Source organism: Panulirus ornatus, chromosome 16 (assembly GCF_036320965.1).
Source record: "Panulirus ornatus isolate Po-2019 chromosome 16, ASM3632096v1, whole genome shotgun sequence".
NCBI classification, from domain to species: Eukaryota; Metazoa; Arthropoda; class Malacostraca; order Decapoda; family Palinuridae; genus Panulirus; species Panulirus ornatus.
Window position 1 is genome coordinate 15245692 of NC_092239.1, and position 138159 is coordinate 15383850.

At 39.9% G+C, this 138159-nt stretch overlaps 2 protein-coding genes across 4 annotated transcripts; both read left to right on the forward strand.

The window, feature by feature from the left end:
- The first annotated feature begins 1729 nt into the window (after positions 1–1729).
- U2af50 (U2 small nuclear riboprotein auxiliary factor 50) lies at positions 1730–71516 on the forward strand. Of its 2 annotated transcripts, none has more exons than XM_071671348.1 (9): positions 1730–1898; positions 25193–25319; positions 29322–29470; positions 31482–31762; positions 33502–33676; positions 52589–52677; positions 69818–69940; positions 70080–70259; positions 70942–71516. In XM_071671348.1, exons 1-9 carry the CDS (start codon positions 1865–1867, stop codon positions 71215–71217), a joined length of 1434 nt encoding a protein of 477 aa, XP_071527449.1. In that variant the 5' UTR covers positions 1730–1864; the 3' UTR covers positions 71218–71516. The 2 variants fall into 2 exon arrangements, with proteins under 2 accessions (XP_071527449.1, XP_071527448.1); XM_071671347.1 differs by having other exon boundaries at positions 1731–1898; positions 33502–33694.
- A 21737-nt stretch (positions 71517–93253) lies between these two features.
- Positions 93254–133033, forward strand: LOC139753981 (uncharacterized). Of its 2 annotated transcripts, none has more exons than XM_071670943.1 (5): positions 93254–93380; positions 93626–93757; positions 99702–99814; positions 100585–100652; positions 132367–133033. In XM_071670943.1, the coding sequence occupies exons 1-5, from the start codon at positions 93323–93325 to the stop codon at positions 132479–132481; spliced, it is 486 nt and encodes a 161-aa protein (XP_071527044.1). In that variant the 5' UTR covers positions 93254–93322; the 3' UTR covers positions 132482–133033. The 2 variants fall into 2 exon arrangements, with proteins under 2 accessions (XP_071527044.1, XP_071527043.1); XM_071670942.1 differs by lacking the exon at positions 132367–133033 and adding an exon at positions 106319–107669.
- The last annotated feature ends 5126 nt before the right edge of the window (positions 133034–138159 follow it).

Genomic DNA, 138159 nt, shown 5'->3' on the forward strand with positions numbered 1-138159 from the left:
GTATTTCTGAATGCATCGGTCAGTTCTGCTCCACTGTAAGTACCTGTATTATATTTGCCCCTAAAAACCATGAACTCATAGATGAGTATTTTCTTTTCATACTTGTTCGCAGCTTGGCCCATTAGTGAGGAAGCACCAAAAACAAACGAAGAAAGGCTTCGTTCTCTCATAACCATATTCTAGTTGTCATGTGTAAGCTTCGAAACCACAGGTCCCTATCCACAACCAGTCCCACAGATCTTTCCCTGGCCGCTCCACATTCCCTGATTCAGTCCATTGACAGCACATCAACCCCTTTATATCACACCGTCCAGATTCACTCCCATGCAAACCTTTCACTCCTGCATATTCAGGCCCGTCTTCAATTCTTTTCACTCTATCCTTCCTTCTCCAATATGATCCCTTCTCGTTGTTTCTTTCAGTTGATACGTATAACCTCTTTGTCAACTTCTCACTTCTCTCCAAATGTCCAAACCATTTTAGTCAACTCACTCCTCTCCAAATGTCCAAACCATTTTAGTCAACTTCTCTCCAAATCGCCAAACCATTTTAGTAGGATTGTAAATCTTCCTAAATCAAGTAGGTGTCATTGATCTTCATTTGCTTAGGGTTACCATGTAAATCACCTTTAGTAAGGTCATATCCTTGTGAGTGTTTTCATTTTAGAACTACTCACTTCAAAGGAGTCTACACATCCTTGCTACCGGAAGTGATGCAACCCTGGGCTACAGGATCCTTTAGAAAGGACATAGGTAATACCATGACTTTTTTTTTTTTTAGAAAGGACATGGGTAATACTAAGACTCATGAAAATTGGTCCTGAGGTATGTATAAATCAAGCTAAGTACACTAAGATGATCAAACTCTATGCTGCAAAGAATTGATTAGGCCTGGGCGAGTAAAGCTTTTTTTTTTTTTTCTTTTTTGCTTCACAAGTTATTGTTAAGACCAGTTAAACACACAGTGAGAGACAGACATCTAGAGCTACCAAAATACGGAATGCTTACGTTAAAAGGGAATATGATCAAGATGTATAAAACTAACGGGAAAACATGACCTTACTTATCTTGACCATCAATATTGATACATATAGCAGAAGAGAACGCCAATATAAGATTTGCAAGGAACATTCAAGGCTAAACATATGGAAATAATTGTACGAGGAGCAGTGAACTAATGAATGGAATCATTTCCTAAAGGAGGGAATAAGTACGGCGAATGTGAAAACCAAAAGAAAGTTGAATAAGCTCAGGAGTAATGGACCCGGATAAATAGATTCGGAAATGGAGATGTTCATCTTCCTAAAAGTCACATGCGTTCGACCGATCGAACTCATTGATGATAAAGATTTGACATTAAAGCCCATCTAACTTACAGTCAGAAGAGACCATCTAAGTAATTCCTGTAAGTTTGATCTTTTTAACATTTAATCGAACATTTTGATTGTGTCTTACAATTGAGTGCTCACTAAACTAATAATATTTATTGACCGCATATTAATATTGATATAGCTAGTTGCTGTTTGCGTAAGCTTTTAGTATTTTCTTTCAATAATTGGATGTCATCTTAGCATATCATGACCACAACCTAAACATTTTGAGTGAACCGCTCTTGGGTGATGCTTGAGTGTCCAATCAGACACCAGTGTGGCTGGTTCACCACCCAATCAGCAATGAGTTTGTGGCCGTGGGTGACCAATGGCAATGCGCACCTTAAAGCGCGTCCTTCCGTCTGGCAGCCATATTGGTTGTCTGAGATTATGCCGGTGAACTAGGGAAGGCATAATATGGTGTATTTTTCAAGATTGCCGAGTGTTTAAGATAATTGGATAACATATTTCAAGACAGTTGACGACGCTTCCATTATGGGAGAGGATAGAGATAAGGAGAAGGACAAAGGTAGTGTTACTTGGATCCATTGTAGAAACATATCTGGCAGAGGGCGGTATCTTAAGCCTCATGCTAATGTTCGCCCCAATTATTTTGTTCCAGCTTTATATCATAACCTACGGGACGTAAATGCCCAGTAATTTGATGTTTGTAATGACATAGTTTATCCAAGGCTTTCATATTAAAGTCAATGGTGTTAGTCGGGGAAATGTTAGGCGAAAGTGGTGGCTACCGTGACCATGGCACGGCAGCTATTTACGGAACCACCTCTGCTTCATTACTCCCTCCAGTTTTTGCTATTGAAATTGGTTGCGTACTCGTCCATTGTTAGTCATATTCTGCTATATATTATGTGTGACAAGTATAAATCAGTGTTAAGGGGGAGGGAGGTGAGCAGCTTCGATCTATAAAGAGGATATGTGCTTCGAAATATGCCAACTAGCGAGGGTAAAATATGTTGTACCCTGATGTAGATGTTATTCCTCACTGGAGATGAGTATGTAATCATGAATGAAATATATATATATATATATATATATATATATATATATATATATATATATATATATAAAGTAGCAGAATAGTTTGTTTAGTTTTAAACGTACACATAACCCGATACATAATTATGTTTTTGCTGCTTGAAAGGTCTGAGTTACTGGACCAACATCCAAAGATCTCAAAACCTTTTAATGTAGGAATGAATTAAGCCATATATTGTGGATAATAGCTCCACAGTGCTGTAACCTTTGAATATTAACTAATTGTGTCCTTCATAGAGTACTGGTAAGACAATGCACAAAAAATTGCGTGCATTATGTTTAATGAAGTGTTAGATATTAGATTAAGCAAGCTTTATGTATATTAGGCAAAACAGGATTTTATGTGACCATATATTACATTTGTAAATTATTTACAGAACCTGGAAATACATCTTTTAGTAGCCTTAATGGTGGAAATGTAACATTTTTCAGTATTTGTCTCGTGCTGATTACTTGCTCTGTCTTCTGTTTGTTGATGATACCATGTTGGGAAATCATTTTTGTGAATGTGACTGGTATACTTTGACCAGAATACTGAACAGTTAAGATAAACGTAACTGCTTGGCAGGTTAGACGAGGAATCTCGATTTTTACAAATGAATTAGTGACCAATTTTTAGATAACCTGATAGACTCCCATGTACTATATAAATGTTGCTTAGTAGTATCAACAGTGCTGCTGATATCAGAGGTTCATAAGTCTTCCCCTTTTGGTTGTACTGTCCTCATTAATTTTTTTTTCATGTTTCCACAATATAAGAAAAAATAATAGTTCATTGTGTAAAGCTAACAGAAAGTGCTTTAACATTATGGTTCGAAATTGAGGTATACATACATACATATCCAACATGAATATTTAAACTCAAACTGGGAAGCAAGTCTGGAAACATGATGAAAGTATAGTATGATAAAGATAATTGGATAGTTTTTGTAGGTTTTATGAAGGCATCTTATGAATTAGATGTACTTGATTTTTATTTTCTTTATTTAATATTTTCACCATTGTTGTAACTGAAAGCCCTAGGCCACAGAGATGCACGTGTAAACAAGCTTGGGAAATAGAATCCAGCATTAAAAGGACCCCCTGTAAATTTTTGTTTTGGGACATTTAGACGTATTTTGGATTCTTATGATAAAATGAAATTGATTAGTCAAAGTAAAGTAGCATGCATGTTAAGCATGAATGTCATGCCTTGCAGTGGAAACATGTAACTAACTTGTGGCCCATCTGTATTCCTAGCATTGGTCCAAGACAAGTGAGTTCATGCGAGCTAGTACTCAGATTTCATAGTAGTAATTTCACCATCTAATGTTTCCAAAAAATTTTAAGCCGTGACAAAATATGTTACTGTGCTTGCATGTACACATTTCAGAATTGAAATAAAATTAGATTTTGGAACCAGGAAAAAAGTGACGTGAGGGCTTAATGATAGATTGGGCAGATTTCATATGTAGGGAAAATCCCTGGGTTTAGGTTTTTCAAAAAAAAAAAAAAAAGTAGCGGTATTTATTCCTCAACAGGAATGTTAATCTTTGGAGAAATGTATTACTGACTAGTTGAAAGTAATGCAGTTGAAAGTAATTCATGTAGTCAAGCTAATACATTTAAAATGAAGCTGATAGTTATTCTGTGTCAAGTCCATGACTGCCATTGCATCTCCTTAGATGTTCATTTCATGAGCACTTTGTCATTTATTTGCTTTTGCCCTTTTTTCTTTTAACTCATGCAACTGCTGTGGGAGGACTGAATGGTGTGTTACTGTTTGCTTTACACTGTAATTTGTGCATAATTGTTCTACCACCATAATTACACTTGAGAAGTGCCTGATGTTAATACATAAATGATTTTCAAATGTTTTCATCCATATTAAAACTTGCGCCAACATAATATTCATTTTCATTCACATTTTGTCTATCACCCACTGGTGATTATATTAATTATAAGGGGAGGCTGAGACCACTGGAGTGACATCGTTTTGTCAGTTATATGTAGATTTCATTTCTAGGTGAATGAATTGAATTGCGAAACAAAGTAGTCATCATCTCATTACATGGTGATAATTATTTTTTAGTGGTTCAACAAACATCTATTGATTATTTCACTTGTTTGAAGACTATATGAATGGCTGTTTTTGTGTGTATGTATCGTACTTAGATACATGGTCAATTTGTTAGTTATGGTCCCATCACTAAATGATATATCAAATAGATGATTCCCAGACTGAAAGCTGCCAAGACTATAGAAAATCCAAACTTATTTGACTGGCTGCTTGTGTGCCCACACCACTAGTTAGACCATGCACCACTAGGCAAGTTGCTGTGTCACACGATTATTGTGTGGCCATTGACAAGTGAAGGGTGGGCCAGTTTGATATCTGCTTCTTTCTCTACGCGTCAAAGCTTTGGAACGCTCTATATTCTCATGTCTTTCCCAGTAACTAGGCAAGTTTCAAAAGACAGGTTTTCTACTTCCTCCGAATTTTTAAATACTTTCCTGTCTTTTTCCATTTGATAATTCTCTCTCCATTCTATTTAAGGCCCAGCCATGATATGGACTTTTGTCTATGAATGGAGCTTTCAACATGAAAGAAAATGTGGTTTAACATTGACTTTCAGTTTTCAGTTGCTTCAACAGTCCACACTGGAGCTATTATTTTAAGGCTAGATCAGTGAGATTTCACTTGTCTGTGGGCAAAAATTTGTATTCATAAGGTTTATCACATCTGTAGAATGATTGAAAGCATATGGGGTGATTTACCAGTTCAGGCAGTTGAAAGACTGCCTTTTCAAATAATGAGTACCAGTGAGGGTAGTTGAAAGACTCCTTCTCAAATATTGAATACTTTTCTTCTGGTCATGACTGACGTTATGTGCTTGTCTTAGATAACAAGTTGTGAAGTATTTTTAATTTTTGTTACCTTTGCCTTATTATTCTATCAAAAAAATATTCATGGTCCCATGGTCTCTTACTGAGAAGTGCCAGATATACTGTAAGATCAGTTACTAATTGATGTCCAAATGTTTTCATTTATACTGTTGACTTGTCTTATTTGACTTGTTTAGTACATATACTGCTTTCATTTATGCAATTCACAAGTTCTCCAATATCAGCTGTCATGAAAAATCTCCCCAAAATTATATCAGTTATACTGTTAATTTTTTTTTTTCCTGAGTGATTTATTTTCTAATTGATTGTCTAAAAAGTATAGAAAATGGCTATTATTCCTTTAAAACTTTACTTTTGTGATCAGGACTAATATTTTGAAATTTACTCTGTTTTCAGAACATTCCAGATAGATTCAATGCTAAGTAGCTAATATTGAACTTTCTAGAAGTTTTTCAGTAATACTAGTATTAGTCAGAGGGGAAGACATTGTAGATCCAGATTACAGTTTCAAAGTTGCTGTTAAGGAGAGAAACCCATGCTGTCCCAGTCAAAAAGCCCTCAGCGACTTGGTCCAAGGTCTTGGTCTCACAAAGGCCAGTGCCGAGCTTTTGACGGCTAGGCTCAAGCAGTGGGACTTGTTGGATGCAAGTGTGCTAATTGCAAATCAGAGGAAGTGTCACCTAAGTTTATCCAACTTTTTATCCCATCAAGATGGGCTCTGCTTCTGCCACAATATAACCAGTCTATTTGAGGCAATTGGAATTGCCTGTAACCCGAACGAGCAGCACTTCTTCATTCACAGCTCACCCAGGAACCTCAGAGCCGTGCTGCTCCATAAGGAACAAGTATCCATTTCTTCCCCTGGCTCACTCAGTGCTCCTCAAAGAAAAATACAGCAGTGTCAAGACCTTGCTAGACACCTTGAAGTATGGTGAGTACAGCTGGGAGGTCATAGGAAAATTCAATGTGGTGGCATTCCTGACAAGTCCCCTAAGGCGGTTTTACCAAGTTTCCCTGCAATCTTTGCATTTGGGACAGCAGGGACACAGAGCACACTATCACAGGCAGGACTGGCCACAGCGTACCAAATTCTTTGTGGGGATAAACAATATAAAGTGGGAGCCACTGGTGGTTGATGCCACCACTGCATATAGAATTAGGCCTTATGAAACTTTTTGTCACTGCTCTAGATGAGTCTACAGTCTTCAAGTACTTTCAAGACATCAAACGTAAGCTGTTTGATGTAAAGGTCAAAGCTGGTGTCTTCATCGGACCACAGATAAAGATCTTGGAGTGCAAGGAATTCCCCAACGAGCTCACTGGGAAGGAGAAAGCAGCTTGGTACAGCTTTGTTGCAGTGGTTTGAGGGATTCCTAGGCAGTCACAAAGCTGAAAAGTGTATGGAGCTGGTTGAAACTATGGTGAAGAACTACTGCAAAATGGGCTGCAGGATGTCCCGCAAAGTCCATATCCTTGATGCTCATCTTGAATTCAAGGAGAGCATGGGAGCACATTCAGAGAAGCAATGCCACTGCATCCACCTGGGTACTGGACTTTGAACGCTGCTACAAAGGAATATATAACGAGTACATGATGAGAGATTATATTAAGAGTCTGATTTGGGAGATTATATTTAGGGTCTGATTTGTGAAAGTGATTTATAGTACAATAATAAATCTTGAAGACTACTCTTTTCTAAATCATAAAATTTATGATCAATTTTGTTTAACATTAGTGTAAATACATATTCATTTTGATTCATATGTTATTTTTGACTTTGTGTGAATAAAAAAGCGGGAGACCAAATTGGAGGTGGAAGGATGGAGTGAAAAAGATTTTGAGCAGTTGGAGCCTGAATGTACAGGAGGGTGAGAGGTGTTCAAAGAATAGAGTGAATTTGAATGATGTGGTATATCAGGGTCAACGTGCTGTCATTGGACTGAACCAGGGCATGTGTAACGTCTTGGGTAAACCATGGAGAGGTCTGTTGGGCCTGGATGTGGATAGGGAGCTGTGGTTTTGGTGCATTTCACATGACAGCTAAAGACTGGGTGTGAATGAATGTGGCCTTTTTTGTCAGTTTTCCTGGCGCTACCTCACTGAAGCAGGTAGTTGCAATGATGTTTCCTATGGGATGGGTAGCACCAGGAATGGTTGAAGGCAAGCAAGTATGAATATGTACAAGTGTATATATTTACCTTTTTCCATTCTGTACTCAGTCTCTCCTGGTACTTCCTCACACAAGTCTCCTTCCCAAGCTCACTTACTCTCACCACCCTCTTCACCCCAACATTCACTCTTCTTTTCTGAAAACCCATACAAATCTTCACCTTAGCCTCCACAAGATAATGATCAGACATCCCTCCAGTTGCACCTCTCAGCACATTAACATCCAAAAGTCTCTCTTTCGCGCGCCTGTCAATTAACACGTAATCCAATAACGCTCTCTGGCCATCTCTCCTACTTACATAAGTATACTTATGTATATCTCGCTTTTTGAACCAGGTATTCCCAATCATCAGTCCTTTTTCAGCACATAAATCTACAAGCTCTTCACCATTTCCATTTACAACACTGAACACCCCATGTATACCAATTATTCCCTCAACTGCCACATTACTCACCTTTGCATTCAAATCAAGGTGAGAACAATGGAAGTAAGGGGAGTGGGGGAGGAATGGGATGTATTTAGGGAATCAGTGATGGATTGCGCAAAAGATGCTTGTGGCGTGAGAAGAGTGGGAGGTGGGTTGATTAGAAAGGGTAGTGAGTGGTGGGATGAAGAAGTAAGAGTATTAGTGAAAGAGAAGAGAGAGGCATTTGGACGATTTTTGCAGGGAAAAAATGCAATTGAGTGGGAGACGTATAAAAGAAAGAGACAGGAGGTCAAGAGAAAGGTGCAAGATGTGAAAAAAAGGGCAAATGAGAGTTGGGGTGAGAGAGTATCATTAAATTTTAGGGAGAATAAAAAGATGTTCTGGAAGGAGGTAAATAAAGTGCGTAAGACAAGGGAGCAAATGGGAACTTCAGTGAAGGGTGTAAATGGGGAGGTGATAACAAGTAGTGGTGATGTGAGAAGGAGATGGAGTGAGTATTTTGAAGGTTTGTTGAATGTGTTTGATGATAGAGTGGCAGATATAGGGTGTTTTGGTCGAGGTGGTGTGCAAAGTGAGAGGGTTAGGGAAAATGATTTGGTAAACAGAGAAGAGGTAGTAAAAGCTCTGCGGAAGATGAAAGCCGGCAAGGCAGCAGGTTTGGATGGTATTGCAATGGAATTTATTAAAAAAGGGGATGACTGTATTGTTGACTTGTTGGTAAGGTTATTTAATGTATGTATGACTCATGGTGAGGTGCCTGAGGATTGGCGGAATGCGTGCATAGTGCCATTGTACAAAGGCAAAGGGGATAAGAGTGAGTGCTCAATTTACAGAGGTATAAGTTTGTTGAGTATTCCTGGTAAATTATATGGGAGGGTATTGATTGAGAGGGTGAAGGCATGTACAGAGCATCAGATTGGGGAAGAGCAGTGTGGTTTCAGAAGTGGTAGAGGATGTGTGGATCAGGTGTTTGCTTTGAAGAATGTATGTGAGAAATACTTAGAAAAGCAAATGGATTTGTATGTAGCATTTATGGATCTGGAGAAGGCATATGATAGAGTTGATAGAGATGCTCTGTGGAAGGTATTAAGAATATATGGTGTGGGAGGCAAGTTGTTAGAAGCAGTGAAAAGTTTTTATCGAGGATGTAAGGCATGTGTATGTGTAGGAAGAGAGGAAAGTGATTGGTTCTCAGTGAATGTAGGTTTGTGGCAGGGGTGTGTGATGTCTCCATGGTTGTTTAATTTGTTTATGGATGGGGTTGTTAGGGAGGTGAATGCAAGAGTCTTGGAAAGAGGGGCAAGTATGAAGTCTGTTGGGGATGAGAGAGCTTGGGAAGTGAGTCAGTTGCTGTTCGCTGATGATACAGCGCTGGTGGCTGATTCATGTGAGAAACTGCAGAAGCTGGTGACTGAGTTTGGTAAAGTGTGTGAAAGAAGAAAGTTAAGAGTAAATGTGAATAAGAGCAAGGTTATTAGGTACAGTAGGGTTGAGGGTCAAGTCAATTGGGAGGTGAGTTTGAATGGAGAAAAACTGGAGGAAGTGAAGTGTTTTAGATATCTGGGAGTGGATCTGGCAGCGGATGGAACCATGGAAGCGGAAGTGGATCATACGGTGGGGGAGGGGGCGAAAATTCTGGGAGCCTTGAAGAATGTGTGGAAGTCGAGAACATTATCTCGGAAAGCAAAAATGGGTATGTTTGAAGGAATAGTGGTTCCAACAATGTTGTATGGTTGCGAGGCATGGGCTATGGATAGAGTTGTGCGCAGGAGGATGGATGTGCTGGAAATGAGATGTTTGAGGACAATGTGTGGTGTGAGGTGGTTTGATCGAGTAAGTAACATAAGGGTAAGAGAGATGTGTGGAAATAAAAAGAGCGTGGTTGAGAGAGCAGAAGAGGGTGTTTTGAAATGGTTTGGGCACATGGAGAGAATGAGTGAGGAAAGATTGACCAAGAGGATATATGTGTCGGAGGTGGAGGGAACGAGGAGAAGAGGGAGACCAAATTGGAGGTGGAAAGATGGAGTGAAAAAGATTTTGTGTGATCGGGACCTGAACATGCAGGAGGGTGAAAGGAGGGCAAGGAATAGAGTGAATTGGAGCGATGTGGTATACCGGGGTTGACGTGCTGTCAGTGGATTGAATCAAGGCATGTGAAGCGTCTGGGGTAAACCATGGAAAGCTGTGTAGGTATGTATATTTGCGTGTGTGGACGTATGTATATACATGTGTATGGGGGTGGGTTGGGCCATTTCTTTCGTCTGTTTCCTTGCGCTACCTCGCAAACGCGGTAGACAGCGACAAAGCAAAAAAAAAAAAAAAAAGTATATATTTATATGTCAGTGTATGTGTATGAGTTGATTTGTATATTTATATATATGTGCATGTATAGGTTTTTATGTATATATATATGTGTATATGAGAGGCTGCCATCCTTTTCTCTGTTTCCTGGCGCTACCTCACTGATGTGGGAAATGGCGATCAATTATAATAAATAGTGAATAAGAATGTGCAAATTTGCCCGGTCCAATTGGAAATAAATATTTTTCAAAGTATCACTGGCCTGGTCACAAAAGCAAAGTTTGAAGGTAATAATAGCCTTTTTCTCTTTTTTTATGCATAAGAAATTAGGAAACAACACTTGCTACCCAGGAAGAAAAATTGTGTTACATTGTGTTACAAGAATGGGGCCAATATCCATATGTTGATCATTTCACTCTTTAGAGTGTATGAACAAATCTTTTTTTGTGTGTGTGCTGCAGTTAGGTAAATAATAGAGGAAACTGCCAGTTGATGTTTCATTATAATTGTGAGAATGAAAAGGATGGGCCAAGATTACTTGGCAGACATCTTAACTGTTGAACATTTCACTTGTTTCTAGGTTTTCATGTCAGTATATGAATGAAAGTGTACAAAACACGCATACTTTCAACCATCATGTCGACATCACTTAGTGATTAGTGATAATTTTATAAGTAATAACATTAGGCTAAGACCATTAGCACCCTCTGAAATCAGCTGAGAAACAAGTCAGAATTGACAGAGGTTGAATTTGATTAAGGCCTGTGAAGAGTAAGTGAAATACACATGAAACCTAATAGATTTTTAGGATAAAACTAGAATTTGAGAAGTAGCTTATGTAAAGAATTTACCCAAAGAGTTCTCTGGTGAAATTTAACTAGGGAGAAAATGGAAATTGGTGCAACACTAAAGGGGATTGCCAACGTATAAAATTATCTAGAATTTGCTGAAATTTGTGATGACTCATCTGTGTTTGTTGACAAATGTCAGGAAGAGTAACCACATTTCTTAGACTGAATTATTGGTGATTTAGGCAAGAAACATTGAATTTTCAGTGGAAACATAAAAACAAACCATGGTCCATATAGCTCCGTAGGACCAAAAATTATGCACCCAGTACTTAACAATTGTCGCCCACATTATTTTATATCTTAATTAGGTGCTAAATTAGGGCAATCTCCCAGCAGGATGGAAAGTGGTTATAAAAGATTTTCAAGAAGGGAAAGATATTCAATACAGCAAACCTTCAATTTAACGGACCCTGATATAACAAAATTTTGGATTCAATGAACCAGGCAAATGATAATACATTAATTGATAATAATTTTAAAGATCTCAAATGCCACACCATGTGCATTTCATATTGCTATTTTTTTGGTAGCATGAGGGTATACTCACTTTGTTTCAGTCTCAGTCTGCCTCAAGCTGTTGTGCAGTCACGTTGTATACAGATAATTGACTTTGTTTATTGAATAATTTTGCAGTCTTTACAATTCAAAATGGCATCAACTGATAGAGGAGTTAAAAGAAAGCATGTGAACTGTATATTGCATTAAAAACTGGCCCGTAGGCTACATTCGATTTAACGGGCTTTCTGTGTTAATGGACACCCCCTTCCCTTGTTAGTGTGTTAAATCGAGGGTTTATTGGGCAGGCAATTACAGACCTGTAGCATTAACATATTTAATGCAAAGTAATGGAGTTAATGTTGAGAGAGAAACTTTTATCTTATTCTAAGTTGGGTTTTATTTACATGTCAACATTAAGAAATGTCCTTTAAGAGCAGCTTTACCAGCCTGCTAGGAACTTTGGAAAAATTGGCATTAGCTCTTAAATGGGGAGAGTGAAGAAATAACGAACAATCCAGAATACCAGAAAAACCTTTTTATCACAGTTGAACTGCATGAAAGATCTCAGAATTGTGAATTGTAAGTGTTTGATGATTCTAGCCTAATTGAACTCAATGCAGCATTTGCCTCTTCAGAAAAGATAGCTGATTGGATCTTGCAGATATTTAAGACAGAGAGAGCATTGGGGGTTAGGAGCCCATTTAGGATGTTTTTTTCCAATTTTGGATGGCTTGGCAAATTTTTTGTAAGCATGACAATCAGAATGCCCCATCAAAAACCAAGACAGCCCACATTTCCTTTCTCTGCATGTTTTTCACTGATCATGAGAATTTGTAATACAGACTATATAGGCTCTCCAAAGCCATCCATAGGACTCCTGATCAAAATGATTCTGTTGCTTCATTGCGCACAATTTGTGACCTTGGTTGAAAGCCCATTGGTATCCTCCTGGGATTATGACCCGTCAATTGAGAAATGTTGTGCTAAAGGAATGATTAGAGATTGAATGCAGTGGAAGTATATTTTAAATGGAGATGTTGGTTTGACCTAATGAATTAGTATAGAGAAAGAAAAGCCGTAGGTATGTGTTGTTCTCGTTTCTTTTAACACACTCGTCTTGTGGTTGAGGATGTGCAAGAGCAATTTTAGAGACTGTATGTACCCATTCCTTGTTAGAATTGAGAATGGAGTTAATAACGATATGTGAATGAATGTGGCCTATGTTGTCTTTTCCTGGCGCTACCTTGCATGGGGGGGGAGGGGTTGTTGTTGTTGCCATTTCATGTGTGGCTGGGTGGCGACAGAAATGGATGGGGGCAGCAAGTATGAGTGTGTACATGTGTATAAATGTATATGTCTAAGTATATGTATGTATACGTTGAAATGTATAGTTGTATTTGCGTGTGTGGGCATTTATGTATATACATATGTATGTGGGTGGGTCGGGCCATTCTTTTATCTGTTTCCTTACGCTATATGGGTATGGGGGTTGAGTTGAAGGATGTGAAGAAGACGAGAACGTCATCTCGGAGAGCAAAAATAGGTATTTTGAAGGCATAGTGGTTCCAACAATGTTATATGGTTGAGGCATGAGCTATAGATAGGGTTGTGCGGAGGAGGGTGGATGTGTTTACCCCAGATGCTTCACATGCCCTGGTTCAATCCATTGACGGCATGTCGACCCCAGTATACCACATTCTTCCAATTCACTCTATTCCTTGTGTGCCTTTCACCCTCCTGTATGTTCAAGCCCCGATCACTCAAAATCTATTCACTCCATCCTTCCACCTCCAATTTGGCTCCCACTTCTCTTCGTTCCCTCCACCTCTGACACATATATCCTCTTTGTCAATATTTCCTCACTCATTCTCTCCATGTGATCAAACCATTTCAATACACCCTCTTCTGCTTTCTCATCCACACACTTTTTTATTACCACAAGAGGGTAATATGTAGTCTATTGTGGATGAGAGAGCTTGGGAAGTGAGTCAGTTGTTGTTCGCTGATGATACAGCGCTGGTGGCTGATTTGGGTGAGAAACTGCAGAAGCTGGTGACTGAGTTTGGTAAAGTGTGCAAAAGAAGAAAGCTGAGAGCAAATGTGAATAGCAATAAGGTTATTAGGTACTGTAGGGTTGAGGGACAAGAATCAGCCACCAGCGTTTTATCATTAGCGAACAACAACTGACTCACTTCCCAAACTCTCTCATCCACAACAGACTGCATACTTGCCCCTCTTTCCAAAACTCTTGCATTCACCTCCCTAACAACCCCATCCATAAACAAATCAAACAACCAAGGAGACATCACACACCCCTGCCACAAACCTACATTCACTGAGAACCAATCACTTTCCTCTCTTCCTACACATACACATGCCTTACATCCTCGATAAAAACTTTTCACTGCTTCTAACAACTTGCCTTCCACACCATATATTCTTAATACCTTCCACAGAGCATCTCTGTCAACTCTATCATATGCCTTCTCTAGATCCATAAATGCTACATATAAATCCATTTGCTTTTCTAAGTATTTCTCATACATTCTTCAAAGCAAACACCTGATCCACACATCCTCTGCCACTTCTGAAACCACACTGCTCTTCCCCAATCTGTTGCTCTGTACATGCCTTTACCCTCTCAATCAATACCCTCCCATATAATTTCCCAGGAATACTCAACAGACTTATACTTCTGTAATTTGAGCACTCACTTTTATCCCCTTTGCCTTTGTACAATGGCACTATGCAAGCATTCCGCCAATCCTCAGGCACCTCACCATGAGTCATACATACATTGAATAACCTTACCAACCAGTCAACAATACAGTCCCCCTTTTTTAATAAATTCCACTGCAATACCATCCAAACCCGCTGCCTTGCTGGCTTTCATCTTCCACAAAGCTTTTACTACCTCTTCTCTGTTTACCAAATCATTTTCCCTAACCCTCTCACTTTGCACACCACCTCGACCAAAACACCCTATATCTGCCACTCTATCATCAAACACATTCAACAAACCTTCAAAACACTCACTCCATCTCCTCACAATCCCACTACTTATCACCTCCCCATTAGCCCCCCTTCACTGATGTTCCCATTTGTTCCCTTGTCTTATGCACTATATTTACCTCCTTCCAAAACATCTTTTTATTCTCCCTAAAGTTTAATGACACTCTCACCCCATCTCTCATTTGCCCTTTTTTTCACCTCTTGCACCTTTCTCTTGACCTCCTGCCTCTTTCTTTTATACATCTCCCACTCATTTGCATTATATCCCTGCAAAAATCGTCCAAATGCCTCTCTCTTCTCTTTCACTAATAATCTTACTTCTTCATCCCACCACTCGTTACCCTTTCTAATCTGCCCACCTCCTACGCTTCTCATGCCACAAGCACCTTTTGCGCAAGCCATCACTGCTTCCTTAAATACAACCCATTCCTCCCCCACTCCCCTTACCTCCTTTGTTCTCACCTTTTTCCATTCTGTACTCAGTCTCTCCTGGTACTTCCTCTCACAAGTCTCCTTCCCAAGCTCACTTACTCTCACCACTCTTTCCACCCCAATATTCTCTCTTCTTTTCTGAAAACCTCTACAAATCTTCACCTTCGCCTCTACAAGATAATGATCAGACATCCCTCCAGTTGCACCTCACAGCACATTAACATCCAAAAGTGTCTCTTTCGCGTGCCTATCAATAAACAAGTAATCCAGTAACGCTCTCTGGCCATCTCTCCATCTTACATACGTATACTTATGTATATATCTCTTATTAAACCAGGTATTCCCAATCACCTGTCCTTTTTCAGCACACAACTCTACAAGCTCTTCACCATTTCCATTTACAACACTGAACACACCTTGTACACCAATTATTCCCTCAACTGCCACATGACTCACCTTTTTATTCATATCACCCATCACTATAGCCAGGTCTCGTGCATCAAAACTACTAACACACTCACTCAGCTGCTCCCAAAACACTTGGCTCTCATGATCTTTTTTCTCATGCCCAGGTGCATATGCACCAATAATCACCCATCTCTCTCCATCAACTTTCAGTTTTACCCATATCAATGTAGAGTTTACTTTCTTACACTCTATCACATACACCCACCACTCCTGTTTCAGGAGTAGTGCTACTCCTTCCCTTGCCCTTGTCCTCTCACTAACCCCTGACTTTACTCCCAAGACATTCCCAAACCACTCTTCCCCTTTACCCTTGAGCTTCATTTCACTCAGAGCCAAAACGTCCAGGTTTCTATCCTCAAACATACTACCTATCTCTCCTTTTTTCTCATCTTGGTTACATCCACACACGTTTAGACACCCCAATCTGAGCCTTCGAGGAGGATGAGCACTCCCCGTGTGACTCCTTCTGTTTCCCCTTTTAGAAAGTTAAAATATGTATATATATATATATATATATATATATATATATATATATATATATATATATATATATATATATATGTATATATATATATATATATATATATATATATATATATATATATATATATTATCCCTGGGGATAGGGGAGAATGAATACTTCCCACGTATTCCCTGCGTGTCGTAGAAGGCGACTAAAAGGGGAGGGAGCGGGGGGCTGGAAATCCTCCCCTCTCGTTTTTTTTTTTTTTTTTTTTTTTTTTTTTTTTTTTTTTCCAAAAGAAGGAACAGAGAATTGGGCCAGGTGAGGGTATTCCCTCAAGGCCCAGTCCTCTGTTCTTAACGCTACCTCGCTAATGCGGGAAATGGCGAATAGTTTGAAAGAAAGAAAGAAAGAATATATATATATATATATATATATATATATATATATATATATATATATATATATATATATATATATATATATATATATATATATACGTGGGAAGTATTCTTAATCCCCTATCCCCAGGGATAATATATATATATATATATATATATATATATATATATATATATATATATATATATATATATATATATATATATAGCTCAAGGGTAAAGGAGTAGATAATATATATATATATATATATATATATATATATATATATATATATATATATATATATTTATCCCTGGGGATAGGGGATTAAGAATACTTCCCACGTATTCCCTGCGTGTCGTAGAAGGCGACTAAAAGGGGAGGGAGCGGGGGGCTGGAAATCCTCCCCTCTCGTTTTTTTTTTTTTTTTTTTTTTTTTTTTTTTTTTTTTTTTTTTCCCAAAAGAAGGAACAGAGAATTGGGCCAGGTGAGGGTATTCCCTCAAAGGCCCAGTCCTCTGTTCTTAATGCTACCTCGCTAACGCGGGAAATGGCGAATAGTATAAAAGAAAAGAAAAGATATATATATATATATATATATATATATATATATATATTTTTTTTTTTTTTTTTTTTTTGCTTTGTCGCTGTCTCCCGCGTTTGCGAGGTAGCGCAAGGAAACACTCCCCTCTCTTTTTTTTTTTTTTTTTTTTTTTTTTTTTTTAATTTTCCTAAAGAAGGAACAGAGGGGGCCAGGTGAGGATATTCCAAAAAAGGCCCAGTCCCCTGTTCTTAACGCTACCTCGCTAACGCGGGAAATGGCGATTAGTTTAAAAGAAAGAAAGAAAGATATATATATATATATATATATATATATATATATATATATATATATATATATATATATATATATGTGCTCTGTGGAAGGTATTAAGAATATATGGTGTGGGAGGAAATTTGTTTGAAGCAGTGAAAAGTTTTTATCGAGGATGTAAGGCATGTGTACGTGTAGGAAGAGAGGAGAGTGATTGGTTCTCAGTGAATGTAGGTTTGCGGCAGGGGTGTGTGATGTCTCCATGGTTGTTTAATTTGTTTATGGATGGGGTTGTTAGGGAGGTAAATGCAAGAGTTTTGGAAAGAGGGGCAAGTATGAAGTCTGTTGGGGATGAGAGAGCTTGGGAAATGGGTCAGTTGTTGTTCGCTGATGATACAGCGCTGGTGGCTGATTCATGTGAGAAACTGCAGAAGCTGGAGACTGAGTTTGGTAAAGTGTGTGGAAGAAGAAAGTTAAGAGTAAATGTGAATAAGAGCAAGGTTATTAGGTACAGTAGGGTTGAGGGTCAAGTCAATTGGGAGGTGAGTTTGAATGGAGAAAAACTGGAGGAAGTGAAGTGTTTTAGATATCTGGGAGTGGATCTGGCAGCGGATGGAACCATGGAAGCGGAAGTGGATCATAGGGTGGGGGAGGGGGCGAAAATTCTGGGGGCCTTAAAGAATGTGTGGAAGTCGAGAACATTATCTCGGAAAGCAAAAATGGGTATGTTTGAAGGAATAGTGGTTCCAACAATGTTGTATGGTTGCGAGGCGTGGGCTATGGATGGAGTTGTGCGCAGGAGGATGGATGTACTGGAAATGAGATGTTTGAGGACAATGTGTGGTGTGAGGTGGTTTGATCGAGTGAGTAACGTAAGGGTAAGAGAGATGTGTGGAAATAAAAAGAGCGTGGTTGAGAGAGCAGAAGAGGGTGTTTTGAAGTGGTTTGGGCACATGGAGAGAATGAGTGAGGAAAGATTGACCAAGAGGATATATGTGTCGGAGGTGGAGGGAACGAGGAGAAGAGGGAGACCAAATTGGAGGTGGAAAGATGGAGTGAAAAAGATTTTGTGTGATCGGGGCCTGAACATGCAGGAGGGTGAAAGGAGGGCAAGGAATAGAGTGAATTGGAGCGATGTGGTATACCGGTGTTGACGTGCTGTCGGTGGATTGAATCAGGGCGTGTGAAGCGTCTGGGGTAAACCATGGAAATTTGTATAGGTATGTATATTTGCGTTTGTGGACGTATGTATATACATGTGTATGGGGGGTTGGTTGGGCCATTTCTTTCGTCTGTTTCCTTGCGCTACCTCACAAACGCGGGAGACAGCGACAAAGTATAAAAAAAAAAAAAAATATATATATATATATATATTTTTATTATACTTTGTCGCTGTCTCCCGCGTTTGCGAGGTAGCGCAAGGAAACAGCGGGAGACAGCGACAAAGCAAAATAAAATAAAAACATATATATATATATATATATATTTTTTTTTTTTTTTTTTTTTTTTTTTTTATACTTTGTCGCTGTCTCCCGTGTTTGCGAGGTAGCGCAAGGAAACAGACGAAAGAAATGGCCCAACCCCCCCCCCCCATACACATGTATATACATACGTCCACACACGCAAATATACATACCTACACAGCTTTCCATGCTTAACCCCAGACGCTTCACATGCCTTGATTCAATCCACTGACAGCACGTCAACCCCGGTATACCACATCGCTCCAATTCACTCTATTCCTTGCCCTCCTTTCACCCTCCTGCATGTTCAGGCCCCGATCACACAAAATCTTTTTCACTCCATCTTTCCACCTCCAATTTGGTCTCCCTCTTCTCCTTGCTCCCTCCACCTCTGACACATATATCCTCTTGGTCAATCTTTCCTCACTCATCCTCTCCATGTGCCCAAACCACTTCAAAACACCCTCTTCTGCTCTCTCAACCACGCTCTTTTTATTTCCACACATCTCTCTTACCCTTAGGTTACTCACTCGATCAAACCACCTCACACCACACATTGTCCTCAAACATCTCATTTCCAGCACATCCATCCTCCTGCGCACAACTCTATCCATAGCCCACGCCTCGCAACCATACAACATTGTTGGAACCACTATTCCTTCAAACATACCCATTTTTGCTTTCCGAGATAATGTTCTCGACTTCCACACATTCTTCAAGGCCCCCAGAATTTTCGCCCCCTCCCCCACCCTATGATCCACTTCCGCTTCCATGGTTCCATCCTCTGCCAGATCCACTCCCAGATATCTAAAACACTTCACTTCCTCCAGTTTTTCTCCATTCAAACTCACCTCCCAATTGACTTGACCCTCAACCCTACTGTACCTAATAACCTTGCTCTTATTCACATTTACTCTTAACTTTCTTCTTCCACACACTTTACCAAACTCAGTCACCAGCTTCTGCAGTTTCTCACATGAATCAGCCACCAGCGCTGTATCATCAGCGAACAACAACTGACTCACTTCCCAAGCTCTCTCATCCCCAACAGACTTCATACTTGCCCCTCTTTCCAAAACTCTTGCATTTACCTCCCTAACAACCCCATCCATAAATAAATTAAACAACCATGGAGACATCACACACCCCTGCCGCAAACCTACATTCACTGAGAACCAATCACTTTCCTCTCTTCCTACACGTACACATGCCTTACATCCTCGATAAAAACTTTTCACTGCTTCTAACAACTTTCCTCCCACACCATATATTCTTAATACCTTCCACAGAGCATCTCTATCAACTCTATCATATGCCTTCTCCAGATCCATAAATGCTACATACAAATCCATATATATAATATATAATATATATGTTTTTATCTTATTTTGCTTTGTCGCTGTCTCCCGCATTTGCGAGGTAGCGCAAGGAAACAGACGAAAGAAATGGCCCAACCCACCCCCATACGCAGTGTATATACATACACGTCCACACACACAAATATACATACCTATACATCTCAATGTACGCATATATATACACACACAGACACATACATATATACCCATGCACACAATGCACACTGTCTGCCTTTATTCATTCCCATCGCCACCTCGCCACACATGGAATACCATCCCCCTCCCCCCTCGTGTGTGAGGTAGCGCTAGGAAAAGACAACAAAGGCCCCATTCATTCACACTCATTCTCTAGCTGTCATGTAATAATGCAAACCACAGCTCCCTTTCCACATCCAGGCCCCACAGAACTTTGCATGGTTTACCCCAGATGCTTCACATGCCCTGGTTCAATCCATTGACAGCACGTCGACCCCGGTATACCACATCGTTGCAATTCACTCTATTCCTTGCAGGCCTTTCACCCTCCTGCATGTTCAGGCCCCAATCACTCAAAATCTTTTTCACTCCATCTCTCCAACTGCAATTTGGTCTCACACTTCTCCTCGTTCCCTCCACCTCTGACACATATATCCTCTTGGTCAATCTTTCCTCACTCATTCTCTCCATGTGACCAAACCATTTCAAAACACCCTCTTCTGCTCTCTCAACCATACTCTTTATTTCCACACATCTCTCTTACCCTTACATTACTTACTCGATCAAACGACCTCACACCACATATTGCCCTCAAACATCTCATTTCCAGCACATCCACCTTCCTGAGCACAACTCTATCTATAGCACACGCCTCACAACCATATAACATTGTTGGAACCACTATTCCTTCAAACATACCCATTTTTGCTTACCGAGACAAAATTCTCGACTTCCACACCTTCTTCAATGCTCCCAGAATTTTCGCCCCCTCCCCCACCGTATGATTCACTTCTGCTTCCATGGTTCCATCCGCTGCCAAAACCACTCCCAGATATCTAAAACACTTCACTTCCTCCAGTTTTTCTCCATTCAAACTTACCTCCCAATTGACTTGACCCTCAACCCTACTGTACCTAATAACCTTGCTCTTATTCACATTTACTCTCAGCTTTCTTCTTTCACACACTTTACCAAACTCAAGTCACCAGCTTCTGCAGTTTCTCACATGAATCAGCCACCAGCGCTGTATCATCAATGAACAACAACTGACTTCCCAAGCTCTCTCATCCACAACAGACTGCATGCTTGCCCCTCTTTCCAAAACTCTTGCATTCACCTCCCTAACAACCCCATCCATAAACAAATTAAACAACCATGGAGACATCACACACCCCTGCCGCAAACCTACATTCACTGAGAACCAATCACTTTCCTCTCTTCCTACACGTACACATGCCTTACATCCTCGATAAAAACTTTTCACTGCTTCTAACAACTTGCTTCCCACACCATACATTCTTAGTACCTTCCACAGAGCATCTCTATCAACTCTATCATATGCCTTCTCCAGATCCATAAATGCTACATACAAATCCATTTGCTTTTCTAAGTATTTCTCACATACATTCTTCAAAGCAAACACCTTATCTACACATCCTCTACCACTTCTGAAACCACACTGCTCTTCCCCAATCCTCTTCTCCAATATATATGTATATGAATATCCTCTAAGGCTCAGTCATCTGTTTTTAATGCTTTGTGACATGGGAAGTGGTGAATATGTATGAAAAAATGTATATACATAGATGAATGGATGAAGGCAGCATATGTGAATATTTATTTTTATTTATTTATTTTGCTTTGTCGCTGTCTCCCGCATTTGTGAGGTAGCGCAAGGAAACAGACAAAAGAAATGGCCCAACCCACCCCCATACACATGTATATACATACACATCCACACACGCAAATATACATACCTATACATCTCAATGTACACATATATATACACACACAGACACATACATATATACCCATGCACACAATTCACACTCTGCCTTTATTCATTCCCATCGCCACCTCGCCACACATGGAATACCATCCCCCTCCCCCTCATGTGTGCGAGGTAGCATTAGGAAAAGACAACAAAGGCCCCATTCGTTCACACTCAGTCTCTAGCTGTCATGCAGTAATGCCCGAAACCACAGCTCCCTTTCCACATCCAGGCCCCACACAACTTTCCATGGTTTACCCCAGATGCTTCACATGCCCTGATTCAATCCACTGACAGCATGTCAACCCCGGTATACCACATCGATCCAATTCACTCTATTCCATGCCCGCCTTTCACCCTCCTGCATGTTCAGGCCCCGATCACTCAAAATCTTTTTCACTCCATCTTTCCACCTCCAATTTGGTCTCCCACTTCTCCTCGTTCCCTCCACCTCCGACACATATATCCTCTTGGTCAATCTTTCCTCACTCATTCTCTCCATGTGCCCAAACCATTTCAAAACACCCTCTTCTGCTCTCTCAACCACGCCCTCTTCTGCTCTCTCAACCACGCTCTTTTTATTTCCACACATCTCTTTTACCCTTACATTACTTACTCGATCAAACCACCTCACACCACACATTGTCCTCAAACATCTCATTTCCAGCACATCCACCCTCCTGTGCACAACTCTATCCATAGCCCACGCCCTGCAACCATACAACATTGTTGGAACCACTATTCCTTCAAACATACCCATTTTTGCTTTCCGAGATAATGTTCTCGACTTCCACACATTCTTCAAGGCTCCCAGGATTTTCGCCCCCTCCCCCACCCTATGATTCACTTCCGCTTCCATGGTTCCATCCGCTGCCAGATCCACTCCCAGATATCTAAAACACTTTACTTCCTCAAGTTTTTCTCCATTCAAACTTACCTCCCAATTGACTTGACCCTCAACCCTACTGTACCTAATAACCGTGCTCTTATTCACATTTACTCTTAACTTTCTTCTTTCACACACTTTACCAAACTCAGTCACCAGCTTCTGCAGTTTCTCACATGAATCAGCCACCAGCACTGTATCATCAGCGAACAACAATTGACTCACTTCCCAAGGTCTCTCAATCACAACAGACTTCATACTTGCCCCTCTTTCCAAAACTCTTGCATTCACCTCCCTAACAACCCCATCCATAAACAAATTAAACAACCATGGAGACATCACACACCCCTGCCGCAAACCTACATTCACAGAGAACCAATCACTTTCCTCTCTTCCTACACGTACACAAGCCTTGCATCCTCGATAAAAACTTTTCACTGCTTCTAACAACTTGCCTCCCTCACCATATATTCTTAATACCTTCCACAGAGCATCTCTATCAACTCTATCATGTGCCTTCTCCAGATCCATAAATGCTACATACAAATCTATTTGCTTTTCTAAGTATTTTTCACATACATTCTTCAAAGCAAACACCTGATCCACACATCCTCTACCACTTCTGAAACCACACTGCTCTTCCCCAATCTGATGCTCTGTACATGCCTTCACCCTCAACAAACTTTTTTTTTTTTTTTTATACTTTGTCGCTGTCTCCCGCGTTTGCAAGGTAGCGCAAGGAAACAGACGAAAGAAATGGCCCAACCCCCCCCCCCCCCCCCCATACACATGTATATACATACGTCCACACACGCAAATATACATACCTACACAGCTTTCCATGGTTTACCCCAGACGCTTCACATGCCTTGATTCAATCCACTGACAGCACGTCAACCCCGGTATACCACATCGCTCCAATTCACTCTATTCCTTGCCCTCCTTTCACCCTCCTGCATGTTCAGGCCCCGATCACACAAAATCTTTTTCACTCCATCTTTCCACCTCCAATTTGGTCTCCCTCTTCTTCTTGCTCCCTCCACCTCCGACACATATATCCTCTTGGTCAATCTTTCCTCACTCATCCTCTCCATGTGGCCAAACCACTTCAAAACACCCTCTTCTGCTCTCTCAACCACGCTCTTTTTATTTCCACACATCTCTCTTACCCTTACGTTACTCACTCGATCAAACCACCTCACACCACACATTGTCCTCAAACATCTCATTTCCAGCACATCCATCCTCCTGCGCACAACTCTATCCATAGCCCACGCCTCGCAACCATACAACATTGTTGGAACCACTATTCCTTCAAACATACCCATTTTTGCTTTCCGAGATAATGTTCTCGACTTCCACACATTCTTCAAGGCCCCTAGAATTTTCGCCCCCTCCCCCACCCTATGATCCACTTCCGCTTCCATGGTTCCATCCGCTGCCAGATCCACTCCCAGATATCTAAAACACTTCACTTCCTCCAGTTTTTCTCCATTCAAACTCACCTCCCAATTGACTTGACCCTCAACCCTACTGTACCTAATAACCTTGCTCTTATTCACATTTGCTCTTAACTTTCTTCTTCCACACACTTTACCAAACTCAGTCACCAGCTTCTGCAGTTTCTCACATGAATCAGCCACCAGCGCTGTATCATCAGCGAACAACAACTGACTCACTTCCCAAGCTCTCTCATCCCCAACAGACTTCATACTTGCCCCTCTTTCCAAAACTCTTGCATTTACCTCCCTAACAACCCCATCCATAACAAATTAAACAACCATGGAGACATCACACACCCCTTATACCTCTGTAATTTGAGCACTCACTCTTATCCCCTTTGCCTTTGTACAATGGCACTATGCACGCATTCCGCCAATCCTCATGCACCTCACCATGAGTCATACATACATTAAATAACCTTACCAACCAGTCAACAATACAGTCACCCACTTTTTTATAGATTCCACTGCAATACCATCCAAACCTGCTGCCTTGCCGGCTTTCATCTTCCACAAAGCTTTTACTACCTCTTCTCTGTTTTCCAAATCATTTTCCCTAACCCTCTCACTTTACACGCCACCTCGACCAAAACACCCTATATCTGCCACTCTATCATCAAACACATTCAACGTGTGTATATATATATGTCTCTGTATATGTATGTGTATGTTGAAATGTATGGGTATGTATATGTGCATGTGTGGGCATTTATGTATATACATGTGTATGTGGGTGGGTTGGGCCATTTTTTCGTCTGTTTCCTTCCACTACCTCGCTAATGCGGGAGACAGCGACAAAGTGTAATAAAAAAGAAATTTATATACATTGAAAATGTTCATGGTTAACTGCATGCTGCTGTTGAATGCTTGTGGTTTTTTTATTTCAGAGCGGGATGAGAAAAAGGACAAAGATCGCGATAAAGATCGCGATAAGGATAAGGACCGAGATAAGGAAAAGGATAGGGACCGCAAGAAGCGTAGCAGGTCACGATCACGTGACCGTCGTAAACACAAGTAAGTACTATAATGATATTTTTACACCTGGTTTATAAGGTTCTAGAATTGATACTTTACGTTGCAATGTGTGACATGTTAGTAAATTGGTTGGTTTCATACGCTATAGATTGTAGTAAACTGGTTAGTTTGTCACACTATAGAAGCACTACCTGGCAGTTGTTCTTAGGATTTGAGGTGTTGATCTCTCTCCCGACCCCTAGCTAGCTACTGTTCCATAGTGGTGGCAGCTTACTTGTTTTGGGCTTACCATTGACTGAACTGAGTCTTCCACAGTGAAGACATAACTGATCCTCCTTGTAGTTCAGAATATTATTAGAATAATTTTTTTCTGGCATTCTTTACCCACCCTCAGTTTTTTATTTTTTGCCTACACTTCTTGGAGTAATAATTTTTTTCTAAATCCGCTTAGCTGCTATAGTTGTCAATTGACAATGTAAGGTGCTCTGTTGATTAGTCATCTGACAGTGTAATGGTTCCTGCTTGTATATAGATATAATATTTGATTCCAGTACTTTCCCTTAAATGTTGTTAGTATTCTCGCACCATGTGAGGAAAAAATATGTCATGCCTAAGTCACTCATAAACCACATATATTGTGGAAGATAGGTGACACTAGAAAAACTCACACTTTGAAATAACCCAACATGCACAAAACCTTCAACTTCTCAACTCGGTTTTGAATTCCAGCCCATCAGAAAACTATGTTTTGAATACCAGCTCATCAGAAATCACACTCGTCAGACAAACATTATTCACACAATCCCCACTTATGCTCTGGAAAACACCCATTACTACAAACATCTTTTCATCATATCTCATGATGCATCTGTCTTTAAGGTGACTGTTCGGTTGCTCTGCTTTCTTTGCAAGTTGATGCTTATCATCCTTGACCTGTAACTTGCTCAGATTTATCTCCATTACACTCATTTAGGTTCACTTTTGCTCATTTGTAAATTGTGTCAAGTCATTTTGCATCCACTTCCAATCAGATTCTGATAGTCATTTTGCTTATATTAGTTTCATCAGCAAAGCTTTGTACTGTGCTTTCCTTTACTTTGTTGTTGATGTCTAATTATATTACAAAGATTATTGAGGCTAACATCATTCTCTGTAGCATGTGTAGAGTGGGAGACTTGGCAATTAAGCATAAAGTTGAGTGGATAAATTGAGGGATTCTTTTTCTTGTCCAGATCTGGTGCCAGTGTTCAAAAGCCATTTTGTTTGTATGTACATGTTATTGGTGTGGGGAGTTGATGCCATGTGTTGTGTGTGATATGTGATGCCTAGAATGGTTGGTGTTTTGTTTGTTGGGAGAGACTGTACATTCATGGTAACTGTAGGTTGCTATTTTAGTTGGATTACTTGAGGAGGAGGGAGGCCAGCATAAAATGTATCCACACTGACCGTGTGCTTGTGGAGGATATTATATAACAAAAGTGCCTAATCTTTTCATTATGTAATAATGAGGTATTGTAGGACTTAGTTAGCATGATATGTAAGAGCTAGAATGTTTCCAAAGAAGAAACGCCTCCAGTATCCTTCCTATGTGTGCCAACATCTCTCTGTTGTCACATTTTGTTTCAAGGCTCTATTTTTTCATATTCGTGGTTTTTACCATTAGCACTGCCATTGTTTGAAATAATTGAAGATTGTGGAATTAAGTCCAAGATGAAAGGCACATTTTATATTAGTCTTCCTTACCTGCCAGCCAATCTTCCTTGCATTGATTTTTGTGTAACTTGTGTAAAATCTATTAAGCTTGTTCATACATCTACCACAAATGCTTTTTCTGTGTGAAATAAGATTTGTTTGAAAACACTCCATAGAATCATTATCCCCTTGTCCACCATTCTTGTCATCTCTCCTCACCTAGAATTGGACCAGGCCAGCACAAATAAAAGTTTAACTTAGTTATTTTTGAAAGGTAAATATGGAATGGAGTAAATCTCTAGTTGACATGCTATTAATGGACTGAACCAGGGCTTCTGAAATGTTCGGGGTAAACTATGGAAAGGTCTGTAGAGCCTGGACATGGATAGGAAGGTGTGGTTTCGGTGCATTATGTATGATAGGTTGTGTGTTGATGCAAGTGGATGTAGCCTTACTTTGTCAGGCACCTGGTGCTACCTCCCTGATGTAGGGGCTAACAAAGCTGTGTCCTGTGGGGCGGGTTGGCTCCAGGAATGGATGAAGGTGGGCAAGTATGGATATTTACAGTGTATTTATAGATACTTATAAGTACATGTGGGAGCGGGGGGGGGCTGGAAATCCCCCCCCCCCCTCTCTCTCTCTCTCTCTCTCTCTCTTTCTCTTTCTCTCTCTCTTTCTCTCTCTCTCTCTCTCTTTCTCTCTCTCTCTCTCTCTCTTTCTCTCTCTCTCTCTCTCTCTCTCTCTCTCTCTCTCTCTCTCTCTCTCTCTCTCTTTCTCTCTCTCTCTCTCTTTCTCTCTCTCTCTCTCTCTCTCTCTCTCTCTCTCTCTCTCTCTCTCTTTCTCTCTCTCTCTCTCTTTCTCTCTCTCTTTCTCTCTCTCTCTCTCTTTCTCTCTCTCTCTCTTTCTCTCTCTCTCTTTCTCTCTCTCTCTCTCTCTCTCTCTCTCTTTTTTTCAAAGGAGCAGAGAAGGGGGCTGGATGAGGATGTTTCCTCAGAGGCCCAGTCCTCTGTTCTTAACGCTACCTTGCTGATGCGGGCAATGGCGAATAGTATGAAAGAAGAAGTACATGTATGCATGTGTATTTATATATATGTGTGTATATGAGTGGATGTGTCTTTCTTTGTCTGTTTCCTGGCACTGTAGGTGCTCCCTGACTTATAATGGGGTTACGTTCCAATAAACCCATTGTAAGTTGAAAATACCTCGTCGAAAATACATTTGATACTTCACATCTAACTTACTGAACATCATAGCTTGACTTAGCCAACCTTAAACCTTCTTAGAACACTTGCATATTTCATACACATTTATCATATACAGCCCTTCCTTAAAAGTTTCAGCACCTTCAGTATCGGTGCTTGCTGCCTCGCTGCTAATCTTTGTATTATGATAATTATGATGCCTTTTGAAGCATTTGAAGTACTCATGATTGCTGTAAACATTTGCGGATATATAGGATCATCACCATGCTGTTTTAGCATATCGAAAAGATTCTAGCTTTATCCTGGATTGTTGGTAGGCTAAGTGGTATGCACTTGTGTACCAGGTCTAACATCCACATGACAATTAATTTTTCCATTTCATATATATCGGCCCATCACTTTTCTTTTTGATGACAGTAGATTTAACCAATGGTGAAGATTTCAAGGCATCATTAATTCACTTCTTATCCTTTAAGATGTTCAAGATTGTCATTTGCAAAAGTCCTAACACATGTGCGATGGCCATTAATTGCTTGCCACCTTCGTGCTGGGCAGTTATTTTTAATTTTAGCTCAAGGGTAATTGCCTTTCTCTCCTCACCAGAGGCAGAAATCACAGAAGGGTGTTTTGTAAACATGATAGGGTTGCAAAAACACAAAATCAGAAAAAGTGAGTAATAGTTGTTTACACTTGTGTTCGCATGGCTGGCCTGAAGCTGCGGCTCACTGCCACTGCACAGCATCATGAGAGAGTATCACACTGCCTATCGCTAGCCTGGGAAAAGATAGAATTCAGAATTTAGAATAAAGTTTCTACTGAATATGTATCATTGTCACTCCATCAAAAAGTTCATTAAGAGTTAGCTCAGGTAGCACCTATGGAGGTCAAATTAATCATTGCTCCATTTCGATTTTATCACATTTTGCCTTTTATCAGAGATGACCATGATTGAGGCGTGCTTTAGACCATGCCATGTTGGCTGCTGCAATGAATAATTTGTTTACAGTTGAAATAGGTGAATTTCGAATGCAGGTAAGTAAATATGGTTTATTGAACATTGTCTTTTTTATATGATTTATGATTTTCTATATGGTATATTGAATATATTCTTTTAATAGTATGATTTGTGATTTTCAATGTCTTTCAGAACCAGGTCAAGATCCCGAGGACGGTCAAGGTCTAGATCACGTTCCAGGGATAGAAGAAAGTCAAGGCGTAAGAAGCCTTCTCTGTATTGGGATAAACCTCCTCCAGGCTTTGAACATATAACACCAATTCAGTACAAGGCAATGCAAGGTTGGTTGAAAAATCCTAAATGATGATTATCCTCTTATCTTGTTTTCTAGGAGCTGCAAGATATGTCCTAGTTGTGTGTTTGTATGTCCACATATTGAGGTAACACTTCATTGTAAATCAGAATGACCTCTCCCTTATATATATATATATATATATATATATATATATATATATATATATATATATTTTTTTTTTTTTTTTTTTTTTTTTTTTTTTTTTTTACTTTGTCGCTGTCTCCCGCGTTTGCGAGGTAGCGCAAGGAAACAGACGAAAGAAATGGCCCAACCCCCCCCCATACACATGTATATACATACGTCCACACACGCAACTATACATACCTACACAGCTTTCCATGGTTTACCCCAGACGCTTCACATGCCTTGATTCAATCCACTGACAGCACGTCAACCCCGGTATACCACATCGCTCCAATCCACTCTATTCCTTGCCCTCCTTTCACCCTCCTGCATGTTCAGGCCCCGATCACACAAAATCTTTTTCACTCCATCTTTCCACCTCCAATTTGGTCTCCCTCTTCTCCTTGCTCCCTCCACCTCCGACACATATATCCTCTTGGTCAATCTTTCCTCACTCATCCTCTCCATGTGCCCAAACCACTTCAAAACACCCTCTTCTGCTCTCTCAACCACGCTCTTTTTATTTCCACACATCTCTCTTACCCTTACGTTACTCACTCGATCAAACCACCTCACACCACACATTTTCCTCAAACATCTCATTTCCAGCACATCCATCCTCCTGCGCACAACTCTATCCATAGCCCACGCCTCGCAACCATACAACATTGTTGGAACCACTATTCCTTCAAACATACCCATTTTTGCTTTCCGAGATAATGTTCTCGACTTCCACACATTCTTCAAGGCCCCCAGAATTTTCGCCCCCTCCCCCACCCTATGATCCACTTCCGCTTCCATGGTTCCATCCGCTGCCAGATCCACTCCCAGATATCTAAAACACTTCACTTCCTCCAGTGGTGATGTGAGAAGGAGATGGAGTGAGTATTTTGAAGGTTTGTTGAATGTGTTTGATGATAGAGTGGCAGATATAGGGTGTTTTGGTCGAGGTGGTGTGCAAAGTGAGAGGGTTAGGGAAAATGATTTGGTAAACAGAGAAGAGGTAGTGAAAGCTTTGCGGAAGATGAAAGCCGGCAAGGCAGCAGGTTTGGATGGTATTGCAGTGGAATTTATTAATAAAGGGGGTGACTGTATTGTTGACTGGTTGGTAAGGTTATTTAATGTATGTATGACTCATGGTGAGGTGCCTGAGGATTGGCGGAATGCGTGCATAGTGCCATTGTACAAAGGCAAAGGGGATAAGAGTGAGTGCTCAAATTACAGAGGTATAAGTTTGTTGAGTATTCCTGGTAAATTATATGGGAGGGTATTGATTGAGAGGGTGAAGGCATGTACAGAGCATCAGATTGGGGAAGAGCAGTGTGGTTTCAGAAGTGGTAGAGGATGTGTGGATCAGGTGTTTGCTTTGAAGAATGTATGTGAGAAATACTTAGAAAAGCAAATGGATTTGTATGTAGCATTTATGGATCTGGAGAAGGCATATGATAGAGTTGATAGAGATGCTCTGTGGAAGGTATTAAGAATATATGGTGTGGGAGGAAAGTTGTTAGAAGCAGTGAAAAGTTTTTATCGAGGATGTAAGGCATGTGTACGTGTAGGAAGAGAGGAAAGTGATTGGTTCTCAGTGAATGTAGGTTTGCGGCAGGGGTGTGTGATGTCTCCATGATTGTTTAATTTGTTTATATATATATATATATATATATATATATATATATATATATATATTTTTTTTTTTTTTTTTTTTAAGCATGAAGTAGAACATAGTTTTTATGTGAAAAATGTGTGCTTTACGTGTTACCAAAAACTTTGGATTGAGATATGTGATCCATTTTAGGTTGTTGACCTTTATAAAGAAAAAAAAATGAAATTGTGTAATGGCCAAAAACTCACTGAATTATGTATTTCATTGGCAGCTGCTGGGCAGATCCCTTCCAATGTAACAGTTCCCCTCATTGCACCACCTAGTGCGGGGGTTGCATCATTAGCGGCAGTTGTCCCTGCTGTGCCTGAGGTTGCTAGTGTGCCACAGCCTGTACCAGTTGTTGGCTCCACCATCACCAGACAAGCTCGTCGTCTGTATGTAGGCAACATTCCATTTGGCGTAACAGAAGAAGAGATGATGGAATTCTTCAATCAACAGATGCACCTAGCTGGTCTAGCCCAAGCTGCAGGGAACCCTGTTCTAGCATGCCAGGTTCGTGATATGGTTAGATGTCAATGGGTATTAGTTTTCATGCAGAACAAGTGAATTGATGAAAAAGGATATTGAATTATTTTGTTTTTATATCATTTGTACATTATACTAATTTGGAGAATATCTTTTAAGGAAAGTATTTTAATACCCTTCCATACATATTTATTAATTGTATTTTATTTATACTTGATTGCCATTTTCCATGTCAGCGAGGTAGTACCAGGAAACAGACGAAGAGACGGCCCATCCACTCGTACTTATTTATTTTTTATTTTTTCTCATCATACTTTATCGCCGTCTCCCGCATTAGTGAGGTAGGGCAAGGAAACAGATGAAAGAATGGGCCAACCCACCCACATATGCTTTTATGTACATAAACACACACACATATACATATCTATACATTTCACCATATACATACATATACGCAGACATATACATATATGCACATGTACATATTCATACTTGCTGCCCTCATCCATTCTGGTCGCCACCCTCCCACACATGAAACATATGATTTTTGCTTTCTTAGATAACGTTCTTGCCTTCCACACACTTCAATGCTCCCAGAACCTTCACTCCTACCCTACTCTGTGACTCACTTCTGCTTTCATGGTTCCATTTGCTGCTAAATTCACTCCCAGATATCTAAAACCACTTCCTCCCACTTTTCTCCATTCAGACTTACCTCCCTTATTGACGTTTACTCTCAGCTTTCTTCTTTCACACTCTTTACCAAACTCAGTCACCAACTTCTGCAGTTTTTCACCCAAATCAGCCACCAGTGCTGTATCATCAGGGAACAACAACTGACTCACTTCCCAGGCTCTCTCATCCACAACAGGCTGAATACTTGCTCCTGTCTCCAGAACTCTTGCATTCACCTCCCGAACCACCCCATCCATAAACAAATTAACCATGGAGACATCATGCACCCGTGCAACAAACCGACATTCACTAGGAACCAGTCATTTTCCTCTCTTCCTACTCGCTCACATGCCTTACATCCTTGGTAAAAACTTATTATTGTTTTTATTAGACTTAAATTGTTTCCAGCGTCATTGAGGTAGCACCAGGAAACAGCTGGAGAATGGCCCATCCATTCATATACACACATGTATATGTGTAATGCACTGAAACCACACCCCTGCCCTGTTTCAGTCCATTGACAGCACGTCAATCCCAGTCTACCACATCCATCCCAATTCACTATTCCTTGCACACCTCACCCTCTTGTATGTTCAGGCCCAGATCACTTAAAATCTTTTTGACTCCATCCTGCTTATCTTTGTTCCCTCCTCCTTTGACACATATATCCTCATTGTCAGTTTCCTCACTCATTCTCTCCATATGTCCATACCATATCTACACACCCTCTTCTGAACTGTCAACCACGCTTTCTTTTTTTTCAACATATCGCTTACCTTTTCATTATTATAGTGGACCAAACCACCTCACACCACATATTGTCCTTAACCATTTCATTTCCAACACATTCAACCTTCTCAACACAATTGCCTCGCAGCAGTATGATATTATTGGAACTATTTTTCCTTTAAGCATACCCATTTTTGCCCACTGAGACAACATTCTCACTTTCCACAGAATCATCATCGCTGCCATAACCTTCACCCTTTCCGCTACCCTATGACTTGCTTTCTCTTACATATATACACCCACACACACATGCAGAATAGTAACTTTTTTCCATCCTTTATTTTTTTATTTTTCTTCCACAGGTCAACTTAGACAAGAATTTTGCCTTTTTGGAGTTCCGGTCAATTGATGAAACAACTCAAGCAATTGCTTTTGATGGTATTAATTTTAAAGGTCAAAGTTTAAAAATCAGGCGACCTCATGACTACCAGCCAATGCCAGGCATGTCAGAACATCCCACGTTAACAACCATGCCAGGTATGGCACAGATTCCAGGTATGAAAATCAGACTTCACCAGACATGTTTAAGGTATTGTTAAGAGTGATTATTTCCATATATATACATATATATATTTACAGATAAAATATAATGTTCATATATATTATATTTTATGATGTGTAACTGGACTTTGCTTGCATGAGATTACATTGCAGGTGAAAAATCACCTTTGGCAAAGCTGTAAGTTTGGGAGTTCAGTCTTGACAAAGAACTTCCCACTCTAAGGGAGTCCATCATTTCCTTACCACTAGAAGTAGTGTAGCGTCAGGCTGCATTTCTAGGGCAACACCAGGATCCACTCTTAGTAGAAAGACCTATGGCATTTATTAATGAATATAAAATTTTTTTTTTCTTTTCGTACTATTTGCCATTTCCCGCATTAGCGAGGTAGCGTTAAGAACAGTGGACTGGGCCTTTGAGTGAATATCCTCACCTGGCCCCCTTCTCTGTTCCCTCTTTTGGAAAATTAAAAAAAAAAGTGAGAGGGGAGGATTTCCAGCCCCCGCTCCCTTCCCTTTTAGTCGCCTTCTACGACAAGCAGGGAATGCGTGGGAAGTATTCTTTCTCCCCTATCCCCAGGGATAAATAAATATATGTAGAATTATATCTTATGTGTTTGCCATTTCCTTTGTGGGCGTGGTAGCATCAGAAACTTGTGAATGAGCCACCGAGGAAAAATTGCCGCACATATATACACTATCTATGGGGGATAGTGAGAACGATTACTACCCATGTAATCTCCATGTGTTGTTGAAGGCGACTGAAGGGGGTGGGAATGGGGGGTTGGAAATCTTCCCCTATTCTCTCTCTCTCTCTCTCTCTCTCTCTCTCTCTCTCTCTCTCTCTCTCTCTCTCTCTCTCTCTCTCTGTTCTTGACTCTGCCTCGCTAATGCAGGAAATTGCAAGTATATATGAAAAGGGAGCAGGGGGCTGGAAATCCTCCCCTCTCGTTTTTTTTTTTTTTTTTTTCCAAAAGGAGCAGAGAATTGGGCCAGGTAAGGGTATTCCCTCAAAGGCCCAGTCCTCTGTTCTTGGCGCTACCTCGCTGATGCGGGAAATGGCAAATAGTTTGAAAGAAAAGAAAAAGATATGAAAAAATATACATATAATGACCCAACAATTTTCTTCCTAAAAAGTAATCCACCCAAGTGTACACATGAGTTATCACTGCCTCTGCATAAGATTTGGAGATGAGATGGCCATAGAGAGCATACCCATACACTCAACCCCAGGCCAGTACTAATGAAACTGAAGTCTTCATAAAAAGAAATGCAAGATACCGTCAGCATATGGAGTAAATATCTAATGGATAAAAAGTCTAGCTTCTGGCATCATTCAAAAGAGTCTGAAAGTGACTCACATTGCCTCACTCCATAAAGGTGGAAACTATCATTCCCCCCAAAATCTTATAGCCTGATTCAAACATTGCCCAGTATTGAATTGTTGAAAGAGTCATAAGACGCAAACTGACTGAATTTATGGAACTACAATTTGTATAAATGAGGACATCCTGGTTTTGGGGTGGGCAGATTTTGCTTCTGTCGGTCCTTGACCAGTAGGAGAGGAATGTTTGCACTCTGTAAAAAAAGAAGGAAATGCATATGACAAATGTGACCATGGCATCATAGCACATATAATGCAAAAGATGGGAATAACCAGAAAAATTGGAAGATGGATATACAACTTTTTAACTTATAAGTCATAACACATTGTTGTAAAACATGCTGTCTCTAGTGCCTCCATGGTAAAAAGCTAAGTGTCCCAAGGAATCCCTCCAGTTCCTGATTCTTATATCTGGCATTGGAGCAAACATGAGCCAGTCTCATATCATCCTTTGCATATGATATAAGGATAAGTCTGAAAATCACATCAATAGAAGATGCTGAAAGGCCTCAGCGACAGAAACAAAGTCTTTAACTGGGTAGCCAAAAACAGTATGCTTTTCAGTGGAGATAAATTTCAACTCCTCTGGTATGGGTAAATGAAGAAATAAAAAATGTAGAATACTGAACAGTCATAGACACACAAATCAGTTGAATACTGTGTTAGTTTCGAGTGAGAAACTAGAGAAGTTAGTGTCTGAATTTGGGGGTGGTTTGTAAGGGGGGAGGGAAATTGAGTAAATTATGAATAAAAGCAAGGTTTTTAGGTTTAGCAGGGTAGAGGAACAGGTTAGTTGATATTGTAAGTTTGAATTAAATATGGATGAAGTGAAGTGTTTTAGATACCTGGGAACCATGTAAGTGGAAGTAATTGTGAGGGTGAAAGCATATACAGAGCATCAGACTTGGGAGAAATTGTAGTGTATTTGTGGATCAAGTGTTTACTGTAAATAATGTGTGAAAAATTCTTAGAATAACAGAAGGATTTGTATATGGCATTCATTGATCTGGAAAAAGCATTTGATAGGTTGAATGAGATTCCTTGTGGAAGGTCTTATTATGTGGTGTGGGAGGAAAGCTGCTAGCAGCAGTGATAGATTTTTAGTAAGGGTGAAAGGCATGAGTATGAGTAGGGAGACAGGAGAGTGAGTTTTTCAAGGTGAAGGATGGTCTGTGGTAGGGGAGTGTAATGTCTCCATGGGTATTTAATTTGTTTATGAATGGTGTGCTGAGGGAGGTGAATGGAAGAGTCTTGTAGAGAGGGTTTAGTATGCAGTCTGGAGGGGTTGAGGGGGCCTGGGAAGTGAATAATGTGTTGCTTGTTGATGACAGCTCTGATGGCAGATATGAGTGAGGAGCTGCAGAATTTGGTGTTGGAGTTTGGGAGATTTTGTGAAAAGAGGAAGTTGAGTAAATGCGAAAAAAAAGTTATAAGATTTGGGAGGGCAGAGGGACAAGTTAGTTAGGGTGAGTTTGAATGTTTTAGCTACATAAGTTAGGGTGTGAGTTTGAGTGTTTTAGTTACATGGGAATGGATGTGGCAGTGAATGCAACCATGGAAGCAGAATTAAGTCGGGTTGGGTGAGAGGGCAAGGTTCTTTGCGAATTGAGAAATGTATAGAAAGAAAAGTCAGTATCTGTGAGGGCAAATATGGCTATGTTTTTAGTTTGTAATAATGTTGTGTGGATGTGAGTCGTAGGATCGCATAGAAATTTGCAGGGGAGGTTGGAGTTGTTGGAAATACAATGTTTGTGGCTCTGATGTGGGGTAGTTTGATCAAGTAAATACTAAAAGGTTAAGAGAAAGGTGTGATAATGAGAAGAATTTGAGAGAGCTGAAGAAGTTGTCCTGCAGTGGTTTGGAGATGTGGAAAAAATGAACAAGTAAAAGTTGACAAAGAGGATATATGAGTCAGAAAATAGTGGAAAAGATGTCAGACCAAATTGGAGATGTAATAATGGAGTGAAATACATTAAGTGATCAGGGCCTGAACATGGAGGGTGAGAGTAATGCACAAGATTGATTGAATTGGAATGATCTGGTTTACAGAGTCAACATGGTGTCAGTGGAATGAAACGGCTTGAGAAGTGGCCTGAGGAGACCTTGGAAAGGTTTATGGGAGCTGATTGTGTATAGGGAGCCACTTCCCCACTGATGCAGGAAACATTGGCCATGTGTGAAAAAAGAGCAAATAAGTATATTAATTTAATTTTTTTTTTATGTATATATATGATCACTTTCCATGAGAGTCCCAGAATTACCCAGGACCTTCATAAAGCCTCCTGGAGCCTGAGGCTGCTCTACTTTTAGTATCAGGAGAATATAAGATTCCTTTGGAGTGAGTAGTTCTTTAATAAGACTATCACTGATACAGCATCCCCAATTTTGACTTCATTCATGGTGTAACATCTTGCAGGCAAAGCCAAGTAACATATATATGTATATATATATGTTTATATGTGTATATATATGAGGCAGGTGTGTGATGTCACCATGGCTGCTTGATTAGTTTGTGGATGGGGTGATAAGGGAGCTAAATGCTGAATCATGGAGAAAAGGGTGGGTATGCAGTCTGTATGTGAGAAGGGGACCTGGAAAATAAGTTGGCTTTGTTGATGATATAGCACTGGTGGCAGATTCGAAATGAGAAACTGCAAAAGTTGATTGAATTTGGAAAAGTTGGTGAAAAGGGGAAGTTGAGAGAATGTAATTAAAAGCAAGATATTAAGGTTAGCAGCATAGAGAAAACAAAATAATTGGAGTGTGAGTTTTAATGGATATTTTGAGAGAGACGTTTCCAAACCATTCTTCCTCTTTATCCTTGTGCTTTGTTTCACTCCATGCCAGAACATCCAGTTTTCTTTCATCAAACATGCTACCTATCTCACCTTTCTTTTCATCATTGTTACATCCATTAATGTTCAGACACTCTAACCTGAGCCTTTGAGAAGGATGAGCACTCCCTGCTTGACTCTTCTGTGTCCTCTTCCAGAAATTGAAACACAAGAAGGTGAGGGTTTCCAGCCTCCTACTCCCACCCCCTCTATTGACCTACCACACATGAGGAATATGTGGGAAGTATTCTTTCTCCCCTATTCCTAAGGATAGGGGAGAAAAATTGGAGGAAGTGGAATCTTTTAGATATTGGGGAGTGGACTTGGCAGTGAATGGAACCATGGAAGCAGAAGTGAGTCATAGGTTGGGGAGGAGGGTGAAGGTTTTGGGAGCGATGAAGAATGTGTGGAAAGAAAATGATATCACAGCAAGCAAAAATATGTTTGCAAGAATAGTAGTTCCAACAATATTATATGGTTGCGAGGCATGGGCAGTAGATAGGATTTTACGGAGGAGGGTGGATACGGTGGAAATGAAATGTTTGAGGACAATATGTGGTATGAGGTGGTTTGATCGAGTAAATAATGAAAGGGTAAGAGAGAGGTTTGGTAATTAACAGAGTGTGGTTGAGAGTGCAGAAGGGGGTGTATTGAATGGTTTGGACATAGAGGGAGAATGAGTGAGGAAAGGTTGACAAAGAGGATATGTTTGTCTGAGGTGGAGGCAACAAGGAGAAGCAGAAGACCAAATTGGAGGTGGAAGGATGGAGTGAAAAAGATTTTGAGCGATCGTGGTCTAAACATACAGGAGGGTGAAAGGCATGCAAGGGAAAGTGGAGTTGTCATACTGTCAATGGACTGAACGTGGGCATGTGAAACATTCAGGGTGGGCCATGGAAAGGGCTGTGGTTTTGTTGCATTACACATGACAGCTAGAGTCTGATGAGTGTGAGCATATGTGACCTTTTTTTGTGTTGCCTGTTTTTTGTATGTATGCATATATGTATATGTTATGTATGTGTGTATACTTGTGTATATGAGTGGATGGGTCTCTCTTCGTCTGTTTCCAGTCACTACCTGGCAGATTTGGGAAATGGGAATCAAGCATAATAGATAGATAAATAAACTAATTTTAATTGTGGTTCCAACAATGTTGTATGGTTGCGAGGCGTGGGCTATAGATAGAGTTGTGCGCAGGAGGATGGATGTGCTGGAAATGAGATGTTTGAGGACAATGTGTGGTGTGAGGTGGTTTGATCGAGTGAGTGACGTGGGGGTAAGAGAGATGTGTGGAAATAAAAAGAGCGTGGTTGAGAGAGCAGAAGAGGGTGTTTTGAAGTGGTTTGGGCACATGGAGAGAATGAGTGAGGAAAGATTGACCAGGAGGATATATGTGTCGGAGGTGGAGGGAACGAGGAGAAGTGGGAGACCAAATTGGAGGTGGAAAGATGGAGTGAAAAAGATTTTTGTGATCAGGGCCCTGAACATGCAGGAGGGTAAAAGGAGGGCAAGGAATAGAGTGAATTGGATCGATGTGGCATACCGGGGTTGACGTGCTGTCAGTGGATTGAATCAGGGCATGTGAAGCGTCTGGGGTAAACCATGGAAAGCTGTGTAGGTATGTATATTTGCGTGTGTGGACGTATGTATATACATGTGTATGGGGGTGGGTTGGGCCATTTCTTTCGTCTGTTTCCTTGCGCTACCTCGCAAACGCAGGAGATCGGCAAAAAAAAAAAAAAAAATTAAGGAGGTGAAGTGTTTTAGATACCTGGGAGTGGATATTGCAGCAAATAGAATGAGGGAAGTGGAAGCGAGTCATAGGTTGGATTAGGGGGCAAAACTTCTGGGAGTATTGAACAGTGTGTGGAATAAGAGATTGCTATCAGGGAGGGCAAAAATGGGTATGTTTGAAGGTGTAGGCATTTGAAGTGGCCAGAGGAAACAACTGAAAGGTCTTTGGGGCCTGATTGTGGCTAGGGGGCTGTGGTTTTAATGCATTGCACATAACAGCTAAAGAATGGATGCGAGTGAATGCAGCCTTTCTTTGTTTTTTCCCTTGCTATCTCGCAAATATGTGAAACAGTAGTCTAGTATGAAAAGATATGTGTAGCTTGTGTTGGTGGACTGCCTGTTAGTTGCTAACCTTTGAACTGATTAGGTTGTATCAATACCAGTAGATGGAAAGTGACACTATCTCATCATTTATATTGTGCATGTTTTCCACTATTTTCTCTTTTTCTTTACCATCCCATTTATTTACTCCACATCATACTGTCTCCAGTTTTCTTCCTCCCATCTCCTCGTCTACTTCACACCTGACTCGTATATCCTCTTTGGCAACCTCTCCTCTCTCATTTCCTTCGTGTATCCGTATCATTTCAGCTCACCTTCTACCTCTCTCAACAATGCTTTTCTTATAACTACACTTCTATATTACCCAGTCTTTCCCTACTTGATCAACCCTCCTCCTCATCACTTATTTCCCTCACATTTCATTTTGAACACATTTTCCGTGTCGTATATTCTCATTTATTGCCTGTTCCTCACATCCATACAACTCTGTTGGGTTGCTCTACCTTCAGAAATACCCATTTATGCCCTCCCAGTTAATGATATCTCATTCCTCAATCATGAAAGCTCCTAAAGACTGCCTACCCTCACCCACCTGATGACTCAGTTGAGCTTTGAACATTCCACATGCAACCCTGTCCACTCTTAGGTATATAAAAAACATACTCCAAGTATTCTCCATTCTTACTCATACCCCAACTAACCTGTCTCTTTGCACTGCTAAATCAAATACTTGATTTTTTTCACATTTCCTGTCAACTTTCTTCTTTCACACACACCTTTCTAACTCAGACACCAGCTAATGCAGTTTCTCATTTGAATCTTTCTTTTCGTCAGCAAACAACAATGACTCCCTTCCTAGGCCTCATCACCCCTAACAGACTGTGTACCTGCCCCTCCCTCCAAGACCTATGCATTTACTTCCCTCATCACCCCAACCATAAACAGATTAATAGCCATGGTTTCATCACACATCCCTTTTGCAAACAATACTTTCAGTTGAGCCACTCACCTTCCTCTCTACCAACTTGCATACACTACTTACTCCCATTATGAAAACTTCTCTGCTCCTAATAGCTTTCCTCCCAAACCATATATTCATAACACTTCCACAATGTATCTCTATGAACTTTTATCATATGCTATCTCTAGGTCCTTAAGTGTCACAAACAGATCCTCCTGTTTCTCTTGAATATTTCTCACATACTCTTCACAGTAAACACCTGATCAACTCATCCTCTACTACTGAAACCACATTGTTCCTCCCTCATTTAATTTTTTGTGCATGCCACCAGTCTGTAAGTCACAGCTCATCTGTACATCTTGCCAGGCACACTCAACAAACTTTTATCATTGTAATTCAAACACACCTTTGTACCCCTTGCCTCTATACAGTGGCACTATACAGTACCTGCATGTTGCCAATCCTGAGGTACCTCTCAATGATTCATACCAAAGTCATACCCTTAATAAATTCAGTTGCAATACTATCCACTCCAGCCACCTTGCCACATTTCATCCTAGGCAAGACTTTCACCATGTGTTTTTTCATTGTACCTCTTGCAATGACTGTCTCACTTTGCATACTTCCCCAACCAAAGTACTCAACATCTATTACCCTATTGTCATCCACATTCAACTATACTTCAAAGTACTCATTCCATTACATCTTTTCAGCTCACCACTGCTTGTTGCCACTTTCCAGTGTACCCCTTTCACAGATGTTACCATTTGCTTTCATTTTTCACAAACTTTAACCTCCATCAATATTTATTATTTATTAGATTTATTTATTATACTCCGTCGCTGTCTCCTGCGTTAGCGAGGTAGCGCAAGGAAACAGATGAAAGAATGGCCCAACCCACACACATGTATATGCATACACGTCCACACACGCACATATACATACTTATACATCTCATCATATACATATATATACACACACACACACACACATATATACACATGTACATAATTCATACTGTTTGCCCTTATTCATTCCCGTCATCACCCCGCCACACATGAAATGACAACCCCCTCCCCCCGCATGTGTGCGAGGTAGCACTAGGAAAAGACAATAAAAGCCACATTCGTTCACACTCAGTCTCTAGCAGTCATGTATAATGCACCGCAACCACAGCTCCCTTTCCACCTCCAGGCAACACAAAACTTTCCATAGTGAACCCCAGATGCTTCACATGCCCTGGTTCAATCCATTGACAGCATGTCGACCATGGTATACCACATCATTCCAATTCACTCTATTCCTTGCACGCCTTTCACCCTCCTGCGTGTTCAGGCCCCGATCACTCAAAATCTTTTTCACTCCATCTTTCCACCTCCACTTTGGTCTCCCACTTCTCCTTGTTCCCTCCACCTCTGACACACATATCCTCTTTGTCAGTCTTTCCTCACTCATTCTCTCCATGTGACCAAACCATTTCAAAACACCCACTTCTGCTCTCTCAACCACAGTCTTTTTATTACCACACCTCTCTCTTACCCTTTCATTACTTACTCGATCAAAAGACCTCACACCACATATTGTCCTCAAACATCTCATTTCCAGCACATCCACCTTCCTCCACACAGCTCTATCTATAGCCCACGCCTCACAACCATATAACATTGTTGGAACCACTATTCCTTCAAACATCATCATTATTATTGTTATTATTTTCTTTCATACTATTCGCCATTTCCCACGTTAGCGAGGTTAGTGTTAAGATCAGAGGACTGGGCCCTTGAGGGAATATCCTCACCTGGCCCCTTTCTGTGTTCCTTCTTTTGGAAAAAAAACAAATGCTCATATTCACTTGTTATTTGCCACCCCTGCACCATACTATTGTTCTGCTTTCTCTTGTACATCTCTCCATCATATGCACTCCTTCCCTGTAAGTATTGGCCATACACTGTTTTCGCTTTCACAAATAGCTTCCTTTCATCATCTTACCACTCTTTACCCATTCTTATCAGCCTTCCACCCACCTTCCACATGATTTGCACTTCTCTTGCATATCCCAGCAGTGAGTATATTTATGTAAGCATAACAGGAGTCAAAAGAGTAGAAAGACAGCTTGTTAGTAAAGTTGGATAAAATGGGGACGAGAAGGTTGAGTGATGTTAAGTCATTAGAAAGGTGCATGTACGAGTCTTTATAGAACGGTTTGTTGATGTAGCATGTATGGCAGATAGGATGGTCAAGAAGACATGCAGCAGGACAGCAAAGGGTAGAAAGAGGAGAGATAAACTACAGAAGTGATGGGTAGATGAGTGTGAGAATTTATTAGGGCCAGGAATATTTAAGTTGAAGATGCTAAAGAAATGATTGGAGATATATTGCACTGGAGACATTTTATCCAGGTGTGTTACAAATGAAGGTTTTGGTCCCATTTCATGGATCAGTATACTATGGAAAGTTGAAAAAAATTGATAGAATCAGTTTTAATTATCCTTTTCTCAATGTAACACATTGGGCTTGGGTTGTAGATGTATGTATTATGTTAGGAGGCTGTTTGTAACTGAACCACCCTATTAATTTGAGAATGGAATGATGATAGGTTATGAATGAAGAATTATATGTATCCATGTAATTATCTTGCATACATAAATACATTGTTGATGGTGTAATTTGAAAGGTTTTCATAGTTTTGTACAGTCAACCAAAAAGTATTTCTACCATAGAGTTTGATGGAATACAAAATGAAAAGTGTTACTCCAGATGAAAGTTTCTTGCATAATTCATTGAGTCAATGAAAAAATTTCATTACCCTTGGGTTTGATGGAATTTGAAATGAATTTTTACTACAGTTGTTTGAAATGTTTGGTACTTTATACTATTTTTTGTATTTCTTATACTCTGCATTATCAAATGCTGATATTTATTTATTGAAATATGACTACTTTCAGTGATGGTTATTTTGAGAATTGTTTGCATTACGCTTATAGTGGGCAGAGGACATTGGGATGCTAAAGTTTATGAAGTGCCATTTACCCTGTACTCTTTGGATATGAAAGAAAATAAGAAAGAGAAAGGGTTAACAGATATTGTAAGAATTTATAGGGCTGCTGAGAAATATATTTTGGCCTGAGAGTGTTATTGGGTTGCGTGTTAATTGATAGGCACGTGAAAGAGAGACTTTTGGATGAGAGGTGCAACTGGAGGGATGTCTGATCATTATCTTTTGGAGGCGAAGGTGAAGATTTGTTGAGGTTTTCAGAAGAGAAGAGAGAGTGTTGGTATGAAGCTTGGGAAGGAGACTTATGTGAGGAAGTACCAGGAGAGACTGAGTACAGAATGGAAAAAGGTGAGAGCAAAGGATGTAAGGGGAGTGGGGGAGGAATGGGATGTATTTAGGGAAGCAGTGATGGCTTGTGCAAAAGATGCCTGTGGCATGAGAAGCGTGGGAGGTGGGAAGATTAGAAAGGGTAGTGAGTGGTGGGATGAGGAAGTAAGATCATTAGTGAAAGAGAAGAGAGAGGCATTTGGACGATTTTTGCAGGGAAATAGTGCAAAAGACTGGGAGATGTATAAAAGAAAGAGGCAGGAGGTCAAGAGAAAGGTGCAAGAGCTGAAAAAGAGGGCAATGAGAGTTGGGTTGAGAGAGTATCATTAGATTTTAGGGAGAATAAAAAGATGTTTTGGAAGGAGGTAAATAAATTGTGTAAGACAAGAGAACAAATGGGAACATCGGGAAAGGGGGCTAATGGGGAGGTTATAACAAGTAGTGGTGATGTGAGAAGATGGAGTGAGTATTTTGAGGGTTTGTTGAATGTGTTAGATGATAGATTGGCAGATATAGGGTATTTTGGTCGAGGTGGTGTGCGAAGTGAGAGGGTTAGGGTGAATGATCTGGTGAACAGAAAAGAGGTAGTGAAAGCATGTACAGAGCAGTGTGGTTTCAGAAGTGGTAGAGGATGTGTGGATCAGGTGTTTGCTTTGAAGAATGTATGTGAGAAATTACAGAGGTTTAAGTTTGTTGAGTATACTTGGGAAATTATATGGGAGGGTATTGATTGAGAGGGTGAAGGCATGTACAGAGCAGTGTGGTTTCAGAAGTGGTAGAGGATGTGTGGATCAGGTGTTTGCTTTGAAGAATGTATGTGAGAAATACTTAGATGATAGCCGGCAAGATGGCGGGTTTGGATGGTATTGCAGTGGAATGTATTGAAAAAGGGGGTGACTGTTGTTGTTGACTGGTTGCTAAGGATATTAAATGTACGTATGACTCATGGTGAAGTGCCTGAGGATTGGCGGAATGCATGCATAGTGCCATTGTACAAAGGCAAAGGGGATAAAGGTCAATTCAAATTACAGAGGTTTAAGTTTGTTGAGTATACTTGGGAAATTATATGGGAGGGTATTGATTGAGAGGGTGAAGGCATGTACAGAGCAGTGTGGTTTCAGAAGTGGTAGAGGATGTGTGGATCAGGTGTTTGCTTTGAAGAATGTATGTGAGAAATACTTAGAAAAACGAATGGATTTGTATGTAGCATTTATGGATCTGGAGAAGGCATATGATAGAATTGATGGAGATACTCTGTAGAAGGTATTAAGAATATATGGTGTGGGAGGCAAGTTGTTAGAGGTAGTGAAAAGTATTTATCAAGGATGTAAGGCATGTGTACGAGTAGGAAGAGAGGAAAATGATTGGTTCTCAGTGATTGTCGGTTTGCGGCAGGGGTGCATGATGTCTCCATTGTTATTTAATGTGTTTGTGGATGTGTTGTTAGGGAGATGAATGCAAGAGTTTTGGAGAGAGGGGCAAGTATGCAGTCTGTTGTGGATGAGAGAGCTTGGGAAGTAGGTCAGTTGTTGTTCGCTGATGATACAGCGCTGGTGGCTGATTCGTGTGAGAAACTGCAGAAGCTGGTGACTGAGTTTGGTAAAGTGTGTGAAAGAGAAAGCTGAGAGTAAATGTGAATAAGAGCAAGGTTATTAGGTACATTAGGGCTGAGGGACAAGTCAATTGGGAGTAAGTTTGAATGGAGAAAAACTGGAGGAAGTGAAGAGGAGTGTTGAGTATCTGGGAGTGGATTTGGCTGTGGATGGAAGCATGGAAGCAGAAGTGAGTCACAGGGTGGGGAAGGAACGCAAGTTCTGGGAGCGTTGAAAAATGTAAGGCGAGAACATTTTCTCGGAGAGCAAAAATGGATATTTTTGAAGGAATAGTGGTTCCAGCAATGTTATATGATTGTCAGACATGGGCTGTGGATAGAGTTGTGCGAAGGAGGGTGTTGGAAATGAGATGTTTGAGGACAATATGCGGTGTGAGGTGGTTTGATAGTGTAAGTAATGAAAGGGTAAGAGAGATGTGTGGTAATAAAAAGAGTGTGGTTAAGAGAGCAGAAGAGGGTGATTTGAAATGGTTTGGTCACATGGAGAGAATGAGCGAGGAAAGATTGACCAAGAGGATATATGTGTCAGAGGTGGTGGGAACGAGGAGAAGTGGGAGAGCAAATTGGATGTGGAAGGATGGTGTGAAAAAGAGTTTGAGCGATCGGGACCTGAAGATGTTGGAGGGTGAAAGGCTTGCAAGGAATAGAGTGAGTTGGAATGATGTGGTATACCGGGGTCAACGTGCTTTCAGTGGATTGAACCAGGGCATGTGAAGCATCTGGGGTAAACCATGGAAAGTTTTGTGTTGCCTGGATGTGGAAAGGGAGCTGTGGTTTCGATGCATTATACATGACAGCTAGAGACTGAGTGTGAACAAATGTGGCCTTTGTTTTGTCTTTGTAGCACTACCTTGCACTTGTGTTGGGGGAGGGGGTTGTCATCTCATGTGTGATCTGGTGGTGACGGGAATGAATAAGGCAGCAAGTATGAATTATGTGCATGTGTATGTATATATATGTATACGTTGAGATGTATAGTTATGTATATGTGCGTATGTGGACATGTATGTATATACATGTGTATATGGGTGGGTCGGGCCATTCTTTTGTCTGTTTCCTTGTGCTACTTTGCTAACATGGGAGACAGCGACAAAGTATGATTAATAAATAATAATTGGTACAGTATGATTTCGCTCTTGAAGGAATTTTAACCCATGCTTGGAAATTTTCATTTAATTACAGGACTTTAGAGCATGAATGACTAGGTTTTCAAAAGATCGGAATCTAAATTTAGAACGTCTAAGACTGTATTAGACTCAAAGCTGATAATTGCTGTTGTGTTCATTCCATTTGTCAGGTAGCACTTAAAGGGGATTGAATACAGAAATTTCCTTTTTTATTCACAAATATTTACTATTTCAGTATATTTTACAGTTTTCAGTATAACACTTAGCAGGTTGATATGAATATAGGAGTATCTATGTCTTGGTAGTCCACTGCCAGATAAGGAGAGCAGGCATATCAGGATGCCAGACATCCAGGAGAATATGTGAAAAAGTTTGAATTTGTATTTCAAAGTGGAAAGCTTTGCAAATGTATTGATTCTCTTTTTTTATTGACCAGAGATTTTGATGCAAGTGGAAAACAATGAACATCTCTGGCACTTACTTGAAGTGGACTGCCTTCTAAGCACATAATACCCTTTTTAGTTTGTCTTTATGAACTACTGTTAGTGAAAACGTTTGGACTTCCTTTTCTGTGTTCATGTCTGCATATCTTTGTGTGACCACATCTTGGTTAAGTTTTTCAATGAGTTCAATAGTGAGCCACTGCCTGATGTACTGTTATGTAACTTTTCATGCAGATGCATATTGGTGAGTTCTTCAGTATCCTACCAAATGTTGGTCATTTTTATTTACATGTCACACTTAAGTGACTTGTTAGATTATAGGTGTGAGTTTAGTTGTTGCTGCCATTTGATTTAGTCATGTAACTTTATTTTGCTACTGCATATTATTACTCTCTTGAGTATCCCAACAAAATGGTCACCCCCAACGTATATTTCATGCCTTAATGACTGTCCAGTGTTTGAGTTAATTTCTCTGCTGGTGTTTAAAACTTGGTTTTGTAACTTCTTGTGCTAATGTGTTTTGGTGTGTGCATGAACATCCCCACTGAAACTAGGTAGCCCTGACCTACATTTCATGCCTCTGTGACTATAATGCACAATTGAGTATCCCACCAAAATTGGTCACCCTTGCGTACAATTCATGCCTCAATAAACGTCTAGTGTTTAGGCTTCAGTTCATTTCTCCAGCAGTATTTGATATTCAGGTGTGTAATGTTATGTGCTGATGTGTATTGATGAGTGCATAACCATCCCACCAAAATTAGGGAGCTCTGACATACATTTCATGCCTGATTGACTGCACAATCTGTATATCTGAGTTCTGTTCTCAATCTCCCATTTGTTTTGTCATGTGACTTCATATAGTAGTGGAGATAGAGGAAAGTTTCAGCATCCGACCAAGTGAAAGTTCCTTTGACCAACATTTCTCACCTCAGTTTCCCTGAGGTTCAGTTTTCAGCTGTTTGATGAGAGGCTTAAGATTTGAACAGATGTGACATCTCTATTGCCATGGCCTCCATCTTAAAGGAGTTTCCAAAGGGAACGGGCATTAAAGATATAGATAATTAGATATATCTTTTGAGATGCTGCACAGGTCAGAATTAAAAGGACGTGTTCTGTGTAAAAGAAAGAATTAGCATTAGTTTCATGAGGGGAGGGAATGTGAGTTAAACTAAGTATGTGTATATGTTAAATGGGTTTTAGAATGAAGAAAGATCATTGTTATAGAGGAGAGAGAGTTACTTTATTAACAGTCATCACCAAGGACCAACTGGAGGGGAAGCAGTGCATCATAGAACTTAGGAATACCCCATTGAAAGCCGATTCACTGTTGAATTCTTGGCTTTTTTTATGATGGTCTTTTTACTTTAGTGCTCTTGGCAATTTTTATAATTCTTTTGTATAGTGAAAAATTGCAAAATCAAATGAACTTGTTGCATCCACAAGTTTTGTTTATGTTGGCTCAGTCATTGTAGAGCATTCTAAGCCAATCACTGCTTCTTTTCTTGTTCTTCATCACTTTAAATGTGTGAATATCTGATCTCTCAGTGTTTGTCTGTCTATCTATGATTCCTGTTTCCTTTGGGAACTCCCTCTTGGGAATGGCCATGGCAAAAGTTTCCATAACTGGTGAACTCTAGTGCAATTTTTAGCTTCACCCTTAACAGTCTACTGGTATTATGCATCTATAGTTCAGTGTTTTCAGAAGCTCCTACCTAATGTTCCTACCTACTTATTACTGCGTAATGTTTCTCCAAAATGCCCTTATCTAATGGTCCTACCTATTATTACTGTCTACTGCATCTACTCAGTAATAGACAGAGAAGTCTTAGCATGACCCAGTAACAGACAGAGAAGTCTTAGCATAACCCAGTAAAAGACAGGAAAGGCTTAGCATGACCCAGTAAGAGACAGAGAAGTCTCAGCATGACCCAATAAGAGACAGACAAGTCTAGGGCTAGTGCATAGTGCTCACCACAAGAAAAAAATCTAGTAATACAAGGAATGAGTTGTATGAGTTAAGTGTTTATGTGTGACAAGGTGAGACTTCATGTTTGTGGACAGACTGCTAGCAATCCACATGTAGGTGAGGCATTTAGAATTTATCATTTTAAAGAACATTTATGAGTTATCTATACCTGTAATGTCTGGAAAAAGGTTTGCAAGTAATAGTGCTGGAAATGCCTCGGTGGTGGTGAGAAAAAGTATCACTTTGGAGTTGGAAAGGGAAGTACTCATTGGTAAGAAATAACATGGACAGGAGCCTATCTCCATATCACATGTTTTAGTTCCCCTGTAATGGCTGATTCGCTGAAAGTTCTTTTCAGTGGGGTATTCCTGTTGTGGGAAGCAGGAAAGCCCAAGAAGGGGATTTCAAAGGTAAAAACTTGTGCTCCACCTTCAGGATATGTTAAGACCGACAAAAGATTCACAAAAATCCTTGTGAAAGGAGGACCGTAGGTAGTTACATTGGAGACATCAGCATTCCATCAAAAATCAGTTAACCAAAACCACATTTTAGGCCTCACTGACTGGTAATTTTAAAGTTGCAAATTTAGTTCTCAGTGACTGTTGATACATGGTTGAGTACATGATTGTATAAATTAGTGATGCGTGCTAACTCTTAAATCAAACATAAATCTGTGCTGCCTGGCAAAAGGAACCTCACTAAGAGCTTCTAACCTTGTTTTCATGCCAGCAATTGAATTTCCCTCATTTTTGGTGGTGGCACGAGATACCTAAAGTCGTTTTATACAGCACATACACAGGGGCTCTGCAGTTATCCATCAGCCATGGCGTAGAGAGGTTGTTATAGTAGCTTACTAAATGAGATGATATTGAGCAGCTGTATGTGCTCCATAGCACATACAGCTGTTTAGTGATAACAGAAACAATCTGTTTAGTGATAACAGAAACACCAAAGTGTATCAAAGCACTGTAATAGTTGAGATGTGTTGACACGAAGCTCTGTAGGCCTTACTGCAGTCTCAGCGATACACTTCTTTCACTAGTTTTCATTTCTCCAGGGGGGGGGGGGGGGGAAGTTAAGGCTTATTTCACTTTCTTTTTATGATTGTTTCATGTGAATATTTTTCCCTTGTGATTGAAAACACCCATTTTTCTGAAGCATCAGGAAATTTATTTGCCTGCTGAAGGGTTTAAGTAACCCATTAAAAGTATGTAACCTTGAACCTTCATTGAACACCTCAGTGATAAGGTTTAAGTTTCAGGTCCAAGTTCCATTCCTTAGCAACTGTAGTACAGTATTTGATGTACTGTCTTGTAACTTAAATATGCTGATTTATGCTAAGGGGTGCTTTAGCCTCTTGTCTTGGCTTTCTTTTCGTGCTTCAGTGACTGATGATGTTTTGAAATCAGAGTTCACTTTTCAGCTACTATATGAAGTACAGTCATTTAGTTTAATTGCTAATGTATATTGAACATTTCAACATCCTGCCAAAATTAGATCACCCCAACACATTATCTCCTCATTTGTAGTTGGCCTATTTCATCTTCGAGCCCAGTTTCATAACTACTATTTCATGTGAAATCCTCTCACTTGATGTGTTTTTGCATCAGTGTTGTACCACAAGTATAGTCCCCTGATCCATATTTAATGCCTTAGACACTTGGATAAATTTTCAGTCTTGAGTTCATTTTTCAACCACTGCTTGATATATGATAATGTAACTTGATATGATGATGCATATTAATGAGCACATCAGCAAGTTAAGCTTTAGGTTCGAGTCCTATTTCAGCCATTCCTTGATGCATGGTCATATGATTTCTTGTGCTGTTACTTTTTAATGAATGCTTTAGCATTTCATTAAAAGTAGTTTCCCAGACCTACGCTTCATGGTGTGTTAATTCTTGCTGTAATATTGGTCCAAGCCACGGAATCATGTTGGCTTACAACTTCATTTGCTGATCCACATTGAAGAGCACTTCAGTATCACTCATATATTAGGTTGTTCTGACCTCCATTTCATAATTCTGTGACCAAGTAACTTTTTGGTCCTGTTCATTTCTCATTAATATTTGGATGCACAATCATGAACTAAATGATGATGCATAGGTATGAATGCTTCAGCATACAATCAAAAAGTATGCTGCCTTAACTTACTACATGCCTCATTAACTAAAGTTTTAGGCCTGAATAATAGTTCATTGCCACAAATTTTTTTAGTCATTTTTCATCGTTTGCTGATGCATTTTGATGAGTGCTCCACCATCCCACCAGAAGGAGGTTACCCTGACCTACATTTTACACTGTTGTGACTAGTAAATCTTTGAGATACTTATCAGCTAATGTTTTATGTGCATCTATGTAATTTCATATGCATGCATGTTGATAAGTGCTTAAGTTTGTTAGCAGAATTCACCTTGACCATCACATCCAACCTCTATGACTCGGATAAGATTTACATCTGAGTTTAGTATTTAGCGAACTTTATATTCTTGATGTGAACATGGTGGTTATAATTAATGTTTCCTGTAAAGGATTAATGATAAACTTGCATGTGTCTAGTACTGTATATGATACTTATAAACTTCACTGGTACACCTAATATATTGCAGTTGAATTGAACATGAAATATTATGGCTTTACATGAATTGAGTATGTTGGGGTGATTGTAGTGTACTTTCGTAAGCTTAGTAATTTATTTCATGGTGAATGTGTTACACATTTAGTTACACATTTAGTAACTGCATTTATGTCAAGCATACTTCAGAAAACTGCGATTAGTAAGTTACTGTACAGATTTCTTTCCCATATACCGTGAGTTTGGGAACCATTAGGACATCATGCGTAGATACTCCACTTACCAGTGATTAAGAGTATTCAAACAATAAATGGCCATATTTTTGTTTTGAAATAGTGAAATTGAAGAGATGCTTGAACTGCAAACTAACATAAAATGCTGTTTTAAAGTTGAAATTCATAGACAATATTTTGATAAAACAAAGGACTTTTATACGTACTGAGAATTACTTTATGATGTAATTGATGTAGATAAAGATTTCTATGTTAAGGACATATTTTCATGAGACTTGTAGTCATTGCATTTGTTCAAAAAAGTAATTTAAAAACCAGTTTGAATTGAATATTTTTACATTAGATTTTGTTTCAGTTATTGCAGGTGTGGTTTCAACAGTGGTTCCAGATTCACCACATAAGATTTTTATTGGAGGTCTCCCTAACTACCTTAATGAAGATCAGGTATGTTCCTGCTTTGTTAACCTTATGCTACAGAGGGGGTGGAGAGCAGCCACATGGGCCCTGCTGTCTGTCAACTACGCAGATCTCCGTACACTTTCTGTGTAGCTATTCTACATCTTGATTGTGGGACCATCTTGGTATTGCTTCTCTACACCTCTGTTGCATGTATTCACTTTACACTTTTTACAATAGTCTGAGGATGTTAGTGTCCAAGCATTAAGCAGTGGAAGTTTTCAAAGGCGTATCCTTTTCAGTAAAATCGATAACTTGAATGTAAATAAAGATTATGACAGTTAACCTATGTGGTTGTCTCTTGCCACCAAAATTGATAATTGTCACTCTGCCAATGGACATTTATTCAACCAGGCATTTAGTTTTAATTTAAAATTACTAATAAATAGTTTCTTTGCTTTGAATTTGTATTAGTATGAAAGTCAGCTTGGAGGCTTTCTCAAGTTATGGCAGATTTCATGCATTACATGCAGCGGTAATTTTACAATGAGAAAAGATAAACAGTAGTTCCCCATGATATTTGTGTGTAACTTAGAAGGTAAGTGGTGTCCCATTTTTTGTTTGGATAAGGATTCTCTGAATAAGGAATTTGCTCTGTAGTCGTTACAATTGTTATTTCCACTACTTCCAAGAAGGAGGTTCAGTATTTTCTTTATTATTTGCAAGGGAATATTTGCTGCTCAGAGAATCATTTCCATCCAGAATCTGTGTTCTACTTTTCAGCTGAAGGTGAACAAAGCAGCTTGTTAGATATTTTGGGCCAATGTGCGTCTTTCTTCTCAATTAGACATGCACCTTCAGATTTGAGATATCAATGAACATTTTGTCCAGTAAGTTTTCTTCTAGATTAGGCTTATTTTAATGAAATTGGATAGAGTTGGTGCTGATAAGAGATGTAAGGATCAGGGCCCGAAACTTTAAAAGAAACCACCTGTATTTAATACCTAGATGTAGTAGGTCACTTATGAAATGGTTTGTAGTCTTCCTTCTTCGAGACATCAGAAGTACCCACTTTCCTTTAATGTATTGTCATAGCAAGGTCACAAATGAAATGGTTTGTAGCCTTCACCTTCACTTGTCCTCCCCTACCTTAGGGAAGTAGTTAGTTTAGGATCCCTGGTAACTGAGCAGTTTAGGTGTAGGAGCGTTTAGAGGGTTGTAACTTGCAGAAGTAAATAAAGAATTAAAGGTAAGTCTATAAACTTGAAAAAACATTCAGCATACCTGAAAATTGTTTGATGAAAGATGTGCAGGCACCTGATCTATGCATGCTTTGATGCCAGTCAGAAAGATTCATGAAGTCCATGAATCTCCATTCTTAATGTAGAGTGTGGCATACCATGTATAAGGGAAAATCTTGTTGGTAGAAAGGGCTGGTCTATTTTTTTGGGGGGCGGTGTCTTTCTAACTCCCTCAAATGGTGGGTCTGATTAACCTTGGAAAACCAGTAAGGTTGTTAATAACCTGACAGGGATGGGTATTTTAAAACCTTACACATCAGGTTATCAGTTGCCTTATTGGTCTTCTTGGGTCTACCACACCCAGGTTTTTAGGGAGGGATGCTATGAGAAACTTGAAGAAGTATCTGGATGGTGGACACAGCTTTGCCGATATGTCTTGAAAGCTCGCTTGCAGATACATTTTCTTGTTTCCAAGCAAGAAGTAGCTTTTTTTTTTTTTTTTTTTTCTCCTCCTCAAGGGACACCTTCTTAGGACCTGTAGTTAGTTACTGGTAGAAGAAAAATATCTGGAACAGAATTAGCAAAAATATCAATGAACACAAGGAATCTGAGCAAAAGTTTCTTCCTGCCACTAGCAATAACACATGGTAATTGAGGCAGCAACAATGTTCAGCTGACTTTGAGGACTGTACCACACTGACAGACATACAATATTTCCACCTTAAGTAAGGAATGGGATTTGTTGTGCAAATAACATTCTCACTCCTCTCTCTCTCTTTCTACTTTTACAGTAACTTGAATTTGCCACCAGTGATGTGTCATCAGCAAACAACAACAAACTTCCCAGGCCCCCTCACCCCCTGCATACTTGACCCTCTCTCCAAGACTTGCATTTGCGTCCCTCACCACCCCATCCAAACCAAATTAAACAGCCATAGTGACATCACACACCCCTGCCACACTACCAGCCTTTATGTGGAACTGTTGCTCATTTCTTGAGAGATGCTATTGCCACCGTCACTCATTACACAGGGATGACCACAAAAGCATGATTGCTAAACACTTTCATGAAAACGATCTCACGGTAGACCTAAACAACACAGTCACATTGTACCCCTCTTCTGATTATGCTACTCATAGTCATTGAATCTCTATATTGCTAATACTAAGAACTTTAATTTGGCCTCAGTCAACTTTAAAGTCCATCTTATTATCAACCAAATCATTATAAAAGAATTATCTAGAAATGATAATAAGAAAAATGGTCCAACACATCCATATCTTGTTACCCAGGCTAACCCCTGCCATGCAACCCCCCTTAACCACATGGTACCCCACCACTCTCCCGTTAATGATCACTGTTGGTCAAGCCAGTGTGTTTTCTTGATGGCAGAGGTCAAATGGTATTATTGTGTTGTTGAGGTATAAAAAACTTTATAAACTATTGGCTCCTGATGAGGTGGATTATCTCCGTGAAACATGTTGTGCCACGTTTAGAAAAATTACATGTTAAATGAAATTATATGAGCTCTTACTGAATTGCAATTCACCTCCATAAATATTATCTCGGGCTAATGTAATCAACATATCAAAAAAAAAATATGGATAATATGATAACATTTTTTTTCCCTACATATTCGCCATTTCCCGCATTAGCGAGGTAGCATTAAGAACAGAGGATTGAGCCTAAGAGGGAAAATTCTAACTTGGTTGCTTACTCTGTTACTTCTTTTGGAAAAGTAAAAACTGGAGGGAAGGATGTCCAGCCCCCACTCTCTCCCCTTTTTGTCGCCTTTTACGACATGCAGGGAATACTTGGGAAGTATTCTTTCTTCCCTATTCAGCAAGGTGGCAGATGTGGATGGTATTGCAGTGGAATTTATTAAAAAAGAGGGTAATTAAGTTTTTGATTGGCTGGTAAGGACCATGGTGAAGTGACTGAGGATTGGCAAAATGCATGCATAGTGCCATTGTACGAAGGCAGAGGGGATGAAGATGAGTGTTCAAACTACAGAGGCATAAATTTGTTGAGTATTCATGGGAAATTACAATAGAGGGTATTGATTGAGAGGGTGAAGGCAACTACAGAAGTTCAGATTGGGGAAGAGCTGTGTGGTTTCAGAAGTGGTAAAGGATGTGTGGATCAGGTGTTTGCTTTGAAGAAAGTCTGTGAGAAATACCTAGAAAAGCAAATGGATTTGTCTGTAACATTTATGGATCTGGAGAAAACATTTGATGGGGTTGATAGAGATGCTTTGTGGAAGGTTTTAAGAGTATATGGTGTGGGTGGTAAGTTGCTAGAAGCAGTGAAAAGTTTTTATCAAGGATGTAAGGCATGTATACAAGTAGGAAGAGAGGAAAGTCATTGGTTCCCAGTGAGTGTTGGTTTGTAGGAGGGGTGTGTGATGCCCACATGGTTGTTTAATTTGTGTTTAGGGAGGTAAATGCAAGAGATTTGGAAAGAGGGGTGAGTATGCAGTTTGTTGGGATGAGAGGGCTTGGGAAGTGAGTCAGTTGTTGTTCACCAGTGATACAGCTCTTAGTTCCTGATTTCATGTAAGAAACAGCAAAAGTTGGTGACTGAGTTTGGAGTGTGTGAAAGGAGAAACTTGAGAGTAATTGTGAAGGTTATTAGGTTCAGTAGGGTTGAGGGACAAGTTAATTGGGATGTAAGTTTGAATTGAGAAAAGTTGGAGGAAGGCATTTTAGATATCTGTGAGTGGACTTAGCAGTAGATGGAACCATGAAAACAAAAGTGAGTCACAGGATGGGGTAGGGGGGCAAAGGTTCTGGGAGTGATGAAAAATGTGTGGAAGGAGAGAATGTTGTCTCGGAGAGCAAAGGAAAGCAAAAATGGGAGTTTGAAGGAATAGTAGTTCCAACAATGTTATATGGTTGCGAGGCATGGGCTATAGATAGGGTTGTACAGAGGAGTGTGGATGTGTTGGAAATGAAATGTTTAAGGGCAGTATGTGGGGTGGGTTGGTTTGATCGAGTGAGTAATGAAAGGGTAAGAGAAATGTGTGGAAATAAAAAGTGTGGTTGAGAGAGCAGAAGAGGGTGTGTTGAAATGGTATAGACATATGAAGAGGATGAGTGAAGGAAGGATGGAATAAGAGGATGTATGTGTCAGAGATGGAAGGAACAAGGAGAAACGGAAGGCCAAATTGGAAGAATGGAGTGAAAAAGATTTTGAGCGATCAGGGCCTGAACATACTAGAGGGTGTGAGGTGTGCAAGGAATAGAATTAGTTGGAATGATGTGGTATACAGGGGTTGACATGTTGCCAGTGGACTGAACTAGGTCATGTGAGGCATCTGGGGTAAACCATGAAAAGGTCTGCGAGGCCTGGATGTGGATAGGGAACTGTGGTTTCGGTGCATTACATATGACAGCTAGAGACGAGAGTGTGATCAATTATGGCCTTTTTTTTTTTTTTTTTTTTTTTTTTTTTTTTTTTTTTTTTAATAGTGCTACGTTGCTGAAGGCAGGGTAGCGATGCTGATTTCTGTGGGGCGGGATAGCAACGGGAATGGATGAAGGCAAGGAAGTATGAAGATAAATATGTCTATATATGTATATGTGCATGTATGGGCGTTTATGTATATTTATGTGTAGATGAGTGGATGGGCCATTCTTCGTCGTGTTTCCTGGCACTACCTCGCTGACGTGGGAAACAGCGATTAAGTATGATGATTTATGTCTGTGTATCTCTATGTATACGTTGATGTGTGTGTGTGTGTGTGTGTATGGACATTTATGTATGTATGTATATGTATATGAGTGGATGGGCCATTTTTCGTCTGTTTCTTGGCATTACCTTGCTGACACGGGAAACAGCAATTAGGCATAATGATAATAGAAAAATAATATATATATTTTATTATTATTATACTTGATTGCTGTTTCCCACATCAGTGAGGTAGCACCAGGAAGCAAATAAAAACCCATCCACTCTTATGTACATAAACGCTCATACACGTACATATACATAGATATGATGATCACACTAGTCCGTGATGATAGTATGAAGGTGAAATCGCACTTTAGTAGGAGTTCATACAATTTTATTTAACATGATTTTTCTATAAATGTGGCACGTTTCATGGAGGCAATCCAGCTCATCAGGTGCCGGTACTTAATAAATATGTTTATATCCCAACGTCAAACTTGAGTCCCACCGTCCAACACCAATCTATTCAGACCAAGCGCTGTCTGCTTTGTGTGGCAGTAATCATTGTAAGGGAGAGTGATTGAGGGGGGTCACGTGGTGGAGGTTGACCTGGGTAGCTGGGTGTGTCTTGAACAACTTAAAAATTTTTAAGTTTTCGTGTTTTGTCAATACTCTCATAATGATTTGGTTAACACTAGGATGGGCTTTAAAATTGACTGAGGACAAATGAAAGTTCTTAATATTAGCAGTTAAGACATTTGATTATGTTGTGTGTGGCATAATTAGCAGAGGAGTATAGAATAACGGGATTTTAAAGATTATGGGGTGATAATTTTCATGACAATGTTTAGTCATCACATTTTTGTGGTCATCCCTGCATACTGCATGACAGTGCCAATAACACCTCTCCATTACAGTTTTCCTTTCTGGATAATCTAAATTTCTGTACATGCCTTGCATTTGACAGCGTAAATGTTCCCAGTTGTTGCATGATTTGGCCAACTATTTATTAAGGTCTTACTGATGGTGTTATTGTACTGGAAAGGAATATTACAAGCTCTGTTTTTTAGAACTTGTCTTGGATTAGCTAGGTTGGGAGAATAAGGTAGTACTAAACATTTAGACATCCTTTTTTGTTACAAGAAGCATGAAATGTCTTCCTGGCTTTTCAGTAAGCTTTGATCACAAACCAATTAGGATAATATAACTTCCACATGCAACGTCATTGAATCTCTTTAATTACTAATACTAAGAACTTTGATCTGTCCCCAGGCACTTTTAAAACCTATCCTAGCATTAACCAAATCATTATGAGAGCATTGACAAAACATGAAAACTTATAAAAAGTTGTTCAAGACTCACCCAGCCACCCAGGTCAATCCCCACCACATGACTCCCCCTTAATCACACACTTTTACAACGGTTACTACCAGACAAAGCGGACAGTGCTTGGTCTGTACAGATTGGTGTTGGATGACGGGACTCAAATTTGATGTTGGGATTTGAATAACTTTAAGTACTGGCACTTGATGAATTGGATTGTCTCCACAACATGTCATGCTACATGTATAGAAAAATTTCATTGAATAAAATTGTATGTACTCCTACTGAAGTGCAATTTCACCTTCATATGTATACATATACATATCAACATATACATGCATATACAGACATACTTATGTACTTATGTACATGTTCATGCTTGCCTTCAGCCATTCTTGGCAGCACCCCACCCCTCAGGAAACAGCATCACCCCCCCCTGCATCAGCAAGGTGGTGCCAGGAAAACTGATAGGGGGGAAAGAGGGGAGAAAGAATATTGCCCACTTATTCCATGCTTACTTTCGCACATACCTGTATGGAGACCCTGACTTATGAATGAGTTCAATTTCCAGACCATGTTTTGGAAGTTGACATGTTCCTAAGTGAGAAAATGGAGAAAACACAAAATGCACAGTAAAAGATTTGTAGAAAATCAGAGCTGCTTATAAAAAGTTGTTCACTGTTACTAGTACTGTCACTAAACTTGTTTTTCAAGTCTTGGTACAGACTTTTAGCCATGTGACCCAGCATAAGGTTAACACGATTATGGTATTGGTGCAGGTCTTTAAGCTAGTCAAACATTTCTCCATCTCAGCATCGACACTGCCTGTTTGTAGTAATTACGGTGACTTGAATAAGTGCAGATCCCTTTGTATGCAAAAGAATTCATACCTTATCCATCAGGATCATTCCTGTTTTGGAACAGTTAAGGCCTAACGAATACCTGATGTGCATAAGAGTTTCAGCCTTCTCAGAACTCTCTTTTTTATGTCAAACTTCAAGTTCAGCATTATGCTTCGATGCGTCCGGAGTTCACCCCCATCAGTTGCACCTGTTTAGCTTCTCAGATGAAATGAGGGTTACTAGAGGGGCAAAATTAAGAAGAAAAGCAGCTAGCACACAGTGGCAGTGAACCACGTGTGTTTTGTTTTGGTTGGAAATCAGAGTGTATGGTAGGGATTCCATCAAACAAAATTGTTTCTTGGTTCGTAAGTACAAAGTACAAGTGATCATTTATATGTTGGATAGGGAAGTTATATTCATTTCAGGCCTTCCGTAAGTACAGATGTTCTTATTTTGGACGTCTGTACTCTGGGGACTCCCAGTCTACCTTTACTTTCATACTTGTTTACCATTTCCCATTTTAGGAGGTATTGCCTGGAACAGAGTAAGGAGTGGCATCATTCACTCGTACCCGCTCCCTATCTCTTGTGTATGTTGCATTAAAATGACTGCCTCGTAGTGACAGCCAGGTCCCACAGACTTTTGCAGTTTTCCCTGACTGCTTCACATGCCCAAGCTCAGCCCATTGACAGCATGTTACTTCTTATATACCACATCGCGCCAAGTCGCTCTAACCCTTTAATGCCTTTTACCCTCCTGCATATTCATACCTCCAAACAGTCAAAGCCTCTCACCATCCTTCCAGCGCCTCCTTGGTTTTCTCCATTTCCATCATATATACACTCTGTTATCCATTCCTAACTCATCATCTTGTATCCATACCATATTAGCACACCTCTTTCAGTTCCCTCATTCGTGCTCTGCTCTATTACTCAATCATTTCTTATTCAGTGAACCCTCCCCACCCCAGATATTGGCCTTAAACTTCTATTTCCAACAGATTTCCTTTTCCTGTACTTTTTCATCAAGGGACCTTGCTTAGCTTTCATAAAATGCTAATAGGCAACTATACCTTCAAACATGACCATCTTTGCCCTCATATACAATGACTAGTGGCCTCTCTTTCTACACATTGCTCAACTTGCCCATGACCTTTGCTGCTTTACCCACCCTATGGTTCTATCTGAATCCATATCAATTCCCAGGTTTGTAAAGCAGTCTAGTTTATCAAAATTCTTTCCTAATAAATGTTCCTAATAAGCTTGCTTTATAATCATAGTTTTTCTCAGCATTCTTATTTCACACACACACACGCCCATACTCAGAAATACGTTTCTGCAATGTCTCTTTACAAGTCTGCCACAAGTGCTGTGTCATAAGCAAACAGTAACTGATTCACTTCCCAGGCCATTGCTGCCTCCAACAGACAGCATGCCTGCCCATCCTCCAAAACCTTTGCATTTACTTCCTTCCTTACTCCATTCATGAATAGATTAAAAAGCAGCAATGACATCATTAGTTACCCATCGTCACCTGAAACCACCCACCTGTTTCTCTTCCTACTCACACATATGCCTTACTCTCTTGATAAAGACTTCAGTTTTCCTAATGGCTTTCCTCTCGCATCATATATCTGTTACCCTCCACAAAGCATCTCTGTCAACTATGTGATATTCTTTTCCAGATCCATAAATGCCACATGCAGATCCCATTTGTTTCTCTTTAGTATTTTTCTCATTTTTCAGAGCAAAACCTGATCTGCACATATCTAGCACTGAGACCATGTTGTTCCATCCCAAATTTGTTGCTTTGTGTATGTCACCATCATGTCAATATCCATTCTCCTCCTGTAATTCAAACATTCTCTTTTGTTCCCCTTGCCTTTATAGAGTGGCACTCTACAGGTATTCATTGAGTCCTCAGTATGAACCAAACACACTGAAAATCCACGGTGACCTGTCAGCAACACAGTGACACCCTTTCTTAAGAAGTCTTCCATATTCCCAATAACTCAAGCCATTTTGCTGCACTTCATCAAATGCTGGACTTTCACCTCATTTCCCTTAACTGAACCAGTTGTTCTAACACTCCATTTTTACATACCCTCACATGAAAAGCACCCCACTTCTGCCACCCTATCATTGAACTCATTCTACAGTCTGAAATACTTGTTCCATCACCTCTATTCTTCGTTTCTTTTTATTACCACTTGGCCATATACCCCCTTCACTGATGCTCCTATTTGTTTTTATGTTCTCCTCCTTGTTAACTTCCCTAAAGTTTGCAGATACTCAACCCAACTGTCTGTCTCCTTCTTTTTCTGGTCCCCTACATCTCTCTTAAGACCTCTTGCCACTTTTCTTGTACATCTACAATCACCCACACTCATTCTCTGCAGGTAACACCCATACTTACTCTTCTCTTTCTCCAGCAACTTATCTTCCTCATCCCACAATTCACTATCCTTTCTCTAATGCCTATCTTCCACCTTCCACCCACTTCTCTTGCCCATAGAAGCATTGCTTCTTGAAATACTTCCTTTTCCTCTCCCACAGCCTTAGCTTCACTTATTCTCACCTTTTTTCATTTCACTCAATTTCTGTAGGTATTTCTTCTCACAAGCATCTGAAGCAAATTTATTCTTTTTCACCACCCTCTTTCTACCTCCATCTTTTTTTTTTTTTTTTTTTTTTTTTTTTTTTTTTTTTTTTTTCAGTGGAAACCTTCTCCCTTCCCTCCATGTAATAATGTGACAAATCACTAGCTGACTGCTCTGAGCACATTCACATATATGCTTTGTTGATATCTGTTGCCATAGTACCATGCAGAAAACATTCTGGATGGTGTGACACAAGTGTGCAGTTTGGTAATGGAGTGATTGGATTTAAAGATGTACTGTGTGGGTGAGATTGGGATATTTTTGGTTTATTTTCATATTAGTTTTTCAAGGAATTTCTATACAGAGAACAGCAGTGATATAGGGTGGCAGAAGTACAGCCAGTTGGGTTCTTTTGAGGGTTTTAGGAATGGTACTGTGTTGGCAAGTTTACAAATTTTTTTTTTTTGGTCTCTGTTGTCTAATCAGGACTAGTTGGGCCATAGTGTTTTATGGAGAAATTTTGGTACGTTGTTAGGGCCTATTGAAAGGAGTTCGTTATGGTTTTAATTGTATTTAAAGTTTCATTGGAATTGAAAGGTGGATAAACATTTATTACAATTTGGATATTGTGTAGGGTTCTCAAGGTTGTCCTGTTTTGATTTTTTTTTGCTAAGTTTTCGTTGTATCTTGAGTTCATTTATTTGTTCTTTAGGAGATGGGATGATGATGGGGTTAGAAGTGTTTATGCATATGGGTTGAGTTGGTTTATTTCTTTTTCATGATAAAGATGAGTGCCAGTTAGGTGTTTGCCTGTCAGTTGTTAGGTTAGTGGTGATGTTTAGAATATGGATTTGTTCTATGATCTCACTTGGTTTTATGAGTGTATTTCTTTATTTTAAGTGTTCTGTAATCTGCAGGGAGAATTGTGGTTATGTTGGACATGTTTCTTTTTATATCCTTGTGTTATGTCCTTGCTGGCTTGGTTGGTGGTATTGATAAGGTGTAAGATAACATGGTATAGGGGTGGGAGCTTTGATTCTATATCATCTGTGAATGCAAGCTAATGCTCAGCCTCAATCTGTACCTAGCTGCTTTGCAAAACTATTTGTCAAGCTGAAACATCATACACAGTCATACACTTTTTATTCATCACTGGGATGAGGCCACAGGTATTATTCTCCAGTGACTAACGCAAGTCTGTGACATTAACCCCAACTCAGTACCACAAAAGTACTACTGCCCACAATGCTAAATCCTCATCACCAAAAATGAACTACCCCATAAGAAGCTGTAACTGCCTCCAGTGATATCTTCATTGCTTATCTTTCCCAGAAAGAACTTCTCTTAGCTAATGGACATGCATTAGCCATTTGCACACAGTCACCATAAGTACACTTCCAACACATCAGCAAGCAGCAAGTCAAAATTCATAACCCCCATTCTTCACACACCAATCATACTACTCCATAGAACCCCATACACACCAAACATTTTGCTACTCGCTTCAAAAACATACACACAGTCCATATCTAAGAAACCAGACATTCTCAGATTCACTCTTTCTCTATCCCTCAACCCCAGAACCTCAAGACAAGACAAACAGCAAGGACAAGGATTCTTAACAATTGTACACAGCATAATCTCATAACCTGTTTGTAGAACAGGTTACAGACAACGACAGTATTTGAAATACAGTCCATAAAAATGAAACTACACAATGCTAATTATACCATAAACACCTACAAACTTCTGCCACCTTCTCAGATACATTGCCCAATTACAGCACATGACCAGCACCCTGAACAGTGCTGCAGACAAGGAGCATATACAGTATAATAGATTAACTCCCCTCAGACCACTTACCCATTTATACAAGTCCACAACACCCATCCAACCTGCACAGTTGCCACAAAGCATAAACAACCTGCAAGAAAAAGATTAGCCTTCATTCACATTTTTTTTAGAACCAAAGTCCAAAACATTGTCATCCAGTGGTCATGACCACAGATTAAGGTGTGTGGTGATGTGTACATTTTTGAAGTAATTATTGGACAATTGAGGGGTGAATTAGAAATGTTCAGAGGTCTTTCACAGCTTGTATTAATGTGTTAAATGACCAGTCACTGGGTATCTCTAAAATCTCATAAGGCTATAATACCTGGAGTGCAGGTGTGGTAGGTTTATCATCATCTGTACTGAGATAATCCTAGAAAGTACAGTTCCCAACTTACTTATGGAAATACCATCCTACTAGCATGACAGGCATGGAAGACTTTGTAAAATACTTCCTCTCAAATCCAAAGGTGCAACATGCACAAAAAAAGAAAAAAAATCCTTAAACACCTGTGGCTCAAGACTTCAGCACTGTGCCAGCTACCATCAGAAACAGGATTGTATGCACAATAAAGAAGTTAAATAGTGCACTGGACAAGTACCCACAAAGTTTACCAGATCACTCTGGCTGTGGGGGCTATATAGGCCTGAGGACTGTGGCTTCCAATAGCCAGCTTAACCCATGACCACATCCAATATCCAGGGTCCAGACTGGTCTGCTTGGGTGAAGACCCCCCAAAGACTGCATCAGATAGCCAAGTATTCAGTAAGTGTTCGAGTTTTTAAGTGTGGAAGTTGCATTATGGGATTGAAGGATTTTTTGATGTGATCCCTTTTAGGCTCTGTCCTCTGTTCTTATTATAAGCTACCGTGCTAAATGCTGGAAGTTGCAAATTTGTATGATATATATGGAGGTTGATTCAGGTGAGAAACTGCAGAAGCTGGTGACTAAGTTTGGTAAAGTGTGTGAAAGAAGAAAGCTGAGAGTGAATGTGAATAAGAGCAAGGTTATTAGGTAAAGTAGGGTTGAGGGACAAGTCAATTGGGAGGTAAGTTTGAATGGAGAAAAACAGGAGGAAGTGAAGTAATTTGATGGCCTTAATTAGGGCCTCAGTTGCCCGTGCTGCTCAGCGAACAAAAAAAAATAATGCTTATCAACATGTTTAATACTTTGATGCATTTCCCTTTCCCTTGCTGCGGTCCTGTAACTTGATGGGAATGCTGGTAGCAAGAGCCTGGGGAAAACTACCCCATAGCTGCTTAATATGTTCCTCAAACTTTGGTACAGAAGTTTCTATGTCGTAGTTTTTCACAATGGATCATAGGTTTTTTGTTGGTTTTATGATTAGGCTGTTTCCTGGCCAGCCCCTCACTATCATTGTGACTCTGTAACAGAATTAGCAATGTGGCAGGGAGCCCCATCCTGCATAGATATTTTTGCCTTTGCAGTTTTAGATAAATTTGGTTAATAGTCAAAAATTAATTGAAAGTACACTTTCTGGTTAATAGTAGAAAATTGAATTGAAGTAGACTTTCTGGTTCACTTTCACACTTTTAGGTAGGATACCAAACCATCAACATAGTAGCTGAAACCCCCAAACCATAAGAGAAGGATGATGTTAGACATTCATTATTATGTACTGTGGCAAGTGTGGGTCTGAGTATGGTAGCCTGTGCACCCTCTCTCTAGTGTTTCCAGTCAGTGAATGTCAACTTGTCACTCCATAATACGATTCATCTTTTCTGGTCCCAGACACTGTATTTCTTGCAAAATTGCATGTTTATGTTTTTGGGCAGCAGTTGGTAGAGGTTTTTGTTGGGTACGAAAAAATATGAAATTCCACGTTATGATGTAACTTTTGAATACTTGATAAGATACATTCCAGCAAGATAGGGTTTCATGTGCTGTCATGAATGGGCAGGCCTTAACTTGTTTTGTAATCACTTTATAGGTCCTAGGAGATGTTTATCTTGGCCTTCCAGGCTTCGGAAGAGGAGCTGCTATAACAGACTTCCATAATTCCTGAAACTGCTTCACCAATCTTTGGACACTTTGCTGGTAGACATCTGTTTGCTCAGCATTGTCTTTCATATTATGCTTATTACTGTATAAAGCTATCACTGCTGCAATGACCTCCTAGTTGTAACATTCCTGGGCATAATGGGATGGCACAAGTATTTGATAATTGCAGATAAATATGGAAGAAAAAATACCTAACACATAGAGACAAACAAAACAGACATGAATCTCATGGCTGCTAAACGCAAACTGTTGGATGTGACAAATTACTGCAGTGTTACTTAACTTATGATTAGCACTGTCAATGCATGACTGAACATATTAGGCTTGCCTGGGTCTCCGTAAGAGACACGAAGCAATTTCTGTGATTATTAAGTCGACGGCCCTCTTGTGTCTTAACTTTTAGCACAGACTGTATGTATAGTTTTTAGGTTTTATGTTTCCTTTAGATGGGATGAGCTGTAATTTAGGGTTGTGTTGATGGATTATGTGTCGGATTCTTTGTTTTGTCCGAATCTGGTACCAGTAAATGATTTGTGGGTGTTTATGGTTTTGTCATGGTGTTTGTAGTGTGTGGACTGAATGAATTATTTATATTTTCATCTGTATTCTGGAAACCACCCCTCTCCAGCATTAAAGACAGTTTTTCTTAATACCCCTCTTGCCCAAGATGCACCTCTCTTGATTAAGGTACTGTATAATTACTCAGCTGTGCTCTCACCCAACACAGACATTATTACTTTACATGGAGCAGGAAGGTAAGGAAAGGTATATAAATTTGTCACTTTCCTTGCCCTTTGTCCTCTTTCTTGCACCTTGACCTGAAATCATCACTGACTTTGCATGCCATTGTTTGGAGTTGGTAATTTAGGCTGAAATGTTCAGAACTCTTGGTGTTTCCTGTTTATATTCTGAGATTTATTTTATCAAGAGTTGAGGCATTTTGGCAGATTCTAGCTGGCTTGATATGCAGGGAAAGCTTCATTTAGTGATGGTGGTAGTCCTCTCATTCTATTATAATATTCTTGGTTTTGTTTGAAATGCTGAAACCTTACTTTTTTCATTCTTTTCAATATGTCCAAGTATCTTCGGAACCTTAGTGATGGTGGATGTTTGTCGCAAAAGTACTTGGTCACTGATTTTTTTTTTTTCTTGAGAAAATTCTAACATTAAGCAGACACAAGCAGTACTCCTGGTACTCTGTTTTTTGGTAAGGTCCTTGTATGTTGTAAATTTTTGTAAGTTGATGTGTTTTTAAGTATGTAAAAGCATACAAAAAATGTACATTAACTCCAGTGTTTAGAAAAAAAAAATTATGCTTTTTCTGGTTCTTTTGAACAGGGTAAATAGTTTTGCACATAGAATGATGTAGCTTTTAGTTATTAGATTGTATCTGACAGACCAGTTTGTGTGTTTGCTACTAGTAGGCAGGTGGTATTTCCTTTCGAGCCCTGATGAAAAGTTATGGCACATGGTGAAGGGTGGGGCAGTCATAGGAATATAGGTTTTTGATAAAACTGGAGGGTCAGGTTGGTTCACATGAAGTGAGGATGGCTCTGTACTGGCACATCTCTTGCAGGCTCACACAGGTCATGACAGGTTAGATGCAGCGGGCAGCGCCTTCCTGCCAAACATCATCTTAATGGAAGTGGATACATCGCAGCTATGACATGAGTTGTGACACCGTATCACATCATATTGCAGCTTAAACTGTTATGGCAGGGATAAGGCTCTGTTTTGGGCTGTGGTGCACAGTTTTTAGTGCCTAATACAGCTGATGACAATAAGGGCATTTTGTTCTCCATTTTAGTGCACTTTTTTAATCCAAGTTAAAGTTGAAATTCTAAGAGAAGCCCATTCCAGCAAAATTTTATTATAGACAGAAATTCAATAGTATAAGCCTTTTGTAGAGCCATTTGAAATTATATTAAACAGATTATGAAACTGTGTTGTCCTTTTCCAGAGTTCTCTTTCAGAGTTCTCTTTCAGAGCTCTTTTTCAGGGTTTTCTTTCAGGGATCTCTTTCAGAATTTTACAGGGAATTACTCATGGGCCTTAGTTTCGAGAGGGGAATACAAATAACTTATTTTTCATAACTGATTAAAACGTGTACAGCCACCCATTTGGAATCCAAATATACTCATCCTGTCTTTTTGCTTTCTTCCCCCATTTGTTTCCCCTAGCAAAGGGTTCGTGGTTGATTGCCCTAAGCGGCCCATTTGTACTGCCCATGATAAAGCCTGCCTCACTATGCATATGATAATGAACCGTCCTGACCAAGGCAAGTTTCAGTCTTTTGGTCGTATGTTGGCGCACCAATTTTTTAGGGTCGAGGTTCCTGTAGGGCGATAGGTAAGTTTTGCAAGAATTACACAACCATTCGTATGTCATTTTGAAGCTACAGTTCAGTACAGATAAGAATGTTAGGTTTCAAACATTTATGAAGAAAGATCACAGTGCACGTTTATGGTAAGTATTGAAAGGGTAAGTTTTCAACCTGTCTTCATTTTGGGCATTGGAAAGGTAAATCTGTTTGACAGTTTGAATTGGATACTGAAGTCTGTGGATGAACTTTGTGAATGAATGAACCCTACCAATATCTAGGGTTTCAGTGACTTAGTTCTCTTTTGGGTGGGAGGGGGTGCATGATGTATTTCCCTTGTATAGATTTCTCTGGTTGTATAGTGGACAAGCTTTTTGCAGATCCTGGAACAAAATGAAAAGTTTTATGACTGTGAGGCTGTTGAAAAAAAATTTGATATGATTCTACTTATCTCTGTAGAGTGTTTGTCTTCTTGCTTTAGCTGTAGTGAAGTTGAGTAACATATGTTCTTGATTAATCTTTTAAATATCTCTTCCTTGAATTCTTATTCATTATTATTTGTATTTTTGTAATTTCTGCATGGTCAAGGCACTTATGCACAGTACTCCCTGTTTCCTTAGCACACAGATGCTTGTCATATTTAAGTATGGTTTTGTTTTCTAAAGTTAGTTTGGTCATTTCATGATAAGAAGGCAGACTTGTTCGTTATATGCATCCTCTTATCCAGATTTAGTTTGTGGGACTTGAATCGTTGTGGCTCTCTGATAAGGAGGAGTTTAGCTTTTTTGGGTCATGTTGAATGACCAGTTATATGAATTACAAAATAAGGAACTTCCTCAGTATTTCCTGCCCAGTTTTTTAATTGGTAGCACAGCGCATTATGAAGGACTGTAAGTGGTTCCTTGTGATTTTCTTTTCCCCAAGTATGTAACTTTGTCTTAAGGAATTGGCTGATTTTGTAATGCTGATAGGTGTGCGCTCCACCTTGTCTGAGGAAATTCTTGTTGAACTCTGTACTCTTCAAATCAGCAAAGCACTTGCTTCTATATCATGGAATACATCTTGAAACTTGGAGTTATTTTGGCCAAAATGGATGTGCAGGGGTTGAAAATGGGAGTACTGGACATATTCTGTAATTTGTCCTGATATTATTTCCTAATTTTGTTTTTTGTGCTTTTAAACCAGGGGATATTTAAAAGGATATGCTTATCTGCAATAACATCTGAATATTTTGGATCAGTTTTTCATTATTTATTTTCGTAAGAGCTGTGTGCATTTGTAAACTGATTTTTGTACCCATTTTTAATATATTTTTGCTGGTGTAATTATTTCAGGTTAAGGAGCTCCTGATGTCATTTGGTCAACTACGAGCATTTAACTTGGTCAAGGATTCTGCCACTGGACTGTCAAAGGGCTATGCATTCTGTGAATATGTAGATGTCAGCCTCACAGATCAGGTAAGAAACACAGACAATAATGTAGCCACAGTTCATATGAAATAAGTTGTAAGTGAATTTTCCAGCATGTAATTGAATGTATTATATGATTATCTTCAATGGGCATTCTGTAATTTTAAGTGTGTCTTTTATCCTGTAGGCCATCCATGGACTGAATGGAATGCAGCTGGGTGACAAGAAGCTCGTGGTGCAGCGTGCAAGTGTGGGAGCTAAGAATGCCAATTGCATGGCTCAAGCCCCAGTACAGATCCAAGTTCCTGGCTTGCAGCTGCAAAGTGGGTCAGGACCTCCTACAGAGGTGTTATGCCTCATGAATATGGTAGGAACTTTGGCGGAGCACTCTATTTTTGTTTCCTTTTTTTAACTAAGGAAGGAGAGAATGGGAGAAAGAATACTTCCCACTTTTTCCCTGCTTGTCGTAGAAGGCAACTAAAAGGGGAGGGAGCTGGGAGCTGGAAATCCTCCCCTCTTGTTTTTGATTTTTTAAAAGAAGGAACAGAGAAGGGGACCAAGTGAGGATTTCCTTCAAAGGCTCGGTCCTCTGTTCTTAACACTACCTCGCTAATGCGGGAGATGGCGAATAGTATGAATATTGCATACAAGGCCCTCCAACTATAAGGATTCAAACCTCGCACCATTTGTGTGGTTGCTGGGTATACATAGCCAAGTTAATGTTATAATGTAAATGTGAAGTGCAGAGATGCTTCTTTATTATATATGTAAATGACCATCAGTTACATTAGGATGGCAACTTTCGAGACAAGCAGGTTATTGTCAGGTAAGACTTGTGTGGCCAACTGTCAACATACTCTTGAATATAATGCTGAAGTGTTGAGTAGGGCTGTTACTTCACTCTTCAGGTTCATTTGGTGCCAAATGGTGGACTTTACAGAAATCATGAACACTCCATGCAAATTTTTGACCCAGCATTTTTCAATGACATGTTTAAATGATTTGAGACCCTACAAATTTCCTAATGTCAATTTAATGTAATTTTTCAGGTAATGCCAGATGAATTGAAGGATGATGAAGAATATGAGGATATTTTAGAGGATATTCGTGAGGAATGCAGTCGGTACGGGATAGTGCGATCAGTTGAAATCCCACGACCTGTTGAAGGGGTGGAGGTTCCAGGGGTGGGGAAAGTGTTTGTGGAATTTAATTCTGTATTAGACTGCCAGAAGGCACAACAAAACCTTACTGGACGCAAGTTTGCCAATCGTGTTGTTGTCACATCCTATTTTGATCCAGATAGATATCATCGACGTGACTTTTAGAAATAGGTGCCCCTTTTCCACCTTATGCATGTAAATCTTGTCATTGCCTGATAGTTGCTCTGATTACATAAGGAAGAAAGTAATAGGTTTTGTTATTTCATCTTTCAGGCTATATAATTCACTAGCATGCAAGTTGACCAGCACACTTCATTTGTTTGAAATAATGATGGTCATTTTCAGTGTGTGTAGATATTAAGCATTGTTGGTATTTTGAAAATTAACATCCAAAATTAAGGTTGATAGATATGTAATTATTGCTCAGATTGTAATAACATCAATAGAATATAACAAGCTGAATTTTCATTCTTTTAACTTGATCCATTGCAGCACCAGCTAAGATTGAACGTTTTCATTTCATTCTTTTACTGTGTACAAGAAAGTTAGTTTTAGCCAATTTTTTTTTTTTTTTTTTTTTTTTTTTTTTTTTTTTTTGGCAAATGGAAGATTTATTTTTTCTTTCTATCTATAATCTCTGGCTACATGCCTCATTGTTTTGTATGTATTATTTCACCATATCACTGTCCTTTTAAGCAAAGAAAATTTCTAATTAATGTTTTTTCTTTTCACTGCCCTTTTAAACATGGAAAATTTATAATTTAGTTTTCTCCTTCATCTTTCTAGACCTTGAAAACTTCAAAAAGAAATTGTGGAGAAATTGTGTAAAGGATGACTTAATGATGGGTGGGGACAAAGTTGGGCTAGTGATAGTAAGTTAGAATCCAAGGTATAAATGCAAAAGCAAATGTGGATTATGTGCATCACCAGTATGGAATTGCATGTACACACATTGAACATAATATATTTAGAAATACGCTTGGCTTCGACAGAGTTAATAAGAGTATGATTGTTCATGTATCAATCAATCTATCTATCTATATATCTGATGGCCATTCCCAGCTGGAACTCCCTCAAGGGGGTGGCCACTAGTCTATATAACCAGTGAATGCTGGTCCTTAGCCTAAATTTAGTTCCTCATCCTTGACAGGCCTCTGGCAGAAAGCAACTCTAGTGCAGTGTTTGCAGAGTTCCTGCTTATTCCTACTGACTACTACTACCTTATACTCTTCATAATGTTCCTACCTACCAGTTCTATCTAATGTTTCTAACTAATGCTCCTGCCTAAATGTTAGTTCTTATTGCTACTACCTGTTGCTCCTACTATTTTGCCAAAGGGCAGTGCTAGCGTATAGTGCTCACTGCAGGAAAATCCAGAGTTTTGAAGAAAGAGCTGTGTGAGTTGAGTATTGTTAAGTGTTATGTATGACAAGGAGAGACTGTTTGTGGACTGAATGCCTGTAGTCCACATATGGGTGATGCAGGAAGAAAAGATGTCTACTGCTTAGGTCAGAGGAGTGCAACTTAATCACTGAAGTGCTGGCTCACCGTGCAACTATCACTCCAACCCTCCCGATACTCAAGTAGTTAATATTGCTGATATATCTCCCTGGTCATTGGCTGCTGATCAACTACTACCTACAACAGAAACTATGATTGTGGATATCTGGTAAGAGGGATGTTTAATCTAGTAAAGGGTTGGAAGGGAGGTGTCAGACCATATGATAGTAATATGTAAGTCTTTTTATTGTAGATGATATGGGCCAAGAAATGTGAATAAAAAAAGTTGGGAAAGATGAAAAAGTTAAATGGAAACAAATTCTACAAGAAGGGGAATTAGAAGCCAAGAAAACTTATGAGACATAGCAATATATATATATATATATATATATATATATATATATATATATATATATATAAATATATATATATATATATAATTTTTTTTTTATTTTTGTCGCTGTCTCCCGCGTTTGCGAGGTAGCGCAAGGAAACAGACGAAAGAAATGGCCCAACCCACCCCCATACACATGTATATACATACGTCCACACACGCAAATATACATACCTACACAGCTTTCCATGGTTTACCCCAGACGCTTCACATGCCTTGATTCAATCCACTGACAGCACGTCAACCCTGGTATACCACATCGCTCCAATTCACTCTATTCCTTGCCCTCCTTTCACCCTCCTGCATGTTCAGGCCCCGATCACACAAAATCTTTTTCACTCCATCTTTCCACCTCCAATTTGGTCTCCCTCTTCTCCTCGTTCCCTCCACCTCCGACACATATCCTCTTGGTCAATCTTTCCTCACTCATTCTCTCCATGTGCCCAAACATTTCAAAATACCCTCTTCTGCTCTCTCAACCACGCACTTTTTATTTCCACACATCTCTCTTACCCTTACGTTACTTACTCGATCAAACCACCTCACACCACACATTGTCCTCAAACATCTCATTTCCAGGACATCCATCCTCCTGCACACAACTCTATCCATAGCCCACGCCTCGCAACCATACAACATTGTTGGAACCACTATTCCTTCAAACATACCCATTTTTGCTTTCCGAGATAATGTTCTCGACTTCCACACATTCTTCAAGGCTCCCAGAATTTTCGCCCCCTCCCCCACCCTATGATCCACTTCCGCTTCCATGGTTCCATCCGCTGCCAGAACCACTCCCAGATATCTAAAACACTTCACTTCCTCCAGTTTTTCTCCATTCAAACTCACCTCCCAATTGACTTGACCCTCAACCCTACTGTACCTAATAACCTTGCTCTTTTTCACATTTACTCTTAACTTTCTTCTTTCACACACTTTACCAAACTCAGTCACCAGCTTCTGCAGTTTCTCACATGAATCAGCCACCAGCGCTGTATCATCAGCGAACAACAACTGACTCACTTCCCAAGCTCTCTCATCCACAACAGACTTCATACTTGCCCCTCTTTCCAAAACTCTTGCATTCACCTCCCTAACAACCCCATCCATAAACAAATTAAACAACCATGGAGACATCACATACCCCTGCCGCAAACCTACATTCACTGAGAACCAATCACTTTCCTCTCTTCCTACACGTACACATGCCTTACATCCTCAATAAAAACTTTTCACTGCTTCTAACAACTTGCCTCCCACACCATATATTCTTAATACCTTCCACAGAGCATCTCTATCAACTCTATCATATGCCTTCTCCAGATCCATAAATGCTACATACAAATCCATTTGCTTTTCTAAGTATTTCTCACATACATTCTTCAAAGCAAACACCTGATCCACACATCCTCTACCACTTCTGAAACCACACTGCTCTTCCCCAATCTGATGCTCTGTACATGCCTTCACCCTCTCAATCAATTATTTATATTTATACTTATTCGCTGTCTTCTGCGTTTGCAAGGTAGCACAAGGAAACAGACGAAAGAATTGCCCAACCCACCCACATACACATGTACATACATGAATGCCCACACATGCACATATACATACCTGTACATATATACACATGTACAAATTTGCAATTGCTGACACCGTCCATTCCCATTGCCACCCTGCCACACATGAAACAGCACCCCCCTCCCCCCAAGTGTGTACGAGGTGTGTGTGTGTGTGGGGGGGAAGGGGGGGGGGGGGGGGGGGCATTCGTTCACACTCGGTCTAGCTGTCATGTGTAATGCACAAAAACCTTAGCTCCCTTTCCACATCCAGGCAACACAGAACTTTCCTTGGTTTACCCCAGATGCTTCACATACTGGTTCAATCCACTGACAGTACATCGACCCCGGTGTACTACATTGTTCCTATTCACTCTATTCCTTGCACACCTTTCAGCCTCCTGTATTTTCAGGCCCCAATTGCTCAAAATCTTTTTCACTCCATCCTTCCACCTCCAGTTTGGTCTCCCTCTTCTCGTTCCCTCCATCTCTGACACATATATCCTCTTTGTCAATCTTTCCTCACTCATTCTCTTCATGTGGCCAAACCATTTCAATACACCCTCTTTTGCTTTCTTAACCACACACTTTTTATTACCACACTTCTTTCTTACCCTTTCATTACTTACTCGATCAAACCACCTTACACCACATATTGTCCTCAAACATTTCATTTCCAGCACATCCACTCTCCTATGCGCAACCCTATCTATAGCCCACGCCTCACAGCCATATACCATTGTTGGAACCACTGTTCCCTCAAACATAGCCATTTTTGCTCCAAGATAACGTTCTCACCTTCCACACATTCTTCAACCCTCCCAGTACCTTCGTCCCCACCCCCACCCTGTACTCACTTCCGCTTCCATGGTTCCATCTGCTGCTAAATCCACTCCCAGATATCTAAAACACTTCACTTCCTCCAGTTTTTCTCCATTCAGACTTGCCTCCCAACTTACATGTCCCTCAACCCTACTGAACCTAATAAACTTGCTCTTATTCACATTTACTCTCAGCTTTCTTCTTTCACACACTTTACCAAACTCAGTCACCAACTTTTCGTTCACACTCAGTCTAGCTGTCATGTGTAATGCACCAAAACCACAGCTCCCTTTCCACATCCAGGCAACACAGAACTTTCCTTGGTTTACCCCAGATGCTTCACATACTGGTTCAATCCACTGACAGTAAGTCGACCCCGGTATACTACATTGTTCCTATTCACTCTATTCCTTGCACACCTTTCACTGAACCTCCTGTATTTTCAGGCCCCAATTGCTCAAAATCTTTTTCACTCCATCCTTCCACCTCCAGTTTGGTCTCCCTCTTCTCATTCCCTCCACCTCTGACATATATCCTCTTTGTCAATCTTTCCTCACTCATTCTCTTCATGTGGCCAAACCATTTCAATACACCCTCTTCTGCTTTCTTAACCACACACTTTTTATTACCACACGTCTTTCTTACCCGTTCATTACTTACTCGATCAAACCACCTCACACCACATATTGTCCTCAAACATTTCATTTCCAGTACATCCACTCTCCTACACACAACCCTATCTATAGCCCACGCCTCACAACCATATACCATTGTTGGAACCACTGTTCCCTCAAACATAGCCATTTTTGCTCCAAGATAACGTTCTCACCTTCCACACATTCTTCAACCCTCCCAGTACCTTCGTCCCCTCCCCCACCCTGTACTCACTTCCGCTTCCATGGTTCCATCTGCTGCTAAATCCACTCCCAGATATCTAAAACACTTCACTTCCTCCAGTTTTTCTCCATTCAAACTCGCCTCCCAATTTACATGTCCCTCAACCCTACTGAACCTAATAAACTTGCTCTTATTCACATTTACTCTCAGCTTTCTTCTTTCACACACTTTACCAAACTCAGTCACCAACTTTTCGTTCACACTCAGTCTAGCTGTCATGTGTAATGCACCAAAACCACAGCTCCCTTTCCACATCCAGGCAACACAGAACTTTCCTTGGTTTACCCCAGATGCTTCACATACTGGTTCAATCCATTGACAGTAAGTCGACCCCGGTATACTACATTGTTCCTATTCACTCTATTCCTTGCACACCTTTCACTGAACCTCCTGTATTTTCAGGCCCCAATTGCTCAAAATCTTTTTCACTCCATCCTTCCACCTCCAGTTTGGTCTCCCTCTTCTCATTCCCTCCACCTCTGACATATATCCTCTTTGTCAATCTTTCCTCACTCATTCTCTTCATGTGGCCAAACCATTTCAATACACCCTCTTCTGCTTTCTTAACCACACACTTTTTATTACCACACGTCTTTCTTACCCGTTCATTACTTACTCGATCAAACCACCTCACACCACATATTGTCCTCAAACATTTCATTTCCAGTACATCCACTCTCCTACACACAACCCTATCTATAGCCCACGCCTCACAACCATATACCATTGTTGGAACCACTGTTCCCTCAAACATAGCCATTTTTGCTCCAAGATAACGTTCTCACCTTCCACACATTCTTCAACCCTCCCAGTACCTTCGTCCCCTCCCCCACCCTGTACTCACTTCCGCTTCCATGGTTCCATCTGCTGCTAAATCCACTCCCAGATATCTAAAACACTTCACTTCCTCCAGTTTTTCTCCATTCAAACTCGCCTCCCAATTTACATGTCCCTCAACCCTACTGAACCTAATAACCTTGCTCTTATTCACATTTACTCTCAGCTTTCTTCTTTCACACACTTTACCAAACTCAGTCACCAACTTTTGCAGTTTCTCACCTGAATCAGCCACCAGCGCTGTATCATCAGCGAACAACTCACTCACTTCCCAAGCCCTCATCCCCAACAGACTGCATGCTTGCCCTTCTCCAAAGCTCTTGCATTCACCTCCCTAACAACCCCATCCATAAACAAATTAAACACCCATGGGGACATCACACACCCCTGCCACAAACCGACATTCAGTGGTAACCAATCACTTTCCTTTCTTCCTACTCATACACATACCTTACATCCTCGATGAAAGTGAGTCACTTGTTGTTCGCTGATGATGCAGTGCTGGTGGCTGATTCGGGTGAGAAACTGCAGAAGTTGGTGACAGTTTGGTAAAGTGTGCGAAAGAAGTATGAGAGTAAATGTGAATAAGAGCAAGGTTATTAGGTTCAGTCAGGTTGAGGGACAAGTTAACTGGGAGGTAAGTTTGAATGGAGAAAAACTGGAGGAAGTTAAGTGTTTTAGGTATCTGGGAGTGGATTTAGCAGCGGATGGAACCATGGAAGCGGAAGTGAGTCACAGGGTGGGGGAGGAGGTGAAGGTTCTGGGAGCGTTGAAGAATGTGTGGAAGGTGAGAATGTTATCTCGGAGAGCAAAAATGGGTATGTTTGAAGGAATAGTGATTTCAAAGATGTTATATGGTTGAGGACAATATGTGTGAGGTGGTTTGATCAAGTAAGTAATGAAAGGGTAAAACAGATGTGTGGTAATTAAGAGAGTGTGGTTGAGAGAGCAGAAGAGAGTGTGTTGAAATGGTTTGGGCAGAGAGAGAGAGAGTGTGTGTGAGGAACGATTGACAAAGAGGATATGTGTGTCGTATGTGGAGGGAACGAGGTGAAGCAGGAGACCAAATTAGAGGTGGAAGGATGGAGTGAAAAAGATTTTGAGCGACTGGGGCCTGAACATGCAGAAGGATGAAAGGCATGCAAGGAATTGAGTAATTGGAACAATGTGGTACACCGGGATCGACGTGCTGTCAGTGGATTGAACCAGGGCATGTGAAACATCTGGGGTAAACCATGGAAAGTTTTGTTGCCTGGATGTGGAAAGGGAGCTGTGGTTTCGGTGCATTACAAATGACAGCTAAAGACTGAGTGTGAACGAACGTGGCCTTTTTTGTCTTTTCCTACAGCTTCGGGTTGGGGGGGGATGCTATTTCATGGGTGGCGACGGGAACGGATGAAGGCAGCAGTATGTATATATGTATGTATATATGTGTATATGAGCTTGGGAAGGAAACTTCTGAGAGGAAGTACCAGGAGAGACTGAGTACAGAATGGAAAAAGGTGAGAACAAAGGACGTAACGGGAGAGGGGGAGGATGGGATGTATTTAGGGAAGCAGTGATGGCTTGCGCAGATGCTTGTGGCGTGGGAGGTGGGCAGATTAGAAAGGGTAGGGAGTGGTGGGATGAAGAAGTAAGATTATTAGTGAAAGAGAAGAGAGAGGCATTTGGACGATTTTTGCAGGGAAATAATGCAAATGACTGTGAGATGTATAAAAGAAAGAGGCAGGAGGTTAAGAGAAAGGTGCAAGCGGCGAAAAAGAGGGCAATGAGAGTTGGGGTTGAGAGAGTATCATTAAATTTTAGGGAGAATAAAAAGATGTTTTGGAAGGTAAATAAAGTGCGTAAGACAAGGGAACAAATGGGAACTTCTGTGGAGGGGCCTAATGGCGAGGTGATAACAAGTAGTGATGATGTGAGAAGGAGATGGAGTGAGTATTTTGAAGGTTTGTTGAATGTGTTTGATGATAGAGTGGCAGATATAGGGTATTTTGGTCGAGGTTGTGTGTAAAGTGAGAGGGTTAGGGAAAATGATTTGGTAAACAGAGAAGAGGTAGTAAAAGCTTTGCTAAAGATGAAAGCCGGCGAAGCAGCGGGTTTGGATGGTATTGCAGTGGAATTTATTAAAAAAGGGGGTGACTGTATTGTTGACTGGTTAGTAAGGGTATTTAATGATGTATGACTCATGGTGAGGTGCCTGAGGATTGGAGGAATGCTTCCATAGTGCCATTGTACAAAGGCAAAGGGGATAAAAGTGAGTGCTCAAATTAGAGGTAGAAGTTTATTGAGTATTCCTGGGAAATCATGTGGGAGGGTATTGATTGAGAGGGTAAAAACATGTACAGAGCATCAGATTGGGGAAGAGCATTGTGGTTTCAGAAGTGGTAGAGGATGTGTGGATCAGGTATTGGCTTTGAAGAATTTATATGAGAAATACTTAGAAAAGCAAATGGATTTATATGTAGCATTTATGGATCTGGAGAAGGCATATGACAAAGAGTTGATAGAGATGCTCTGTGGAAGGTATTATGAATATATGGTGTCGGGAGCAAGTTGTTAGAAGCAGTGAAAAGTTTTTATCGAGGATGTAAGGCTTGTGTAAGAGTAGGAAGAGAGGAAAGTGATTGGTTCTCAGTGAATGTTGGTTTGCGGCAGTGGTGTGTGATGTCTCCATGGTAGTTTAATTTGTTTATGGATGGGGTTGTTAGGGAGGTGAATGCAAGAGTTTTGGAATGAGGGGCAAGTATGCAGTCTGTTGTGGATGAGAGAGCCTGGGAAGTGAGTCAGCTGTTATTCGCTGATGATACAGCGCTGGTGGCTGATTCTTTTGAGAAACTGCAGAAGCTGGTGACTGAGTTTGGTAAAGTGTGTGAAAGAAGAAAGCTGAGAGTAGATGTGAATAAGAGCAAGGTTATTAGGTATAGTAGGGTTGAGGGACAAGTCAATTGGGAGGTAAGTTTGAATGGAGAAAAACTGGAGGAAGTGAAGTGTTTTAGATATCTGGGAGTGGATTTGGCAGCGGATGGAACCATGGAAGCGGAAATGAATCAATCATAGGGTGGGGGAGGGGGCGAAAATTCTGGGAGCGTTGAGGAATGTGTGGAAGTCGAGAACATTATCTCAGAAAGCAAAAATGGGTATGTCTGAAGGAATAGATGTTCCAACAATGTCATATGGTTGCGAGGCGTGGGCTATGGATAGAGTTGTGCGCAGGAGGGTGGATGTGCTGGAAATGAGATGTTAGAGGACAATTTGTGGTGTGAGGTGGTTTGATCGAGTAAGTAATAATAGGGTAAGAGAGATGTGTGGTAATAAAGAGTGTGGTTGATAGAGCAGAAGAGGGTGTTCTGAAATGGTTTGGTCGCATGGAGAGAATGAGTGAGGAAAGATTGACAAAGAGGATATATGTGTCAGAGGTGGAGGGAACGAGGACAGGTGGGAGACCAAATTGGAGGTGGAAAGATGGAGTGAAAAAGATTTTGAGTGATCGGGACCTGAACATGCATGAGGGTGAAAGGCGTTCAAGGAATAGAGTGAATTGGAATGATGTGGTATACCGGGGTCGACGTGCTGTCAATGGATTGAACCAGGGCATGTGAAGCGTCTGGGGTAAACCATGGAAAGTTGTGTGGGGCCTGGATGTGGAAAGGTAGCTGTGATTTCAGTGCATTATACATGACAGCTAGAGACTTGTGTGAACGAATGTGGCCTTTGTTGTCTTTTCTGAGCGCTACCTTTCGCACATTCGGGGGAGGGGGTTTTCATATCATGTGTGGCGGGGTCGCGACGGGAATGGATAAGGGCAGACAGTATATATTATGTACATGTGTATATATGTATATGTTGAGATGTATAGGTATGTATGAGTGCGTGTGTGGATGCGTATGTATATACGTGTGTGTGGTTGGCTTGGGCCATTCTTTCGTCTGTTTCCTTGCGCTACCTCGTTAACGCGGGAGACAGCGACAAAGTATAATGATAACAAATAAAATAATGATATATATATATATATATATATATATATATATATATATATATATATATATATATATATTTTTTTTTTTTTTTTTTTTTCTTTTTTTCTTTTAAACTATTCGCCATTTCCCGCGTTAGCGAGGTAGCGTTAAGAACAGAGGACTGAGCCTTTTTTGGAATATCCTCACCTGGCCCCCTCTGTTCCTTCCTTTGGAAAATTGAAAAAAAAAAACGAGAGGGGAGGATTTCCAGCCCCCCGCTCCCTCCCCTTATAGTCGCCTTCTACGACACGCAGGGAATACGTGGGAAGTATTCTTAATCCCCTATTCCCAGGGATAATATATATATATATATATATATATATATATATATATATATATATATATATATATACGTTTGTGTAAATAAATCACACATTTCCCTTTTCCATAGCCAGAGGTTGAACCATTATGTGACATTCATTCATTCATTTTTTCATTTCATTTTAAGCTAGAAGTTTCAGTTTTCTAAATTATTTCTTACATTTTTCATATGTATATATATGTATATGTGTGTGTATATATATATATATATATATATATATATATATATATATATATATATATATATATATATATATATATATATATTATCCCTGGGGATAGGGGTGAAAGAATACTTCCCACGCATTCCTCGGGTGTCGTAGAAGGCGACTAGAGGGGACGGGAGCGGGGGACCAGAAATCCTCCCCTCCTTGTATTTTTTTAACTTTCTAAAATGGGAAACAGAAGAAGGAGTCACGCGGGGAGTGCTCATCCTCCTCGAAGGCTCAGACTGGGGTGTCTAAATGTGTGTGGATGTAACCAAGATGTAAAAAAAGGAGAGATAGGTAGTATGTTTGAGGAAAGGAACCTGGATGTTTTGGCTCTGAATGAAACGAAGATCAAGGGTAAAGGGGAAGAGTGGTTTGGGAATGTCTTGGGAGTAAAAGTCAGGGTTAGTGAGAGGACAAGAGCAAGGGAAGGAGTAGCAGTACTCCTGAAACAGGAGTTGTGGGAGTATGTGATAGAATGTAAGAAAGTAAATTCTCGATTAATATGGGTAAAACTGAAAGTTGATGGAGAGAGATGGGTAATTATTGGTGCATATGCACCTGGGCATGAGAAGAAAGATCATGAGAGGCAAGTGTTTTGGGAGCAGCTGAATGAGTGTGTTAGTGGTTTTGATGCACGAGACCGGGTTATAGTGATGGGTGATTTGAATGCAAAGGTGAGTAATGTGGCAGTTGAGGGAATAATTGGTATACATGGGGTGTTCAGTGTTGTAAATGGAAATGGTGAAGAGCTTGTAGATTTGTGTGCTGAAAAAGGACTAGTGATTGGGAATACCTGGTTTAAAAAGCGAGATATACATAAGTATACGTATGTAAGTAGGAGAGATGGCCAGAGAGCGTTATTGGATTACGTGTTAATTGACAGGCGCGCGAAGGAAAGACTTTTGGATGTTAATGTGCTGAGAGGTGCAACTGGAGGGATGTCTGATCATTATCTTGTGGAGGCTAAGGTGAAGATTTGTATGGGTTTTCAGAAAAGAAGAGTGAATGTTGGGGTGAAGAGGGTGGTGAGAGTAAGTGAGCTTGGGAAGGAGACTTGTGTGAGGAAGTACCAGGATAGACTGAGTACAGAATGGAAAAAGGTGAGAACAATGGAAGTAAGGGGAGTGGGGGAGGAATGGGATGTATTTAGAGAATCAGTGATGGATTGCGCAAAAGATGCTTGTGGCATGAGAAGAGTGGGAGGTGGGTTGATTAGAAAGGGTAGTGAGTGGTGGGATGAAGAAGTAAGATTATTAGTGAAAGAGAAGAGAGAGGCATTTGTACGATTTTTGCAGGGAAAAAATGCAATTGAGTGGGAGATGTATAAAAGAAAGAGACAGGAGGTCAAGAGAAAGGTGCAAGAGGTGAAAAAGAGGGCAAATGAAAGTTGGGGTGAGAGAGTATCATTAAATTTTAGGGAGAATAAAAAGATGTTCTGGAAGGAGGTAAATAAAGTGCGTAAGACAAGGGAGCAAATGGGAACTTCAGTGAAGGGCGCAAATGGGGAGGTGATAACAAGTAGTGGTGATGTGAGAAGGAGATGGAGTGAGTATTTTGAAGGTTTGTTGAATGTGTTTGATGATAAGTGGCAGATATAGGGTGTTTTGGTCGAGGTGGTGTGCAAAGTGAGAGGGTTAGGGAAAATGATTTGGTAAACAGAGAAGAGGTAGTAAAAGCTTTGCGGAAGATGAAAGCCGGCAAGGCAGCAGGTTTGGATGGTATTGCAGTGGAATTTATTAAAAAAGGGGGTGACTGTATTATTGACTGGTTGGTAAGGTTATTTAATGTATGTATGACTCATGGTGAGGTGCATGAGGATTGGCGGAATGCGTGCATAGTGCCATTGTACAAAGGCAAAGGGGATAAGAGTGAGTGCTCAAATTACAGAGGTATAAGTTTGTTGAGTGTTGCTGGTAAATTATATGGGAGGGTATTGATTGAGAGGGTGAAGGTATGTACAGAGCATCAGATTGGGGAAGAGCAGTGTGGTTTCAGAAGTGGTAGAGGATAAGTGGATCAGGTGTTTGCTTTGAAGAATGTATGTGAGAAATACTTAGAAAAGCAAATGGATTTGTATGTAGCATTTATGGATCTGGAGAAGGCATATGATAGAGTTGATAGAGATGCTCTGTGGAAGGTATTAAGAATATATGGTGTGGGAGGCAAGTTGTTAGAAGCAGTGAAAAGTTTTTATCGAGGATGTAAGGCATGTGTACGTGTAGGAAGAGAGGAAAGTGATTGGTTCTCAGTGAATGTAGGTTTGCGGCAGGGGTGTGTGATGTCTCCATGGTTGTTTAATTTGTTTATGGATGGGGTTGTTAGGGAGGTGAATGCAAGAGTTTTGGAAAGAGGGGCAAGTATGAAGTCTGTTGGGGATGAGAGAGCTTGGGAAGTGAGTCAATTGTTGTTCGCTGATGATACAGCGCTGGTGGCTGATTCATGTGAGAAACTGCAGAAGCTGGTGACTGAGTTTGGTAAAGTGTGTGAAAGAAGAAAGTTAAGAGTAAATGTGAATAAGAGCAAGGTTATTAGGTACTGTAGGGTTGAGGGTCAAGTCAATTGGGAGGTAAATTTGAATGGAGAAAAACTGGAGGAAGTAAAGTGTTTTAGATATCTGGGAGTGGATCTGGCAGCGGATGGAACCATGGAAGCAGAAGTGGATCATAGGGTGGGGGAGCATGCGAAAATCCTGGGAGCCTTGAAGAATGTGTGGAAGTCGAGAACATTATCTCGGAAAGCAAAAATGGGTATGTTTGAAGGAATAGTGGTTCCAACAATGTTGTATGGTTGCGAGGCGTGGGCTATGGATAGAGTTGTGCGCAGGAGGATGGATGTGCTGGAAATGAGATGTTTGAGGACAATGTGTGGTGTGAGTTGGTTTGATCGAGTAAGTAACGTAAGGGTAAGAGAGATGTGTGGAAATAAAAAGAGCGTGGTTGAGAGAGCAGAAGAGGGTTTTTTGAAATGGTTTGGGCACATGGAGAGAATGAGTGAGGAAAGATTGACCAAGAGGATATATGTGTCGGTGGTGGAGGGAACGAAGAGAAGTGGGAGACCAAATTGGAGGTGGAAAGATGGAGTGAAAAAGATTTTGTGTGATCGGGGCCTGAACATGCAGGAGGGTGAAAGGAGGGCAAGGAATAGAGTGAATTGGAGCGATGTGGTATACCGATGTTGACGTGCTGTCAGTGGATTGAATCAGGGCATGTGAAGCGTCTGAGGTAAACCATGGAAAGCTGTGTAGGTATGTATATTTGCGTGTGTGGACGTATGTATATACATGTGTATGGGGGTGGGTTGGGCCATTTCTTTCGTCTGTTTCCTTGCGCTACCTTGCAAACGCGGGAGACAGCGGCAAAAAAAAAAGAAGAAAAAAAAAAAAAAATATATATATATATATATATATATATATATATATATATATATATATATATATATATATATATATATATATATATCTTTTTCTTTTTCTTTCAAACTATTCGCCATTTCCCGCATTAGCGAGGTAGCGTTAAGAACAGAGGACTGGGCCTTTGAGGGAATACCCTCACCTGGCCCAATTCTCTGTTCCTTCATTTGGAAAATTGAAAAAAAAAAAAAAAAAAACCGAGAGGGGAGGATTTCCAGCCCCCCGCTCCCTCCCCTTTTAGTCGCCTTCTGCGACACGCAGGGAATACGTAGGAAGTATTCTTAATCCCCTATCCCTAGGGATAATATATATATATATATATATATATATATATATATATATATATATATATATATATATATATATATATATATATATATACGCACACACGAGATGGTACACGCACAAGATTAAGAGACGGATCAGTAAATAGGAAGTACATTACTTAGTTTATTACCTATTGAATGTAGATAGAAATCTTGAACGAATTAGTGATGGATGGTGCCTAGAATCAAGTAGAACCTAGAGTCGGATTGAGCCTAGGGTTGAAAGGAGCCTAGAGAAGTGGAGTGTGGAGATGCACGGAGCCTAGGGTCGGGTTAATTTTAAAGTTAGAACTGAGAGTAGTGTAGCTTGAGGTCTGGTCCTGAAGTTGAGTGGAGTCAAGTGGAATCTGGAATTGGGTGAAGCCCGAAAGCAGTGTGTTAAAGGTATTTAGCTTCTAGTGATAGCTTGGATGTCGCTGGTGAGGGTGAAATTTCGATAGAAGTGGACAACATAGTGATTTACCAATTATGTCGAGGCATTACGCCACCTTTAACCGGATTTCTAATCATGCATAAACTGGATGGGAGATAAGAAAAAGGAACCCGTAATTCCTATTCTCTATCTCGAATGCTAGCGACGTCGTTTCCAGCACAACCAAAAAGAATTAATTAAAGCAAGTGAGAGTTCCCCAGGGTGGAAGTGTTGGCTTACCTGTTATCCCGGATCCGTCACCCAATACCATCTTGACCAGCTTCTCCTATTCCAAACAATGTGGAGGTATCTCGTCCGTCGGTATGTTGACCTATGATGCTGTGCTGATCTCTGGTGGGTGCGTGCGTGGATGTATGTTAGTGAATATGGGTGATGTGACGCAGAAGATAGTTCCTGGTAATCAATGTAACACGTACAGTAGCCTTTGTATGTGACGTCGTGCACTCTGACGCAGCAGTGGCGTATATACCATATATGAAGATTTTTTTTTTTTTTTTTATAACTGTGTTATATCTCTTGATGTTGGTTTCTTGGTTAATATACGTCCTATACTTACAGCTTTTAATTTTCAGGGGAGAAGAATGCTTTACACTTCCAGGAGACAGGAGTTAGTGCAAAGTTTTATATTGAAACCATTACGTAGTAAAGTATGAGAGTGTCTGACAAATATTTGACAGCCTCCTGTTCAGTTGATGAATTGAAAGTGCTTAAAACATAATGCACGAGGAACATGCTTCTTAGGTGTCAATTCCCAACAACTTTCATCATATGTATCGCGTATTCAGCACCATCGTTGAATGCTTTTGTTGGTAATGATTTCTTAAGTTTATTGATCAGAGATGCTGTTAAACAATTTATATTCTTTGTACTGTTTTTTTTTTTTTTTTTTTTTAAAGTACACATAGCAGTAAACCTACTTCATGAGTGAATTTCGGCTTTTCCAGTAAAGAATTTCACCTAGTTTTCATGCTGTGGCCTTAAGGGTTTTCCAATTACAGAACTAAAACGGTAAATCCCCAAACCGTCTTTCATCAGCATTAGATGCTGGACTTTTCGCATGACACCAGCAGGATATGATAATATCCTACTTCTTAGGTAAGGATTGTCTTGGAAATCTCATTAACTACAACTTCCTGTTTATGGACTCCCGTGGTGTATCTGTTAACGTTCCTAACCATGACGCATTCATGAGCCGCCCAGGGTCGAGCGCATGGGTTCGAATCCTGGTTGCGGCAGTCGGTCCACAGTCAACCCAGCTGTTCATCCAACTCCAGGATATACCGTTAATGTTATGGCCTTGATTAGGACCTCAGTCGGCTGTGCCATCTCAGCTGGAATAAAAAAATTAAATACGTATGGACATGCGACTGGTGACTGGTATCACTGAATTTTGTATTTACGTGAAAAATAGCCTGTTAATTCAAGACAGAGTACATACGTGTGGTTACCTCAGTTCCTGATAAGGTGTATTGCAATGTTGGTAACCGTAGCCTTAAGGAAAGCAAGCGTCTCCATCGCAGCAATCTGCCTTATCTCTCGAAGTCTCTCTCTGTCGGACGGCTTGTACAAAATCAGACTATGCTCGTGCATAGTCTTTGATATAAAAACAAACTAGCCCTCCCTCATCTTGCAGCACTTAGATAAATCAGTTGTTTCTTCTAAGTGGGTTCCTCCCATAAGGCAAGAAAGTTGACCTTGAATTCCAGTGCCTGGTATCCTATCCCGCACATCGGAGGAATCAATGCATCATCTTAGATGAATTATAAAAACAAAGGATGCCGCTAAAATCAATGTTACGTCCGAGTATACTGACTTTACTGCTCATCCACATTGTTCACATTAAAAAAAAATGGCTTCATCCTCATCCAGGGGCACACAGTATTATTACTTAATATCTGTTGATACGACACGTATGTCCAGCTATCTATGGAGTAATGAAATATTATTCTGGAATATAGATTTTTCTCAATTGCCGGTGTAACTTTCATCCCTATGATTATTCCACATGTAGCTGGTCATTTGCTTGTAAATTGTTTCAGAAAGAAAATAAGACTATCAAGATCTATGTCGTCCACCAACCCTCCCTAATTTAAGGCAGCCGAGTTAGGTTTCTCCCATCTAAAAAGAATGCGCCTCTTGTTCCTCACATGTTTGTAGTTGATGTGCTCCAATGAATAAAAAAAAAAAAAAAAGGTGTCGTAACGTTGTTCTAACTACCCTGCCCCGTAGTAGTGTGTCTTGCATACTATACACCAGAAAGGTCTCAACAGAAAATTCCTAATATACAACAAAGGTCAGTAAATATGCAGTAGATACATGAAGTGAAAGGTGTGAAACGAAAAATCGGGCAGCTACCATAGTATACACATAGCAAATAGTAGATTCCAAATAACTTACCTACATAATCCTGTTAGCTGACAACAGTTGTTCATAAAGTGAGGACATAAACGTTAATGATTTAATGCATTGTTCAGATCAAACACAGCCGAAGTTAACTTCCGCACCGTGCTATGTCAGTTATGCTGAGGGGTCACCATGCTGGTGTTGACGCAAGGTCTTCTTACCCAGACCCTAATTGGACTCCCCTGCATCAGCACCAAACAGCATCTGTGGTCTAATCTACAAAAGTCTTCAAATTCGAAAGAACGTAGGTCGTGCTAAAGCAATACTGAATACTACTCGGCGAACCACAAAAGCTCCAGTTACGGACATGTCCCCACTAACGAAATATGGGAATGAGATATTAACATAATGAAAAATTTAATTAAAAATGTGAGAAAATAAGTGATCAAGAACTAGAGGAAAAGGATGTGTATTTCATGTACTCTCCATTACGAGAGTTAAGTTTTTAATGAAACAGAGAGTCAGACCAGTAATCATGACACGGGAGTAAGATGATTCCGGGTATCACTTCAACCTGGTTCAGGGTGGTAGTACTTCCCCAGGTGTCTTCTGTCTAAAAGTCATCATCGCTTTTGTTCTCTCTGTATTCCCATAATCTTAAAATACCCTTGGGTTATCTTAAGAGAAAACAGTCTCATTAATGGTTATCGTCATCCTTATCTGACTTGTATTGAGCCTTGAACCAAGCCCCTTAGCAAAATTCATAGGCTCCTCACAGGAATAGTTCCTATGGTGTTAGTACCTATATACAGACTACTTGGATGTTCCATGATGTGAAATAAATCATTGAATATTTTCTCTGTTGCAACTTACACACACACATCTCCCATGATACAAGCAAGGATGGATCTATTCATTTTGACTACTTATATTATGAGGCTCCTCATAGTGGCTGCTTTGAGGGGCTGGTGCTGATAGCAATACTTCCCTTTCCTTCCGATTTTCAAATTCATTTCAAATACCACCAGAATCTGTGTTCCTAAATCATCAAACGAATTGATAATAGGTTCAGGGAGGATTGTCAGTTTGTTTACTTCCTTCTAGACTTCCTGATATTTAAGAAATTTTAAATAGGGAAAAATGGTTTAGATTTAGGTTGACTACAGTTCAGTAAAAGTGTATACACTATCTTGGTTTAAGTTCATTGGTTGGGAATAGCAGGAAATATAGAATCAAATGCTTCTGCACAGCTCGACGCCACCTTTCATTGAAATAGGATACTTCCTCAACAACCATTGAAGGCAGGTATGGCAGGTATGACGTACAATCTAGCACCAGATCCTTCCTAGAGAGTAGCTCCTCAACTCTTTATGATTAGGTAGAACGCTTGGTTCTTTTCGTAGCCGTGAAGCCATTTAGGGCAAAGGATTTAAGGGAGTTGTTGAATTCAATGTTTAACATTTACGTATAATCATAATCTAAAGCGGAAGTTAAGTTACTTATCGAGACGAGCTGATTAAATAACTGAAGATATCAAATCCTAAGCGCGTAACACGAGTGGTAAAGCAACAGGCGTTCGTGGTTCACAGGTAGTATACAGTTTATGCCTGATCTGAGTTGTTGAAAGTGAGTATACCATTAAGTGGGAGAAAGTGGTGTTCTCAGACTTGTGGACGGTGTGTTATGTCAAACAGTCGCAATTTGGGTAACTCCAATAGACAGATAATGGGCATCTAGGAATATGTAACAAGTACCTTAGGACTTGATTTGTCTGAGTTCACTCGTAGAAATGGATACAAACTCGTGGGCAAAAGATTTACCTCGAATGAGGTAAAGTACTTTTTCCTAAACAAGATTGTTGGCATATGAAATAATTGAACCAAGGACTGCCAATCGCTCCGGTCAAAACTTTCGTCTGTTTTGTCATATTGTATTACACGGCAAGGGTAGAGATTCTTTTCTCTTTTTACTATGTACTGAAAAGAACGTAAACCATAATGCATTACACAAATGAAAGTAAATTCAGTTATGTCTTTATCACAAGCCTGCAGCTAAAAACAATTAGCGATACGTCAACGGGTGGGTGACCGATAAGACTGATGATGGTTGTGGGACGAGAGGCGTCTGTGCTCTTGGGTCTCACCCATGCTGACCACATCTACATACCGATTTGATTCAGTACAATACAGTTTCATTTAGCCATACGACATAATTAGTCAATACATAAAATGGCAAAGTTTTATGAATATTGAATTATATCACGATATATAGCGGGCACTACGTAAAAAGATAAACTTCCAAGCTGCCACTTGTCTGGTTACTGCCTAATTCAATCAAACAACTTCTTACTTTCGACCAGAGTGAAACTATCCAACTGCAATTTGCACAGTGGCGCCGCGGCGAACACCTTCCACGAAAACAAGTTATGCTGCTTTAGAAATCCTCTCTATACATCAAAATTCAGTATTACACACACACACACACACACACACACACACTCATATATATATATATATATATATATATATATATATATATATATATATATATATATATATATATATATATATATATATATATATATATATGGTTTAGCTGTGAGTAAATGTGAATAAGAGCAAGGTTATTAGGTACAGTTGGGTTGAGGGACAAGTCAATTGGGGGTAAGTTTGAATGGAGAAAAACTGGAGGAAGTGAAGTGTTTTAGATATCTGGGAGTGGATTTGGCAACGGATGGAACCATGGAAGCGGAAGTGAGTCATAGGGTGGGGTAAGGGGCGAAAGTTCTGGGAGCGTTGAAAAATGTGTGGAAGGCGAGAACGTTATCTCGGAAAGCAAAAATGGGTCTGTTTGAAGGGACAGTGGTTTCAGCAATGTTATATGGTTGCGAGGCGTGGGCTATAGATAGAGTTGTACAGAGGAGGGTGGATGTGCTGGAAATGAGATGTTTGAGGACAATATGTGGTGTGAGGTGGTTTGATCGAGTAAGTAATGAAAGGGTAAGAGAGATTATTCTATCTATTTTGCTTTGTCGCTGTCTCCCGCATTAGCGAGGTAACGCAAGGAAACAGACGAAAGAATGGCCCAACCCATCCACATACACATGTATATACATACACGTACACACACATTAAAAAGAATGTGGTTGAGAGAGCAGAAGAGGGTGTTTTAAAATGGTTTGGTCACATAGAAAGAATGAGTGAGGAAAGATTGACCAAGAGGATATATGTGTCAGAGGTGGAGAGAACGAGGAGAAGTGGGAGATCAAATTGGAGGTGGAAAGATAGAGTGAACAAGATTTTGAGTGGTCTGGGCCTGAACATGCAGGAGGGTGAAAGGCGTGCAAGGAATAGAGTGAATTGGAACGATGTGGTATACCGGGGTCGACGTGCTGTCAATGGATTGAACCAGGGTATGTGAAGCATCTGGGGTAAACCATGGAAAGTTTGTGTTGCCTGGATGTGGAAAGGGAGCTGTGGTTTCGGTGCATTATACATGACAGCTAGAGACTGAGTGTGAACGAATGTGGCCTTTGTTGTCTTTTCCTAGCGCTACCTCGCGCACATGCGGGGGGAAGGGGTTGTCATTTCATGTGTGGCGGGGTGGTGACGCGAATGAATAAGGGTAGACAGTATGAATTATGTACATGTGTATATATGTATATGTCTGTGTGTATATATATGTACACGTTGAGATGTATAGGTATGTATATGTGCGTGTGTGGACGTGTATGTATATACATGTGTATGTGGGTGGGTTGGGCCATTCTTTCGTCTGTTTCCTTGCGCTGCTTCGCTAACGCGGGAGACAGCGACAAAGTATAATAAATAATAAATAGATTAATAATATATGGGTTAGATCTTTTTTACAAGATACTACTGCTACATTATTATTAGTTTTACTTACTAGAGTTTATCATATGGTGGTTGGTGCTATTCAAGTGAGATTACCAGTGGGGCCTACAGCCATGGTTTAAGTAAAACCCCTTAATGTATACATTAATGATACTTTAACTACTCACTTTCCTGTAGGCTAAGGAAAGGCAAATAACCTTCTTGTATTTAATACTTAAATAAAATGAAGTGAGTCCACATAATATGACAGTGACGCGCCTATGTACGCATTCACGGGAATTCTCCTTTATCCCAAACTGGCGCATGGCACGATCCTGACTGGTGCACGACACGATCCTGGCTGATGCACGGCACGACCCTGACGACCCAAACAGGTGGGCTGTTGAAACTGAAGCTATCAGTGTCTGTTGTAAATATATTGGCTCAATACTCTCACGGGGGGGGGGGGGGGGTGAGCAGTGCGCACTTTATAAAGACACCGTTTGTAACAGAACGAGGTGTAGCTCACCGGGATTCCTAGTAGATGTTAAATGCTATATCCCCGAGCTGGGCAACAGTCTCCAAAGGGATAGGATACTCACTGACCCTGAACCTTGTCTGTTCTCTGTGTGACATGGGATGCATATGTTGGGTTACCAAGGCGATTATTTCAGTATCCCTCGTTAATCACTTCACTAATAGATTATCAATTATTGCCCATGTTAGGCTATTCCTGGAGGGATTTTCCCTAAGTGACTATCCGAACAAGTCGCATTTTCGAAGCTGCGATCTTGGATGGTAGCATGGCCAACTGAATGCCTTACTCATCGCCATCTCATATGCGCAGTAACCTTATGCCTGAACCAACCACCCATTTCTCGATCAATCCTGAGGGGACAATGAAACTTAGTAAACTGCAGGCTAAATAGATATGAAATAGGCGACTTGGATCACGCTTAGATGGGTTAAAAATTTTGATTAAGGACTGGCTTATTAACTAATTTCGTTGAATAAATTCTACATAACTGACCTATCCATTAGCTTAAAAGCCGTTTATAAATTACCTCGAAGCCGAGACAAAGAAATTCTAGCAAAGGAATGGCTTTGATTGTCAGCAGCCTTATATGCCATCTTTAAAAGTTCGTCACATTCTGAGGTGAGCAAAAGTGTCGGTTAACAAAAATTAGTATCTTCTTGCATATCATACGAAATCAGATTTATAACGTTTCAATCATACAGAGCTTATTGGCTTACGAACGAACTTAGTATCAAATACTGAATTTGAAGATCTTTTTTCTCATCCAAACTGCCAGTTGATGAGACGTTTACGGGTAATAGAAGTTATCAAGTGTCATCACTACGTAACGTATGGCTGAGAATACTACGCAGTCTTTGTACTTGAAGCAAATTATGCTCACAATGTATAGTAAGTATTAGTGCAAGCGGTCTTTATATTGCTTCATTACATATGATTATATTAGTGACTCTAGTATATAAAGTAGATGGGAAAAAGGTCTCGAAAACTTTGCATAGACATTTCAATACATTCCGTTGTCTGTCTTGGGCATTGACAGGGATCCTATCATATAAGAACTGGATTGATAACCTTAGATTAGAAATAGCTTATGAATAAAGGATGGTCTTTCTCAATGATGTTTTGGGATGAATTAGGTCCACTTGTGAAAGGAGGACTCGGTCTTTTTAACCTGGACCTGCCACCACCTCCCCCAGCGGACTGGCTGCCCGGCGAGCTTGCAAGATTCTCCTCGTTGCACCTTCAAGCACACCATGCTGAACCAATGGGTAAAACTTCTTGTCTTTGAAATGCTATAATGTTATATCTTCATTAACATATAACTTTTTAAACACCTTTCAGGTTGTAGTGGTGTAGACCAATAATTTTGCTTTTGGGCCGACTTGTGGGTATAGGAGGGTAATCAGTTTGTCATACGGTGTACTGTTGCCTAGAAACTAGGGTGCTTGCAATTTGTTATTAGTAGTTGTACTGATTGTCTCAGGAATTGATAATTTTTGTTCATTAGGTAAAGCAACGATGACCAAGTCATGTGACCCAGTGCATTATAGTTTATAATTCAGTGAAACGAACTTAAACCTAACCGTATCAAAATTATAGATGGAGCAATCAACCTAACCGTATCAAAATTATAGATGGAGACAATTTTCCTAGCCAGACTCTGGGTCTTAGCCAGAGTTTTATTAGGATTTTATAGGTTAGTTATAGAGTATAAGTCTTTCTTATTTAGTTACATTGAAATACGTAAATCTCTCTGCTGTTATGTTTTCATAATTTAGGCACGATATTGTTTTATTGTGCAAAATCGGTGCAGTAATGACAAAAGAGACCAATAGGTATGATGTTGACTCATGACGTAACATTTCAATATAGAGTTATTAAGGCAGCCTGTCATCCACTTGCAAAACAGTAAGAAAGCCTTTAAGCTACAATTAGTCTACAGGCCGTGGCAGACCAGCCACTGTAATGCTTGTGTATGACTTTGTATTGATGAACTTCGTAGCAAGTTAGATTGATGATAGATGCATAACATTTTAACAAACATTGTGGTTCTGTTGGCTTCCTGATACGTATTTTCAGTACATGATCAAGCTGCACGATTTATGATTGGAATTAAAACAAGTTTGCTCACATTTGTATTTTTACGAATAAGCTTAAGTTTTAGTTGAGGGTTTCTTTTGCACTGGTCCTAAACCTAGAATCCTTGCATTGCTATGTCAGTTTTCATAACCATTACCACCCCACAGTTACGGTTTATTAGAATTGGTTCAGAATAACTAACTGCTTTGTAATGTATCCATAGTTACAAAGAATATATAACATGACTCATTTATAAGGTAATTAGATTTTTATGATATTTAGGTTAGCCATGTGTTAGTAGATACTGCTTGGTGAAATCCCATTGATTTTGTTGGAAATGAAAGTGGTAAAGTAATTTATAAGTCTTCCAAACAAATGTAACTTTAGTAGATGAACATTGGTTGAACTGGTTGAAGTTTTGTATTAAAGATTTGTAGGAAATTGAAAGTTGTGCTTGGATAGGTTAAGGAAGCATGTATAGTTGTTATAAGAAGAAGTCTCCTAAGCTGCAAAGTATATTAGTATAGAAAGGCAATAAAGTATGGTGTGATTTTTAAAGGAATCTATTGACAAAGGAACAAAAAGAGTCTTCTTAGAGGGATGCAGAGGTATTTTTCTTTATGAATACAGCAATTGGAAACTAGTCTTGCAACTTTTGAATGGAAGGTTATCACCATATCTCAACTCTTATACTTCTTAACCTACTCATGTTCATATAGGCTTACTCCCATCATTACATGATATATGTCTTTCTGACTCTGTTTAAAAACCCAGCTGATCTTCATTGACACCAACTACCATGGATGTTTTTAGCAGCTTACATCTACAACTGGGCATGACACAGTATGTATGCATTTATTTATTGTATTTAGTTTTAGAATAAATGAAGCAATTATTGCTGTATGGGTGAAAATAAAGTTTCTGTTCATCATTCAGACTATTAGATTTGTCTGTAAATAACTTGGAAACATGTAAAAACTGTGAAATCATACCTTGAAAAAATCAGAAAGTGTGTCTTATTGTTCGATGTATATAGAATGAACTCATGCATGAAAAAAAGTCCCAAATAAGGAGTATCTATGCTTTCTGCATGGACTCTTTCCTATCCATTCAGGATCCTCTCATGCTAACATAGAGGGAAGCGTACTAATTTAGATATTTCCTGTGATAAAGTATGAAATAAAGATATTTTGCATTGTAGAAAATATGTCACCAAAGAGAATGTAGTGGTACAAGAAACTCGTGTTTGTGATCTCTTCCATTTCACTAATACTTGTGTTCTCTTCCATATCCCTCTCTTAGGCATTAACAGACACTCCCCCCCATTAGACTGTTAAGTTGTGGGTTTACTGTACACTTAAATCTAGAGGTATCTGTACCACCAAACGTAACCCCATCTGAAATTACGTTTCCGATACATATGAAACTTTTTTTTTTATGCTGAAGGTTTCAGTCACGGACAAAAGTCCACATCAAGGCCGGGCTTTAATTGAATGATAGAGACAATAATGAAATGGAAAAAGAAAAGTCAAGGGAAAGTATTTACGAATTTTTAAGAAAGTGAAAACCTGTCTTTTGAAATGTGCCAAGTTATTGGGAAAGACATGAGAAGGTAAAGAGTTCCAAAGCTTCAATATGTACAGAAAAAAGCAGCTTACTGAGTATTGCATGTTCTAGCTAATGGTGTGGGCACACAAGCAGCTAGCTCTTGGGAGCAAATTCCAAAGTAATACCTATAGAAGAGGGAAAGTGAACCACTATTGCAGCGTAAGGCAAGGGGATCAAGTTTAGAAGTTAGCCTGGGACAATTTATAAGGTGGGCCGCTTTCAACTCAATTCTCAGGAAGGACGCAGAGCTAGAACCACTCCAGATGTAAGAGCAGTACTCCATACAAGGATGAATTGGTCCCATGTATAAATGGAACATCTGTTCAGAAGAAAAGTTTCCACATCTAAACAGAACACCCAATTTCTTAGAGGCAGACTTAGCTATTCCTGTAATGTGGTTTTTCCAAGAAAGGATGGATGTTACAGGAATACCAATTATGTTTATTTAGCTAAGAGATGGAATTACAGAACCATCAAGAGAGAGAGACGAAAGGTGTGAGGAGTTTTCAAAAGAGAGATGAGTAAAAACTGGATCTTGAAGGCATTAAACTTAACAAGATTTTCCCTACCCCACTGAGATATCTTGTCCTAGTCTGGCTTTCCTGAGGAAGCTGTGTCAAGAGGAGATGCAGATCGAGTGAGAGAAGAGGGTGTAGATTTGAAGGATTTGGATAAATGCATTGTAAATGAGTTGTCATCATATGAGTGCATTGTTGATTATTGCATTGTTGATCATTTGTGGAGGAGAGGAAATCATAGAAAAAAAAGGAGAAAAAGTGTAGGGGACAGGACATAACCTAGAGGGACATCGCTGTTGATGGAGAAAAGGGGGGAAGGCTGGTCCATTAAAAAACACAGAGATAGATTGGCCTGAGAGGAAGCTAGATATGAAGGAGCAAAGTGAGGGAGGGAAGCCAAAAGGGAAGATTAGAGATGAGACCCTGGTGGCACACCCTGTCAAAATCCTTAGACATGTCTAGGGCAACTACACGTGACTCCCCAAAATCTTTCACATCTTTCAGTGGATTTTGCCTTACGGAAGCCATACTGGTGATCAAAGAGAAGACTGAGTTTTGAGGTGCTTAAGGATATGGGAGTTGAGGAGGGATTCCAAGACTGTAAATGGTGGATGTCAAAGCAATAGGACAATAGAGGGTTCAGAATGGTCACCCTTCTTAGGGATGAGATATATCAATGCATGCTTCCAAGGAGAAGGAAAAGTTTGGTTTGTATACAGAAACAGAACAGAGGAGCAAGCACAGATGCAAGTTCAGAGGCACACTCTTTCAGTACACAGGGGTGAATGCCATTAGAACCATAAGCATTGCTTGTGTCCAGAGAAAGAAGTTCTTTTTGGACAGGAGCTTCAGGGGTTGAAGGAATGTTTGAGTCATCCAAGGTGGAGGTAGAGGAGAAATGGGAACCAAAGAGAGTTGCTTTGGTGAGTGCATACTCGAATAAGGCATTTTCTTCACATACTCCATAACTGAACTCCAAAATCACTGTATATAAATTCTGAAGTAAGAGCTTAAAATTTTTTTGCCATATTGATTTTCATTTTCTATGTCCATACAGACTGCTGTATATCTACAGTGTGTTTCTGTCTTTATACATGAATATTTATCCCTCTTATCAGTCTACTAGTAGCATGCCAGTGAAACGGTTCTCTTTCATTGTTTATAGTTTTGTAGGAATTAGGTTCTTTGATTACTGAACTAACTCATGTTCCCTTTAGTGTTCATTAGTTTCATGACATTCACAAATGTCATCCTCCATCATGTTGCCAGATTGTTTTCTGCTTCAGTATGTTAATGTGTGGACGCTTAGATGCCATATTGTCATAACTTTGGCAATTCAACAACATCTAATACTGATTTGTTTGTTATTTGTTTTTTCGAGACTTTTGTGGAAGAGGTCTTAGGGTTGTTGAGCAATGCTATATATAAAGATACTTAAGAAGCTGGGCAATTTGGGTGAGTGTTTGAAAGAAGATATTGAGCATAAATATGAATGAAAATAAGACTGTGAAACAGAGCAGGGAGATGAGACAGGATGGTTGGTGAGTAAATTTGAATGAGGAGGACCTGAAGGATTGAATTGATATAGATACATGTCAGTGGACTTGGCAGCAGATGGAGGATGAAGTAAGTCATAGAGTGGGAGAGGATGCAAGTTCATCTAGGAATGTGTGGAAGGAAAAGTTGGTGTTTGTTAGGGCAAAGATGGATATGTTTGAAGGTAAAGTAGTTCTTGAAATGTTGTATAGATGTGTCTTTTCCCCTAAATGCAAAGGAACAGAAGAGGGTAGATGTGTTAGAAATTAAATGCCTGAGGACTATATGAGGTGTGAGGCAGGTTGATTATGTGAAGAATGGCAGTGTATGAGAGAGGTATAGTGGTAAGTGCAATCTGATTGAAAGAGCTGACCACAATATGCTGATTTGATTTGGACAAATAGAGAGTATGATTAATGAGAGACTGACATGAGTATATACATATATAATTGAGAAGTGGAGGGGGCAAGGTCGAGGGGGAAACTAAGAAGGAAATTGAAGAATGAAGTGAAAGAGGCTTCAAGTTATTAAGGCCTGAACATTCAGGAGGGTGAGAAGCATGCATAGAATAGAACGAATTGGTGTTGTAGTATATGAGGAGGGGTGACATGCCATCACTTGGCTGAACCAGGGCACCTCATGCAGTCAGAGGAAAACATAGGATGAACTTTGGATGTTTGGTTAACTCTGGTTTCAGGGCATTATTCCTGATGGCTAGAGGGTGGATGTGAGCAAGTGGGGCTGTTGTTCATCTGTTTGAGTTGTTACCTTGTTAAGGTGGGAAGTAGCAACTTAGAAAAAAAAGATATGCTTAGTGTATGTGATGTATGATGCCATACATACTGCATGATATTAAAAAGTTATAACAAACAGAAATGGGATTTTTTTTGATAGGAAGTTGTTGCCATTTCCTATAGATTATTTGATTCATTCTTTTTCATTCTAGTTTTTCCTCTCAGAAGCTAAAATCCTTTGGAAATTTTTGTTTTTGAGAAATTTAAAGGCCAAATAAGGAAACTTTATGGTCATTTACTGTTAGAAATGCAAGAAAAATGTCCACATAAGACACTTTTTCATGAAATTAGAAATGCAGAGAAAAGGTTTATAGTTTAGCAATGCGCAGTGTTGTGAAGGGTACTCTTGATAAGTCATGTAATGCCACCCAATTAGTAAAGAGAGAGATGTTAGATATTTCAGATGCTCTGTTGTTTATCACAGAAAGGTTTTAGTATCTTGACGTTAAGAGAAAGTTTTACTTTCTCACTTTTGATAAAACCCAATTAGGAATTGTCGTGATTAGTGTGACTGTTCAGAGAACAAGGAAAGATTGAATAATTACTTTGACCTCAGTTTTTCACTTTATTCAAGTTCAAGAGTTGCTGTTATCCTACTTGAAAATTTCAGTCTAGCCACTCTTTTTATGGAAACTAAAGCTTTTGATCTCTATAATTTTCTTTTGTGATTCTTGCAGGTGCAGATAGTAATTTTCTGAGACAAGCTATTGACCAAATGTGCACTAACAGGAGTCCAACCTTTAATCATGAATTGTTGAACATATATCTTGATCACTCTACAATCAGGAAGGTATGTTTTTCACAAATCTACTAGAGGTAATATTCTGCAGATTTACTTACTATTAGTGGTAATGTGCAATGTATTTTCAAGTAGCTTTGTGGAAGAAATACAGTTTTAGAGTAGATTATGATTCAAAACGTTAAGGAGCTGGATATGAGATAAAGAATGAATTAGGTGGAGAAAGTTTTGTATTTTATTTTATAATGTTTTGAATGTAGAATGGCAAAAGGCAAGAGCAAATGAAGTGAGGGGAGTAGATGAAGAATGGGAGGTATTTAGGGAAGCATTGATGGCATGTGCAAGAGATGCAAAAGGCATGCATGAGGTGGGAGCTGGGCTGATTAAAAAGGGTAGTGAGTGGTGGTTAATATCATCTAAGGTATATTTTTTCTATTTTGCAGTCATTCATTATCCAGGAAGTTTCCTCATGCATAATTTTTTCCTTCTTATCATTCCTTGAACCTGCACTTTATCACAATCATTGTCTTTTTTTCCATTCATTCAGCTCGCTCATATAAGCCAGTAATTTAATGAATCTAATGTATGTGATTTTGATGTACTTTTAGTATTGCAACAAGTTAATCCATGATAATGTGTCATGTTTTTTGAATCATAGTAAATGAAGAATCTAGTTAGCATGTGTATTATTAAGATAATTTCATTATTGTGGTTCACTAATATTTCTGAGCATTGCTTTTTGGAAGTATTACTGTTATATATATACCCAGTCCTTGTTTTTGCTAAGAATATATTTCTTTATATTTTGCATTTGTTCTTAGGCAAAGTGGTGTGGATTCTGCAGAAATAATGGTGAAATGCCACAGATATACTGTAGTCATTCTCTTAGGTATGTGTGAATTGTTTGCATTTCTTGATTAGATATTTGATATTTTTTACCCACTATTACCATGTACTACTAGGTAAGTTTGGAAGTTTTTTCATACTTGATTGCCATATCCCTTATTAGCAACGTAGTGCCAGGAAAAAAAAGAAAGATAGGTCACATCTGCTCATGTCCATTCTCTATTTGTCATGTGTAATGCACAGAACCCACCACAGGCTCCACAGACCTTTCCATGGTTTACCCCAGACACTTCTCATTCCCTGGCTCAGTCCACTGACAGTGTGTCATCCCCAGTATACTACATCATTCCAATTCACCCGACTGTGTGTATGCCTTTCACCCTCCTGTATGTTCAGGCCCCAATTGGTCAAAATCTTTCCACCCTCTTTTCATCTCCAGTTTATTCTCCCCGTTCTCCTTTTTCCCTCCACTTTTGACCCAAATGTTCTCTTTGTAAACTTTTCCTCACTCATTCTCTCCTTATGTCCAGACCACTTCAGCACAAGTGCTTCTGCTTTCTCATCCATGCCAATTTTATTGCCACACATCTCTTTTACTCATTCATTACTTAGTCAAACAATTTCACACTACTCATCCTCAAACATACACCCTCCTCTGCACATCTTTATTTAAAGACCATGCTTTGCATGGGCTATAGATTATACCCATTTTTGCCCTGTCAGATACATTCTCTCTTTTCATACATTTTCAGTGTTTCCAGAACCTTTGTCTCCTCCCCAACCCAATTTCTCACTTCTGCTTCGATGATTCCATTCACTGCCATGTCCACTCCCAGGTAACTAAATTACTTCACTTCCTCCAACTTTTCTCCATTAAAACTCACTTCATGGTAGATATCAAATAGAATAATTCAGAACATTAATTGTGGGTAGAAAGCCTAAATGGAATTGTTGAACTTAAATGCAAGTGGAAATGTGAGGGATATGTAGGTTGAACAAGATCATGTATTGAAGATGATTATTACTATTGACAATCTGTCCAAACATGTATCTGTATTGAGATAGATCGAAATTTTTGTGCTAAGATCTTTCAGAGCAATTTAGAGTCACTGAACTTTGGCCCAGTAGTTTCACATGGCAGAGATCTAGTTGAAAAATTAAGATGCAGGAGGTTAGATTCATCCCAGGGTCATTATTAACACCCTTTGAGAATTCCTGGCAGTGCTTCAGTACATAATGTGTTCGACACTCAGAGTAGAACTTCACATTCTCAGACTAATGAGGGCTGAAATGTGGTCTTAAAATCCAAGTTTTTGGTAAAACTTTACATGAATGTCTTCCTTCTGTTTTCATAGGGTCAATTTTGCCTAGTTTATTTAACAAGTCCTTCACTTGCCATATTTGTGGGATGGGCTTACTTAAGAATACATGTGATCACTTGCTGAAGCTGTACCTCTGTACCCTCTCCATGAGCTTTCTGTGCCACCAGTTTTACTGTTACATAGTTGATGAAGGTAGGCTTTGCCCAAGTGAAGGCAAAATTGAGTAAGTTTATTTTCTCTGATATGGCTTATTTTTCTCTCGAATACTGATGTTTTTTATATACTGATAATGCTTGAGGTGTAATTATTACACTTCTGAATAAAGACCATGTGTTTTCTTGCCTGTAGGCTTGTACAGTATCTTGTCAGTATCATGTTTTTGATTTTTCGTGTTGATGACAGTGGCCTTTGAGGGAACATGTTTTGTCACATACTTATTGGTTTCTCCCTTCTTACCCTTCTTATTTGTGACATTTATAATTGCTTTTAAGCCTTTTCTCACTTATTGTCTCCATAATTCCAAACTATTTCAGCACACCCTCCTAAGCTGTTATACATACTCTTCTGACTACTAATACACCTCTATCATAATCTGTTATATCTCATACAGTCAACCCTCAACAGACAATATATTGTCCTCAGACATTTGATTTCTACCGACTGTCTTCTGGTTTATATCAGAACTGCTTTCAAGTATTTGGATAAGGAAATGATTAGCATGCTGTTCATATCCTATATAAGGTCAAAACAAGAATATCCTTCTCAGGTTTGGTCATTGCAACTGAAGAAGCACATAGAGTGAATAAAGAAGGTCCAGAGTAGGGAAACAAAGATGGTACTAGAATTATAAGAGCAAAGTTACAGGGAAAGGCTAAAGGTTTCAAATTTGCCCACTTTGGAGGCGAGAAGATTGAGTAATGATCCTACCTTTACTAAGTTTTTAAAACAGATTAATGACATGGGTAGTGAACAGTTCTTTGAGAGATTTAGGGGGTAGAACTGCCAGGTGACAGAATTTAAAGTTGAGCAAGAAACTTTTTGAAAAATATGTAAAGAAGCTTTTTTATTGTATGAGAGTTGTGGATGAATGGAATAGAATGACAGATATCGATTACACAGACAGCATACATAGATAAGCTGTATGATACAGAATGTTCAAGAGATGGGGCCCCATGAGTGGTAAACTCCCTCCCCATGCATTGCATATAGGTAGTTGGATGGATGCAGATAGCTAGTTACATTCATAATCTTTTCTACTCTTTCTTCTGGGATCCATGCCATGTATCCATGAAACACTATTGGGTTACTACTGTACCATTATACATACCAATCTTTGCCCTTACAGGCAGTGACCTTTCTTTCCATACTTTCGTCAGTGTGCTTAGGACTATATCCCTCTCACCCACCATATGGCTTACTTCAGGTCTCTCATTGCCTCCTGCTGCCATTTCTACTGTCAAATATCTAAAAGACTCCATTTCCTCTGGGATATTTCCATTCAAGATCACACTCCAGTCAATCTGTCTCTTTCTCCCCTACTAAATATAATATCCTTACTTTCATTCGTGTATCCATGAAACACTATTGGGTTACGACTGTACCATTATACATACCAATCTTTGCCCTTACAGGCAGTGACCTTTCTTTCCATACTTTCATCAGTGTGCTTAGGACTATATCCCTCTCACCCACCATATGGCTTACTTCAGGTCTCTCAGTGCCTCCTGCTGCCATTTCTACTGTCAAATATCTAAAAGACTCCATTTCCCCTGGGATATTTCCATTTAAGATCACACTCCAGTCAATCTGTCTCTTTCTCCCCTACTAAATATAATATCCTTACTTTCATTCATGTATCCATGAAACACTATTGGGTTACGACTGTACCATTATACATACCAATCTTTGCCCTTACAGCAGTGACCTTTCTTTCCATACTTTCATCAGTGTGCTTAGGACTATATCCCTCACACCCACCATATGGCTTACTTCAGGTCTCTCAGTGCCTCCTGCTGCCATTTCTACTGTCAAATATCTAAAAGACTCCACTTCCTCTGGGATATTTCCATTCAAGATCACACTCTAGTCAATCTGTCTCTTTCTCCCCTACTAAATATAATATCCTTACTTTCATTCACATTAACCCTTAATTTTCTTTATGCATGCACTCTCCCAAACTCAGAAACCAGTTTCTGCAGTTTTTCGCTTAAAAATGCCACCAGTGCTGTGTCATCAGTAAACACCAAGTAACTCCCAAGGCCCTTGTTACCTCCAACAGACTGCAACCCTGTCCCTCTCCCCAAGACCCTTGCATTCACCTTCCTTAATACCTCATCTATAAACAGAGTATAGTAAGTCATAGTAATATCACTCACCCCTTTAACAGACTTGCTTTCAACTGGAACCACTCACTCTTCACTCCTTGTACTTGCCACACACTAAACTCCTCACTATGTAGTAGCTTTCTTCCAACACCATATATTCGTAACACCTTCCATAAAGCATCTCTCTCAGTCCCATCCTATGCTTTCTTCAGATCCATAAATGCCACATACAAATCCCTCTGTTTCTCACACAAATTCTTGAAAACAAATGTTTGAACCACAAATCCTCTACAATTCCATGAAATAACATTGTTGTTATGTATTATGATGCTCTGTGCATGCCACCTTCCTCTCTATCGCCAGTTTCATATGAGATGTACCAGTTACACTCTACAAACTTATACCTCTGTACAGTAATTCAAATGTTCCCTTTGTTCCCCTTGACACTATGCAGGTATTCTGCCATTCCTTCATGCGCCTTGCTTTGAGCCAAACATGAATAAAAAACCCTAACCTAATCAATCAACATACTTGTCTGCCCCTTTTCTGCCTTAGCAATGTATGAATCAGGAACAGATGACAGAGCCTTAGAAATAAGATTCACCTTTCCCTACAGTATTTTAGGAAAAAATAAGAAAGAAGGGGAGGATCTCCAATCCCCCACATTCTTATTGTCATTTTCATTGAGATGCATATGGGTAGGAACCTGTTTGCCCATTTCCTTGAAACTAAGCATGCATATAATTTTGTAATCTCACTAAGATTGGTTGATTTTTTTGCAGGATCTTTCTTCTTTTTTGATTATCACAAAAATGGTAAATTTTTCAGTGCAAAATATAATTGTTTCTTCCTCAAACTCCATTAATTTAAATATTTTCGTGACTTTTTCACCCTGAGTGTGGGGTCAGCATCAATCCTGCTATGTATTGTATTTGAAATATTTTAGTAAGCTTATTTGTAGACTAAAGAGGATAAACTATCAGCTAGATAGCTCTGTAAAATAGACAAATTATCAAGCATATTTATAAGATCGGACTACAAAACATAGAAAAGAAAAATATATATTACCTACCATCAGCTTTTTCAATAAAGTTTGCAAGATTGATATCACTGTTGGTGTGAAGGTACTCTGGAGAAGTACAATTAAGTCTTATTCATAAGATTTTGATAAGAATTTTATTTTCAATCAATTGTCAGCCAGATTAACTTGAAAATAGACTTGAATGTACTTTGAGTATGTCTTGTATTTACTTGGAATGCAATACACTGTGGCCAATTTGGTGCATCTTTATTTCATTATTTCAGACTTCCAACATTGATCATAGGGAGCTAGTCTTCTTATTGATAAGTTAGCATTTGATGAACCATTCAGGAGACTTTTTTCATTGTAAACAAAAGTGCTGAAATAGTTGAAATGTTTTAGTTTGATGCATATTTATCAATATTGTTGTTTTTGCCCTGTGATCCCTCACCGAGCCTGTTTTTTTGTTGATGAATCTTAGATGTTGGAGTTTAGAGTCCAAAATCTTGATAGCAACAAAGACTTACAAAGCTAGCTTTCATGTTTATACATGGGATTTTTCCAATGTTCATGCAGATGTGGACACAGTTTATTGGAAACTTCTTCAGCTGTGAATGCAGGAGTTGGATACATAGGTATGAGTATGATTATGGTGGAGTTAGAGGTGCTCATAATTGAAATGATGTCTATGATAGGGTTAGATGTTTAAGCATTTTATATGTGTGAGGTAAAGTATGATTATGGTGGGGTTAGATGTGCTCATAATTAAAGTGATGCCTATGATAGGGTTAGATGTTTATGCATTTTGTATGTGCAAGGTAACATGTCTTCCTTAGAGTTAAGTATCCCTTATTTTCTTTCCAGTGTGTTGCATTAGGGACTCTATCTATGCTTATTAGTTCTCACGAAAGTTTCACACTTATGTGTGCTTGATCCACCCCTTGTAAAACTAATAGATAGATAGTGTGCACACACACACACACACACACATCTGATTATTAGGTGTTATGTAGGTATTATACACACAACGTTTTGCCCTTAGGGACTCCAGTGGACGTCTAACGTGTGCTGCATTGAGAAGCTATACATGCCCTATGTGTGGAGGAACTGGTGACAGTGCACATACAGCCTTCTATTGTCCATTTCAATTGAGGAATGGCAATTTACCACTAGCCACAAAGTTGAAGAAAAGTAAACGTAATGCAGCTTCCATACGCAGTTAATCAAATCAGTTTACATATTCCACCTACATCATAATAGTTATGATCATAAAGGTAGAACCTTGTTTACCTTTGCCTCTTAACAAAATTTATTCTCAACTGTTTTTGGGTACTTGCTGATTTTGTCTGGCTTCCAGTAGTAGAAGCTGTCATTGAGTGGTTAGATTAAATAGCATATTTGCACTGGTTAGTTTACTTAACTACTTTCACAGTAATATCAAATTTAGTGATTAGTACCTTTGACAGAAGTGTACCATATTCCTTTAAATTGTAGAATGAATTGTTGCAATAAGAAATAAGAAGGGTCCTTGGGCCTGAGTAAGTAATGAAAGGGTAGGAGAGATGTGTGGAAATAAAAAGAGTGTGGTTGAGAGCAGAAGAGGGTGTGTTGAAGTGGTTTGGGCATATGGAGTGAATGAGTGAGGAAAGAGTGACAAAAAGGAAATATGTGTCAGAGGTGGAGGGACCAAGGAGAAGCAGGAGACCAAACTGGAGGTGGAAGGATGGGGTGAAAAAGATTTTGAGTGATTGGGGCCTGAACATACAGGAGGGTGAGGCATGCAAGGAATAGAATGAATTGGAGCAATGTGGTATACGAGGGTCAACATGCTGTCAGTAGACTGTACCAGGGCATGTGAAACATCTGGGGTAAACCATTGAAAGGTCCTATGGGGCCTGGATATGGATTGGGAGCTGTGATTTTGGTGCATTACACATAACAGCCAGAGACTGAGTGTGAAGGAATGTGGCCTTTTATGTCTTTTTCTGGCGCTACCTTGCTTAAACAGGGTGTTGCGATCCTGTTTCCTGTGGGGTGGGGTGGTCCAGGAAATGATGAAGGTTAGTAAGTATGAATATGCACATGTGCATGTATGTATATGTCTGTGTATGTGTATGTATGTGTTGGTATGCCTATGTATGTATATGTGCATATATCGCCATATATGGAAAGAGGGGCAACTATGCAGTCTGTTGTGGATGAGAGAGCTTGGGAAGTGTCAGGTGTTGTTCACTGATGATACAGCGCTGGTGGCTGATTCATGTGAGAAACTGCAGAAGCTGGTGACTGAGTTTGGTAAAGTGTGTGAAAGAAGAAAGTTAAGAGTAAATGTGAATAAGAGCAAGGTTATTAGGTACAGAAGGGTTGAGGGTCAAGTCAATTGGGAGGTGAGTTTGAATGGAGAAAAACTGGAGGAAGTGAAGTGTTTTAGATATCTGGGAGTGGATCTGGCAGCGGATGGAAACATGGAAGCGGAAGTGGATCATAGGGTGGGGGAGGGGGCGAAAATTCTGGGAGCCTTGAAGAATGTGTGGAAGTCGAGAACATTATCTTGGAAAGCAAAAATGGGTATGTTTGAAGGAATAGTGGTTCCAACAATGTTGTATGGTTGCGAGGCGTGGGCTATGGATAGAGTTGTGCGCAGGAGGATGGATGTGCTGGAAATGAGATGTTTGAGGACAATGTGTGGTGTGAGGTGGTTTGATCGAGTGAGTAACGTAAGGGTAAGAGAGATGTGTGGAAATAAAAAGAGCGTGGTTGAGAGAGCAGAAGAGGATGTTTTGAAGTGGTTTGGGCACATGGAGAGGATGAGTGAGGAAAGATTGACGAAGAGGATATATGTGTCGGAGGTGGAGGGAGCAAGGAGAAGAGGGAGACCAAATTGGAGGTGGAAAGATGGAGTGAAAAAGATTTTGTGTGATCGGGGCCTGAACATGCAGGAGGGTGAAAGGAGGGCAAGGAATAGAGTAAATTGGAGCGATGTGGTATACTGGGGTTGACGTGCTGTCAGTGGATTGAATCAAGGCATGTGAAGCGTCTGGGGTAAACCATGGAAAGCTGTGTAGGTATGTATATTTGCGTGTGTGGACGTATGTATATACATGTGTATGGGGGGGGGGTTGGGCCATTTCTTTCGTCTGTTTCCTTGCGCTACCTCGCAAACGTGGGAGACAGCGACAAAGTATAAAAAAAAAATATATATATATATATATATATATATATATATATATATATATATATATATATATATATATATATATATACCTGTGGAAGGTATTAAGAATATATGGTGTGGGAGGAAAGTTGTTAGAAGCAGTGAAAAGCTTTTATCGAGGATGTAAGGCATGTGTACGTGTAGGAAGAGAGGAAAGTGATTGGTTCTCAGTGAATGTAGGTTTGCGGCAGGGGTGTGTGATGTCTCCGTGGTTGTTTAATTTGTTTATGGATGGGGTTGTTAGGGAGGTAAATGCAAGAGTTTTGGAAAGAGGGGCAAGTATGAAGTCTGTTGGGGATGAGAGAGCTTGGGAAGTGAGTCAGTTGTTGTTCGCTGATGATACAGCGCTGATGGCTGATTCATGTGAGAAACTGCAGAAGCTGGTGACTGAGTTTGGTAAAGTGTGTGGAAGAAGAAAGTTAAGAGTAAATGTGAATAAGAGCAAGGTTATTAGGTACAGTAGGGTTGAGGGTCAAGTCAATTGGGAGGTGAGTTTGAATGGAGAAAAACTGGAGGAAGTGAAGTGTTTTAGGTATCTGGGAGTGGATCTGGCAGCGGATGGAACCATGGAAGCGGAAGTGGATCATAGGGTGGGGGAGGGGGCGAAAACTCTGGGGGCCTTGAAGAATGTGTGGAAGTCGAGAACATTATCTCGGAAAGCAAAAATGGGTATGTTTGAAGGAATAGTGGTTCCAACAATGTTGTATGGTTGCGAGGCGTGGGCTATGGATAGAGTTGTGCGCAGGAGGATGGATGTGCTGGAAATGAGATGTTTGAGGACAATGTGTGGTGTGAGGTGGTTTGATCGAGTGAGTAACGTAAGGGTAAGAGAGATGTGTGGAAATAAAAAGAGCGTGGTTGAGAGAGCAGAAGAGGGTGTTTTGAAGTGGTTTGGGCACATGGAGAGGATGAGTGAGGAAAGATTGACCAAGAGGATATATGTGTCGGAGGTGGAGGGAGCAAGGAGAAGAGGGAGACCAAATTGGAGGTGGAAAGATGGAGTGAAAAAGATTTTGAGTGATCGGGGCCTGAACATGCAGGAGGGTGAAAGGAGGGCAAGGAATAGAGTGAATTGGAGCGATGTGGTATACCGGGGTTGACGTGCTGTCAGTGGATTGAATCAAGGCATGTGAAGCGTCTGGGGTAAACCATGGAAAGCTGTGTAGGTATGTATATTTGCGTGTGTGGACGTATGTATATACATGTGTATGGGGGGGGGGTTGGGCCATTTCTTTCGTCTGTTTCCTTGCGCTACCTCGCAAACGCGGGAGACAGCGACAAAGTATGAAAAAAAAAAATATATATATATATATATATATATATATAAACTTCCCATTTCTCACCCACTATCCTTATGCCATTCTACACTCGGTCTTTCCTGGTATTTCTTCACACAAATCTCTTTTCCAAACTCATCTGTTCTCACCACTCTCCTCACCAACATTGTTTTCTTTTCCAAAAGCCTATACAAATCTTCACCCTCTCCTCCACAAGATTGTGATCAGATATCCCACCAGCTGCCCCTCTCAGTACATTTACAGGTAAAAGTCTGTCTCTCTCGTGCCTATCAATTAATATATAATCCAGTAATGCCCACGTACTCGTGCACATGAGGGGGGAGGGGTTTGTTGTTTCATGTGCAGCCGAGTGGCGATGGGAATGAATGGGGGCAGACGGTATGAATTGTGTACATGTGTATATATTCATATGTCTGTGTGTGTGTGTATATATGCATACGTTGAGATGTATAGGTGTGTATGTGTGTGTGTGTGTGGACGTGTATGTATATACATGTGTATATGGGTGGATTGGGCCATTCTTTCATCTGTTTCCTTGCGCTGCCTCGCTAACGTGGGGGACAGCGACAAAGCAAAATAAATAGAATATAAATATATATATATATATATATATATATATATTTCTTTCGTCTGTTTCCTTGCGCTACCTCGCAAACGCGGGAGACAGCGGCAAAAAAAAAAAAAGAAAAAAAATATATATATATATATATATATATATATATATTTTTTTTTTTTTTTTTTTTTTTTTTTTTTTTGCTGTCTCCTGCGTTTGCGAGGTAGCGCAAGGAAACAGACGAAAGAAATGGCCCAACCCACCCCCATACACATGTATATACATACGTCCACACAAGCAAATATACATACCTACACAGCTTTCCATGGTTTACCCCAGACGCTTCACATGCCTTGATTCAATCCACTGATAGCACGTCAACCCCGGTATACCACATCGCTCCAATTCACTCTATTCCTTGCCCTCCTTTCACCCTCCTGCATGTTCAGGCCCCGATCACACAAAATCTTTTTCACTCCATCTTTCCACCTCCAATTTGGTCTCCCTCTTCTCCTCGTTCCCTCCACCTCCGACACATATATCCTCTTGGTCAATCTTTCCTCACTCATTCTCTCCATGTGACCAAACCATTTCCAAACACCCTCTTCTTCTCTCTCAACCACGCTCTTTTTATTTCCACACATCTCTCTTACCCTTACGTTACTTACTCGATCAAACCACCTCCCAGTTCCCAGTGAACGTCAGTCTGCAATTGGTGTGTGATGTCCCCATGGTTATTTAATTTGTTTATGGATGGGGTAGTTAGGGAGGTAAATGCAGGAGTTTTGGAGAGAGTGGCGAGTATGCATTTTGTGAGATGAGAGGGCTTGGGAAGTGAGTCAGTTGTTGTTTGCCGATGATACAGCTCAAGTGGCTGATTCGAATGAGAAACTTCAGAAGTTGGTGTCTGAATTTGGAAAAGTATGTGAAAGGAGAAATTTGAAGGTGAATGTGAATAAGAGCAAGGTTATTAGGTTCACTAGGGTTGAAGAACAAGTAAATTGGGATGTAAGTTTGAATGGAGAAAAATTGGAGGAATTGAAGTGTTTTAGATATCTTGGAATGGACTTAGCAGCGGATGGAACCATGAAAGTGGAAGCGAGTCACAGGGTAGGGGCTGGGGCGAAGGTTCTGGGAGAAAGAAAGAATGTGTGGAAGGTGAGAATGTTATCTCGGAGAGCAAAAATGGGTATGTTTGAAGGAATGATAGTTCCAACAATGTTATATGGTTGCGAGGCATGGGCTGTAGATACGGTTGTACGGAGGAGGGTGGATGTGTTGGAAATGAAATGTTTGAGGACAATATGGGGTGTGTGGTGGTTTGATCCTGTAATGAAAGGGTAAGAGATGTGTGGAAATAAAAAGAGTGTGGTTAAGAGAGCAGAAGAGGATGTGTTGAAATGGTTTGAACATATGGAGAGAATGAGTAAGGAAAGATTAACAAAGGGAGGGAGGGAACAGGGAGAAGCGGGAGACCAAATTGGAGGTGGAAAGATGGAGTGAAAAAAATTTTGATTGATCCAGGCCTGAACATACAGGAGGCTGAGAGGCATGCAAGGAATAGAGTGATTTTTTTGGAACGATGTGGTATACCATGGAAAGGTCTGTGGGGCCTGGATGTAGATAGGGAGCTGTGGTTTCGGTGCACTACATACATATGCATATACATACATATGCATGTATACACATTCACATATTCATACTTGCTCGCCCTCATCCATTCCCGATGCCATCGTGTCCCACAGGAAACTTCAGATACATGAAGGAAAAGAAATAACATAACAAACATTCTTCTCTCCTCCCCCATATGTGATTGTCACCCCCTTGTGTCAGCAAGGGAGCATCAGGAAACAGACAAAGAAGTCCATATCTGCTTACTCTAATTTTCTAGCTGTCATGTGCAGCGGACTGAAGACAGCTCCCTATCCACATTCAGACCCCACAGACCTTTCCATGGTTAACCCGAACATTTCACATTTCCTGGTTCAATCCATTGACAACATGTCGAACCCAGTGTACCAAATCATTCCAATTCACTTTATTCTTTGCATAACTATCATGCCTCTGCATGTTCAGGCCTCAGTTGCTCAAAATCTTTTTCTCTCCATCCTTCCATCTCCAATATGGTCTCCCACTTTTCCTTGTTCCCTCCACTTCTGACACACATATCCTCTTTGTCAGCTTTGCCTCACTCATTCTCTCCACATGCCCAAACCATTTCAACAACCCCTCTTCTGCTCTCTCAATCAAACTCTTTTTATTTCCACACATTTCACATACCCTTTCATTACTTACTCGATTAATCCACCTCACACCAAATATTGCCTTCAAACATTTCATTTTCAACACATGCAGCCTCCACCATACAACCTTGTCTATAGCCCATGCCTCTCAACCATGAAATATTGTTGGAACTACTATTCCTTCAAACATACCCATTTTTGCTCCGAGATAGCATTCTTTCTTTCCATACATTCTTCAGCACTCCCAGAACCTCTGCCCCCTCCCCAACCTCGTGACTCACTTCCACTTCCATGGTTCCATTCGCTGCCATCCCCACTCCCAGATATCTAAAAAACTTCACTTCTTCCAGTTTTTCTCCATTCAAACTTACATCCCAACTAACTTGTCCTTTAACCCTGCTGAATCTAAAAACCTTGCTTTTATTCACATTTACTCCCCACTTTTTCCTTTTACACACTCTGCCAGACTCAATCACCATTTTGTGCAGTTTCTTACTCAAATTGCCACCAGTGCTGTATCAGTGGCAAACAACAACTGACTCACTTGCCAGACCCTCTCATCCCCAACAGACTGCAGACTCGTTCCTCTCTCCAAGACTGTTGCATTCACTCCCTCACCACCCCATCCATAAACAAATTAAACAGTTATGGTGACATCACACACCCCTTCTGCAGACCAACCTTCAGTGGGAACCATTCACTCTTGTCTTTTCCTACTTGAACATACGCCTTACACCCTTGATAAAAACTTCTCACAACTTCTAGCAGCTTACCTTCTACTCTATATACTCTAAAGACCTTCTTCAGAGTATCTCTGTCAACCCTATCATTTGCCTTCTCCAGATCCATAAATGCAACATACAAATCCATCTGTTTTTCTAAGTATTTCTCACACACATTCTTCAAAGCAAGTACCTAATCCACACATCCTCTGCCACTTTTGAAACCTCACTGCTCCTTCCAGTCTGATGCCTAGTACATGCCTGCACCCTCTCAGTCAGTACCCTCCCATACAATTTACCAAGTATACTCAACAAACTTATGCCTCTGTGGTTTGGAAACTCACTTTTATCCTCTTTGCCTTTATACAGTGGCACTATACATGCACTCTGCCAATCCTCAGGCACCTCACCATGTGCCATACATACACTGAATATCCTTATAAACCAATCAACACCACAGTCACCCCCTTTCTTAATAAATTCAGCTGCGATACCATCCACTCCTGCTACCTTGCTGCACTTCATCTTTTGCAAGACTTTCACTGGCTCTTCTCTCTTAATCAAACCACTCTACGTGACTATCACTTTGCATACCTCCCCAACCAAAACACCCTTCATCTGCCACCCTATCATCAAACACATTTAACAATCATTCATAATACTCACTCTATACCCTCCGCACTCCATCACTACCCGTCATCACTTCCCCTGGTTCCCCCTTCACTGATGTCCCCATTTTTTTCTTTTGTCTTTTGCACTTTATTTACCTTCCTCCAAAACATCTTTTTATTTTCCCTAAAGTTAAATGAAACCCTCTCACCCTAATTCTCATTTGCCCTCTTTTTCAATCGTTGCACCATCCCCTTGACCTGTCACTTTCTCTTACATCTCCCAATTATTTGCACTCTTTCTATGTAAGTACTGCCCAGATGCCTCTTTTCTCTTTTTCACTAGCAACTTTACTTCATCCCACCACTCACCACCCTTCTAATCTTTCTAATCTACCCACCCCTCACCTTTCATATGCTAAATGGATCTCTTGGACATGCCATCACTGCTTCCCTAGATACCTCCCATTCCTCACCCACTTCCTTCACTTCATTTGCTGTCACATTTGCCATTCTATACCCAATCTCTGTAGTATTTCTTTACACAAGTCTCCCTTTCAAGCTCACTTACTCTCACCACTCTTCTCCTTGACGTTGCCTCCTCTTTTTCAAAAAGCTGTACAAATCTTCACCCTCATCTTCACAAGATAGTGATCAGACATTCCACAAGCTGCCCCTCATGGCATGTTCACATCCAAAGTCTCTGTTGCATGCCTCTCAATTGATGCATAAGCAAATAATATAGATACTTCCCATTCCTCACCCACTCCCGTCGCTTCATTTTCTCTCAACTTTTGCCATTTTATACTCAGTCTCTGTTGGTATTTCTTCACATGAGTCTCTTTTCCAAGCTCACTTACTCTCACCACTCTCTTCTTGACATTCTTCCATATTTTTGAAAATCTTTACCTTTGCCTTCACAAGTTAGTGATCAAACATCCCACTAGCTACACCTCTCAGCACATTTACATATAGAATTCTCTCTTTTAAATGCCTATCAATTAATACATCATTTAATAATGCCTGTTGACCATCTCTCCTATTCATGTATGTATACTTGTGTATATCTCTATTTTTAAACCAGGTACTCTAAATTACCAGTCTTTTTCAGCACACAAATCCACAAGCTCTTCACCATTTCCATTCACAACACTGAAAACCCCTTGCACACCAATTATACCCTCAACTGCCACGTTACTCACCTTCACATTCATATCACCCATCACTAATACGCAATTTCATTCACCAAGACTGCTGACACACACAGCTGTTCCCAAAACACTTGCCTCACATGATCTGTCATTTCATGACCAGGTGCATAAGTGCCCATGATCACCCATCTCTCGCCATAACTTTCAGTTTTACCCCCATTAGTATAGAATTTACTTTCTCACACTATATCACACACTCCCACAACTGCTTCAGAAGTGTTGCTACTCCTTCCTTACTTCTTGTGCCATGTTCCCTGCCTGTTGTAGAAAGCATCTAAAAAGGGGTGGGAGTGGGGTGCTGGAAATCCTCCCTTTCAGTTTTTACTTTTCCAAAAGAAGGAACAGAGAATGAGGTGTAGTGAGGATTTTCCTCTCTAAGGCTTGGTCATCTGTTCACTAAGCTACTTTGCTAATGCAGGAAATGGTGAATGTGTAGAGCCTGAGCGTGAACGAATGTATCCTTTTTGTCTGTTTTCCTGACACTACCTCACTGAAGTGGAAGGGTAGCGATGCTATTTCCTTTGGGGTGGGGTAGTGACAGGAATGAATGAAGGCAAGCAAGTATGAACATGTACATGTGTATATATGTGAATGTCTGTGCATGACTTCACCCTCTGAATCAATACTCTCTCATATAATTTTCCAGGTATACTCAACAAACTTATCCCTGTGTAGTTTGAACTCAGTTTTATCCCATTTGCCTTTTAGCAATGGCTTTGTACATGCATTACGCCAAACCACACTTCTCCTCCCTAGTAGGATGCTTTGTACATGCCTTCACCCGCTCAATCAATACTCTCCCATATAATTTTCCAGGTATACTCAACAAACTTATGCCTCTGTAATTTGAACACTTACCTTTATCCCCTTTGCTTTTGTACAGTGGTACTTATGCATGCATTTTGCCAATCCTCAGGTACTTCACCAAGATCCATACATGCTTTGAATATCATACCAACCTACTAATCAACACCACAGTCACTACCTTACTTGATATATGTACATACATATACATGTACATACACATGAGTCCTCGTGGACTCATAGGAATGCACATACATATATACATATGTATATTTTCATAATTGCTTGCCTTCATTCATTCCTGACATCACCCCACCCCATGGGAAACAGAACAAAGTATGAAGGAAAAGAAAACAATAACATATATTTTCCTTTCTTCCTCCACACCTGATCACCCTGTGTCAGCGAGGTATTGTCAAGAAACAAGACGAAGAAAGGCCACATCCATTCACACTCATTCTCTATTTGCTGTGCAGTGCACTGAAACCACAGCTCCTCATCCACATTCAGGCCTTACAGACCTGTCCATGTGCATTTTCTTCATATTTCCTGATTTTACCTCTGATGCTGGGGGTGGCTTATATGAGTTTTTTATTTTTCCAGTTGTAAAGATTTAAATGTAATTCATTCTTTCTTTCTTAAGTGTTGGTCATTTCCCCTGTTAGCAAGGTAGTTCCAAGAATAAAGAAAGAAATGGCCTCATTTGCTCATTTTTAGTTAAAGTTGTCTTCTTTTTTTATCTTTCACACTTGATTGCCATTTCCCATGTTAGCAAGGTAGCAACAGAAACAGATGAAGAAAGGCCTCAAAGGGAGATGTGAATAAGGATGGCTCATTTGCTTGCTATCTCACAAAATATACATTTTGCTACGTGAAACCCATAAGAAATGAAGGTCATGTGGATGTGAAAGGAATCTTTTTGAAGCAGCACATTCTGTAATCCTGACCACAGAGTGCTTGGAAGAGAGAAAGGAGAATATAGAAATCTAAGAATGTATGTAACCCTCCCCTCCTTGTATCTTAACTTTCTAAAAGGGGAAACAGAAGGAGTCACGCGGGGAGTGCTCATCCTCCTCGAAGGCTCAGATTGTGGTGTGTAAATGTGTGTGGAGGTAACCAAGATGAGAAAAAAAGGAGAGATAGGTAGTATGTTGGAGGAAAGTAAACTGGATGTTTTGGCTCGAGTGAAACTGGTGACTGAGTTTGGTAAAGTGTGTGAAAGAAGAAAGCTGAGAGTAAATGTGAATGAGAGTAAGGTTTTTAGGTACAGTAGGGTTGAGGGACAAATCAATTGGGAGGTAAGTTTGAATGGAGAAAAACTAGGAAGTGAAGTGTTTTAGATATCTGGGAGTGGATTTGCCAGTGGATGGAACCATGGAAGTGGAAGTGAGTCACAGGGTAGGGGAGGGGGCAAAAGTTCTGGGAGCGTTGAAAAATGTGAGGAAGGCGAGAACATTATCTTGGAAAGCAAAAATGGGGATGTTTGAAGGAATAGTGGTTCCAACAGTGTTATATGGTTGCGAGGCATGGGCTATAGATAGAGTTGTGCAGAGGAAGGTGGATGTGTTGGAAACGAGATGTTTGAGGACAATATGTGGTGTGGAGTGGTTTGATCGAGTAAGTAATGAAAGGGTAAGAGAGATGTGTGGTAATAAAAAGAGTGTGGTTGAGAGAGCAGAAGAGGGTGTTTTGAAATGGTTTGGTCACATGGAGAGAATGAGTGAGGAAAGATTGACAGAGAGGATATGTGTGTCAGAGGTGGAGGGAACGAGGAGAAGTGGGAGACCAAATTGGAGGTGGAAAGATAGAGTGGAAAAGATTTTGAGTGATTGGGGCCTGAACGTGCAGGAGGGTGAAAGGCATGCAAAGGATAGAGTGAATTAGAACGATGTGGTCTATGGATTGAACCAGGGCATGTGAAGCGTCTGGGGTAAACCATGGAAAGTATTGTGTTGCCTGGATGTGGAAAGGGAGCTGTGGTTTCGGTGCAATATACATGACAGCTAGAGACTGAGTGCGAACGAATGTGGCCTTTGTTGTCTTCCTAGCGCTACCTCGCACGCATGCTGGGAGAGGGGGTTGTCATTTCATGTGTGGCGGGGTGGCGATGGCAATGAATAAAGGCAGCAAGTATGAATTATGTTCATGTATATGTCTGGGTATGTATATATATGTATATGTTGAAATGTATAGGTATGTATATGTGCTTGTGTGGACGTGTATGTATATACATGTGTATGTGGGTGGGTTGGGCCATTCTTTCGTCTGTTTCCTTGCGCTACCTCGCTGACGTGAGATAGATAAGTAGATAAGAATGTATGGCAAATTGGAAAGTAGAAATTAACTTTGAATATGGTCAAATGAATTAGATTGCTTACTGGAGAAATATTGAGGGGAAAGTTTATGCTTTTGTAAGCCATTGTCTTCAGTTGATACTTTATTAGTTCGAATTACTTGCAAAGATAATGAACTATATCTGTCTCTTGAGTTATAGTATTCTCTGCCAGCTAATAGTGTTTTTATATATGTAATGATTTGATAAGGTTTTGAAGTAGAGTATTTTGATAAGTTTAACCTTATCTCCTGAGATAATGAACATAATCTATCTCAGTGTTATTTTGTATTTTATGATTAGGTATTGCTTATTGCAGTAGTTTTACACATATATAGGAAATTATCATTACATTTTAGTGGTTATACAGTCTTCATAAATGATTTTACATTTATTTAAGTATAAATTTTATTAATTACTATATACAATGATTAATAAGTCATAGAATTTTTCATACACATTGGATTGAAAAAATGTTTTAAGCACTGTATCCTATCTACAGTAAAAGGCTTTGTTAGAAACTTGTCCTCACATTCATCATTAAATGAATAACACCATGTTTCTGCATTGTACATTGCCTTTTGCCTTGAAATTTTTATTTGGTGTCTTTTTTTTATGTTACTGATTTATCTGAAATGTAATTACCAGTTCAGCCATGTGTACCCTAGATGTATTATTGTGTCTGGCACAGTTAGTTTTTCTCTGTCACCTAATTTAGGTTTGTTTTCATAATGTACTTCAGGTGGTGTTTTTCAGATGGTGCTTTTCTGGTAAACTGTGTTTAGTCCTCATTAGTCTTATGCTTCATATGTCCAGACAGCTGTTTCACATATGATTTGTTATGTTTATGAATTTAAGATATGTAAATTAAAGTTTTCATTTTTCTCTTATTTTTTTTCTAAAGAACTTGCTGTTTTTATGCATTCTAACCAATTAGTAATTTTTAGCGTACATTAATCTGTGTATACAAGTATCAGAAATTATAGTATATTGTAACTTCTTGGCCTTTTTATCTTTCTTTGATGAACTTTTTTTTGTTTTATCATTTCTGACACTTGTAATTTTTTATCGTTTTCCTGTTTATCTGTAGCAAGATAAATTTTGTTTCTATCAGGATTTTTTTATATGAACCTTTTATTTCTTTATATTTTCACTTCATTTTGTGTATTTAGCATTTCAGACCTTTTATTTTTTCATATTTTCACTACATTTTTTGTGTATATAGCACTCATAGTATAGCCCATACATCAGCTGTTTGGTTATGAATTGGGAAAAGTACTGCCTCTTTAAGACTGGTATGGTCAGTCTCCAGGCAAAGATTATAGTTCTTTATTGTAACCTTTGTATTGTTTTGTATTAATGTCTTTTCTTTAACTGAAGAATTACTTACAGTTTTACAAGAACCTTGTGACATGCCAAGTTAAAAGTGGTGCCTAATTATTTTTATCAGTATTGTAGAAACATGTCTTTATGCAAGTTAGCTTTTATAGAAATAACTGTTTGTATATTTGATTGTATATCTACATTCCTCACCTGTTTTCCTTGCACTTCCTTGGTGATGTAGGAGACGGCGATTAAGTATAATAGATATATATATAGATTATTTATAAGAGCAAGGTTATTAGGTATAGTATGGTTAAGGGACAAGTCAATTGGGAGGCAAGTTTGAGTGGAGAAAAACTAGAGGAAGTGAAGTGATTTAGATATCTGTGAGTGGATTTGGCAGCAGATGGAACCATGGAAGCGGAAGTGAGTCACAGGGTGGGGGAGGGGTGAAGGTTCTGGGAGTGTTGAAGAATGTGTGGAAGGCAAGAAGATTATCTCGGAAAGCAAAAATGGGTATGTTTGAAGGAATAGTGGTTCCAACAATGTTATATGGTTGCGAGGTGTGGGCTATAGATAGGGTTGTGTGGAGGAGGGTGGATGTGTTGGAAATGAGATGTTTGTGGACAATATGTGGTGTGAGGTGGTTTGATCGAGTAAGTAATGAAAGGGTAAGAGAGATGTGTGGTAATAAAAAAGAGTGTGGTTGAGAGAGCAGAAGAGGGTGTTTTGAAATGGTTTGGTCACACGGAGAGAATATGTGAGGAAAGATTGACAAAGAGGATATATGTGTCAGAGGTGGAGGGAACGAGGAGAAGTGGGAGACCAAATTGGAGGTGGAAAGAAGGAGTGAAAAAGATTTTGAGCAATTGGGGCCTGAACATGCAGGGGGGTGAAAGGCGTGCAAGGAATAGAGTGAATTGGAACGATGAGGTATACCGAGGTCGATGTGCTGTCAATGGATTGAACCAGGGCATGTGAAGTGTCTGGGGTAAACAATGGAAAGTTTTGTGTTGCCTGGATGTGGAAAGGGAGCTTTGGTTTGGGTGCATTACACATGACAGCCAGAGACTGAGTGGGAACGAATGTGGCCTTTGTTGTCTTTTCATATTGCTACCTCGCATGTGTGTGGGGGGAGGGGGTTGTCATTTCATGTGTGGCGGGGTTGCGACGGGAATGAATAAAGGCAGCAAGTATGAATATTGTATATGTGTATGTATGTATATGTCTGTGTATGTATATATATGTATACATTGAAAGCAGAAGAGGGTGTTTTGAAATGGTTTGGTCACATGGAGAGAATATGTGAGAAAAGATTGACAAAGAGGATATATGTGTCAGAGGTGGAGGGAACGAGGAGAAGTGGGAGACCAAATTGGAGGTGGAAAGAAGGAGTGAAAAAGATTTTGAGCAATCGGGGCCTGAACATGCAGGGGGGTGAAAGGCGTGCAAGGAATAGAGTGAATTGGAACGATGAGGTATACCGAGGTCGATGTGCTGTCAATGGATTGAACCAGGGCATGTGAAGTGTCTGGGGTAAACAATGGAAAGTTTTGTGTTGCCTGGATGTGGAAAGGGAGCTTTGGTTTGGGTGCATTACACATGACAGCCAGAGACTGAGTGGGAACGAATGTGGCCTTTGTTGTCTTTTCATATTGCTACCTCGCATGCGTGTGGGGGGAGGGGGTTGTCATTTCATGTGTGGCGGGGTTGCGACGGGAATGAATAAAGGCAGCAAGTATGAATATTGTATATGTGTATGTATGTATATGTCTGTGTATGTATATATATGTATACATTGAAAGGTATAGGTATGTATATGTGCGTGTATGGATGTGTATGTATATGCATGTGTATGTGGGTGGGTTGGGCCATTCTTTCCTATGTTTCCTTGCGCTACCTCGCTAACGCGGGAGACAGCGACAAAGTATGATAAATATAATAAGATAGATTATTTATTTATATTTATTATACTTTGTCACTGTCTCCTGCATTAGCGAGATAGCGCAAGGAAACAGACGAAAGAATGGCCTAACCCACCTACATACACATATATTTGCATACATGCCCACACACACACATATACATACCTATACATTTCAATGTATACATATATATACATACACAGACAAATACACATGTACACATGTACATATTCATACTTGCTGCCCTCAGTCATTCCCGTCGCCACTCCATCACGCATAAAATGGTACCACCCTCCCCCTGTATGTGCACGAGGTAGCGCTAGGAAAAGACAACAATGGCTACATTTCTTCACAATCAGTCTCTAGCTGTCATGTGTAATGCACCCAAACCACAGCTCCCTTTCCACATCTAGGCCCCACAAAACTTTCCATGGTTTACCCCACACACTTCACATGCCCTGGTTCAATCCATTGACAGCACGTCGATCCCGGTATACCACATCGTTCCAATTCACTCTACTCCTTGCATGCCTTTCACCCTCCTGCATGTTCAGGCCCCAATCATTCAAAATCTTTTTCACTCCATTCTTCCACCTCTGATTTGGTCTCCCACTTCTCGTTCCCTCCACCTCTGACACATATATCCTCTTTGTCAATCTTTCCTCACTCATTCTCTCCATGTGACCAAACCATTTCAATACACCCTCTTCTGCTCTCTCAACTTACTCGATCAAACCACCTCATACCACATATTGTCCTCAGACATCTCATTTCCAACACATCCACCCTCTTCTGCACAACCCTATCTGTAGCCCATGCCTCGCAACCATATAACATTGTTGGAACCACTATTCCTTCAAACATACCCATATCTGCCTTCCGAGATAATCTTCTCACCTTCCACACATTCTTCAACACTCCCAGAACCTTCACCCCCTCCCCCACCCTATGACTAGCTCCCGCTTCCATGGTTCCCTCCGCTGTTAAATCCACTCCCAGATATGTAAAACATTTCACTTCCTCCAGTTTTTCTTCAAACTTACCTCCCAATTGACTTTTCCCTCAACCTTACTGTACCTAATGACCTTGCTCTTATTCACATTTACTCTCAACTTTCTTCTCTCACACACTTTATTAAACTCGGTCACCAGCTTCTGCAGTTATATATAAATATAGCTACATATAATCATTTGATCCGATCTTCCTTGCTAGCTAGCAGAGAATCTAAAGAATATACTTTTCAGTGTGTTTTCCTTGTAATTATGGTAGTTTTGCTGTGAAAATATGTCATGAAATATTCATATTGCAGTTTGTTATACTTAATGACCAGTGAGAGTCTCCATGCTATACATGTTTATTTTCAAAATTGTTTTAAGGTTGTGGTAGAGCTAGGTGAGGTGTAAGTCCTTTTAATTTTTTCATGCATATTTGTTTGGTTGATTTGCACATCCAGCTACATGAGTGAGGAAAGCTAGATTTTACCTCTTCATGTGAAGTAGTTTTGCAACTGAGTGGCTTAATATACACATTATAGTGCAACCATTACTTTGTTTTGGCTTATTTTTTTTTCACGTAGAAGATACAGTGTTTAAATATCACTGAGTGGTTTGATATGATATATATTACTGTGCAACCATTACTTTGTTTTGGCCTTGTTTGTGTGTTCGTAGAAGATGCAGTGCTAAATATTACCATACATTTGTTTTCACATTTTTTTTCATGTAGATGATGCAATTTTTAAGTATTGCCATACATTTGTTTTGTCGTATTGTTTTCCATATAGGTGATGCAGTGTTTAGATATCACCGCAATTACAATTTTGAAACACTCTTTAATGTATAACTAGTTCTGAATTTACATTTTTGATAAGTTTCGTTGTTTCATAGTAAAGAATTGGAATTAGTTGTTAAACAGAACTAGCATTTGGGAAATACTTTAAAAGCTCCCTGTTGAGATATGTGGTTGTTTTACTGACACCATTGTCTTTTGTTACCCTAGTAGAAATGAAATATATTTACCCATCATTTTCATTTCTTTAATTTTGGTATCAAGCTGTGGTTCTTATGAGAGCAGAATTAGAGATTGTGTGTTGATACCTGTACTGTATTATGTATTCCAAAATCAGTGATACTCCTAATGTCTTTACTACTGATGATATTCATATATTGATTATGGTTTCTCCAGAGTTTTCAGAATTTGCTTAGCTCTTTCCCTAAAACATTTAGAATCTCATTCCCCTCTTTTGGATCACCAATATAGCTTTTATGGTACAAGGTTTACTGGTGATCTGTGTGACCCACCTCTGCTCCCACTGTCCTAGGGATTTTGATGAATCCAGTGTCTGGGTCCTCAATATTTCTTGAGGCATTTAATGGTGCGGCGAAGTCTTTTTTTGCTCTCTAAACATTTTCCTATGGTTTTTCTGTTTCTTTCACTTCTCAGATGTTTAATTTTCATTTTGGTAATTCCCATTGTGTTGGTGATGGAGTGAAATCTCCCAGTTATCTTGTCAACAGGTTCTTTGTTATGGCCTAACATTTTTCTTCTCTTTGCAAATGATCTTAATCATGCTGTGCTGTATGTAATCATATCATTGTGCATTTTGGGAACCTCACATAATGAACATCATTTTCTTTGAGCCACAGCTATTTTTCTTAGGGACTTGCCTTGTATACTGGCATTTTTTTTGTACCAATATTGAGTACTGCTCACACATTATCTGGGCTGGCTCTTCTTTCTCTGAGAGCAGAATTTGCTATAATATCTTTCCTGGTATTACCTGTCTATCTATCTCTATCTTTGATCCCTTTTCCAATAGAACTTCCTCAAAGGCAATAGTCTCCATAACTAGTGAACTCCAGTGCCACATCTTATCTTTAGTGTCTCACCTTTAAGAGGCCACTGGCAGAGGGCAGCTGTAATGCCTGTTCCAGTAGGAACTTCCTCAAAGGTAATAGAGTCATCACAACTAGTGAATTCCAGTGCTGCTTCTTAGCCTTTAGTGCCTCACCCTTAACAGGCCACTAGCAGAGGGCAACTGTATTGCAGTATTTGCCGAGACTCCTGCCTCATTTTCCTACTTACCACCTCTATCAAATGCTCCTACCAACTAATTTACTTAACATTTCTATGTAATGATTCTGCCTAAATATTCCTACCAACTACTTTTATCTACTGCTCCTACCATTTTGCCAAAAGGCAGGGCTAGAGCAGAGTGCTCCCCACAGGAAAATCTAGAGTTATGAAGAATAAGCTGTGTGAGTTAAGTGTTGTCAGGTGTTACATATGACAAGGAGAGAATGTTTGTGGACAGCATGCCAGTAGTCCATGTGTTAGTGAGGCAGAAAGAAAAGACATATACCTGGGTCAGAGTAATGCAACTTGACAATCACCGAACTGATGGCCCACTGAGCAGATGTCACTAACCCTCCTGATACCCAGGCATGTAGTACTGGTAATATATTTGTTTTCTTTTTCTGTGTAAGTATTATTTTAAGTACTACTCTTGTGAGCAGTCTGCATGTGTCAAAAATGGATCCAGGTGGTGGTCAAGGAGGCATGCAGGGACACTTATACACAAACTTTCTGAACTTCCCATATTGTGATTATGGTTACTGTAAGTATTGCATGCCTTCACAAAGTATGTAGTATACTTTTCCGTTTAGTGTTATATAATTTATTGATCCACTGCTGCTCTAATATAGTAGATTTTTCACATGAGCTGTGTATAAACTGTAGAATGAGTAATGGAGCTTAAGATGTGGTCACTGTTGCCAGCAGCTTATGACAGGTTGTTTACCTTTTTATGGTTAAATGTTTCACAGCCACTGGCAACTTTTTGTAACCATATGAATACCACTGGCATGTCTTTAAAAGCTGTGATAGTTATGTTCCACACAGAACAGGTAGACCACTGGAAGATCTGTTCTGCTTAGGCATTGTTCAAATCAATGTGGCAGTCGATTTTAACTATTTGGAAATAAGAATCTTAAGGTGTTTGAATTAAAGCAGAAAATGATTTTTTTTTTGGGGGGGGGGGGGATTTTGTTCTTGGTTAGGGTTTAGCATCCCAAAGAACAGGAGCCATTTTTTTCTTTCAGATCAGCACCATACTTGGTGTCTCCAAAGTACATGCTGATATGAAATGTCATTTATAAGATATTGTCATACTATACAACCCTTATAGCTCACAAAAAGTTTTGACAGTTTTCTCTGACTTAACTGGTACTACTATTTTTTTAATGATTATTATGGCACAGACATATATGCTTCTATCAAGTCCATCTCGGGTGAAAGAAAAATGTTAGAGACAGTAGAAATTAATCAGGGCTCCACAAATGTTTATAGACTTGACTTTTAAAGGAAGAAAGATTGTATGAAGAGAGAAAGACAGCAGCATAGTTTAGCTGTTTGTGGAAAGAATAAGGTATCGTAAAAGCCAATCCTTGAGGGGCCAGTCTCCACAAACAAGTTTTGGGAAGCAGCGGCCAAACAGGCCCAAACTTGGGGTGGAGACGCATGTAATGATTCACAAGACATTGGCCACAATACCTATAGAGTGGAGAGACAGTAAAAACATTGCAGAGGTATGGAAAAGGAAGGTTGAAAGAGGTGATGTCAGGAATATTGATGAGATGGAAGGATTTTAATTCCACTCTAGTTAATAGAGAGTTAGAGGGGGAGTGCCCCAAGATACGTTAGCAGTATTCCTTACTTGGGTGAATAAAACCCCTGTAAATTTGAAAGAGCTTAAAAAAAAATTCACGAGACCTTTCAGGATGCAGACATTTTGATTTTCATTACAGTCCATAAGGTTTGTGAGATATAGTGGAGGAAATTGTTATGCCCAGTGTGTTATATTAAGATAAGGATGAATTGTGGTGTTTTAAAATTGGTCAGGGGGAAACATATAACTCTTAGGAAAAGATATAGGGAGAAATTGCATTTTAGTGCTATTAAGATATTGCTACCCTAATCCAAAATATTAAACAAGTCACTTAAGAGAGGGAATATGATTAGTACCAGAAAGAGAGAGAATATTTGAGGAAGGAGGGGAGGAAGAGTGAGTTGGTATACGTAAAGTGGAATCAGCAGCATGAGAGGATTAGAAGTGGAAGAGATCATTTATTGAGAGAAGAAGAGAGTAGATGATAGAACAGAACCCTGAGGTACACCACTGTTGATAGGATAGGAGGGGGAAGTTGTATCGATGACTGCGGTGATTAAACAGCCTGAAAGGAAACTATGCATTTGAGAACAGAGAGAATTATTGAAAACAGAGCAAAGGAGGTTAGAAAGCAAAGACTTATGCCACATCCTGTCAAGTGCTTTGGAGATGTCAAGGGCGATAACAAAATTTCTGAGGGAGGTGACCAGAGGTAAGTCATATAAAGAGATCACCAGTACACTGTGCACTGCAAAATCCATACTAGTGATCAGAAAGAAGGGAATGGGATTCAAAGTGTTCTAGAAAGCGAGAGTTTAGGAAAGTTTCAAAGATTTACGATTTAGCAGAAGTGAGACCTATGGGGCAATAGATAGGGGTTTAGAGTGGTCTCCTTTCTTGGAATGGTCTACACCAAGGTATGCTTCCAAGCAGAAGGAAGAGACTGGGTTTTTAGATTGAGACAAAAATAGTGAGCAAGAATTTGTGTTAGCTCAGAGGCACATTTCCTTAGAACACGAGATGTGCAATCGGAGCCATACACCTTATCCAACTGGATCTGTTAGAGCATCTGTAAGACCTTGCATGAGGAGAACATAGGAGACAGTATAGGTTGAGGAAGGAGATGGGCTCGACGATCAGACTCTGAATCATTGAAAGTTAAGTTGGAGGAAAACAAGGTGTCCAATAGAGCGGCTTTATCAGTGGGAGAGTTAGCAATGGGCTGATCACATAAGAAAAGAGAAGGATTTCTTTATATATATAAGTTGATGCTTTTCTTTTAAGGACCAAACATTTGTCAGTAAGAGGAAGTCAGTTCATCTTACTTTTTTTTTTATGAAGGTGCACTTGGCTCTTTGAAAAATAACTTTGCAATGATTCCAAGCTGAAATGAAATCAAATTGGGTTTCTGGGGAAGAGTTTCATGGTCTGGTGTGCAACATCCCTGATGCGGCAGGCATTCATGTAGGAGTGATCATAACACGAGTAAGGATAAAACCATTTAGAAGAAGATAGGATGTAGGCCTTTATCCCAACCAAGATTACTGCTATGCTAGTTAGTTTTTCACCACAACGAGGCATCCTGACCAGAGAAGCAGTACTCATCTCAGGGAAAGTCAATGTAGAAGCTGTGCAGGTTTAGCCACTAAGCTCTCCTAAAGTGTCAAAGTTGGCATTTTGAGTGGGAGAAGAGGATGGATGTGCCCAGTTAAAAGTAATAGGTGTAAGAATGTGGTCAAAGGACCTTAAGGGGGCAAAAGTGGTGTATACATAGAGGTGAAAAAAGTCAAGTGTGTTAGAAGAATGATCATGATGGTCGGGAGCTCTAGCAGAAAGAGAGAAAGGGAGAAAAAGTTCTCTAGCTCTACTAGAACCGTTGTGATTATAACCAAACCTGTCCTTGTGTTGTACATTGATATCCCCTTCATAGAGAGCTTCAGTGTGGGAATGAGAAAAGCTGAGCTTCATGGCAAGAAGTTAAAGAGTTGTACATAGTTGGAGGAATTAGGATCAGGTGTTGGTTTGAAGAATGTATGTGAGAAATACTTAGAAAAGCAAATGGATTTGTATGTAGCATTTATGGATCTGGAGAAGGCATATGATAGAGTTGATAGAGATGCTCTGTGGAAGGTACTAAGAATATATGGTGTGGGAGGCAAGTTGTTAGAAGCAGTGAAAAGTTTTCATCAAGGATGTAAGGCATGTGTACGTGTAGGAAGAGAGGAAAGTGATTGGTTCTCAGTGAATGTAGGTTTGCGGCAGGGGTGTGTGATGTCTCCATGGTTGTTTAATTTGTTTATGGATGGGGTTGTTAGGCAGGTGAATGCAAGAGTTTTGGAAAGAGGGGCAAGTATGAAGTCTGTTGGGGATGAGAGAGCTTGGGAAGTGAGTCAGTTGTTGTTCGTTGATGATACAGCGCTGGTGGCTGATTCATGTGAGAAACTGCAGAAGCTGGTGACTGAGTTTGGTAAAGTGTGTGAAAGAAGAAAGTTAAGAGTAAATGTGAATAAGAGCAAGGTTATTAGGTACAGTAGGGTTGAGGGTCAAGTCAATTGGGAGGTAAGTTTGAATGGAGAAAAACTGGAGGAAGTAAAGTGTTTTAGATATCTGGGAGTGGATGTGGCAGCGGATGGAACCATGGAAGCAGAAGTGAATCATAGGGTGGGGGAGGGGCGAAAATCCTGGGAGCCTTGAAGACTGTGTGGAAGTCGAGAACATTATCTCGGAAAGCAAAAATGGGTATGTTTGAAGGAATAGTGGTTCCAGCAATGTTGTATGGTTGCAAGGCGTGGGCTATGGATAGAGTTGTGCGCAGGAGGGTGGATGTGCTGGAAATGAGATGTTTGAGGACAATATGTGGTGTGAGGTGGTTTGATCGAGTAAGTAATGTAAGGGTGAGAGAGATGTGTGGAAGTAAAAAGAGTGTGGTTGAGAGAGCAGAAGAGGGTGTTTTGAAATGGTTTGGGCACATGGAGAGAATGAGTGAGGAAAGATTGACCAAGAGGATATATGTGTCGGAGGTGGAGGGAACGAGGAGAAGTGGGAGACCAAATTGGAGGTGGAAAGATGGAGTGAAAAAGATTTTGAGTGATCGGGGCCTGAACATGCAGGAGGGTGAAAGGCGGGCAAGGAATAGAGTGAATTGGATTGATGTGGTATACCGGGGTCAACGTGCTGTCATTGGATTGAATCAGGGCATGTGAAGCATCTGGGGTAAACCATGGAAAGTTGTGTGGGGCCTGGAGTTGGAAAGGGAGCTGTGGTTTCGGGCATTATTGCATGACAGCTAGAGACTGAGTGTGAACGAATGTGGCCATTGTTGTCTTTTCCTAGCGCTACTTCGCACACACGAGGGGGGAGGGGGATGTTATTCCATGTGTGGTGAGGTGGCAATGGGAATTAATAAAGGCAGACAGTGTGAATTGTGTGCATGTGTATATATGTATGTGTCTGTGTGTATATATATGTGTACATTGAGATGTATGGGTCTGTATATTTGTGTGTGTGGACGTGTATGTATATACATGTGTATGGGGGGGGGGTTAGGCCATTTCTTTCGTCTGTTTCCTTGCGCTACCTCGCAAACGTGGGAGGCAGCGACAAAGCAAAATAAATAAATAAATAATTGAAACAAAAGTAACTTAATGGAAGGTAGAGATATTTTTAGCCAAATGGCATCAAAATTAGAAGACTCAAGATCCATGAGGCGAATGATAAGAGTTTTTGTATTACAGTAAGCAGAAACTCCACCCGTGGAGCAGAAACAGTGATAAGAGATTGTAACTGGAGATCTCGCATCTCATAAGAGAAGTAACTTTGGACAAATGGATTTCAGAGAGAAGTAAGAGATCAGTGGAGGAAGTAATTAGATGGTGTTCAACAGATGAAAGGTTAAATTGAAGATTGCAAATGTTGCAGAAATGGGTAGAAGAACAACTAAGACTAGTTGTTGCCATGGAAATAGGTTGGATCCCAGATGCATGATGGCGATCTGGGGTCTGTCCAAACCCTCTCGGCTGTTGATGCAGCTCTGAATTGGCGCCAAAGAGTTTTGTTTTATTTGCACTGCCATGAGTTTCAAGTTGCAAAGTAAAAAAGTAGGGAAAGACATGAATATGTGTTTCTGTTCCATGTTGTCAAATGTTGTGTATCAGAAAAAGAGTGTGTGAGGGTTGAATGCCCGTAACCCATTAGTGTTTTTTTTTAAGTTTGAGGTTACTGTCAGACAAAAGTCCACATCAGACCGGTCCTTAATTGAAATATACGGAGGTTAATGTTGGGGAAAAAGAAAAGAAGGGAGAGTATCTGTAAATTTTGGAGGAAGTGAACACTTGCTTTTTAAAAGAATGCCAAGTCATAGTTACTGGGAAAGACAGAAGAGGGTAGAGAGTTGCAAAGCTTCAAGATGGAGGAAAAGAAACAGTTATCAAAGAGGCCCAGCCTTCATTTTCCAGGGGCCACACAGTAATCATGTGACATAGCATCTTGAGTATTGCATGGTCTGCTAAATGGTGGAGGCACATAAGCAGCCAGCTCTCGGGAGTAAAACCCAAAGTAATAGCTATAGAAGAAAGAAAATGAACCAACATTGCAGCATAGAGCAAGTTAGTTAAGTTTTGTAGTTAGCCTGGGAAAGTTGATAAGACAGACCACTTTCATGTCACCTCTTTCAAGTGAGGATGCAGAGCTAGAACCACCCCAGACATGAGAGCAGTACTCTATACAAAGATGAATCAATTGAGTATGAACGAAGCAAACTATTCAGAAGAGAAAGTTCGGCATGTATGTACACAGGACTACCAGCTTCATAGAGGCAGACTTAGCAATTTCCGTAATGTAGGGTTTCCAAGACTGCGTGGATGTTACAGTAATACCAACTTTGTTCATTGAGTGATGAGGTGGAATAACCGAACCGTTGAAGGAAAGTTGTGCAAATTTTTGAAAGAGAGATGGGCAGAAAATGGGTCTTGGATGCATTAAACTTAACCAGATTTCGTCTATTTCTCTGAGATATCCTGTCCAAGGTTGGAGTTTATTGACTAATGTGTTAAGACTAGAGGCAGATACAGTGAGAGAAGGAGCAGAATTGAAGGACGTGGAGGAATGTAGTGCTGAGGCGGCAGCATATGAGTGCATTTGGTTATATGTAGAAGGAATTAAATCATTGATAAATAGAATGTAGGCGACAGGACAGAACCATTAGGGACACTACTGTTGATGGAAGAGAGGGGAAAGGCTGATCCATCAATACTCACTGATATAGATTGGCCAGGAAGGAAGGTAGATATGAAGGAGCAATGTGAAGAAAGGGATCCAAAAGAGGGGAGCATAGAGATGATACCCCGATACAACAGTCTGTCAAAAGCTTTGGTTGTTTTAAGGGCAACTGTATAGGGTTCCCCCAAATCTTTTAGGGATGATGACCAGACTGTAGTAAGATAGTTAAGAATATCTCCAGTGGATTTCACCTTGAAGAGGCCATCCTGGTGATTAAAAAAAGACTGTGAGATTTAAGATATCAAAGGGCTGTGAGCTTCAAGATATCAAAGGGTTTGGGAGTTGAGAAGGGATTCAAAGACTTAGTAAATGTTAGAAGTCAAAGCCACAGGACGATCACCCTTCTTACAGATAGGATGTTCCAGCACATCCTTCCAAGATGAAGGAAAAGTTCTGGTTTATAAACAGAAATAGTACACATGAGCAAGCACAGGTGCAAGTTCAGAGGCACACTCTTTCAGTTAACAGTGAATGCCTTCAGGACCATAAGCATGGCTTGTGTCCTGAGAGAGAAGTTCTTTTTGGACAGTTCCTAAAGAGAGTACAGGTAGGGGCATAGGATTAGTAAGAGGAGCATCAGGGGATGAGGGAATGTTATAGTCATTCAAGGTGGAGTTAGAGGAGCAACAAGAGTCAAAGAGTTAGTGGCTTTGTATATGGGAGAGACAGCTATAGTACGGTTGGAACAGAAAAGTGAAGGAATGATAGAGTAACGGAAGATGTAAACTATTCCTTTGGCTTAAGACTAGAAAGATCCATCAGTGGACAAAGAGGAGAAGTTATTGCACTTCCTTTGAATTTGGGAACAGTTTGTCTCTCAGATAACTTCAGTTTTTACCTGGAGTGTTAAATGCTGAATAGAAGTCAGAGGAGGGAAAGATCTTCAAAGCCTGATATGCATGGATCCTTTTCAGAATGGCTTCAAAAGAGGAACTGTTGGACAGTGAATTGGAAGAAGAGGCTGTCTTGGAGGATAAAGGCTTCCATTCCCTCAACAATAACTTCTGCAGTGCATTTGGTGGAGACTGAAGCATCCCCACATAAGGAACATTAATTCACCCGAAGAGAGTCATGAAAGAATTTTTCGTAAGTTATTCCAGTCAGCTTTGTTGAGGTGTCAGTATGAGACAAGGGAAGAAAAGCATCTTGTACTTGGATGGGGTTTTTCACAGAAGCCTCAGTGCTGGCTCCCACAGCTGCAACTACCAACCCTTTCAAAATCCAGGGGGTAGTACCACTCTGTGGTTGACTGCCACCCACTAGTATGCAGCAGTGTGTACCAATTGTTCCGTGAAAGTGTATTTGTACTATTGTCTTCATAACATAAACTGTTGATATGAACTTAGTGATGAAAAGGCCTTTATTTTTTTTGTCTCAGACATACTAATGGTAAAACAACCATCATCCTTTATATTGCTGGTGTCAGTTCATATTACTGGAACTGCCCATGAAGTTATCATTGCTTAAACTAAAGTAATAAGAAAAAGTTCAACTCCAATAGATTTTATAACATTTTTTGCTCTCAATTTTCTATGGAGAGTCATTTATTATTTGAGGAGTAGGCTGTCATTTTTAATTTCAACCAGGACTGTAGGAAGACTTGCATCATTTTGTTGGTTTTTCAGTTTATATTTTTGGAAGTTCTTCAAAATACTTAGAACACTTGTTTTGGCAGGTAAGTGAATAAGTTGGAAAGAATGCCAAATAGATACCTCTGTGTGTATTTTCGATGTGCAGTAATGAATTCCATATTTAATTCGATTTCCTTTTTAATATTAAGTACTTTTCATCGCAATGGGATGATTTATTTTTCAACTTTAAATTTCTGCTTGCAGGCCTTTAAAGTTTAAGAACTCCATATATTTTATGTAAATCATCTAAGTCAAGTTCCTTTCTGCTCAGTTCACTCCTGTAAATGCTTTTAAGTTGATTGCTGAAGTGTCTGCTTAAAGATGGTTTCAACACACATTGCAAAGACCCCTTTCCCCATCTAGATTCCTAAAAACATCCCCTAAAGGTTCCCTGCGTTTTGAGAAGTAGGTTATCAGTGTCAGGCTTGTAGTATTGTTTCAGTAATGGAAGATGATCCAGCAAACATGCTTCATAGTCTCAGGCAAACTGTGTTAGCTTTTGCCCAAAAGATGCTGTTTCATGTTCAGGATATTTAATTGTGATGTCCATTATGAGGTGAAATGTTTGTAGCCACTGAATATTTGTAAGCTTGTATCATCATAACTGACTTCATGCCTTCAAAGCGGATCGCTAAACCTCAAGGCAGTCGTCTTCTGGAAAGTCATTGTGCTTTGTGTGGGAGAATGTTTAACAACTGATGGTTGACATTTTCAAGAAGCTTGCATCTTTTAGTTTTTTGGGCAGTCTTCTGTGCTAAGGTCACCACATTTGTGACGTTTGATGAAAATAGTTGTGTGTAGAGTATCTGTAGCACTGATTAGCCTTTGAAGCTCCAGTGCTTGGCTTATAAGCCTAAATTCTATAATCCAGTCCAAGCCATTGAGTATTTGTTGAAAGGGATAGCACATCACGATCTAGCTCTTATTGCAACAAAGAAACAAATTGTTTGTGTTCTCATACTCATGCACCCTCACATGTGACACTTGTTTAACTTATGAGAGGTTGCAACTTGACCAGCTCCTCTTGGTTGCTGAGAAAGGCAACGTTTCATGAATCATGGCATAAAGTATAGAAGTACAAGGTTGAATCGATTTCCTTAATATGTTGACCAATGATATCTGTGGACATTTTTACAGCTCTCTTGCTTGCTTCCTTGACAGACAACTGCATGTCTTTCATTCTCTGTACAGTTTCATTTTTGTTCTTCAGACCTATGTGCATATATTTGAAAATTGAAAAAGCCATCACTGTGCAGTTGGTCTGGTTCATGAAGAGTCTTTGATGTTTTGGCCATCTCATGAATTACCCCAAAACTAGCAGCATTTGTTCTACTTAAGTATATCATATATTAACTGTGTATGGCCTTTACTCTGTTCGGTACTCAAGTTCCTGTGCCGCCTATTTAAAATCGCAAACCGAATATTTTTTGGCGAAAATATTGAGTTTCTCGAAGAAACTTCTAGAATGGATTTTTTAATTTAGTTTTTTCATTAAAATTCAAAAGATTCGGTCCAAACATTTTGAAACTTTTTTACGCATCTATTTTCCCTTACCATATTTACTCACATTCTGTGTTACCATGCATATTTAACCATGAATTCTACGTGATTTTTCACTGCTTAGTTTTCTTGAAAATCATGATTTTTGACTAGGCTGGAGCTAAATACGACTTCGCTTCCCCCGTTTTTTCCCCTTAGTATATATATGTTTTGATATACCTCTAAGCGTTTGCTGATTGATGAATAATAATGAATAAACTATTTCACGCTGTAAGGGTGGCACCGGGTTGATAAGTTTGGAGAGATGAAATGAATAGCTTACACACAACAACACAAAGGAAAGTCCTTCCTATGTCCTCCTCTCTTGTTGCTTGCGCTTGACTTCGTCGTTATTCATTACTGTTCCTATACTTCCTTTAATTCTGAAATAGAGAAATAAAGAACATTGTATTCCAACGAGGAAATACGATCACACTAGTGTTTTTCATTTTTGATAATAGGAGTGCCCAGTGAGATGTGTTACACTGATTAACTGCATAACGAAGACTCTTTTGCGTAATGTTGCTGCCGATCCGCTGAGTCTTTGTTGCTTTGTACAAATGAATATCATTAAAAAGAGCAAATCACTCTCTTCAAAAGTCGGTTGCAACCAGAGCTGAATTAGGATACTGAATCTTTACAACATACCGAAAGGTAATCAGCAGACATTAAAAATTGTGTATTACGTTTGTTGTTTTCATGCAAGTCTCGTTAGTGGGAATTGGAAAATTCAGACGCTCAGTAATTACGGGTTTTTATAATGTGGATAGAGACCATGAACCGCACCAGTTCCATTAAAGAATTGTGGGTTTGCAACCACCTGCTGATGCAGGCAGAGTTGATGATCACGGTAACAGTGAAGGACAAGGAAGCTAAATGAGAAGACTAAGAACATTTCAGCTTGTTTATTGTGTAGGCGAGGGAGACTCAAATGTGGAAGAGATGGAGGCGGTACACACTCAATAATTACATCATTGCGATTTTGTACTTGACAGAAGACGCAATAGTCGATGGCATTTGAGTATATTAGTGCTATAGGGTTTTGTGCCACACATTGGTAACCCAGCATTTCTCGTATCACATGTATCACATGTTTCTTTGCATGTAATCTAAATGGTTCTGTTCAGTGAGGATAGACGATAGACTAATCATCATATGTGACCATACACTTAATATATTGTTTAGGGTAAAGATTAGAGGTGGAAGCATTATCCGTGCATTATATAATCATTGTCATTCGTGTAATAAGTTCTGATAGAATTTGCGCATTAATGAGGCCAAATGTGAATTGTTGAAGGGTGATGAGACCAAATGCTAATTGTTGCCGGGTGATTATACGGACATGAAATGGAAATTAATTGAAGTGAATAATTGAGGAATTAGACGACTAAGTTCCGCATGTTTGCCTGACAGTTCATGCTGGATGCATATATGTTGTAGTGAGTAATAACATTTATGAATATACGAGTATGTTTAAGTTAAACAACATTGGGCTATCACTTATTATATTCATATTTGGTGTAATTAGGTGGCGTAGACTATGACGTATCCATGATGAATGACAAGACTTTGGCCGAAAGTAACAGCGACAAACTATACCTAAGAAATCGTAAATATCAACTGTTGGAATAATGATCTGTTGTGCTGTTTCTCGTACGTGCAGTTTGCAAGCTGTGCTGCAGAACACGTTTCGAACCTAAGAAATATTTCTAACACGAAGAAGGACAATTTCACCGTAACATTTCAGGCTCCGAAGCGTGTACCAATTCTTTTACATAAATATAACGATTTCAAATGTGTAAAACATTCTTATCCTGTGTGTAATAATATCACGTCTTGTGATTTGTTGTATCCCTATCTGGCATCTCATCCCCTTAGGTCGCTACTACATTTTTCTATATATGTAGAGTATTATATGCAATGTTGAATATACTCTCATCGTGTACACAGGTATTGTGGAGCATATTCATTTTACATTTCTGTGGTTAAAGAGAAGCCATAGAATCATTCGGAAATGCGCGTCCCAATCCCGCTCACCAACTCTAATGTTGACATTCATCGGACCCTTCCATAAAGAAACTTTTTTGATTGTGTACTTGTAAAGGAGGAGAATAGGTGAAACAGAAACATGGAACATGCGAGTTGTGGGGAACAGACTGGTGAGTGTGAGAGGTCATTGTAAGTGTGGGAGGAAGATAGAAAAACAATACTGGGTATAGGGTAGCATATGGACAGTTGTGAAGGGGGGACGAGAGAGAGAGAGGGGAGGGGACGTTGGTGAAGAGCCTGAGAAAAGCAAATATTTAAAGTAACATTGGAAGATAACTTTGAAAGGTAGAGTGAGAATAGTTAAACGAGTGTGAGGATGTGTAGATTGTATAGTTAGTAAATGGGTGTTTGATGATACTTGAAATTATGAAGGACAGTTAAAGGTGTCGGAAAACAGCGAAGGATGTGAGAGGATAGTAAAGGGTGTAGAAAGACAGTAGAGGGTGTGGTTGTAATGATGGGCTTGAGGAGGTGAGCCAAGGCTCCATGAGGGCAACTCAGGATTCCAGTATGCCGATGTACCAAAGATGCATTTTCAACAAACCTCAAACACACTTTAATAAACTTACACCATACATCTTTAAATTAGAACTGCCAATGTTCCTCCATTCCGCTGTCTCCGTAACCACCCATAGATTATGTATCTTGTGTGAGGGATCTATATCAACCATTTGAAACCTAGAGATAAGTAGTCCTGCTTGAGCTATGTGTGTTTTAATCGAAGGAAGTAACATAGTATGAAAGAGTTATCATGGCCACTAAAATGTGAACGAGTTCTCACAAGGGTAATTACGTCAACTACGTCGTCAGAAGGCTCGACACACAAGTAACTCCCTCAGTGTTACAAAACCTCCGGTGATTTCATTCCCGTTCCTTGTATATTTTTAGTTTGTAGAGCTTTTCAGCGTATTTTTCTTCAAAAGATGCCAGGAAAGAGTATAGGGTGGCGAGTTGTGAAGAGTGGAGCAGATGGCGCGAGAGCTAGAGAAAGAAACGGTAAGAGGGAGTTGGGGAGGACGGAGAGAGTTCGGGAGAGGAGGATAAAGGAGGAAGAGTTGGAGAGGTTGAGCTGAGCGATGGTGGAGTCAGTGTGCGAGGGTGTCAGTGGTGTGTGTGGCGCGGCTGGTGGCGGTACCAAGGCTCGGGGAGGACGGGGTGCCATTCCATCCAGACCCCGAAGCTCAGTCAAGGCTTCAGACTCGCGAGTCTTACGGCTCCACATTGCTGGTCGAGGCTTCAAGACTCGCGAGTCTTACGGCAGCACATTGCTGGTCGAGGCTTCAGATTCGCGAGTGTTAACGGTATCGCACATTCATTGATACAGGTTCATAACCTCATCGGACAGCAAGTTTGCTTCACGTAAGCTTGAAACCTTCAAGCTGACTACTGACATTCAGTTGCACGGTCTCCTCTCCCCATCCTCACGGTTTATACCAGAACGGTGTGAGTCCGCCCTACAACTCATACAGCATTACTCACAAGGATGGA

Bases quoted from the DNA above. Each gene is read 5' to 3' on its own strand.
- U2af50 (XM_071671347.1), top strand. From the start codon at position 1,865: ATGGGAGAGGATAGAGATAAGGAGAAGGACAAAG. The intron at 1,899-25,192 runs GTAGTGTTACTT...TTTTTATTTCAG, and splicing joins AGATAAGGAGAAGGACAAAG to AGCGGGATGAGAAAAAGGAC. The intron at 69,941-70,079 runs GTAAGAAACACA...TTTATCCTGTAG, and splicing joins ATGTCAGCCTCACAGATCAG to GCCATCCATGGACTGAATGG.
- LOC139753981 (XM_071670942.1), top strand. From the start codon at position 93,323: ATGGCTGAGAATACTACGCAGTCTTTGTACTTGAAGCAAATTATGCTC. The intron at 93,758-99,701 runs GTAAAACTTCTT...TGATTCTTGCAG, and splicing joins ACACCATGCTGAACCAATGG to GTGCAGATAGTAATTTTCTG. The intron at 99,815-100,584 runs GTATGTTTTTCA...ATTTGTTCTTAG, and splicing joins ATCACTCTACAATCAGGAAG to GCAAAGTGGTGTGGATTCTG.